This window comes from Macaca fascicularis, chromosome X, assembly GCF_037993035.2.
Source record: "Macaca fascicularis isolate 582-1 chromosome X, T2T-MFA8v1.1".
In the NCBI taxonomy this organism is placed as follows: Eukaryota; Metazoa; Chordata; class Mammalia; order Primates; family Cercopithecidae; genus Macaca; species Macaca fascicularis.
Window position 1 is genome coordinate 62,381,347 of NC_088395.1, and position 144,179 is coordinate 62,525,525.

Here is a 144,179-nt window from a genome sequence, read left to right on the forward strand (position 1 = left end):
TCGTGGATCTCTTTGCTAGCCTTATTTCTGTGGAATCTGAGAACAGATATTTCGGATCCCTTTGAAGACTATAGGGCCAAAGGAAATATCCTCCGATAACAAAGAGAAAGAAGCTTTCTGAGAAACTTCTTTGTGTTCTGTGAAATCATCTCACAGAGTTACAGCTTTCCCCTCAAGAAGCCTTTCGCTAAGACAGTTCTTGTGGAATTGGCAAAGTTATATTTGGAAGCCCATAGAGGGCTATGGTGAAAAAGGAAATATCCTCAGATGAAATCTGGAAAGAAGTTTTCTGAGAAACTGCTTAGTGTTCTGTTAATTCATCTCACAGAGATACATCTGTATTTCGTGGATCTCTTTGCTAGGCTTATTTCTGTGGAATCTGAGAACACATATTTCGGATCCCTTTGAAGACTATAGGGCCAAAGGAAATATCCTCCGATAACAAAGAGAAAGAAGCTTTCTGAGAAACTTCTTTGTGTTCTGTGAAATCATCTCACAGAGTTACAGCTTTCCCCTCAAGAAGCCTTTCGCTAAGACAGTTCTTGTGGAATTGGCAAAGTGATATTTGGAAGCCCATAGAGGGCTATGGTGAAAAAGGAAATATCCTCAGATGAAATCTGGAAAGAAGCTTTCTGAGAAACTACTCTGTAATGTGTCACTTTCACTCACAGAGTTACATCTATATTTCGTGGATCTCTTTGCTAGCCTTATTTCTGTGGAATCTGAGAACAGATATTTCGGATCCCTTTGAAGACAATTGGGCCAAAGGAAATATCCTCCGATAACAAAGAGAAAGAAGCTTTCTGAGAAACTTCTTTGTGTTCTGTGAAATCATCTCACAGAGTTACAGCTTGCCCCTCAAGAAGCCTTTCGCTAAGACAGTTCTTGTGGAATTGGCAAAGTGATATTTGGAAGCCCATAGAGGGCTATGGTGAAAAGGGAAATATCCTCAGATGAAATCTGGAAAGAAGCTTTCTGAGAAACTGCTCTGTGATGTGTGACTTCCACTCACAGAGTTATATCTGTATTTCATGGATCTCTTTGCTAGCCTTATTTCTGTGGAATCTGAGAACAGATATTTCGGATCCCTTTTAATACTATAGGGCCAAAGGAAATATCCTCCGATAACAAAGAGAAACAAGCTTTCTGTGAATCTTCTTTGTTTTCGGTGAAATCATCTCACACAGTTAGAGCTTTCCCCTCAAGAAGCCTTTCGCTAAGGCAGTTCTTGTGGAATTGGCAAAGTGATATTTGGAAGCCCATACAGGACTATGGTGAAAAAGGAAATATCCTCAGATGAAATCTGGAAAGAAGCTTTCTGAGAAACTGCTTATTGTTCTGTTAATTCATCTCACAGATTTACATCTGTATTTCGTGAATCTCTTTGCTAGCCTTATTTCTGTGGAATCTGAGAACAGATATTTCGGATCCCTTTAAAGACTATAGGGCCAAAGGAAATATCCTCCGATAACAAAGAGAAAGAAGCTTTCTGAGAAACTTCTTTGTGTTCTGTGAAATCATCTCACAGAGTTACACCTTTCCCCTCAAGAAGCCTTTCGCTAAGACAGTTCTTGTGGAATTGGCAAAGTGATATTTGGAAGCCCATAGAGGGCTCTGGTGAAAAAGGAATTATCCTCAGAAGAAATCTGGAAAGAAGCTTTCTGAGAAACTGCTTAGTGTTCTGTTAATTCATCTCACAGAGATACATCTGTATTTCGTGGATCTCTTTGCTAGGCTTATTTCTGTGGAATCTGAGAACACATATTTCGGATCCCTTTGAAGACTATAGGGCCAAAGGAAATATCCTCCGATAACAAAGAGAAAGAAGCTTTCTGAGAAACTTCTTTGTGTTCTGTGAAATCATCTCACAGAGTTACAGCTTTCCCCTCAAGAAGCCTTTCGCTAAGACAGTTCTTGTGGAATTGGCAAAGTGATATTTGGAAGCCCATAGAGGGCTCTGGTGAAAAAGGAAATATCCTCAGATGAAATCTGGAAAGAAGCTTTCTGAGAAACTACTCTGTAATGTGTCACCTCCACTAGCAGAGTTACATCTGTATTTCGTGGATCTCTTTGCTAGCCTTATTTCTGTGGAATCTGAGAACAGATATTTCGGATCCCTTTGAAGACAATTGAGCCAAAGGAAATATCCTCCGATAACAAAGAGAAAGAAGCTTTCTGAGAAACTTCTTTGTGTTCTGTGAAATCATCTCACAGAGTTACAGCTTTCCCCTCAAGAAGCCTTTCGCTAAGACAGTTCTTGTGGAATTGGCAAAGTGATATTTGGAACCCCATAGAGGGCTATGGTGAAATGGGAAATATCCTCAGATGAAATCTGGAAAGAAGCTTTCTGAGACACTGCTCTGTGATGTGTGACTTCCACTCACAGAGTTATATCTGTATTTCATGGATATCTTTCCTAGCCTTATTTCTGTGGAATCTGAGAGCAGATATTTCGGATCCCTTTTAATTGTACAGGTCCAAGGGAAATATCCTCCGATAACAAAGAGAAACAAGCTTTCTGAGAAACTTCTTTGTTTTCGGTGAAATCATCTCACACAGTTAGAGCTTTCCGCTCAAGAAGCCTTTCGCTAAGGCAGTTCTTGTGGAATTGGCAAAGTGATATTTGGAAGCCCTTAGAGGGCTATGGTGAAAAAGGAAATATCCTCAGATGAAATCTGGAAAGAAGCTTTCTGAGAAACTGCTTAGTGTTCTGTTAATTCATCTCACAGAGTTACATCTGTATTTCGTGAAACTCTTTGCTAGCCTTATTTCTGTGGAATCTGAGAACAGATATTTCGCATCCCTTTAAAGACTATAGGGCCAAAGGAAATATCCTCCGATAACAAAGAGAAAGAAGCTTTCTGAGAAACTTCTTTGTGTTCCGTGAAATCATCTCACAGAGTTACACCTTTCCCCTCAAGAAGCCTTTCGCTAAGACAGTTCTTGTGGAATTGGCAAAGTGATATTTGGAAGCCCATAGAGGGCTATGGTGAAAAAGGAAATATCCTCAGAAGAAATCTGGAAAGAAGCTTTCCGAGAAACTGCTTAGTGTTCTGTTAATTCATCTCACAGAGTTACATCTGTATTTCGTGGATCTCTTTGCTAGCCTTATTTCTGTGGAATCTGAGAACAGATATTTCAGATCCCTTTGAAGACTATAGGGCCAAAGGAAATATCCTCCGATAACAAAGAGAAAGAAGCTTTCTGAGAAACTTCTTTGTGTTCTGTGAAATCATCTCACAGAGTTACAGCTTTCCCCTCAAGAAGTCTTTCGCTAAGACAGTTCTTGTGGAATTGGCAAAGTGATATTTGGAAGCCCATAGAGGGCTATGGTGAAAAAGGAAATATCCTCAAATGAAATCTGGAAAGTAGCTTTCTGAGAAACTGCTTAGTGTTCTGTTCATTCATCTCACAGGGTTACGTCTGTATTTCGTGGATTTCTTTGCTAGCCTTATTTCTGTGGAATCTGAGAACAGATATTTCGGATACCTTTGAAGACTATAGGGCCAAAGGAAATATCCTCCGATAACAAAGAGAAAGAAGCTTTCTGAGAAACTTCTTTGTGTTCTGTGAAATCATCTCACAGAGTTACAGCTTTCCCCTCAAGAAGCCTTTCCCTAAGACACTTCTTGTGGAATTGGCAAAGTGATATTTGGAAGCCCATAGAGGGCTCTGGTGAAAAAGGAAATATCCTCAGATGAAATCTGGAAAGAAGCTTTCTGAGAAACTGCTTAGTGTTCTGTTAATTCATCTCACAGAGTTACATCTGTATTTCGTGGATCTCTTTGCTAGCCTTATTTCTGTGGAATCTGAGAACAGATATTTCGGATCCCTTTGAAGACTATAGGGCCAAAGGAAATATCCTCCGATAACAAAGAGAAAGAAGCTTTCTGAGAAACTTCTTTGTGTTCTGTGAAATCATCTCACAGAGTTACAGCTTTCCCCTCAAGAAGCCTTTCGCTAAGACAGTTCTTGTGGAATTGGCAAAGTGATATTTGGAAGCCCATAGAGGGCTATGGTGAAAAAGGAAATATCCTCAGATGAAATCTGGAAAGAAGTTTTCTGAGAAACTGCTTAGTGTTCTGTTAATTCATCTCACTGAGATACATCTGTATTTCGTGGATCTCTTTGCTAGGCTTATTTCTGTGGAATCTGAGATCACATATTTCGGATCCCTTTGAAGACTATAGGGCCAAAGGAAATATCCTCCGATAACAAAGAGAAAGAAGCTTTCTGAGAAACTTCTTTGTGTTCCGTGAAATCATCTCACAGAGTTACACCTTTCCCCTCAAGAAGCCTTTCGCTAAGACAGTTCTTGTGGAATTGGCAAAGTGATATTTGGAAGCCCATAGAGGGCTATGGTGAAAAAGGAAATATCCTCAGAAGAAATCTGGAAAGAAGCTTTCCGAGAAACTGCTTAGTGTTCTGTTAATTCATCTCACAGAGTTACATCTGTATTTCGTGGATCTCTTTGCTAGCCTTATTTCTGTGGAATCTGAGAACAGATATTTCAGATCCCTTTGAAGACTATAGGGCCAAAGGAAATATCCTCCGATAACAAAGAGAAAGAAGCTTTCTGAGAAACTTCTTTGTGTTCTGTGAAATCATCTCACAGAGTTACAGCTTTCCCCTCAAGAAGTCTTTCGCTAAGACAGTTCTTGTGGAATTGGCAAAGTGATATTTGGAAGCCCATAGAGGGCTATGGTGAAAAAGGAAATATCCTCAAATGAAATCTGGAAAGTAGCTTTCTGAGAAACTGCTTAGTGTTCTGTTCATTCATCTCACAGGGTTACGTTTGTATTTCGTGGATCTCTTTGCTAGCCTTATTTCTGTGGAATCTGAGAACAGATATTTCGGATACCTTTGAAGACTATAGGGCCAAAGGAAATATCCTCCGATAACAAAGAGAAAGAAGCTTTCTGAGAAACTTCTTTGTGTTCTGTGAAATCATCTCACAGAGTTACAGCTTTCCCCTCAAGAAGCCTTTCCCTAAGACACTTCTTGTGGAATTGGCAAAGTGATATTTGGAAGCCCATAGAGGGCTCTGGTGAAAAAGGAAATATCCTCAGATGAAATCTGGAAAGAAGCTTTCTGAGAAACTGCTTAGTTTTCTGTTAATTCATCTCACAGAGTTATATCTGTATTTCGTGGATCTCTTTGCTAGCCTTATTTCTGTGGAATCTGAGAACAGATATTTCGGATCCCTTTGAAGACTTTAGGGCCAAAGGAAATATCCTCCGATAACAAAGAGAAAGAAGCTTTCTGAGAAACTTCTTTGTGTTCTGTGAAATCATCTCACAGATTTACAGCTTTCCCCTCAAGAAGCCTTTCGCTAAGACAGTTCTTGTGGAATTGGCAAAGTTATATTTGGAAGCCCATAGAGGGCTATGGTGAAAAAGGAAATATCCTCAGATGAAATCTGGAAAGAAGTTTTCTGAGAAACTGCTTAGTGTTCTGTTAATTCATCTCACAGAGATACATCTGTATTTCGTGGATCTCTTTGCTAGGCTTATTTCTGTGGAATCTGAGAACACATATTTCGGATCCCTTTGAAGACTATAGGGCCAAAGGAAATATCCTCCGATAACAAAGAGAAAGAAGCTTTCTGAGAAACTTCTTTGTGTTCTGTGAAATCATCTCACAGAGTTACAGCTTTCCCCTCAAGAAGCCTTTCGCTAAGACAGTTCTTGTGGAATTGGCAAAGTGATATTTGGAAGCCCATAGAGGGCTATGGTGAAAAAGGAAATATCCTCAGATGAAATCTGGAAAGAAGCTTTCTGAGAAACTACTCTGTAATGTGTCACTTTCACTCACAGAGTTACATCTGTATTTCGTGGATCTCTTCGCTAGCCTTATTTCTGTGGAATCTGAGAACAGATATTTCGGATCCCTTTGAAGACAATTGGGCCAAAGGAAATATCCTCCGATAACAAAGAGAAAGAAGCTTTCTGAGAAACTTCTTTGTGTTCTGTGAAATCATCTCACAGAGTTACAGCTGGCCCCTCAAGAAGCCTTTCGCTAAGACAGTTCTTGTGGAATTGGCAAAGTGATATTTGGAAGCCCATAGAGGGCTATGGTGAAAAGGGAAATATCCTCAGATGAAATCTGGAAAGAAGCTTTCTGAGAAACTGCTCTGTGATGTGTGACTTCCACTCACAGAGTTATATCTGTATTTCATGGATCTCTTTGCTAGCCTTATTTCTGTGGAATCTGAGAACAGATATTTCGGATCCCTTTTAATACTATAGGGCCAAAGGAAATATCCTCCGATAACAAAGAGAAACAAGCTTTCTGTGAATCTTCTTTGTTTTCGGTGAAATCATCTCACACAGTTAGAGCTTTCCCCTCAAGAAGCCTTTCGCTAAGGCAGTTCTTGTGGAATTGGCAAAGTGATATTTGGAAGCCCATACAGGACTATGGTGAAAAAGGAAATATCCTCAGATGAAATCTGGAAAGAAGCTTTCTGAGAAACTGCTTATTGTTCTGTTAATTCATCTCACAGAGTTACATCTGTATTTCGTGAATCTCTTTGCTAGCCTTATTTCTGTGGAATCTGAGAACAGATATTTCGGATCCCTTTAAAGACTATAGGGCCAAAGGAAATATCCTCCGATAACAAAGAGAAAGAAGCTTTCTGAGAAACTTCTTTGTGTTCTGTGAAATCATCTCACAGAGTTTCACCTTTCCCCTCAAGAAGCCTTTCGCTAAGACAGTTCTTGTGGAATTGGCAAAGTGATATTTGGAAGCCCATAGAGGGCTCTGGTGAAAAAGGAATTATCCTCAGAAGAAATCTGGAAAGAAGCTTTCCGAGAAACTGCTTAGTGTTCTGTTAATTCATCTCACAGAGATACATCTGTATTTCGTGGATCTCTTTGCTAGGCTTATTTCTGTGGAATCTGAGAACACATATTTCGGATCCCTTTGAAGACTATAGGGCCAAAGGAAATATCCTCCGATAACAAAGAGAAAGAAGCTTTCTGAGAAACTTCTTTGTGTTCTGTGAAATCATCTCACAGAGTTACAGCTTTCCCCTCAAGAAGCCTTTCGCTAAGACAGTTCTTGTGGAATTGGCAAAGTGATATTTGGAAGCCCATGGAGGGCTCTGGTGAAAAAGGAAATATCCTCAGATGAAATCTGGAAAGAAGCTTTCTGAGAAACTACTCTGTAATGTGTCACCTCCACTAGCAGAGTTACATCTGTATTTCGTGGATCTCTTTGCTAGCCTTATTTCTGTGGAATCTGAGAACAGATATTTCGGATCCCTTTGAAGACAATTGAGCCAAAGGAAATATCCTCCGATAACAAAGAGAAAGAAGCTTTCTGAGAAACTTCTTTGTGTTCTGTGAAATCATCTCACAGAGTTACAGCTTTCCCCTCAAGAAGCCTTTCGCTAAGACAGTTCTTGTGGAATTGGCAAAGTGATATTTGGAACCCCATAGAGGGCTATGGTGAAAAGGGAAATATCCTCAGATGAAATCTGGAAAGAAGCTTTCTGAGACACTGCTCTGTGATGTGTGACTTCCACTCACAGAGTTATATCTGTATTTCATGGATCTCTTTGCTAGCCTTATTTCTGTGGAATCTGAGAGCAGATATTTCGGATCCCTTTTAATAGTATAGGTCCAAAGGAAATATCCTCCGATAACAAAGAGAAACAAGCTTTCCTAGAAACTTCTTTGTTTTCGGTGAAATCATCTCACACAGTTAGAGCTTTCCGCTCAAGAAGCCTTTCGCTAAGGCAGTTCTTGTGGAATTGGCAAAGTGATATTTGGAAGCCCTTAGAGGGCTATGGTGAAAAAGGAAATATCCTCAGATGAAATCTGGAAAGAAGCTTTCTGAGAAACTGCTTAGTGTTCTGTTAATTCATCTCACAGAGTTACATCTGTATTTCTTGAATCTCTTTGCTAGCCTTATTTCTGTGGAATCTGAGAACAGATATTTCGCATCCCTTTAAAGACTATAGGGCCAAAGGAAATATCCTCCGATAACAAAGAGAAAGAAGCTTTCTGAGAAACTTCTTTGTGTTCTGTGAAATCATCTCACAGAGTTACACCTTTCCCCTCAAGAAGCCTTTCGCTAAGACAGTTCTTGTGGAATTGGCAAAGTGATATTTGGAAGCCCATAGAGGGCTCTGGTGAAAACGGAAATATCCTCAGAAGAAATCTGGAAAGAAGCTTTCCGAGAAACTGCTTAGTGTTCTGTTAATTCATCTCACAGAGTTACATCTGTATTTCGTGGATCTCTTTGCTAGCCTTATTTCTGTGGAATCTGAGAAGAGATATTTCGGATCCCTTTGAAGACTATAGGGCCAAAGGAAATATCCTCCGATAACAAAGAGAAAGAAGCTTTCTGAGAAACTTCTTTGTGTTCTGTGAAATCATCTCACAGAGTTACAGCTTTCCCCTCAAGAAGTCTTTCGCTAAGACAGTTCTTGTGGAATTGGCAAAGTGATATTTGGAAGCCCATAGAGGGCTATGGTGAAAAAGGAAATATCCTCAGATGAAATCTGGAAAGTAGCTTTCTGAGAAACTGCTTAGTGTTCTGTTCATTCATCTCACAGGGTTACATCTGTATTTCGTGGATCTCTTTGCTAGCCTTATTTCTGTGGAATCTGAGAACAGATATTTCGGATACCTTTGAAGACTATAGGGCCAAAGGAAATATCCTCCGATAACAAAGAGAAACAAGCTTTCTGAGAAACTTCTTTGTGTTCTGTGAAATCATCTCACAGAGTTACAGCTTTCCCCTCAAGAAGCCTTTCCCTAAGACACTTCTTGTGGAATTGGCAAAGTGATATTTGGAAGCCCATAGAGGGCTCTGGTGAAAAAGGAAATATCCTCAGATGAAATCTGGAAAGAAGCTTTCTGAGAAACTGCTTAGTGTTCTGTTAATTCATCTCACAGAGTTACATCTGTATTTCGTGGATCTCTTTGCTAGCCTTATTTCTGTGGAATCTGAGAACAGATATTTCGGATCCCTTTGAAGACTATAGGGCCAAAGGAAATATCCTCCGATAACAAAGAGAAAGAAGCTTTCTGAGAAACTTCTTTGTGTTCTGTGAAATCATCTCACAGAGTTACAGCTTTCCCCTCAAGAAGCCTTTCGCTAAGACAGTTCCTGTGGAATTGGCAAAGTGATATTTGGAAGCCCATAGAGGGCTATGGTGAAAAAGGAAATATCCTCAGATGAAATCTGGAAAGAAGTTTTCTGAGAAACTGCTTAGTGTTCTGTTAATTCATCTCACAGAGATACATCTGTATTTCGTGGATCTCTTTGCTAGGCTTATTTCTGTGGAATCTGAGAACACATATTTCGGATCCCTTTGAAGACTATAGGGCCAAAGGAAATATCCTCCGATAACAAAGAGAAAGAAGCTTTCTGAGAAACTTCTTTGTGTTCTGTAAAATCATCTCACAGAGTTACAGCTTTCCCCTCAAGAAGCCTTTCGCTAAGACAGTTCTTGTGGAATTGGCAAAGTGATATTTGGAAGCCCATAGAGGGCTATGGTGAAAAAGGAAATATCCTCAGATGAAATCTGGAAAGAAGCTTTCTGAGAAACTACTCTGTAATGTGTCACTTCCACTCACAGAGTTACATCTGTATTTCGTGGATCTCTTTGCTAGCCTTATTTCTGTGGAATCTGAGAACAGATATTTCGGATCCCTTTGAAGACAATTGGGCCAAAGGAAATATCGTCCGATAACAAAGAGAAAGAAGCTTTCTGAGAAACTTCTTTGTGTTCTGTGAAATCATCTCACAGAGTTACAGCTTTCCCCTCAAGAAGCCTTTCGCTAAGACAGTTCTTGTGGAATTGGCAAAGTGATATTTGGAAGCCCATAGAGGGCTACGGTGAAAAAGGAAATATCCTCAGATGAAATCTGGAAAGAAGCTTTCTGAGAAACTGCTTAGTGTTCTGTTCATTCATCTCACAGGGTTACATCTGTATTTCGTGGATCTCTTTGCTAGCGTTATTTCTGTGGAATCTGAGAACAGATATTTCGGATCCCTTTGAAGACTATAGGGCCAAAGGAAATATCCTCCGATAACAAAGAGAAAGAAGCTTTCTGAGAAACTTCTTTGTGTTCTGTGAAATCATCTCACGGAGTTACAGCTTTCCCCTCAAGAAGCCTTTCCCTAACACACTTCTTGTGGAATTGGCAAAGTGATATTTGGAAGCCCATAGAGGGCTCTGGTGAAAAAGGAAATATCCTCAGATGAAATCTGGAAAGAAGCTTTCTGAGAAACTGCTTAGTGTTCTGTTAATTCATCTCACAGAGGTACATCTGTATTTCGTGGATCTCTTTGCTAGCCTTATTTCTGTGGAATCTGAGAACAGATATTTCGGATCCCTTTGAAGACTATAGGGCCAAAGGAAATATCCTCCGATAACAAAGAGAAAGAAGCTTTCTGAGAAACTTCTTTGTGTTCTGTGAAATCATCTCACAGAGTAACAGCTTTCCCCTCAAGAAGCCTTTCGCTAAGACAGTTCTTGTGGAATTGGCAAAGTTATATTTGGAAGCCCATAGAGGGCTATGGTGAAAAAGGAAATATCCTCAGATGAAATCTGGAAAGAAGTTTTCTGAGAAACTGCTTAGTGTTCTGTTAATTCATCTCACAGAGATACATCTGTATTTCGTGGATCTCTTTGCTAGGCTTATTTCTGTGGAATCTGAGAACACATATTTCGGATCCCTTTGAAGACTATAGGGCCAAAGGAAATATCCTCCGATAACAAAGAGAAAGAAGCTTTCTGAGAAACTTCTTTGTGTTCTGTGAAATCAGCTCACAGAGTTACAGCTTTCCCCTCAAGAAGCCTTTCGCTAAGACAGTTCTTGTGGAATTGGCAAAGTGATATTTGGAAGCCCATAGAGGGCTATGGTGAAAAAGGAAATATCCTCAGATGAAATCTGGAAAGAAGCTTTCTGAGAAACTACTCTGTAATGTGTCACTTCCACTCACAGAGTTACATCTGTATTTCGTGGATCTCTTTGCTAGCCTTATTTCTGTGGAATCTGAGAACAGATATTTCGGATCCCTTTGAAGACAATTGGGCCAAAGGAAATATCCTCCGATAACAAAGAGAAAGAAGCTTTCTGAGAAACTTCTTTGTGTTCTGTGAAATCATCTCACACAGTTAGAGCTTTCCCCTCAAGAAGCCTTTCGCTAAGGCAGTTCTTGTGGAATTGGCAAAGTGATATTTGGAAGCCCATACAGGACTATGGTGAAAAAGGAAATATCCTCAGATGAAATCTGGAAAGAAGCTTTCTGAGAAACTGCTTATTGTTCTGTTAATTCATCTCACAGAGTTACATCTGTATTTCGTGAATCTCTTTGCTAGCCTTATTTCTGTGGAATCTGAGAACAGATATTTCGGATCCCTTTAAAGACTATAGGGCCAAAGGAAATATCCTCCGATAACAAAGAGAAAGAAGCTTTCTGAGAAACTTCTTTGTGTTCTGTGAAATCATCTCACAGAGTTACACCTTTCCCCTCAAGAAGCCTTTCGCTAAGACAGTTCTTGTGGAATTGGCAAAGTGATATTAGGAAGCCCATAGAGGGCTCTGGTGAAAAAGGAATTATCCTCAGAAGAAATCTGGAAAGAAGCTTTCTGAGAAACTGCTTAGTGTTCTGTTAATTCATCTCACAGAGATACATCTGTATTTCGTGGATCTCTTTGCTAGGCTTATTTCTGTGGAATCTGAGAACACATATTTCGGATCCCTTTGAAGACTATAGGGCCAAAGGAAATATCCTCCGATAACAAAGAGAAAGAAGCTTTCTGAGAAACTTCTTTGTGTTCTGTGAAATCATCTCACAGAGTTACAGCTTTCCCCTCAAGAAGCCTTTCGCTAAGACAGTTCTTGTGGAATTGGCAAAGTGATATTTGGAAGCCCATAGAGGGCTCTGGTGAAAAAGGAAATATCCTCAGATGAAATCTGGAAAGAAGCTTTCTGAGAAACTACTCTGTAATGTGTCACCTCCACTAGCAGAGTTACATCTGTATTTCGTGGATCTCTTTGCTAGCCTTATTTCTGTGGAATCTGAGAACAGATATTTCGGATCCCTTTGAAGACAATTGAGCCAAAGGAAATATCCTCCGATAACAAAGAGAAAGAAGCTTTCTGAGAAACTTCTTTGTGTTCTGTGAAATCATCTCACAGAGTTACAGCTTTCCCCTCAAGAAGCCTTTCGCTAAGACAGTTCTTGTGGAATTGGCAAAGTGATATTTGGAACCCCATAGAGGGCTATGGTGAAAAGGGAAATATCCTCAGATGAAATCTGGAAAGAAGCTTTCTGAGACACTGCTCTGTGATGTGTGACTTCCACTCACAGAGTTATATCTGTATTTCATGGATCTCTTTGCTAGCCTTATTTCTGTGGAATCTGAGAGCAGATATTTCGGATCCCTTTTAATAGTATAGGTCCAAAGGAAATATCCTCCGATAAGAAAGAGAAACAAGCTTTCTGAGAAACTTCTTTGTTTTCGGTGAAATCATCTCACACAGTTAGAGCTTTCCGCTCAAGAAGCCTTTCGCTAAGACAGTTCTTGTGGAATTGGCAAAGTGATATTTGGAAGCCCATAGAGGGCTATGGTGAAAAAGGAAATATCCTCAGATGAAATCTGGAAAGAAGCTTTCTGAGAAACTGCTTAGTGTTCTGTTCATTCATCTCACAGGGTTACATCTGTATTTCGTGGATCTCTTTGCTAGCCTTATTTCTGTGGAATCTGAGAACAGATATTTCGGATCCCTTTGAAGACTATAGGGCCAAAGGAAATATCCTCCGATAACAAAGAGAAAGAAGCTTTCTGAGAAACTTCTTTGTGTTCTGTGAAATCATCTCACGGAGTTACAGCTTTCCCCTCAAGAAGCCTTTCCCTAAGACACTTCTTGTGGAATTGGCAAAGTGATATTTGGAAGCCCATAGAGGGCTCTGGTGAAAAAGGAAATATCCTCAGATGAAATCTGGAAAGAAGCTTTCTGAGAAACTGCTTAGTGTTCTGTTAATTCATCTCACAGAGGTACATCTGTATTTCGTGGATCTCTTTGCTAGCCTTATTTCTGTGGAATCTGAGAACAGATATTTCGGATCCCTTTGAAGACTATAGAGCCAAAGGAAATATCCTCCGATAACAAAGAGAAAGAAGCTTTCTGAGAAACTTCTTTGTGTTCTGTGAAATCATCTCACAGAGTTACAGCTTTCCCCTCAAGAAGCCTTTCGCTAAGACAGTTCTTGTGGAATTGGCAAAGTTATATTTGGAAGCCCATAGAGGGCTATGGTGAAAAAGGAAATATCCTCAGATGAAATCTGGAAAGAAGTTTTCTGAGAAACTGCTTAGTGTTCTGTTAATTCATCTCACAGAGATACATCTGTATTTCGTGGATCTCTTTGCTAGGCTTATTTCTGTGGAATCTGAGAACACATATTTCGGATCCCTTTGAAGACTATAGGGCCAAAGGAAATATCCTCCGATAACAAAGAGAAAGAAGCTTTCTGAGAAACTTCTTTGTGTTCTGTGAAATCATCTCACAGAGTTACAGCTTTCCCCTCAAGAAGCCTTTCGCTAAGACAGTTCTTGTGGAATTGGCAAAGTGATATTTGGAAGCCCATAGAGGGCTCTGGTGAAAAAGGAAATATCCTCAGATGAAATCTGGAAAGAAGCTTTCTGAGAAACTGCTTAGTGTTCTGTTAATTCATCTCACAGAGTTACATCTGTATTTCGTGGATCTCTTTGCTAGCCTTATTTCTGTGGAATCTGAGAACAGATATTTCGGATCCCTTTGAAGACTATAGGGCCAAAGGAAATATCCTCCGATAACAAAGACAAAGAAGCTTTCTGAGAAACTTCTTTGTGTTCTGTGAAATCATCTCACAGAGTTACAGCTTTCCCCTCAAGAAGCCTTTCGCTAAGACAGTTCTTGTGGAATTGGCAAAGTGATATTTGGAAGCCCATAGAGGGCTATGGTGAAAAAGGAAATATCCTCAGATGAAATCTGGAAAGAAGCTTTCTGAGAAACTACTCTGTAATGTGTCACTTCCACTCACAGAGTTACATCTATATTTCGTGGATCTCTTTGCTAGCCTTATTTCTGTGGAATCTGAGAAGAGATATTTCGGATCCCTTTGAGGACATTTGGGCCAAAGGAAATATCGTCTGATAACAAAGAGAAAGAAGCTTTCTGAGAAACTTCTTTGTGTTCTGTGAAATCATCTCACAGAGTTACAGCTTTCCCCTCAAGAAGCCTTTCGCTAAGACAGTTCTTGTGGAATTGGCAAAGTGATATTTGGAAGCCCATAGAGGTTCTATGTTGAAAAAGGAAATATCCTCAGATGAAATCTGGAAAGAAGCTTTCTGAGAAACTGCTCAGTGTTCTGTTAATTCATCTCACAGAGTTACATCTGTATTTCGTGGATCTCTTTGCTAGCCTTATTTCTGTGGAATCTGAGGACAGATATTTCGGATCCCTTTGAAGACTATAGGGCCAAAGGAAATATCCTCCGATAACAAAGAGAAAGAAGCTTTCTGAGAAACTTCTTTGTGTTCTGTGAAATCATCTCACAGAGTTACAGCTTTCCCCTCAAGAAGCCTTTCGCTAAGACTGTTCTTGTGAAATTGGCAAAGTGATATTTGGAAGCCCATAGAGGGCTATGGTGAAAAGGGAAATATCCTCAGATGAAATCTGGAAAGAAGCTTTCTGAGAAACTGCTCTGTGATGTGTGACTTCCACTCACAGAGTTACATCTGTATGTCGTGGATCTCTTTGCTAGCCTTATTTCTGTGGAATCTGAGAACAGATACTTCGGATGCCTTTTAATACTATAGGGCCAAAGGAAATATCCTCCGATAACAAAGAGAAACAAGCTTTCTGAGAAACTTTTTTGTGTTTTGTGAAATCATCTCACAGAGTTACACCTTTCCCCTCAAGAAGCCTTTCGCTAAGACAGTTCTTGTGGAATTGGCAAAGTGATATTTGGAAGCCCATAGAGGGCTCTGGTGAAAAAGGAAATATCCTCAGATGAAATCTGGAAAGAAGCTTTCTGAGAAACTGCTTAGTGTTCTGTTAATTCATCTCACAGAGTTACATCTCTATTTCGTGGATCTCTTTGCTAACCTTATTTCTGTGGAATCTGAGAACAGATATTTCGGATCCCTTTGAAGACTATAGGGCCAAAGGAAATATCCTCAGATAACAAAGAGAAAGAAGCTTTCTGAGAAACTTCTTTGTGTTCTGTGAAATCATCTCACAGAGTTACAGCTTTCCCCTCAAGAAGTCTTTCGCTAAGACAGTTCTTGTGGAATTGGCAAAGTGATATTTGGAAGCCCATAGAGGGCTCTGGTGAAAAAGGAAATATCCTCAGATGAAATCTGGAAAGAAGCTTTCTGAGAAACTGCTTAGTGTTCTGTTCATTCATCTCACAGAGTTACATCTGTATTTCATGGATCTCTTTGCTAGCCTTATTTCTGTGGAATCTGAGAACAGATATTTCGGATCCCTTTGAAGACTATAGGGCCAAAGGAAACATGCTCCGATAACAAAGAGAAAGAAGCTTTCTGAGAAACTTCTTTGTGTTCTGTGAAATCATCTCACAGAGTTACAGCTTTCCCCTCAAGAAGCCTTGCGCTAAGACAGTTCTTGTGGAATTGGCAAAGTGATATTTGGAAGCCCATAGAGGGCTATGGTGAAAAAGGAAATATCCTCAGATGAAATCTTGAAAGAAGCTTTCTGAGAAACTGCTCTGTGATGTGTGACTTCCACTCACAGAGTTACATCTGTATTTCATTGATCTCTTTGCTAGCCTTATTTCTGTGGAATCTGAGAACAGATATTTCGGATCCCTTTGAGGACTATAGAGCCAAAGGAAATATCCTCCGATAACAAAGAGAAAGAAGCTTTCTGAGAAACTGCTTTGTGTTCTGTGAAATCATCTCACAGAGTTACAGCTTTCCCCTCAAGAAGCCTTTCGCTAAGACTGTTCTTGTGAAATTGGCAAAGTGATATTTGGAAGCCCATAGAGGGCTATGGTGAAAAGGGAAATATCCTCAGATGAAATCTGGAAAGAAGCTTTCTGAGAAACTGCTCTGTGATGTGTGACTTCCACTCACAGAGTTACATCTGTATGTCGTGGATCTCTTTGCTAGCCTTATTTCTGTGGAATCTGAGAACAGATACTTCGGATGCCTTTTAATACTATAGGGCCAAAGGAAATATCCTCCGATAACAAAGAGAAACAAGCTTTCTGAGAAACTTCTTTGTGTTTTGTGAAATCATCTCACAGAGTTACACCTTTCCCCTCAAGAAGCCTTTCGCTAAGACAGTTCTTGTGGAATTGGCAAAGTGATATTTGGAAGCCCATAGAGGGCTCTGGTGAAAAAGGAAATATCCTCAGATGAAATCTGGAAAGAAGCTTTCTGAGAAACTGCTTAGTGTTCTGTTAATTCATCTCACAGAGTTACATCTCTATTTCGTGGATCTCTTTGCTAGCCTTATTTCTGTGGAATCTGAGAACAGATATTTCGGATCCCTTTGAAGACTATAGGGCCAAAGGAAATATCCTCAGATAACAAAGAGAAAGAAGCTTTCTGAGAAACTTCTTTGTGTTCTGTGAAATCATCTCACAGAGTTACAGCTTTCCCCTCAAGAAGTCTTTCGCTAAGACAGTTCTTGTGGAATTGGCAAAGTGATATTTGGAAGCCCATAGAGGGCTCTGGTGAAAAAGGAAATATCCTCAGATGAAATCTGGAAAGAAGCTTTCTGAGAAACTGCTTAGTGTTCTGTTCATTCATCTCACAGAGTTACATCTGTATTTCATGGATCTCTTTGCTAGCCTTATTTCTGTGGAATCTGAGAACAGATATTTCGGATCCCTTTGAAGACTATAGGGCCAAAGGAAACATGCTCCGATAACAAAGAGAAAGAAGCTTTCTGAGAAACTTCTTTGTGTTCTGTGAAATCATCTCACAGAGTTACAGCTTTCCCCTCAAGAAGCCTTGCGCTAAGACAGTTCTTGTGGAATTGGCAAAGTGATATTTGGAAGCCCATAGAGGGCTATGGTGAAAAAGGAAATATCCTCAGATGAAATCTTGAAAGAAGCTTTCTGAGAAACTGCTCTGTGATGTGTGACTTCCACTCACAGAGTTACATCTGTATTTCATTGATCTCTTTGCTAGCCTTATTTCTGTGGAATCTGAGAACAGATATTTCGGATCCCTTTGAGGACTATAGAGCCAAAGGAAATATCCTCCGATAACAAAGAGAAAGAAGCTTTCTGAGAAACTGCTTTGTGTTCTGTGAAATCATCTCACAGAGTTACAGCTTTCCCCTCAAGAAGCCTTTCGCTAAGACAGTTCTTGTGGAATTGGCAAAGTGATATTTGGAAGCCCATAGGGGCTATGTTGAAAAAGGAAATATCCTCAAATGAAATTTGGAAAGAAGCTTTCTGAGAAACTGCTCTGTGATGTGTGACTTCCACTCACAGGTTTACATCTGTATTTCGTGGATCTCTTTGCTAGCCTTATTTCTTTGGAATCTGAGAACAGATATTTCGGATCCCTTTGAAGACTATAGGGCCAAAGGAAATATCCTCCGATAAGAAAGAGAAAGAAGCTTTGTGAGAAACTTCTTTGTGTTCTGTGAAATCATCTCACAGAGTTACAACTTTCCCCTCAAGAAGCCTTTCGCTAAGACAGTTCTTGGGGAATTGTCAAAGTGATATTTGGAAGCCCATAGAAGGCTATGGTGAAAAAGGAAATATCCTCAGATGAAATCTAGAAAGAAGCTTTCTGAGTAACTGCTTAGTGTTCTGTTAATTCATCACAGAGTTACATCTGCATTTCGTGGATCTCTTTGCTAGCCTTATTTCTGTGGAATCTGAGAACAGATATTTCGGATCCATTTGAAGACTATAGGGCCAAAGGAAATATCCTCCGGTAACAAAGAGAAAGAGGCTTTCTGAGAAGCTTCTTTGTATTCGGTGAAATCATCTCACAGAGTTACAGTTTTCCCCTCAAGAAGCCTTTCGCTAAGGCAGTTCTTGTCGAATAGGCAATGTGATATTTGGAAGCCCATAGAGGGCTATGGTGAAAAAGGAAATATCCTCAGATGAAATCTGGAAAGAAGCTTTCTGAGAAACTGCTTAGTGTTCTGTTAATTCACCTCACAGAGTTACATCTGTATTTCGTGGATCTCTTTGCTAGCCGTATTTCTGTGGAATCTGAGAGATTCCACAGAAATAAGATAGAACAGATATTTCGGATCCCTTTGAAGACTATAGGGCCAAAGTAAATATCCTCCGATAACAAAGAGAAAGAAGCTTTCTGAGAAACTTCTTTGTGTTCTGTGAAATCATCTCACAGAGCTACAGCTTTCCCCTCAAGAAGCCTTTCGCTAAGACAGTTCTTGTGGAATTGTCGAAGTGATATTTGGAAGCCCTTAGAGGGCTATGGTGAAAAAGGAAATATCTTCAGATGAAATCTGGAAAGAAGCTTTCTGAGAAACTGCTTAGTGTTCTGTTAATTCATCTCACAGAGTAATATCTGTATTTCGAAGATCTCTTTGCAGGCCTTATTTCTGTGGAATCTGAGAACAGATATTTCGGATTCCTTTGAAGACTATAGGGCCAAAGGAAATATCCTCCGATAACAAAGAGAAAGAAGGTTTCTGAGAAACTTCTTTGTGTTCTGTGAAATCATCTCACAGAGTTACAGCTTTCCCCTCAAGAAGCCTTTCGCTAAGACAGTTCTTGTGGAAATGGCAAAGTGATATATGGAAGCCAATAGAGGGCTATGGTGAAAAAGGACATATCCTCAGATGAAATCTGGAAAGAAGCTTTCTGAGAGACTGCTCTGTGATGTGTGACTTCCACTCACAGTTTTACATCTGTATTTCGTGGATCTCTTTGCAAGCCTTATTTCTGTGGATTCTGAGAACAGACATTTCGGATCCCTTTGAAGACTATAGGGCCAAAGGAAATATCCTCCGATAACAAACAGAAAGAAGCTGTGTGAGAAACTTCTTTGTGTTCTGTGAAATCATCTCACAGAGTTACAGCTTTCCCCTCAAGAAGCCTTTCGCTAAGACAGTTCTTGTGGAATTGGCAAAGTGATATTTGGAAGCCCATAGAGGGCTATGGTGAAAAAGGAAATATCCTCAGATGAAATCTGGAAAGAAGCTTTCTGAGAAAATGCTTAGTGTTTTGTTAATTCATCTCACAGAGTTACATCTCTATTTCGTGGATCTCTCTGCTAGACTTATTTCTGTGGAGTCTGAGAACAGATATTTCGGGTACCTTTGAAGACTATAGGACCAAAGGAAATATCCTCCGATAACAAAGAGAAAGAAGCTTACTGAGAAATTTCTTTGTGTTCTGTGTATTCATCTCACAAAGTTACAGCTTTCCCCCCAAGAACCCTTTCGCTAAGACAGTTCTTGTGGAATTGGCAAAGTGATATTTGGAAGCCCATAGAGGGCTATGGTGAAAAAGGAATTATCCTCAGATGAAATCTGGAAAGAAGATTTCTGAGAAACTGCTCTGTGAAGTGTGACTTCCACTCACAGAGTTACATCTGTATTTCATGGATGTCTTTGCTAGACTTATTTCTGTGGCATCTGAGAACAGATATTTCGGGTCCCTTTGAGGACTATAGGGACAAAGGAAATATCCTCTGATAACAAAGATAAAGAAGCTTTCTGAGATACTTCTTTGTTTTCTGTGAAATCATCTCCCAGATTTACAGCTTTCCCCTCAAGAAGCCTTTCGCTAAGACAGTTCTTCTGGAATTGGCAAAGTGATATTTGGAAGCCCATAGAGGGCTATGGTGAAAAAGGAAATATCCTCAGATGAAATCTGGAAAGAAGCTTTCTGAGAAACTACTTAGTGTTCTGTTAATTCATCTCACAGAGTTACATCTGTATTTCGTGGATCTCTTTGCTAGCCTCATTTCTGTGGATTCTGAGAACAGATATTTCTGATCACTTTGAAGACTATAGGGCCAAAGGAAATATCCTCCGATAACAAAGAGAAAGAAGCTTTCTGAGAAACTTCTTTGTGTTCGGTGAAATCATCTCACAGAGGTAGAGCTTTCCCCTCAAGAAGCCTTTCGCTAAGACAGTTCTTGTGGAATAGGCAAAGTGATATTTGGAAGCCCATAGAGGGCTATGGTGAAAAAGGAAATATCCTCAGATGAATTCTGGAAAGAAGCTTTCTGAGAAACGGCTTAGTGTTCTGTTAATTCATCTCACAGAGTTACATCTGTATTTCGTGGATCTCTTTGCTAGCCTTATTTCTGTGGAATCTGAGAACAGATATTTCGGAACCCTTTGAAGACTAAAGGGCCAAAGGAAATATCCTCCGATAACAAAGAGAAAGAAGCTTACTGAGAAACTTCTTTGTGTTCTGTGAAATCATCTCACAGAGTTACAGCTTTCCCCTCAAGAAGCCTTTCGCTAAGACAGTTCTTCTGGAATTGGCAAGGTTTTATTTGGAAGCCCATAGAGGGCTATGGTGAAAAAGGAAATATCCTCAGATGAAATCTGGAAAGAAGCTTTCTGAGAAACTGCTCTGTGATGTGTGACTTCCACTCACAGAGTTATATCTGTATTTCGTGGATCTCTTTGCTAGCCGTATTTCTGTGGAATCTGAGAACAGGTATTTCGGATCCCTTTTAACACTATAGGGCCAAGGAAATATCCTCCGATAACAAAGAGAAACAAGCTTTCTGAGAAACTTCTTTGTTTTCGGTGAAATCATCTCACAGTGTTAGAGATTTCCCCTCAAGAAGGCTTTCGCTAAGACAGTTCTTGTGGAATTGGCAAAGTGATATTTGGAAGCCCATAGAGGGCTCTGGTGAAAAAGGAAATATCCTCAGATGAAATCTGGAAAGAAGCTTTCTGAGAAACTGCTTAGTGTCCTGTTAATTCATCTCACAGAGGTACATCTGTATTTCGTGGATCTCCTTGCTAGCCTTATTTCTGTGGAATCTGAGAAGAGATATTTCGAATCCCTTTGAAGACTAAAGGGCCAAAGGAAATATCCTCCGATAACAAAGAGAAAGAAGCTTTCTGAGAAACTTCTTTGTGTTTTGTGAAATCATCTCACAGAGTTACAGCTTTCCCCTCAAGAAGCCTTGCGCTAAGACAGTTCTTGTGGAATTGGCAAAGTGATATTTGGAAGCCCATAGAGGGCTATGGTGAAAAAGGAAATATCCTCAGATGAAATCTTGAAAGAAGCTTTCTGAGAAACTGCTCTGTGATGTGTGACTTCCACTCACAGAGTTACATCTGTATTTCATTGATCTCTTTGCTAGCCTTATTTCTGTGGAATCTGAGAACAGATATTTCGGATCCCTTTGAGGACTATAGAGCCAAAGGAAATATCCTCCGATAACAAAGAGAAAGAAGCTTTCTGAGAAACTGCTTTGTGTTCTGTGAAATCATCTCACAGAGTTACAGCTTTCCCCTCAAGAAGCCTTTCGCTAAGACAGTTCTTGTGGAATTGGCAAAGTGATATTTGGAAGCCCATAGGGGCTATGTTGAAAAAGGAAATATCCTCAAATGAAATTTGGAAAGAAGCTTTCTGAGAAACTGCTCTGTGATGTGTGACTTCCACTCACAGGTTTACATCTGTATTTCGTGGATCTCTTTGCTAGCCTTATTTCTTTGGAATCTGAGAACAGATATTTCGGATCCCTTTGAAGACTATAGGGCCAAAGGAAATATCCTCCGATAAGAAAGAGAAAGAAGCTTTGTGAGAAACTTCTTTGTGTTCTGTGAAATCATCTCACAGAGTTACAACTTTCCCCTCAAGAAGCCTTTCGCTAAGACAGTTCTTGGGGAATTGTCAAAGTGATATTTGGAAGCCCATAGAAGGCTATGGTGAAAAAGGAAATATCCTCAGATGAAATCTAGAAAGAAGCTTTCTGAGTAACTGCTTAGTGTTCTGTTAATTCATCACAGAGTTACATCTGCATTTCGTGGATCTCTTTGCTAGCCTTATTTCTGTGGAATCTGAGAACAGATATTTCGGATCCATTTGAAGACTATAGGGCCAAAGGAAATATCCTCCGGTAACAAAGAGAAAGAGGCTTTCTGAGAAGCTTCTTTGTATTCGGTGAAATCATCTCACAGAGTTACAGTTTTCCCCTCAAGAAGCCTTTCGCTAAGGCAGTTCTTGTCGAATAGGCAATGTGATATTTGGAAGCCCATAGAGGGCTATGGTGAAAAAGGAAATATCCTCAGATGAAATCTGGAAAGAAGCTTTCTGAGAAACTGCTTAGTGTTCTGTTAATTCACCTCACAGAGTTACATCTGTATTTCGTGGATCTCTTTGCTAGCCGTATTTCTGTGGAATCTGAGAGATTCCACAGAAATAAGATAGAACAGATATTTCGGATCCCTTTGAAGACTATAGGGCCAAAGTAAATATCCTCCGATAACAAAGAGAAAGAAGCTTTCTGAGAAACTTCTTTGTGTTCTGTGAAATCATCTCACAGAGCTACAGCTTTCCCCTCAAGAAGCCTTTCGCTAAGACAGTTCTTGTGGAATTGTCGAAGTGATATTTGGAAGCCCTTAGAGGGCTATGGTGAAAAAGGAAATATCTTCAGATGAAATCTGGAAAGAAGCTTTCTGAGAAACTGCTTAGTGTTCTGTTAATTCATCTCACAGAGTAATATCTGTATTTCGAAGATCTCTTTGCAGGCCTTATTTCTGTGGAATCTGAGAACAGATATTTCGGATTCCTTTGAAGACTATAGGGCCAAAGGAAATATCCTCCGATAACAAAGAGAAAGAAGGTTTCTGAGAAACTTCTTTGTGTTCTGTGAAATCATCTCACAGAGTTACAGCTTTCCCCTCAAGAAGCCTTTCGCTAAGACAGTTCTTGTGGAAATGGCAAAGTGATATATGGAAGCCAATAGAGGGCTATGGTGAAAAAGGACATATCCTCAGATGAAATCTGGAAAGAAGCTTTCTGAGAGACTGCTCTGTGATGTGTGACTTCCACTCACAGTTTTACATCTGTATTTCGTGGATCTCTTTGCAAGCCTTATTTCTGTGGATTCTGAGAACAGACATTTCGGATCCCTTTGAAGACTATAGGGCCAAAGGAAATATCCTCCGATAACAAACAGAAAGAAGCTGTGTGAGAAACTTCTTTGTGTTCTGTGAAATCATCTCACAGAGTTACAGCTTTCCCCTCAAGAAGCCTTTCGCTAAGACAGTTCTTGTGGAATTGGCAAAGTGATATTTGGAAGCCCATAGAGGGCTATGGTGAAAAAGGAAATATCCTCAGATGAAATCTGGAAAGAAGCTTTCTGAGAAAATGCTTAGTGTTTTGTTAATTCATCTCACAGAGTTACATCTCTATTTCGTGGATCTCTCTGCTAGACTTATTTCTGTGGAGTCTGAGAACAGATATTTCGGGTACCTTTGAAGACTATAGGACCAAAGGAAATATCCTCCGATAACAAAGAGAAAGAAGCTTACTGAGAAATTTCTTTGTGTTCTGTGTATTCATCTCACAAAGTTACAGCTTTCCCCCCAAGAACCCTTTCGCTAAGACAGTTCTTGTGGAATTGGCAAAGTGATATTTGGAAGCCCATAGAGGGCTATGGTGAAAAAGGAATTATCCTCAGATGAAATCTGGAAAGAAGATTTCTGAGAAACTGCTCTGTGAAGTGTGACTTCCACTCACAGAGTTACATCTGTATTTCATGGATGTCTTTGCTAGACTTATTTCTGTGGCATCTGAGAACAGATATTTCGGGTCCCTTTGAGGACTATAGGGACAAAGGAAATATCCTCTGATAACAAAGATAAAGAAGCTTTCTGAGATACTTCTTTGTTTTCTGTGAAATCATCTCCCAGATTTACAGCTTTCCCCTCAAGAAGCCTTTCGCTAAGACAGTTCTTCTGGAATTGGCAAAGTGATATTTGGAAGCCCATAGAGGGCTATGGTGAAAAAGGAAATATCCTCAGATGAAATCTGGAAAGAAGCTTTCTGAGAAACTACTTAGTGTTCTGTTAATTCATCTCACAGAGTTACATCTGTATTTCGTGGATCTCTTTGCTAGCCTCATTTCTGTGGATTCTGAGAACAGATATTTCTGATCACTTTGAAGACTATAGGGCCAAAGGAAATATCCTCCGATAACAAAGAGAAAGAAGCTTTCTGAGAAACTTCTTTGTGTTCGGTGAAATCATCTCACAGAGGTAGAGCTTTCCCCTCAAGAAGCCTTTCGCTAAGACAGTTCTTGTGGAATAGGCAAAGTGATATTTGGAAGCCCATAGAGGGCTATGGTGAAAAAGGAAATATCCTCAGATGAATTCTGGAAAGAAGCTTTCTGAGAAACGGCTTAGTGTTCTGTTAATTCATCTCACAGAGTTACATCTGTATTTCGTGGATCTCTTTGCTAGCCTTATTTCTGTGGAATCTGAGAACAGATATTTCGGAACCCTTTGAAGACTAAAGGGCCAAAGGAAATATCCTCCGATAACAAAGAGAAAGAAGCTTACTGAGAAACTTCTTTGTGTTCTGTGAAATCATCTCACAGAGTTACAGCTTTCCCCTCAAGAAGCCTTTCGCTAAGACAGTTCTTCTGGAATTGGCAAGGTTTTATTTGGAAGCCCATAGAGGGCTATGGTGAAAAAGGAAATATCCTCAGATGAAATCTGGAAAGAAGCTTTCTGAGAAACTGCTCTGTGATGTGTGACTTCCACTCACAGAGTTATATCTGTATTTCGTGGATCTCTTTGCTAGCCGTATTTCTGTGGAATCTGAGAACAGGTATTTCGGATCCCTTTTAACACTATAGGGCCAAGGAAATATCCTCCGATAACAAAGAGAAACAAGCTTTCTGAGAAACTTCTTTGTTTTCGGTGAAATCATCTCACAGTGTTAGAGATTTCCCCTCAAGAAGGCTTTCGCTAAGACAGTTCTTGTGGAATTGGCAAAGTGATATTTGGAAGCCCATAGAGGGCTCTGGTGAAAAAGGAAATATCCTCAGATGAAATCTGGAAAGAAGCTTTCTGAGAAACTGCTTAGTGTCCTGTTAATTCATCTCACAGAGGTACATCTGTATTTCGTGGATCTCCTTGCTAGCCTTATTTCTGTGGAATCTGAGAAGAGATATTTCGAATCCCTTTGAAGACTAAAGGGCCAAAGGAAATATCCTCCGATAACAAAGAGAAAGAAGCTTTCTGAGAAACTTCTTTGTGTTTTGTGAAATCATCTCACAGAGTTACAGCTTTCCCCTCAAGAAGCCTTTCGCTAAGACTGTTCTTGTGAAATTGGCAAAGTGATATTTGGAAGCCCATAGAGGGCTATGGTGAAAAGGGAAATATCCTCAGATGAAATCTGGAAAGAAGCTTTCTGAGAAACTGCTCTGTGATGTGTGACTTCCACTCACAGAGTTACATGTGTATGTCGTGGATCTCTTTGCTAGCCTTATTTCTGTGGAATCTGAGAACAGATACTTCGGATGCCTTTTAATACTATAGGGCCAAAGGAAATATCCTCCGATAACAAAGAGAAACAAGCTTTCTGAGAAACTTCTTTGTGTTTTGTGAAATCATCTCACAGAGTTACACCTTTCCCCTCAAGAAGCCTTTCGCTAAGACAGTTCTTGTGGAATTGGCAAAGTGATATTTGGAAGCCCATAGAGGGCTCTGGTGAAAAAGGAAATATCCTCAGATGAAATCTGGAAAGAAGCTTTCTGAGAAACTGCTTAGTGTTCTGTTAATTCATCTCACAGAGTTACATCTCTATTTCGTGGATCTCTTTGCTAGCCTTATTTCTGTGGAATCTGAGAACAGATATTTCGGATCCCTTTGAAGACTATAGGGCCAAAGGAAATATCCTCCGATAACAAAGAGAAAGAAGGTTTCTGAGAAACTTCTTTGTGTTCTGTGAAATCATCTCACAGAGTTACAGCTTTCCCCTCAAGAAGTCTTTCGCTAAGACAGTTCTTGTGGAATTGGCAAAGTGATATTTGGAAGCCCATAGAGGGCTCTGGTGAAAAAGGAAATATCCTCAGATGAAATCTGGAAAGAAGCTTTCTGAGAAACTGCTTAGTGTTCTGTTAATTCATCTCACAGAGTTACATCTGTATTTCATGGATCTCTTTGCTAGCCTTATTTCTGTGGAATCTGAGAACAGATATTTCGGATCCCTTTGAAGACTATAGGGCCAAAGGAAACATGCTCCGATAACAAAGAGAAAGAAGCTTTCTGAGAAACTTCTTTGTGTTCTGTGAAATCATCTCACAGAGTTACAGCTTTCCCCTCAAGAAGCCTTGCGCTAAGACAGTTCTTGTGGAATTGGCAAAGTGATATTTGGAAGCCCATAGAGGGCTATGGTGAAAAAGGAAATATCCTCAGATGAAATCTTGAAAGAAGCTTTCTGAGAAACTGCTCTGTGATGTGTGACTTCCACTCACAGAGTTACATCTGTATTTCATTGATCTCTTTGCTAGCCTTATTTCTGTGGAATCTGAGAACAGATATTTCGGATCCCTTTGAGGACTATAGAGCCAAAGGAAATATCCTCCGATAACAAAGAGAAAGAAGCTTTCTGAGAAACTGCTTTGTGTTCTGTGAAATCATTCCACAGAGTTACAGCTTTCCCCTCAAGAAGCCTTTCGCTAAGACAGTTCTTGTGGAATTGGCAAAGTGATATTTGGAAGCCCATAGGGGCTATGGTGAAAAAGGAAATATCCTCAAATGAAATTTGGAAAGAAGCTTTCTGAGAAACTGCTCTGTGATGTGTGACTTCCACTCACAGGTTTACATCTGTATTTCGTGGATCTCTTTGCTAGCCTTATTTCTGTGGAATCTGAGAACAGATATTTCGGATCCCTTTGAAGACTATAGGGCCAAAGGAAATATCCTCCGATAACAAAGAGAAAGAAGCTTTCTGAGAAACTTCTTTGTGTTATGTGAAATCATCTCACAGAGTTACAGCTTTCCCCTCAAGAAGCCTTTCGCTAAGACAGTTCTTGGGGAATTGTCAAAGTGATATTTGGAAGCCCATAGAAGGCTATGGTGAAAAAGGAAATATCCTCAGATGAAATCTAGAAAGAAGCTTTCTGAGTAACTGCTTAGTGTTCTGTTAATTCATCACAGAGTTACATCTGCATTTCGTGGATCTCTTTGCTAGCCTTATTTCTGTGGAATCTGGGAACAGATATTTCGGATCCATTTGAAGACTATAGGGCCAAAGGAAATATCCTCCGGTAACAAAGAGAAAGAGGCTTTCTGAGAAGCTTCTTTGTATTCGGTGAAATCATCTCACAGAGTTACAGTTTTCCCCTCAAGAAGCCTTTCGCTAAGACAGTTCTTGTCGAATAGGCAATGTGATATTTGGAAGCCCATAGAGGGCTATGGTGAAAAAGGAAATATCCTCAGATGAAATCTGGAAAGAAGCTTTCTGAGAAACTGCTTAGTGTTCTGTTAATTCACCTCACAGAGTTACATCTGTATTTCGTGGATCTCTTTGCTAGCCGTATTTCTGTGGAATCTGAGAGATTCCACAGAAATAAGATAGAACAGATATTTCGGATCCCTTTGAAGACTATAGGGCCAAAGGAAATATCCTCCGATAACAAAGAGAAAGAAGCTTTCTGAGAAACTTCTTTGTGTTCTGTGAAATCATCTCACAGAGCTACAGCTTTCCCCTCAAGAAGCCTTTCGCTAAGACAGTTCTTGTGGAATTGTCGAAGTGATATTTGGAAGCCCTTAGAGGGCTATGGTGAAAAAGGAAATATCTTCAGATGAAATCTGGAAAGAAGCTTTCTGAGAAACTGCTTAGTGTTCTGTTAATTCATCTCACAGAGTAATATCTGTATTTCGAAGATCTCTTTGCTGGCCTTATTTCTGTGGAATCTGAGAACAGATATTTCGGATTCCTTTGAAGACTATAGGGCCAAAGGAAATATCCTCCGATAACAAAGAGAAAGAAGGTTTCTGAGAAACTTCTTTGTGTTCTGTGAAATCATCTCACAGAGTTACAGCTTTCCCCTCAAGGAGCCTTTCGCTAAGACAGTTCTTGTGGAAATGGCAAAGTGATATATGGAAGCCAGTAGAGGGCTATGGTGAAAAAGGAAATATCCTCAGATGAAATCTGGAAAGAAGCTTTCTGAGAGACTGCTCTGTGATGTGTGACTTCCACTCACAGTTTTACATCTGTATTTCGTGGATCTCTTTGCTAGCCTTATTTCTGTGGATTCTGAGAACAGACATTTCGGATCCCTTTGAAGACTATAGGGCCAAAGGAAATATCCTCCGATAACAAACAGAAAGAAGCTGTCTGAGAAACTTCTTTGTGTTCTGAGAAATCATCTCACAGAGTTACAGCTTTCCCCTCAAGAAGCCTTTCGCTAAGACAGTTCTTGTGGAATTGGCAAAGTGATATTTGGAAGCCCATAAAGGGCTATGGTGAAAAAGGAAATATCCTCAGATGAAATCTGGAAAGAAGCTTTCTGAGAAAATGCTTAGTGTTTTGTTAATTCATCTCACAGAGTTACATCTCTATTTCGTGGATCTCTCTGCTAGACTTATTTCTGTGGAGTCTGAGAACAGATATTTCGGGTACCTTTGAAGACTATAGGACCAAAGGAAATATCCTCCGATAACAAAGAGAAAGAAGCTTACTGAGAAATTTCTTTGTGTTCTGTGTATTCATCTCACAAAGTTACAGCTTTCCCCCCAAGAACCCTTTCGCTAAGACAGTTCTTGTGGAATTGGCAAAGTGATATTTGGAAGCCCATAGAGGGCTATGGTGAAAAAGGAATTATCCTCAGATGAAATCTGGAAAGAAGATTTCTGAGAAACTGCTCTGTGAAGTGTGACTTCCACTCACAGAGTTACATCTGTATTTCATGGATGTCTTTGCTAGCCTTATTTCTGTGGCATCTGAGAACAGATATTTCTGGTCCCTTTGAGGACTGTAGGGCCAAAGGAAATATCCTCTGATAACAAAGATAAAGAAGCTTTCTGAGATACTTCTTTGTTTTCTGTGAAATCATCTCCCAGATTTACAGCTTTCCCCTCAAGAAGCCTTTCGCTAAGACAGTTCTTGTGGAATTGGCAAAGTGATATTTGGAAGCCCATAGAGGGCTATGGTGAAAAAGGAAATATCCTCAGATGAAATCTGGAAAGAAGCTTTCTGAGAAACTGCTTAGTGTTCTCTTAGTTCATCTCACAGAGTTACATCTGTATTTCGTGGATCTCTTTGCTAGCCTTATTTCTGTGGAATCTGAGAACAGATATTTCGGATCCCTTTGAAGACTATAGGGCCAAAGGAAATATCCTCCGATAACAAAGACAAAGAAGCTTTCTGAGAAACTTCTTTGTGTTCTGTGAAATCATCTCACAGAGTTACAGCTTTCCCCTCAAGAAGCCTTTCGCTAAGACAGTTCTTGTGGAATTGGCAAAGTGATATTTGGAAGCCCATAGAGGGCTATGGTGAAAAAGGAAATATCCTCAGATGAAATCTGGAAAGAAGCTTTCTGAGAAACTGCTTAGTGTTATGTTCATTCATCTCACAGGGTTACATCTGTATTTCGTGGATCTCTTTGCTAGCCTTATTTCTGTGGAATTTGAGAGCAGATATTTCGGATCCCTTTGAAGACAATAGGGCCAAAGGAAATATCCTCCGATAACAAAGAGAAAGAAGCTTTCTGAGAAACTTCTTTGTGTTCTGTGAAATCATCTCACAGAGTTACAGCTTTTCCCTCAAGAAGCCTTTCGCTAAGACAGTTCTTGTGGAATTGGCAAAGTGATATTTGGAAGCCCATAGAGGGCTATGGTGAAAAGGGAAATATCCTCAGATGAAATCTGGAAAGAAGCTTTCTGAGAAACTGCTCTGTGATGTGTGACTTCCAATCACAGAGTTACATCTGTATTTCGTGGATCTCTTTGCTAGCCTTATTTCTGTGGAATCTGAGAACAGATACTTCGGATCCCTTTTCATACTATAGGGCCAAAGGAAATATCCTCCGATAACAAAGAGAAACAAGTTTTCTGAGAAACTTCTTTGTTTTCGGTGAAATCATCTCACAGTGTTAGAGCTTTCCCCTCAAGAAGGCTTTCGCTAAGACAGTTCTTGTGGAATTGGCAAAGTGATATTTGGAAGCCCATAGAGGGCTATGGTGAAAAAAAAATATCCTCAGATGAAATCTGGAAAGAAGCTTTCTGAGAAACTGCTCTGTGATGTGTGACTTCCACTCACAGAGTTACATCTGTATTTCGTGAATCTCTTTGCTAGCCTTATTTCTGTGGAATCTGAGAACAGATATTTCGGATTCCTTTGAAGACAACAGGGCCAAAGGAAATATCCTCCGATAACAAAGAGAAAGAAGCTTTCTGAGAAACTTCTTTGTGTTCTGTGAAATCATCTCACAGAGTTACAGCTTTCCCTTCAAGAAGTCTTTCGCTAAGACAGTTCTTGTGGAATTGGCAAAGTGATATTTGGAAGCCCATAGAGGGCTATGGTGAAAAGGGAAATATCCTCAGATGAAATCTGGAAAGAAGCTTTCTGAGAAACTGCTTAGGGTTCTGTTAATTCATCTTACAGAGTTACATCTGTATTTCGTGGATCTCTTTGCTAGCCTTATTTCTGTGGAATCTGAGAACAGATATTTCGGATCCCTTTGAAGACTATAGGGCCAAAGGAAATATCCTCCGATAACAAAGAGAAAGAAGCTTTCTGAGAAACTTCTTTGTGTTCTGTGAAATCATCTCACAGAGTTACAGCTTTCCCCTCAAGAAGCCTTTCGCTAAGACAGTTCTTGTGGAATTGGTAAAGTGATATTTGGAAGCCCATAGAGGGCTCTGGTGAAAAAGGAAATATCCTCAGATGAAATCTGGAAAGAAGCTTTCTGAGTACCTGCTTAGTGTTCTGTTAATTCATCTCACAGAGTTACATCTGTATTTCGTGGATCTCTTTGCTAGCCTTATTTCTGTGGAATCTGAGAACAGATATTTCGGATCCCTTTGAAGACTATAGGGCCAAAGGAAATATCCTCCGATAACAAAGAGAAAGAAGCTTTCTGAGAAACTTCTTTGTGTTCTGTGAAATCATCTCACAGAGTTACAGCTTTCCCCTCCAGAGGCCTTTCCCTAAGACACTTCTTGTGGAATTGGCAAAGTGATATTTGGAAGCCCATAGAGGGCTCTGGTGAAAAAGGAAATATCCTCAGATGAAATCTGGAAAGAAGCTTTCTGAGAAACTGCTTAGTGTTCTGTTAATTCATCTCACAGAGGTACATCTGTATTTCGTGGATCTCTTTGCTAGCCTTATTTCTGTGGAATCTGAGAAGAGATATTTCGAATCCCTTTGAAGACTAAAGGGCCAAAGGAAATATCCTCCGATAACAAAGAGAAAGAAGCTTTCTGAGAAACTTCTTTGTGTTCTGTGAAATCATCTCACAGAGTTACAGCTTTCCCCTCAAGAAGCCTTGCGCTAAGACAGTTCTTGTGGAATTGGCAAAGTGATATTTGGAAGCCCATAGAGGGCTATGGTGAAAAAGGAAATATCCTCAGATGAAATCTTGAAAGAAGCTTTCTGAGAAACTGCTCTGTGATGTGTGACTTCCACTCACAGAGTTACATCTGTATTTCATTGATCTCTTTGCTAGCCTTATTTCTGTGGAATCTGAGAACAGATATTTCGGATCCCTTTGAGGACTATAGAGCCAAAGGAAATATCCTCCGATAACAAAGAGAAAGAAGCTTTCTGAGAAACTGCTTTGTGTTCTGTGAAATCATCTCACAGAGTTACAGCTTTCCCCTCAAGAAGCCTTTCGCTAAGACAGTTCTTGTGGAATTGGCAAAGTGATATTTGGAAGCCCATAGGGGCTATGTTGAAAAAGGAAATATCCTCAAATGAAATTTGGAAAGAAGCTTTCTGAGAAACTGCTCTGTGATGTGTGACTTCCACTCACAGGTTTACATCTGTATTTCGTGGATCTCTTTGCTAGCCTTATTTCTTTGGAATCTGAGAACAGATATTTCGGATCCCTTTGAAGACTATAGGGCCAAAGGAAATATCCTCCGATAAGAAAGAGAAAGAAGCTTTGTGAGAAACTTCTTTGTGTTCTGTGAAATCATCTCACAGAGTTACAACTTTCCCCTCAAGAAGCCTTTCGCTAAGACAGTTCTTGGGGAATTGTCAAAGTGATATTTGGAAGCCCATAGAAGGCTATGGTGAAAAAGGAAATATCCTCAGATGAAATCTAGAAAGAAGCTTTCTGAGTAACTGCTTAGTGTTCTGTTAATTCATCACAGAGTTACATCTGCATTTCGTGGATCTCTTTGCTAGCCTTATTTCTGTGGAATCTGAGAACAGATATTTCGGATCCATTTGAAGACTATAGGGCCAAAGGAAATATCCTCCGGTAACAAAGAGAAAGAGGCTTTCTGAGAAGCTTCTTTGTATTCGGTGAAATCATCTCACAGAGTTACAGTTTTCCCCTCAAGAAGCCTTTCGCTAAGGCAGTTCTTGTCGAATAGGCAATGTGATATTTGGAAGCCCATAGAGGGCTATGGTGAAAAAGGAAATATCCTCAGATGAAATCTGGAAAGAAGCTTTCTGAGAAACTGCTTAGTGTTCTGTTAATTCACCTCACAGAGTTACATCTGTATTTCGTGGATCTCTTTGCTAGCCGTATTTCTGTGGAATCTGAGAGATTCCACAGAAATAAGATAGAACAGATATTTCGGATCCCTTTGAAGACTATAGGGCCAAAGTAAATATCCTCCGATAACAAAGAGAAAGAAGCTTTCTGAGAAACTTCTTTGTGTTCTGTGAAATCATCTCACAGAGCTACAGCTTTCCCCTCAAGAAGCCTTTCGCTAAGACAGTTCTTGTGGAATTGTCGAAGTGATATTTGGAAGCCCTTAGAGGGCTATGGTGAAAAAGGAAATATCTTCAGATGAAATCTGGAAAGAAGCTTTCTGAGAAACTGCTTAGTGTTCTGTTAATTCATCTCACAGAGTAATATCTGTATTTCGAAGATCTCTTTGCAGGCCTTATTTCTGTGGAATCTGAGAACAGATATTTCGGATTCCTTTGAAGACTATAGGGCCAAAGGAAATATCCTCCGATAACAAAGAGAAAGAAGGTTTCTGAGAAACTTCTTTGTGTTCTGTGAAATCATCTCACAGAGTTACAGCTTTCCCCTCAAGAAGCCTTTCGCTAAGACAGTTCTTGTGGAAATGGCAAAGTGATATATGGAAGCCAATAGAGGGCTATGGTGAAAAAGGACATATCCTCAGATGAAATCTGGAAAGAAGCTTTCTGAGAGACTGCTCTGTGATGTGTGACTTCCACTCACAGTTTTACATCTGTATTTCGTGGATCTCTTTGCAAGCCTTATTTCTGTGGATTCTGAGAACAGACATTTCGGATCCCTTTGAAGACTATAGGGCCAAAGGAAATATCCTCCGATAACAAACAGAAAGAAGCTGTGTGAGAAACTTCTTTGTGTTCTGTGAAATCATCTCACAGAGTTACAGCTTTCCCCTCAAGAAGCCTTTCGCTAAGACAGTTCTTGTGGAATTGGCAAAGTGATATTTGGAAGCCCATAGAGGGCTATGGTGAAAAAGGAAATATCCTCAGATGAAATCTGGAAAGAAGCTTTCTGAGAAAATGCTTAGTGTTTTGTTAATTCATCTCACAGAGTTACATCTCTATTTCGTGGATCTCTCTGCTAGACTTATTTCTGTGGAGTCTGAGAACAGATATTTCGGGTACCTTTGAAGACTATAGGACCAAAGGAAATATCCTCCGATAACAAAGAGAAAGAAGCTTACTGAGAAATTTCTTTGTGTTCTGTGTATTCATCTCACAAAGTTACAGCTTTCCCCCCAAGAACCCTTTCGCTAAGACAGTTCTTGTGGAATTGGCAAAGTGATATTTGGAAGCCCATAGAGGGCTATGGTGAAAAAGGAATTATCCTCAGATGAAATCTGGAAAGAAGATTTCTGAGAAACTGCTCTGTGAAGTGTGACTTCCACTCACAGAGTTACATCTGTATTTCATGGATGTCTTTGCTAGACTTATTTCTGTGGCATCTGAGAACAGATATTTCGGGTCCCTTTGAGGACTATAGGGACAAAGGAAATATCCTCTGATAACAAAGATAAAGAAGCTTTCTGAGATACTTCTTTGTTTTCTGTGAAATCATCTCCCAGATTTACAGCTTTCCCCTCAAGAAGCCTTTCGCTAAGACAGTTCTTCTGGAATTGGCAAAGTGATATTTGGAAGCCCATAGAGGGCTATGGTGAAAAAGGAAATATCCTCAGATGAAATCTGGAAAGAAGCTTTCTGAGAAACTACTTAGTGTTCTGTTAATTCATCTCACAGAGTTACATCTGTATTTCGTGGATCTCTTTGCTAGCCTCATTTCTGTGGATTCTGAGAACAGATATTTCTGATCACTTTGAAGACTATAGGGCCAAAGGAAATATCCTCCGATAACAAAGAGAAAGAAGCTTTCTGAGAAACTTCTTTGTGTTCGGTGAAATCATCTCACAGAGGTAGAGCTTTCCCCTCAAGAAGCCTTTCGCTAAGACAGTTCTTGTGGAATAGGCAAAGTGATATTTGGAAGCCCATAGAGGGCTATGGTGAAAAAGGAAATATCCTCAGATGAATTCTGGAAAGAAGCTTTCTGAGAAACGGCTTAGTGTTCTGTTAATTCATCTCACAGAGTTACATCTGTATTTCGTGGATCTCTTTGCTAGCCTTATTTCTGTGGAATCTGAGAACAGATATTTCGGAACCCTTTGAAGACTAAAGGGCCAAAGGAAATATCCTCCGATAACAAAGAGAAAGAAGCTTACTGAGAAACTTCTTTGTGTTCTGTGAAATCATCTCACAGAGTTACAGCTTTCCCCTCAAGAAGCCTTTCGCTAAGACAGTTCTTCTGGAATTGGCAAGGTTTTATTTGGAAGCCCATAGAGGGCTATGGTGAAAAAGGAAATATCCTCAGATGAAATCTGGAAAGAAGCTTTCTGAGAAACTGCTCTGTGATGTGTGACTTCCACTCACAGAGTTATATCTGTATTTCGTGGATCTCTTTGCTAGCCGTATTTCTGTGGAATCTGAGAACAGGTATTTCGGATCCCTTTTAACACTATAGGGCCAAGGAAATATCCTCCGATAACAAAGAGAAACAAGCTTTCTGAGAAACTTCTTTGTTTTCGGTGAAATCATCTCACAGTGTTAGAGATTTCCCCTCAAGAAGGCTTTCGCTAAGACAGTTCTTGTGGAATTGGCAAAGTGATATTTGGAAGCCCATAGAGGGCTCTGGTGAAAAAGGAAATATCCTCAGATGAAATCTGGAAAGAAGCTTTCTGAGAAACTGCTTAGTGTCCTGTTAATTCATCTCACAGAGGTACATCTGTATTTCGTGGATCTCCTTGCTAGCCTTATTTCTGTGGAATCTGAGAAGAGATATTTCGAATCCCTTTGAAGACTAAAGGGCCAAAGGAAATATCCTCCGATAACAAAGAGAAAGAAGCTTTCTGAGAAACTTCTTTGTGTTTTGTGAAATCATCTCACAGAGTTACAGCTTTCCCCTCAAGAAGCCTTGCGCTAAGACAGTTCTTGTGGAATTGGCAAAGTGATATTTGGAAGCCCATAGAGGGCTATGGTGAAAAAGGAAATATCCTCAGATGAAATCTTGAAAGAAGCTTTCTGAGAAACTGCTCTGTGATGTGTGACTTCCACTCACAGAGTTACATCTGTATTTCATTGATCTCTTTGCTAGCCTTATTTCTGTGGAATCTGAGAACAGATATTTCGGATCCCTTTGAGGACTATAGAGCCAAAGGAAATATCCTCCGATAACAAAGAGAAAGAAGCTTTCTGAGAAACTGCTTTGTGTTCTGTGAAATCATCTCACAGAGTTACAGCTTTCCCCTCAAGAAGCCTTTCGCTAAGACAGTTCTTGTGGAATTGGCAAAGTGATATTTGGAAGCCCATAGGGGCTATGTTGAAAAAGGAAATATCCTCAAATGAAATTTGGAAAGAAGCTTTCTGAGAAACTGCTCTGTGATGTGTGACTTCCACTCACAGGTTTACATCTGTATTTCGTGGATCTCTTTGCTAGCCTTATTTCTTTGGAATCTGAGAACAGATATTTCGGATCCCTTTGAAGACTATAGGGCCAAAGGAAATATCCTCCGATAAGAAAGAGAAAGAAGCTTTGTGAGAAACTTCTTTGTGTTCTGTGAAATCATCTCACAGAGTTACAACTTTCCCCTCAAGAAGCCTTTCGCTAAGACAGTTCTTGGGGAATTGTCAAAGTGATATTTGGAAGCCCATAGAAGGCTATGGTGAAAAAGGAAATATCCTCAGATGAAATCTAGAAAGAAGCTTTCTGAGTAACTGCTTAGTGTTCTGTTAATTCATCACAGAGTTACATCTGCATTTCGTGGATCTCTTTGCTAGCCTTATTTCTGTGGAATCTGAGAACAGATATTTCGGATCCATTTGAAGACTATAGGGCCAAAGGAAATATCCTCCGGTAACAAAGAGAAAGAGGCTTTCTGAGAAGCTTCTTTGTATTCGGTGAAATCATCTCACAGAGTTACAGTTTTCCCCTCAAGAAGCCTTTCGCTAAGGCAGTTCTTGTCGAATAGGCAATGTGATATTTGGAAGCCCATAGAGGGCTATGGTGAAAAAGGAAATATCCTCAGATGAAATCTGGAAAGAAGCTTTCTGAGAAACTGCTTAGTGTTCTGTTAATTCACCTCACAGAGTTACATCTGTATTTCGTGGATCTCTTTGCTAGCCGTATTTCTGTGGAATCTGAGAGATTCCACAGAAATAAGATAGAACAGATATTTCGGATCCCTTTGAAGACTATAGGGCCAAAGTAAATATCCTCCGATAACAAAGAGAAAGAAGCTTTCTGAGAAACTTCTTTGTGTTCTGTGAAATCATCTCACAGAGCTACAGCTTTCCCCTCAAGAAGCCTTTCGCTAAGACAGTTCTTGTGGAATTGTCGAAGTGATATTTGGAAGCCCTTAGAGGGCTATGGTGAAAAAGGAAATATCTTCAGATGAAATCTGGAAAGAAGCTTTCTGAGAAACTGCTTAGTGTTCTGTTAATTCATCTCACAGAGTAATATCTGTATTTCGAAGATCTCTTTGCAGGCCTTATTTCTGTGGAATCTGAGAACAGATATTTCGGATTCCTTTGAAGACTATAGGGCCAAAGGAAATATCCTCCGATAACAAAGAGAAAGAAGGTTTCTGAGAAACTTCTTTGTGTTCTGTGAAATCATCTCACAGAGTTACAGCTTTCCCCTCAAGAAGCCTTTCGCTAAGACAGTTCTTGTGGAAATGGCAAAGTGATATATGGAAGCCAATAGAGGGCTATGGTGAAAAAGGACATATCCTCAGATGAAATCTGGAAAGAAGCTTTCTGAGAGACTGCTCTGTGATGTGTGACTTCCACTCACAGTTTTACATCTGTATTTCGTGGATCTCTTTGCAAGCCTTATTTCTGTGGATTCTGAGAACAGACATTTCGGATCCCTTTGAAGACTATAGGGCCAAAGGAAATATCCTCCGATAACAAACAGAAAGAAGCTGTGTGAGAAACTTCTTTGTGTTCTGTGAAATCATCTCACAGAGTTACAGCTTTCCCCTCAAGAAGCCTTTCGCTAAGACAGTTCTTGTGGAATTGGCAAAGTGATATTTGGAAGCCCATAGAGGGCTATGGTGAAAAAGGAAATATCCTCAGATGAAATCTGGAAAGAAGCTTTCTGAGAAAATGCTTAGTGTTTTGTTAATTCATCTCACAGAGTTACATCTCTATTTCGTGGATCTCTCTGCTAGACTTATTTCTGTGGAGTCTGAGAACAGATATTTCGGGTACCTTTGAAGACTATAGGACCAAAGGAAATATCCTCCGATAACAAAGAGAAAGAAGCTTACTGAGAAATTTCTTTGTGTTCTGTGTATTCATCTCACAAAGTTACAGCTTTCCCCCCAAGAACCCTTTCGCTAAGACAGTTCTTGTGGAATTGGCAAAGTGATATTTGGAAGCCCATAGAGGGCTATGGTGAAAAAGGAATTATCCTCAGATGAAATCTGGAAAGAAGATTTCTGAGAAACTGCTCTGTGAAGTGTGACTTCCACTCACAGAGTTACATCTGTATTTCATGGATGTCTTTGCTAGACTTATTTCTGTGGCATCTGAGAACAGATATTTCGGGTCCCTTTGAGGACTATAGGGACAAAGGAAATATCCTCTGATAACAAAGATAAAGAAGCTTTCTGAGATACTTCTTTGTTTTCTGTGAAATCATCTCCCAGATTTACAGCTTTCCCCTCAAGAAGCCTTTCGCTAAGACAGTTCTTCTGGAATTGGCAAAGTGATATTTGGAAGCCCATAGAGGGCTATGGTGAAAAAGGAAATATCCTCAGATGAAATCTGGAAAGAAGCTTTCTGAGAAACTACTTAGTGTTCTGTTAATTCATCTCACAGAGTTACATCTGTATTTCGTGGATCTCTTTGCTAGCCTCATTTCTGTGGATTCTGAGAACAGATATTTCTGATCACTTTGAAGACTATAGGGCCAAAGGAAATATCCTCCGATAACAAAGAGAAAGAAGCTTTCTGAGAAACTTCTTTGTGTTCGGTGAAATCATCTCACAGAGGTAGAGCTTTCCCCTCAAGAAGCCTTTCGCTAAGACAGTTCTTGTGGAATAGGCAAAGTGATATTTGGAAGCCCATAGAGGGCTATGGTGAAAAAGGAAATATCCTCAGATGAATTCTGGAAAGAAGCTTTCTGAGAAACGGCTTAGTGTTCTGTTAATTCATCTCACAGAGTTACATCTGTATTTCGTGGATCTCTTTGCTAGCCTTATTTCTGTGGAATCTGAGAACAGATATTTCGGAACCCTTTGAAGACTAAAGGGCCAAAGGAAATATCCTCCGATAACAAAGAGAAAGAAGCTTACTGAGAAACTTCTTTGTGTTCTGTGAAATCATCTCACAGAGTTACAGCTTTCCCCTCAAGAAGCCTTTCGCTAAGACAGTTCTTCTGGAATTGGCAAGGTTTTATTTGGAAGCCCATAGAGGGCTATGGTGAAAAAGGAAATATCCTCAGATGAAATCTGGAAAGAAGCTTTCTGAGAAACTGCTCTGTGATGTGTGACTTCCACTCACAGAGTTATATCTGTATTTCCTGGATCTCTTTGCTAGCCGTATTTCTGTGGAATCTGAGAACAGGTATTTCGGATCCCTTTTAACACTATAGGGCCAAGGAAATATCCTCCGATAACAAAGAGAAACAAGCTTTCTGAGAAACTTCTTTGTTTTCGGTGAAATCATCTCACAGTGTTAGAGATTTCCCCTCAAGAAGGCTTTCGCTAAGACAGTTCTTGTGGAATTGGCAAAGTGATATTTGGAAGCCCATAGAGGGCTCTGGTGAAAAAGGAAATATCCTCAGATGAAATCTGGAAAGAAGCTTTCTGAGAAACTGCTTAGTGTCCTGTTAATTCATCTCACAGAGGTACATCTGTATTTCGTGGATCTCCTTGCTAGCCTTATTTCTGTGGAATCTGAGAAGAGATATTTCGAATCCCTTTGAAGACTAAAGGGCCAAAGGAAATATCCTCCGATAACAAAGAGAAAGAAGCTTTCTGAGAAACTTCTTTGTGTTTTGTGAAATCATCTCACAGAGTTACAGCTTTCCCCTCAAGAAGCCTTTCGCTAAGACTGTTCTTGTGAAATTGGCAAAGTGATATTTGGAAGCCCATAGAGGGCTATGGTGAAAAGGGAAATATCCTCAGATGAAATCTGGAAAGAAGCTTTCTGAGAAACTGCTCTGTGATGTGTGACTTCCACTCACAGAGTTACATGTGTATGTCGTGGATCTCTTTGCTAGCCTTATTTCTGTGGAATCTGAGAACAGATACTTCGGATGCCTTTTAATACTATAGGGCCAAAGGAAATATCCTCCGATAACAAAGAGAAACAAGCTTTCTGAGAAACTTCTTTGTGTTTTGTGAAATCATCTCACAGAGTTACACCTTTCCCCTCAAGAAGCCTTTCGCTAAGACAGTTCTTGTGGAATTGGCAAAGTGATATTTGGAAGCCCATAGAGGGCTCTGGTGAAAAAGGAAATATCCTCAGATGAAATCTGGAAAGAAGCTTTCTGAGAAACTGCTTAGTGTTCTGTTAATTCATCTCACAGAGTTACATCTCTATTTCGTGGATCTCTTTGCTAGCCTTATTTCTGTGGAATCTGAGAACAGATATTTCGGATCCCTTTGAAGACTATAGGGCCAAAGGAAATATCCTCCGATAACAAAGAGAAAGAAGGTTTCTGAGAAACTTCTTTGTGTTCTGTGAAATCATCTCACAGAGTTACAGCTTTCCCCTCAAGAAGTCTTTCGCTAAGACAGTTCTTGTGGAATTGGCAAAGTGATATTTGGAAGCCCATAGAGGGCTCTGGTGAAAAAGGAAATATCCTCAGATGAAATCTGGAAAGAAGCTTTCTGAGAAACTGCTTAGTGTTCTGTTAATTCATCTCACAGAGTTACATCTGTATTTCATGGATCTCTTTGCTAGCCTTATTTCTGTGGAATCTGAGAACAGATATTTCGGATCCCTTTGAAGACTATAGGGCCAAAGGAAACATGCTCCGATAACAAAGAGAAAGAAGCTTTCTGAGAAACTTCTTTGTGTTCTGTGAAATCATCTCACAGAGTTACAGCTTTCCCCTCAAGAAGCCTTGCGCTAAGACAGTTCTTGTGGAATTGGCAAAGTGATATTTGGAAGCCCATAGAGGGCTATGGTGAAAAAGGAAATATCCTCAGATGAAATCTTGAAAGAAGCTTTCTGAGAAACTGCTCTGTGATGTGTGACTTCCACTCACAGAGTTACATCTGTATTTCATTGATCTCTTTGCTAGCCTTATTTCTGTGGAATCTGAGAACAGATATTTCGGATCCCTTTGAGGACTATAGAGCCAAAGGAAATATCCTCCGATAACAAAGAGAAAGAAGCTTTCTGAGAAACTGCTTTGTGTTCTGTGAAATCATTCCACAGAGTTACAGCTTTCCCCTCAAGAAGCCTTTCGCTAAGACAGTTCTTGTGGAATTGGCAAAGTGATATTTGGAAGCCCATAGGGGCTATGGTGAAAAAGGAAATATCCTCAAATGAAATTTGGAAAGAAGCTTTCTGAGAAACTGCTCTGTGATGTGTGACTTCCACTCACAGGTTTACATCTGTATTTCGTGGATCTCTTTGCTAGCCTTATTTCTGTGGAATCTGAGAACAGATATTTCGGATCCCTTTGAAGACTATAGGGCCAAAGGAAATATCCTCCGATAACAAAGAGAAAGAAGCTTTCTGAGAAACTTCTTTGTGTTATGTGAAATCATCTCACAGAGTTACAGCTTTCCCCTCAAGAAGCCTTTCGCTAAGACAGTTCTTGGGGAATTGTCAAAGTGATATTTGGAAGCCCATAGAAGGCTATGGTGAAAAAGGAAATATCCTCAGATGAAATCTAGAAAGAAGCTTTCTGAGTAACTGCTTAGTGTTCTGTTAATTCATCACAGAGTTACATCTGCATTTCGTGGATCTCTTTGCTAGCCTTATTTCTGTGGAATCTGGGAACAGATATTTCGGATCCATTTGAAGACTATAGGGCCAAAGGAAATATCCTCCGGTAACAAAGAGAAAGAGGCTTTCTGAGAAGCTTCTTTGTATTCGGTGAAATCATCTCACAGAGTTACAGTTTTCCCCTCAAGAAGCCTTTCGCTAAGACAGTTCTTGTCGAATAGGCAATGTGATATTTGGAAGCCCATAGAGGGCTATGGTGAAAAAGGAAATATCCTCAGATGAAATCTGGAAAGAAGCTTTCTGAGAAACTGCTTAGTGTTCTGTTAATTCACCTCACAGAGTTACATCTGTATTTCGTGGATCTCTTTGCTAGCCGTATTTCTGTGGAATCTGAGAGATTCCACAGAAATAAGATAGAACAGATATTTCGGATCCCTTTGAAGACTATAGGGCCAAAGGAAATATCCTCCGATAACAAAGAGAAAGAAGCTTTCTGAGAAACTTCTTTGTGTTCTGTGAAATCATCTCACAGAGCTACAGCTTTCCCCTCAAGAAGCCTTTCGCTAAGACAGTTCTTGTGGAATTGTCGAAGTGATATTTGGAAGCCCTTAGAGGGCTATGGTGAAAAAGGAAATATCTTCAGATGAAATCTGGAAAGAAGCTTTCTGAGAAACTGCTTAGTGTTCTGTTAATTCATCTCACAGAGTAATATCTGTATTTCGAAGATCTCTTTGCTGGCCTTATTTCTGTGGAATCTGAGAACAGATATTTCGGATTCCTTTGAAGACTATAGGGCCAAAGGAAATATCCTCCGATAACAAAGAGAAAGAAGGTTTCTGAGAAACTTCTTTGTGTTCTGTGAAATCATCTCACAGAGTTACAGCTTTCCCCTCAAGGAGCCTTTCGCTAAGACAGTTCTTGTGGAAATGGCAAAGTGATATATGGAAGCCAGTAGAGGGCTATGGTGAAAAAGGAAATATCCTCAGATGAAATCTGGAAAGAAGCTTTCTGAGAGACTGCTCTGTGATGTGTGACTTCCACTCACAGTTTTACATCTGTATTTCGTGGATCTCTTTGCTAGCCTTATTTCTGTGGATTCTGAGAACAGACATTTCGGATCCCTTTGAAGACTATAGGGCCAAAGGAAATATCCTCCGATAACAAACAGAAAGAAGCTGTCTGAGAAACTTCTTTGTGTTCTGAGAAATCATCTCACAGAGTTACAGCTTTCCCCTCAAGAAGCCTTTCGCTAAGACAGTTCTTGTGGAATTGGCAAAGTGATATTTGGAAGCCCATAAAGGGCTATGGTGAAAAAGGAAATATCCTCAGATGAAATCTGGAAAGAAGCTTTCTGAGAAAATGCTTAGTGTTTTGTTAATTCATCTCACAGAGTTACATCTCTATTTCGTGGATCTCTCTGCTAGACTTATTTCTGTGGAGTCTGAGAACAGATATTTCGGGTACCTTTGAAGACTATAGGACCAAAGGAAATATCCTCCGATAACAAAGAGAAAGAAGCTTACTGAGAAATTTCTTTGTGTTCTGTGTATTCATCTCACAAAGTTACAGCTTTCCCCCCAAGAACCCTTTCGCTAAGACAGTTCTTGTGGAATTGGCAAAGTGATATTTGGAAGCCCATAGAGGGCTATGGTGAAAAAGGAATTATCCTCAGATGAAATCTGGAAAGAAGATTTCTGAGAAACTGCTCTGTGAAGTGTGACTTCCACTCACAGAGTTACATCTGTATTTCATGGATGTCTTTGCTAGCCTTATTTCTGTGGCATCTGAGAACAGATATTTCTGGTCCCTTTGAGGACTGTAGGGCCAAAGGAAATATCCTCTGATAACAAAGATAAAGAAGCTTTCTGAGATACTTCTTTGTTTTCTGTGAAATCATCTCCCAGATTTACAGCTTTCCCCTCAAGAAGCCTTTCGCTAAGACAGTTCTTGTGGAATTGGCAAAGTGATATTTGGAAGCCCATAGAGGGCTATGGTGAAAAAGGAAATATCCTCAGATGAAATCTGGAAAGAAGCTTTCTGAGAAACTGCTTAGTGTTCTCTTAGTTCATCTCACAGAGTTACATCTGTATTTCGTGGATCTCTTTGCTAGCCTTATTTCTGTGGAATCTGAGAACAGATATTTCGGATCCCTTTGAAGACTATAGGGCCAAAGGAAATATCCTCCGATAACAAAGACAAAGAAGCTTTCTGAGAAACTTCTTTGTGTTCTGTGAAATCATCTCACAGAGTTACAGCTTTCCCCTCAAGAAGCCTTTCGCTAAGACAGTTCTTGTGGAATTGGCAAAGTGATATTTGGAAGCCCATAGAGGGCTATGGTGAAAAAGGAAATATCCTCAGATGAAATCTGGAAAGAAGCTTTCTGAGAAACTGCTTAGTGTTATGTTCATTCATCTCACAGGGTTACATCTGTATTTCGTGGATCTCTTTGCTAGCCTTATTTCTGTGGAATTTGAGAGCAGATATTTCGGATCCCTTTGAAGACAATAGGGCCAAAGGAAATATCCTCCGATAACAAAGAGAAAGAAGCTTTCTGAGAAACTTCTTTGTGTTCTGTGAAATCATCTCACAGAGTTACAGCTTTTCCCTCAAGAAGCCTTTCGCTAAGACAGTTCTTGTGGAATTGGCAAAGTGATATTTGGAAGCCCATAGAGGGCTATGGTGAAAAGGGAAATATCCTCAGATGAAATCTGGAAAGAAGCTTTCTGAGAAACTGCTCTGTGATGTGTGACTTCCAATCACAGAGTTACATCTGTATTTCGTGGATCTCTTTGCTAGCCTTATTTCTGTGGAATCTGAGAACAGATACTTCGGATCCCTTTTCATACTATAGGGCCAAAGGAAATATCCTCCGATAACAAAGAGAAACAAGTTTTCTGAGAAACTTCTTTGTTTTCGGTGAAATCATCTCACAGTGTTAGAGCTTTCCCCTCAAGAAGGCTTTCGCTAAGACAGTTCTTGTGGAATTGGCAAAGTGATATTTGGAAGCCCATAGAGGGCTATGGTGAAAAAAAAATATCCTCAGATGAAATCTGGAAAGAAGCTTTCTGAGAAACTGCTCTGTGATGTGTGACTTCCACTCACAGAGTTACATCTGTATTTCGTGAATCTCTTTGCTAGCCTTATTTCTGTGGAATCTGAGAACAGATATTTCGGATTCCTTTGAAGACAACAGGGCCAAAGGAAATATCCTCCGATAACAAAGAGAAAGAAGCTTTCTGAGAAACTTCTTTGTGTTCTGTGAAATCATCTCACAGAGTTACAGCTTTCCCTTCAAGAAGTCTTTCGCTAAGACAGTTCTTGTGGAATTGGCAAAGTGATATTTGGAAGCCCATAGAGGGCTATGGTGAAAAGGGAAATATCCTCAGATGAAATCTGGAAAGAAGCTTTCTGAGAAACTGCTTAGGGTTCTGTTAATTCATCTTACAGAGTTACATCTGTATTTCGTGGATCTCTTTGCTAGCCTTATTTCTGTGGAATCTGAGAACAGATATTTCGGATCCCTTTGAAGACTATAGGGCCAAAGGAAATATCCTCCGATAACAAAGAGAAAGAAGCTTTCTGAGAAACTTCTTTGTGTTCTGTGAAATCATCTCACAGAGTTACAGCTTTCCCCTCAAGAAGCCTTTCGCTAAGACAGTTCTTGTGGAATTGGTAAAGTGATATTTGGAAGCCCATAGAGGGCTCTGGTGAAAAAGGAAATATCCTCAGATGAAATCTGGAAAGAAGCTTTCTGAGTACCTGCTTAGTGTTCTGTTAATTCATCTCACAGAGTTACATCTGTATTTCGTGGATCTCTTTGCTAGCCTTATTTCTGTGGAATCTGAGAACAGATATTTCGGATCCCTTTGAAGACTATAGGGCCAAAGGAAATATCCTCCGATAACAAAGAGAAAGAAGCTTTCTGAGAAACTTCTTTGTGTTCTGTGAAATCATCTCACAGAGTTACAGCTTTCCCCTCCAGAGGCCTTTCCCTAAGACACTTCTTGTGGAATTGGCAAAGTGATATTTGGAAGCCCATAGAGGGCTCTGGTGAAAAAGGAAATATCCTCAGATGAAATCTGGAAAGAAGCTTTCTGAGAAACTGCTTAGTGTTCTGTTAATTCATCTCACAGAGGTACATCTGTATTTCGTGGATCTCTTTGCTAGCCTTATTTCTGTGGAATCTGAGAAGAGATATTTCGAATCCCTTTGAAGACTAAAGGGCCAAAGGAAATATCCTCCGATAACAAAGAGAAAGAAGCTTTCTGAGAAACTTCTTTGTGTTTTGTGAAATCATCTCACAGAGTTACAGCTTTCCCCTCAAGAAGCCTTTCGCTAAGACTGTTCTTGTGAAATTGGCAAAGTGATATTTGGAAGCCCATAGAGGGCTATGGTGAAAAGGGAAATATCCTCAGATGAAATCTGGAAAGAAGCTTTCTGAGAAACTGCTCTGTGATGTGTGACTTCCACTCACAGAGTTACATCTGTATGTCGTGGATCTCTTTGCTAGCCTTATTTCTGTGGAATCTGAGATCAGATACTTCGGATGCCTTTTAATACTATAGGGCCAAAGGAAATATCCTCCGATAACAAAGAGAAACAAGCTTTCTGAGAAACTTCTTTGTGTTTTGTGAAATCATCTCACAGAGTTACACCTTTCCCCTCAAGAAGCCTTTCGCTAAGACAGTTCTTGTGGAATTGGCAAAGTGATATTTGGAAGCCCATAGAGGGCTCTGGTGAAAAAGGAAATATCCTCAGATGAAATCTGGAAAGAAGCTTTCTGAGAAACTGCTTAGTGTTCTGTTAATTCATCTCACAGAGTTACATCTCTATTTCGTGGATCTCTTTGCTAGCCTTATTTCTGTGGAATCTGAGAACAGATATTTCGGATCCCTTTGAAGACTATAGGGCCAAAGGAAATATCCTCCGATAACAAAGAGAAAGAAGCTTTCTGAGAAACTTCTTTGTGTTCTGTGAAATCATCTCACAGAGTTACAGCTTTCCCCTCAAGAAGCCTTTCGCTAAGACAGTTCTTGTGGAATTGCAAAGTGATATTTGGAAGCCGATAGAGGGCTCTGGTGAAAAAGGAAATATCCTCAGATGAAATCTGGAAAGAAGCTTTCTGAGAAACTGCTTAGTGTTCTGTTAATTCATCTCACAGAGTTACATCTCTATTTCGTGGATCTCTCTGCTAGACTTATTTCTGTGGAGTCTGAGAACAGATATTTCGGGTACCTTTGAAGACTATAGGACCAAAGGAAATATCCTCCGATAACAAAGAGAAAGAAGCTTACTGAGAAATTTCTTTGTGTTCTGTGTATTCAACTCACAAAGTTACAGCTTTCCCCCCAAGAACCCTTTCGCTAAGACAGTTCTTGTGGAATTGGCAAAGTGATATTTGGAAGCCCATAGAGGGCTATGGTGAAAAAGAATTATCCTCAGATGAAATCTGGAAAGAAGATTTCTGAGAAACTGCTCTGTGAAGTGTGACTTCCACTCACAGAGTTACATCTGTATTTCATGGATGTCTTTGCTATCCTTATTTCTGTGGCATCTGAGAACAGATATTTCGGGTCCCTTTGAGGACTATAGGGCCAAAGGAAATATCCTCTGATAACAAAGATAAAGAAGCTTTCTGAGATACTTCTTTGTTTTCTGTGAAATCATCTCCCAGATTTACAGCTTTCCCCTCAAGAAGCCTTTCGCTAAGACAGTTCTTGTGGAATTGGCAAAGTGATATTTGGAAGCCCATGGAGGGCTATGTTGAAAAAGGAAATATCCTCAGATGAAATCTGGAAAGAAGCTTTCTGAGAAACTGCTTAGTGTTCTCTTAGTTCATCTCACAGAGTTACATCTGTATTTCGTGGATCTCTTTGCTAGCCTTATTTCTGTGGAATCTGAGAACCGATATTTCGGATCCCTTTGAAGACTATAGGGCCAAAGGAAATATCCTCCGATAACAAAGAGAAAGAAGCTTTCTGATAAACTTCTTTGTGTTCTGTGAAATCATCTCACAGAGTTACAGCTTTCCCCTCCTGAGGCCTTTCCCAAAGACACTTCTTGTGGAATTGGCAAAGTGATATTTGGAAGCCCATAGAGGGCTATGGTGAAAAAGGAAATATCCTCAGATGAAATCTGGAAAGAAGCTTTCTGAGAAACTGCTTAGTGTTCTGTTAATTCATCTCACAGAGGTACATCTGTATTTCGTGGATCTCTTTGCTAGCCTTATTTCTGTGGAATCTGAGAATAGATATTTCGAATCCCTTTGAAGACTAAAGGGCCAAAGGAAATATCCTCCGATAACAAAGAGAAAGAAGCTTTCTGAGAAACTTCTTTGTGTTTTGTGAAATCATCTCACAGAGTTACAGCTTTCCCCTCAAGAAGCCTTTCGCTAAGACTGTTCTTGTGAAATTGGCAAAGTGATATTTGGAAGCCCATAGAGGGCTACGGTGAAAAGGGAAATATCCTCAGATGAAATCTGGAAAGAAGCTTTCTGAGAAACTGCTTAGGGTTCTGTTAATTCATCTTACAGAGTTACATCTGTATTTCTTGGATCTCTTTGCTAGCCTTATTTCTGTGGAATCTCAGAACAGATATTTCGGATCCCTTTGAAGACTATAGGGCCAAAGGAAATATCCTCCGATAACAAAGAGAAAGAAGCTTTCTGATAAACTTCTTTGTGTTCTGTGAAATCATCTCACAGAGTTACAGCTTTCCCCTCAAGAAGCCTTTCGCTAAGACAGTTCTTGTGGAATTGGTAAAGTGATATTTGGAAGCCCATAGAGGGCTCTGGTGAAAAAGGAAATATCCTCAGATGAAATCTGGAAAGAAGCTTTCTGAGTAACTGCTTAGTGTTCTGTTAATTCATCTCACAGAGTTACATCTGTATTACGTGGATCTCTTTGCTAGCCTTATTTCTGTGGAATCTGAGAACAGATATTTCGGATCCCTTTGAAGACTATAGGGCCAAAGGAAATATCCTCCGATAACAAAGAGAAAGAAGCTTTCTGAGAAACTTCTTTGTGTTCTGTGAAATCATCTCACAAAGTTACAGCTTTCCCCTCCAGAGGCCTTTCCCTAAGACACTTCTTGTGGAATTGGCAAAGTGATATTTGGAAGCCCATAGAGGGCTCTGGTGAAAAAGGAAATATCCTCAGATGAAATCTGGAAAGAAGCTTTCTGAGAAACTGCTTAGTGTTCTGTTAATTCATCTCACAGAGGTACATCTGTATTTCGTGGATCTCTTTGCTAGCCTTATTTCTGTGGAATCTGAGAAGAGATATTTCGAATCCCTTTGAAGACTAAAGGGCCAAAGGAAATATCCTCCGATAACAAAGAGAAAGAAGCTTTCTGAGAAACTTCTTTGTGTTTTGTGAAATCATCTCACAGAGTTACAGCTTTCCCCTCAAGAAGCCTTTCGCTAAGACTGTTCTTGTGAAATTGGCAAAGTGATATTTGGAAGCCCATAGAGGGCTATGGTGAAAAGGGAAATATCCTCAGATGAAATCTGGAAAGAAGCTTTCTGAGAAACTGCTCTGTGATGTGTGACTTCCACTCACAGAGTTACATCTGTATGTCGTGGATCTCTTTGCTAGCCTTATTTCTGTGGAATCTGAGATCAGATACTTCGGATGCCTTTTAATACTATAGGGCCAAAGGAAATATCCTCCGATAACAAAGAGAAACAAGCTTTCTGAGAAACTTCTTTGTGTTTTGTGAAATCATCTCACAGAGTTACACCTTTCCCCTCAAGAAGCCTTTCGCTAAGACAGTTCTTGTGGAATTGGCAAAGTGATATTTGGAAGCCCATAGAGGGCTCTGGTGAAAAAGGAAATATCCTCAGATGAAATCTGGAAAGAAGCTTTCTGAGAAACTGCTTAGTGTTCTGTTAATTCATCTCACAGAGTTACATCTCTATTTCGTGGATCTCTTTGCTAGCCTTATTTCTGTGGAATCTGAGAACAGATATTTCGGATCCCTTTGAAGACTATAGGGCCAAAGGAAATATCCTCCGATAACAAAGAGAAAGAAGCTTTCTGAGAAACTTCTTTGTGTTCTGTGAAATCATCTCACAGAGTTACAGCTTTCCCCTCAAGAAGTCTTTCGCTAAGACAGTTCTTGTGGAATTGGCAAGGTGATATTTGGAAGCCCATAGAGGGCTCTGGTGAAAAAGGAAATATCCTCAGATGAAATCTGGAAAGAAGTTTTCTGAGAAACTGCTTAGTGTTCTGTTCATTCATCTCACAGAGTTACATCTGTATTTCATGGATCTCTTTGCTAGCCTTATTTCTGTGGAATCTGAGAACAGATATTTCGGATCCCTTTGAAGACTATAGGGCCAAAGGAAATATGCTCCGATAACAAAGAGAAAGAAGCTTTCTGAGAAACTTCTTTGTGTTCTGTGAAATCATCTCACAGAGTTACAGCTTTCCCCTCAAGAAGACTTTCGCTAAGACAGTTCTTGTGGAATTGGCAAAGTGATATTTGGAAGCCCATAGAGGGCTATGGTGAAAAAGGAAATATCCTCAGATGAAATCTTGAAAGAAGCTTTCTGAGAAACTGCTCTGTGATGTGTGACTTCCACTCACAGAGTTACATCTGTATTTCATTGATCTCTTTGCTAGCCTTATTTCTGTGGAATCTGAGAACAGATATTTCGGATCCCTTTGAAGACTATAGAGCCAAAGGAAATATCCTCCGATAACAAAGAGAAAGAAGCTTTCTGAGAAACTGCTTTGTGTTCTGTGAAATCATCTCACAGAGTTACAGCTTTCCCCTCAAGAAGCCTTTCGCTAAGACAGTTCTTGTGGAATTGGCAAAGTGATATTTGGAAGCCCATAGGGGCTATGGTGAAAAAGGAAATATCCTCAAATGAAATTTGGAAAGAAGCTTTCTGAGAAACTGCTCTGTGATGTGTGACTTCCACTCACAGGTTTACATCTGTATTTCGTGGATCTCTTTGCTAGCCTTATTTCTGTGGAATCTGAGAACAGCTATTTCGGATCCCTTTGAAGACTATAGGGCCAAAGGAAATATCCTCCGATAACAAAGAGAAAGAAGCTTTCTGAGAAACTTCTTTGTGTTCTGTGAAATCATCTCACAGAGTTACAGCTTTCCCCTCAAGAAGCCTTTCGCTAAGACAGTTCTTGGGGAATTGTCAAAGTGATATTTGGAAGCCCATAGAAGGCTATGGTGAAAAAGGAAATATCCTCAGATGAAATCTAGAAAGAAGCTTTCTGAGTAACTGCTTAGTGTTCTGTTAATTCATCACAGAGTTACATCTGCATTTCGTGGATCTCTTTGCTAGCCTTATTTCTGTGGAATCTGAGAACAGATATTTCGGATCCATTTGAAGACTATAGGGCCAAAGGAAATATCCTCCGGTAACAAAGAGAAAGAGGCTTTCTGAGAAGCTTCTTTGTATTCGGTGAAATCATCTCACAGAGTTACAGCTTTCCCCTCAAGAAGCCTTTCGCTAAGACAGTTCTTGTCGAATAGGCAATGTGGTATTTGGAAGCCCATAGAGGGCTATGGTGAAAAAGGAAATATCCTCAGATGAAATCTGGAAAGAAGCTTTCTGAGAAACTGCTCTGTGATGTGTGACTTCCACTCGAAGATTTACATCTGTATTTCGTGGATCTCTTTGCTAGCCTTTTTTCTATGGAATCTGAGAACAGATATTTCGGATCCCTTTGAAAACTATAGGGACAAAGGAAATACCCTCCGATAACAAAGAGAAAGAAGCTTTGTGAGAAAATTCTTTGTGTTCTGTGAAATCATCACACAGAGTTACAGCTTTCCCCTCAAGAAGACTTTCGCTGAGACAGTTCTTGTGGAATTGGCAAAAGGATATTTGGAAGCCCATAGAGGGCTATGTTGAAAAAGGAAATATCCTCAGATGAAATCTGGAAAGAAGCTTTCTGAGAAACTGCTTAGTGTTCTGTTAATTCATCTCACAGAGTTATATCTGTATTTCGTGGATCTCTTTGCTAGCCTTATTTCTGTGGAATCTGAGAACAGATATTTCGGATCCCTTTGAAGACTATAGGGCCAAAGGAAATATCCTCCGATAAGAAAGAGAAAGAAGCTTACTGAGAAACTTCTTTGTGTTCTGGGAAATCATCTCACAGAGTTACAGCTTTCCCCTCAAGAAGCCTTTCGCTAAGACAGTTCTTGTGGAATTGGCAAAGTGGTATTTGTAAACCCATAGAGGGCTATGGTGGAAAAGGAAATATCCTCAGATGAAATCTGGAAAGAAGCTTTCTGAGAAACTGCTCTGTGATGTGTGACTTCCACTCGAAGATTTACATCTGTATTTCGTGGATCTCTTTGCTAGCCTTATTTCTGTGGAATCTGAGAACAGATAATTCGGATCCCTTTGAAAACTATAGGGACAAAGGAAATATCCTCCGATAACAAAGAGAAAGAAGCTTTGTGAGAAAATTCTTTGTGTTCTGTGAAATCATCACACAGAGTTACAGCTTTCCCCTCAAGAAGACTTTCGCTGAGACAGTTGTTGTGGAATTGGCAAAATGATATTTGGAAGCCCATTGAGGGCTATGGTGAAAAAGGAAATATCCTCAGATGAAATCTGGAAAGAAGCTTTCTGAAAAACTGCTTAGTGTTCTGTTAATTCATCTCACAGAGTTACATCTGTATTTCGTGGATCTCTTTGCTAGCCTTATTTCTGTGGAAACTGAGAACAAATATTTCGGATCCATTTGAAGACTCTTGGGCCAAAGGAAATATCCTCCGATAACAAAGAGAAAGAAGCTTTCTGAGAAACTTCCTTGTGTTCCGTGAAATCATCTCACAGAGTTACAGCTTTCCCCTCAAGAAGTCTTTCACTAAGACACTGCTTGTGGAATTGGCAAAGTGATATTTGGAACCCCTTAGAGGGCTATGGTGAAAAAGGAAATATCCTCAGATGTAATCTGGAAAGAAGCTTTCTGAGAAACTGCTTAGTCTTCCGTTAATTCATCTCACAGAGTTACATCTGTATTTCGTGGATCTCTTTGCTAGCCTTATTTCTGTGGAATCGGAGAACAGATATTTCGGATCCCTTTGAAGACTATAGGGCCAAAGGAATTATCCTCCGATAACAAAGAGAAAGAAGCTTACTGAGAATCTTCTTTGTGTTCTGTGAAATCATCTCACAGTGTTACAGCTTTCCCTTTAAGAAGCCTTTAGCTAAGACAGTTCTTGTGGAATTGGCAAAGGGATATTTGGAAGCCCATAGAGGGCTATGGTGAAAACGGAAATATCCTCAGATGAAATATGGAAAGAAGCTTTCTGAGAAACTGCTTAGTGTTCTGTTAATTCATCTCACAGAGTTATATCTGTATTTCGTGGATCTCTTTGCTAGCCTTATTTCTGTGGAATCTGAGAACAGATATTTCGGATCCCTTTGAAGACTATTGGGACAAAGGAAATATCCTCCGATAACAAAGAGAAAGAAGCTTACTGAGAAACTTCTTTGTGTTCTGGGAAATCATCTCACAGAGTTACAGCTTTCCCCTCAAGAAGCCTTTCGCTAAGACAGTTCTTGTGGAATTGGCAAAGTGATATTTGTAAGCCAATAGAGGGCTATGGTGGATAAGGAAATATCCTCAGATGAAATCTGGAAAGAAGCTTTCTGAGAAACTGCTCTGTGATGTGTCACTTCCACTCGAAGATTTACATCTGTATTTCGTGGATCTCTTTGCTAGCCTTATTTCTGTGGAATCTGAGAACAGCTATTTCGGATCCCTTTGAAAACTATAGGGACAAAGGAAATATACTCCGATAACAAAGAGAAAGAAGCTTTGTGAGAAAATTCTTTGTGTTCTGTGAAATCATCACACAGAGTTACAGCTTTCCCCTCAAGAAGACTTTCGCTGAGACAGTTCTTGTGGAATTGGCAAAATGATATTTGGAAGCCAATTGAGGGCTATGGTGAAAAAGGAAATATCCTCAGATGAAATCTGGAAAGAAGCTTTCTGAAAAACTGCTTAGTGTTCTGTTAATTCATCTCACAGAGTTACATCTGTATTTCGTGGATCTCTTTGCTAGCCTTATTTCTGTGGAAACTGAGAACAGATATTTCGGATCCTTTTGAAGACTCTTGGGCCAAAGGAAATATCCTCCGATAACAAAGAGAAAGAAGCTTTCTGAGAAACTTCCTTGTGTTCCTTGAAATCATCTCACAGAGTTACAACTTTCCCCTCAAGAAGTCTTTCACTAAGACAGTTCTTGTGGAATTAGCAAAGTGATATTTGGAAGCCCATAGAGGGCTAGGGTGAAAAAGGAAATATCCTCAGATGAAATCTGGAAAGAAGCTTTCTGAGAAACTGCTTAGTGTTCTGTTAATTCATCTCACCGAGTTACATCTGTATTTCGTGGATCTCTTTGCTAGCCTTATTTCTGTGGAATCTGAGAAGAGATATTTCGGATCCCTTTTAAGACTATAGGGCCAAAGGAAATATCCTCCGATAACAAAGAGAAAGAAGCTTACTGAGAATCTTCTTTGTGTTCTGTGAAATCATTTCACAGTGTTACAGCTTTCCCTTAAGAAGCCTTTCGCTAAGACACTTCTTGTGGAATTGGCAAAGTGATATTTGGAAGCCCATAGAGGGCTAAGGTGAAAAAGGAAATATCCTCAGTTGAAATCTGGAAAGAAGCTTTCTGAGAAACTGCTTAGTGTTCTGTTAATTCATCTCACAGAGTTATATCTGTATTTCGTGGATCTCTTTGCTAGCCTTATTTCTGTGGAATCTGCGAACAGATATTTCGGATCCCTTTGAAGACTATAGGGCCAAAGGAAATATCCTCCGATAACAAAGAGAAAGAAGCTTTCAGAGAAACTTCTTTGTGTTCCGTGAAATCATCTCACAGAGTTACAGCTTTCCCCTCAAGAAGCCTTTCGCTAAGACAGTTCTTGTGGAATTGGCAAAGTGATATTTGGAAGCCCATAGAGGGCTATGGTGAAAAAGGAAATATCCTCAGATGAAATCTGGAAAGAAGCTTTCTGAGAGACTGCTCTGTGATGTGTGACTTCCACTCACAGTTTTACATCTGTATTTCGTGGATCTCTTTGCTAGCCTTATTTCTGTGGATTCTGAGAACAGACATTTCGGATCCCTTTGAAGACTATAGGGCCAAAGGAAATATCCTCCGATAACAAAGAGAAAGAAGCTTACTGAGAAATTTCTTTGTGTTCTCTGTATTCATCTCACAAAGTTACAGCTTTCCCCTCAAGAACCCTTTCGCTAAGACAGTTCTTGTGGAATTGGCAAAGTGATATTTGGAAGCCCATAGAGGGCTATGGTGAAAAAGGAATTATCCTCATATGAAATCTGGAAAGAAGCTTTCTGAGAAACTGCTCTGTGAAGTGTGACTTCCACTCACGGAGTTACATCTGTATTTCATGGATGTCTTTGCTAGCCTTATTTCTGTGGCATCTGAGAACAGATATTTCGGGTCCCCTTGAGGACTATAGGGCCAAAGGAAATATCCTCTGATAACAAAGATAAAGAAGCTTTCTGAGATACTTCTTTGTTTTCTGTGAAATCATCTCCCAGATTTACAGCTTTCCCCTCAAGAAGCCTTTCGCTAAGACAGTTCTTGTGGAATTGGCAAAGTGATATTTGGAAGCCCATAGAGGGCTATGGTGAAAAAGGAAATATCCTCGGATGAAATCTGGAAAGAAGCTTTCTGAGAAACTGCTCTGTGATGTGTGACTTCCACTCACAGAGTTACATCTGTATTTCGTGGATCTCTTTGCTAGCCTTTTTTCGGTGTAATATGAGAACAGATATTTCGGATCCCTTTGAAGACTATAGGGCCAAAGGAAATATCCTCCGATAACAAAGAGAAAGAAGCTTTCTGAGAAACTTCTTTGTGTTCTGTGAATTCATCTCACAGAGTTGCAGGTTTCCCCTCAAGAATCCTTTCGCTAAGACACTTCTTGTGGAATTGGCAAAGTGGTATTTGGAAGCCCATAGAGGGCTATGGTGAAAAAGGAAATATCCTCAGATGAAATCTGGAAAGAAGCTTTCTGAGAAACTGCTTAGTGTTCTGTTAATTCATCTCTCAGAGTTATATCTGTATTTCATGGATCTCTTTGCTAGCCTTATTTCTGTGGAATCTGAGAACAGATATTTCGGATCCCTTTGAAGACTGTAGTGCCAAAGGAAATATCCTCCGATAACAAGGAGAAAGAACCTTTCTGAGAAACTTCTTTGTGTTCCGTGAAATCATTACACAGAGTAACAGCTTTCCCCTCAAGAAGCCTTTCGCTAAGACACTTCTTGTGGAATTGGCAAAGTGATATTTGGAAGCCCATAGAGGGCTATGGTGAAAAAGGAAATATCCTCAGATGAAATCTGGAAAAAAGCTTTCTGAGAAACTGCTTAGTGTTCTGTTCATTCATATCACAGAATTTTATCTGTATTTCGTGGATCTCTTTGCTAGCCTTATTTCTGTGGAATCTGAGAACAGATATTTCGGATCCCTTTGAAGACTATAAGGCCAAAGGAAATATCCTCCAATAACAAAGAGAAAGAAGCTTACTGAGAAACTTCTTTGTTTTCCGTGTAATCATCTCACAAAGTTACAGCTTTCCCCTGAAGAAGCCTTTCCCTAAGACAGTTCTTGTGGAATTGGCAAAGTGATATTTGGAAGCCCATAGAGGGCTATGGTGAAAAAGGAAATATCCTCAGATGAAATCTGGAAAGAAGCTTTCTGAGAAACTGCTCTGTGATGTGTGACTTCCGCTCACAGAGTTACATCTGTATTTCGTGGATCTCTTTGCTAGCCTTATTTCTGTGGAATCTGAGAACAGATATTTCGGATCCCTTTGAAGACTATAGGGCCAAAGGAAATATCCTCCGATAACAAACAGAAAGAAGCTTTCTGAGAAACTTCTTTGTGTTCCGTGAAATCATAACAGCTTTCCCCTCAAGAAGCCTTTCGCTAAGACAGTTCTTGTGGAATTGGCAAAGTGATATTTGGAAGCCCATAGAGGGCTATGGTGAAAAAGGAAATATCCTCAGATGAAATCTGGAAAGTAGCTTTCTGAGAAACTGCTCTGTGATGTGTGACTTCCACTCGAATATTTACATCTGTATTTCGTGGATCTCTTTGCTAGCCTTTTTTCTGTGGAATCTGAGAACAGATATTTCGGATCCCTTTGAAAACTATAGGGACAAAGGAAATACCCTCCGATAACAAAGAGAAAGAAGCTTTGTGAGAAAATTCTTTGTGTTCTGTGAAATCATCACACAGAGTTACAGCTTTCCCCTCAAGAAGACTTTCGCTGAGACAGTTCTTGTGGAATTGGCAAAATGATATTTGGAAGCCCATAGAGGGCTATGGTGAAAAAGGAAATATCCTCAGATGAAATCTGGAAAGAAGCTTTCTGAAAAACTGCTTAGTGTTCTGTTAATTCATCTCACAGAGTTACATCTGTATTTCGTGGATCTCTTCGCTAGCCTTATTTCTTTGGAAACTGAGAACAGATATTTCGGATCCATTTGAAGACTCTTGGGCCAAAGGAAATATCCTCCGATAACAAAGAGAAAGAAGCTTTCTGAGAAACTTCCTTGTGTTCCGTGAAATCATCTCACAGAGTTACAGCTTTCCCCTCAAGAAGTCTTTCACTAAGACAGTTCTTGTGGAATTGGCAAAGTGATATTTGGACGCCCATAGAGGGCTATGGTGAAAAAGGAAATATCCTCAGATGTAATCTGGAAAGAAGCTTTCTGAGAAACTGCTTAGTGTTCCGTTAATTCATCTCACAGAGTTACATCTGTATTTCGTGGATCTCTTTGCTAGCCTTATTTCTGTGGAATCTGAGAAGAGATATTTCGGATCCCTTTGAAGACTATAGGGCCAAAGGAATTATCCTCCGATAACAAAGAGAAAGAAGCTTACTGAGAATCTTCTTTGTGTTCTGTGAAATCATCTCACAGTGTTACAGCTTTCCCTTTAAGAAGCCTTTAGCTAAGACAGTTCTTGTGGAATTGGCAAAGGGATATTTGGAAGCCCATAGAGGGCTATGGTGAAAAAGGAAATATCCTCAGATGAAATCTGGAAAGAAGCTTTCTGAGAAACTGCTTAGTGTTCTGTTAATTCATCTCACAGAGTTATATCTGTATTTCGTGGATCTCTTTGCTAGCCTTATTTCTGTGGAATCTGAGAACAGATATTTCGGATCCCTTTGAAGACTATAGGGCCAAAGGAAATATCCTCCGATAAGAAAGAGAAAGAAGCTTACTGAGAAACTTCTTTGTGTTCTGGGAAATCATCTCACAGAGTTACAGCTTTCCCCTCAAGAAGCCTTTCGCTAAGACAGTTCTTGTGGAATTGGCAAAGTGGTATTTGTAAACCCATAGAGGGCTATGGTGGAAAAGGAAATATCCTCAGATGAAATCTGGAAAGAAGCTTTCTGAGAAACTGCTCTGTGATGTGTGACTTCCACTCGAAGATTTACATCTGTATTTCGTGGATCTCTTTGCTAGCCTTATTTCTGTGGAATCTGAGAACAGATAATTCGGATCCCTTTGAAAACTATAGGGACAAAGGAAATATCCTCCGATAACAAAGAGAAAGAAGCTTTGTGAGAAAATTCTTTGTGTTCTGTGAAATCATCACACAGAGTTACAGCTTTCCCCTCAAGAAGACTTTCGCTGAGACAGTTGTTGTGGAATTGGCAAAATGATATTTGGAAGCCCATTGAGGGCTATGGTGAAAAAGGGAATATCCTCAGATGAAATCTGGAAAGAAGCTTTCTGAAAAACTGCTTAGTGTTCTGTTAATTCATCTCACAGAGTTACATCTGTATTTCGTGGATCTCTTTGCTAGCCTTATTTCTGTGGAAACTGAGAACAAATATTTCGGATCCATTTGAAGACTCTTGGGCCAAAGGAAATATCCTCCGATAACAAAGAGAAAGAAGCTTTCTGAGAAACTTCCTTGTGTTCCGTGAAATCATCTCACAGAGTTACAGCTTTCCCCTCAAGAAGTCTTTCACTGAGACACTTCTTGTGGAATTGGCAAAGTGATATTTGGAACCCCTTAGAGGGCTATGGTGAAAAAGGAAATATCCTCAGATGTAATCTGGAAAGAAGCTTTTTGAGAAACTGCTTAGTCTTCCGTTAATTCATCTCACAGAGTTACATCTGTATTTCGTGGATCTCTTTGCTAGCCTTATTTCTGTGGAATCGGAGAAGAGATATTTCGGATCCCTTTGAAGACTATAGGGCCAAAGGAATTATCCTCCGATAACAAAGAGAAAGAAGCTTACTGAGAATCTTCTTTGTGTTCTGTGAAATCATCTCACAGTGTTACAGCTTTCCCTTTAAGAAGCCTTTAGCTAAGACAGTTTTTGTGGAATTGGCAAAGGGATATTTGAAAGCCCATAGAGGGCTATGGTGAAAAAGGAAATATCCTCAGATGAAATATGGAAAGAAGCTTTCTGAGAAACTGCTTAGTGTTCTGTTAATTCATCTCACAGAGTTATATCTGTATTTCGTGGATCTCTTTGCTAGCCTTATTTCTGTGGAATCTGAGAACAGATATTTCGGATCCCTTTGAAGACTATAGGGACAAAGGAAATATCCTCCGATAACAAAGAGAAAGAAGCTTACTGAGAAACTTCTTTGTGTTCTGGGAAATCATCTCACAGAGTTACAGCTTTCCCCTCAAGAAGCCTTTCGCTAAGACAGTTCTTGTGGAATTGGCAAAGTGATATTTGTAAGCCAATAGAGGGCTATGGTGGATAAGGAAATATCCTCAGATGAAATCTGGAAAGAAGCTTTCTGAGAAACTGCTCTGTGATGTGTGACTTCCACTCGAAGATTTACATCTGTATTTCGTGGATCTCTTTGCTAGCCTTATTTCTGTGGAATCTGAGAACAGCTATTTCGGATCCCTTTGAAAACTATAGGGACAAAGGAAATATCCTCCAATAACAAAGAGAAAGAAGCTTTGAGAGAAAATTCTTTGTGTTCTGTGAAATCATCACACAGAGTTACAGCTTTCCCCTCAAGAAGACTTTCGCTGAGACAGTTCTTGTGGAATTGGCAAAATGATATTTGGAAGCCAATTGAGGGCTATGGTGAAAAAGGAAATATCCTCAGATGAAATCTGGAAAGAAGCTTTCTGAAAAACTGCTTAGTGTTCTGTTAATTCATCTCACAGAGTTACATCTGTATTTCGTGGATCTCTTTGCTAGCCTTATTTCTGTGGAAACTGAGAACAAATATTTCGGATCCATTTGAAGACTCTTGGGCCAAAGGAAATATCCTCCGATAACAAAGAGAAAGAAGCTTTCTGAGAAACTTCCTTGTGTTCCGTGAAATCATCTCACAGAGTTACAGCTTTCCCCTCAAGAAGTCTTTCACTGAGACACTTCTTGTGGAATTGGCAAAGTGATATTTGGAACCCCTTAGAGGGCTATGGTGAAAAAGGAAATATCCTCAGATGTAATCTGGAAAGAAGCTTTTTGAGAAACTGCTTAGTCTTCCGTTAATTCATCTCACAGAGTTACATCTGTATTTCGTGGATCTCTTTGCTAGCCTTATTTCTGTGGAATCGGAGAAGAGATATTTCGGATCCCTTTGAAGACTATAGGGCCAAAGGAATTATCCTCCGATAACAAAGAGAAAGAAGCTTACTGAGAATCTTCTTTGTGTTCTGTGAAATCATCTCACAGTGTTACAGCTTTCCCTTTAAGAAGCCTTTAGCTAAGACAGTTTTTGTGGAATTGGCAAAGGGATATTTGAAAGCCCATAGAGGGCTATGGTGAAAAAGGAAATATCCTCAGATGAAATATGGAAAGAAGCTTTCTGAGAAACTGCTTAGTGTTCTGTTAATTCATCTCACAGAGTTATATCTGTATTTCGTGGATCTCTTTGCTAGCCTTATTTCTGTGGAATCTGAGAACAGATATTTCGGATCCCTTTGAAGACTATAGGGACAAAGGAAATATCCTCCGATAACAAAGAGAAAGAAGCTTACTGAGAAACTTCTTTGTGTTCTGGGAAATCATCTCACAGAGTTACAGCTTTCCCCTCAAGAAGCCTTTCGCTAAGACAGTTCTTGTGGAATTGGCAAAGTGATATTTGTAAGCCAATAGAGGGCTATGGTGGATAAGGAAATATCCTCAGATGAAATCTGGAAAGAAGCTTTCTGAGAAACTGCTCTGTGATGTGTGACTTCCACTCGAAGATTTACATCTGTATTTCGTGGATCTCTTTGCTAGCCTTATTTCTGTGGAATCTGAGAACAGCTATTTCGGATCCCTTTGAAAACTATAGGGACAAAGGAAATATCCTCCAATAACAAAGAGAAAGAAGCTTTGAGAGAAAATTCTTTGTGTTCTGTGAAATCATCTCGCAGAGTTACAGCTTTCCCCTCCAGAAGCCTTTCCCTAAGACACTTCTTGTGGAATTGGCAAAGTGATATTTGGAAGCCCATAGAGGGCTCTGGTGAAAAAGGAAATATCCTCAGATGAAATCTGGAAAGAAGCTTTCTGAGAAATGCTTAGTGTCCTGTTAATTCATCTCACAGAGGTACATCTGTATTTCGTGGATCTCCTTGCTAGCCTTATTTCTGTGGAATCTGAGAAGAGATATTTCGAATCCCTTTGAAGACTAAAGGGCCAAAGGAAATATCCTCCGATAACAAAGAGAAAGAAGCTTTCTGAGAAACTTCTTTGTGTTTTGTGAAATCATCTCACAGAGTTACAGCTTTCCCCTCAAGAAGCCTTTCGCTAAGACTGTTCTTGTGAAATTGGCAAAGTGATATTTGGAAGCCCATAGAGGGCTATGGTGAAAAGGGAAATATCCTCAGATGAAATCTGGAAAGAAGCTTTCTGAGAAACTGCTCTGTGATGTGTGACTTCCACTCACAGAGTTACATCTGTATGTCGTGGATCTCTTTGCTAGCCTTATTTCTGTGGAATCTGAGAACAGATACTTCGGATGCCTTTTAATACTATAGGGCCAAAGGAAATATCCTCCGATAACAAAGAGAAACAAGCTTTCTGAGAAACTTCTTTGTGTTTTGTGAAATCATCTCACAGAGTTACACCTTTCCCCTCAATAAGCCTTTCGCTAAGACAGTTCTTGTGGAATTGGCAAAGTGATATTTAGAAGCCCATAGAGGGCTCTGGTGAAAAAGGAAATATCCTCAGATGAAATCTGGAAAGAAGCTTTCTGAGAAACTGCTTAGTGTTCTGTTAATTCATCTCACAGAGTTACATCTCTATTTCGTGGATCTCTTTGCTAGCCTTATTTCTGTGGAATCTGAGAACAGATATTTCGGATCCCTTTGAAGACTATAGGGCCAAAGGAAACATGCTCCGATAACAAAGAGAAAGAAGCTTTCTGAGAAACTTCTTTGTGTTCTGTGAAATCATCTCACAGAGTTACAGCTTTCCCCTCAAGAAGTCTTTCGCTAAGACACTTCTTGTGGAATTGGCAAAGTGATATTTGGAAGCCCATAGAGGGCTCTGGTGAAAAAGGAAATATCCTCAGATGAAATCTGGAAAGAAGCTTTCTGAGAAACTGCTTAGTGTTCTGTTCATTCATCTCACAGAGTTACATCTGTATTTCATGGATCTCTTTGCTAGCCTTATTTCTGTGGAATCTGAGAACAGATATTTCGGATCCCTTTGAAGACTATAGGGCCAAAGGAAACATGCTCCGATAACAAAGAGAAAGAAGCTTTCTGAGAAACTTCTTTGTGTTCTGTGAAATCATCTCACAGAGTTACAGCTTTCCCCTCAAGAAGCCTTGCGCTAAGACAGTTCTTGTGGAATTGGCAAAGTGATATTTGGAAGCCCATAGAGGGCTATGGTGAAAAAGGAAATATCCTCCGATGAAATCTTGAAAGAAGCTTTCTGAGAAACTGCTCTGTGATGTGTGACTTCCACTCACAGAGTTACATCTGTATTTCATTGATCTCTTTGCTAGCCTTATTTCTGTGGAATCTGAGAACAGATATTTCGGATCCCTTTGAGGACTATAGAGCCAAAAGAAATATCCTCCGATAACAAAGAGAAAGAAGCTTTCTGAGAAACTGCTTTGTGTTCTGTGAAATCATCTCACAGAGTTACAGCTTTCCCCTCAAGAAGCCTTTCGCTAAGACAGTTCTTGTGGAATTGGCAAAGTGATATTTGGAAGCCCATAGGGGCTATGGTGAAAAAGGAAATATCCTCAAATGAAATTTGGAAAGAAGCTTTCTGAGAAACTGCTCTGTGATGTGTGACTTCCACTCACAGGTTTACATCTGTATTTCGTGGATCTCTTTGCTAGCCTTATTTCTTTGGAATCTGAGAACAGATATTTCGGATCCCTTTGAAGACTATAGGGCCAAAGGAAATATCCTCCGATAAGAAAGAGAAAGAAGCTTTCTGAGAAACTTCTTTGTGTTCTGTGAAATCATCTCACAGAGTTACAGCTTTCCCCTCAAGAAGCCTTTCGCTAAGACAGTTCTTGGGGAATTGTCAAAGTGATATTTGGAAGCCCATAGAAGGCTATGGTGAAAAAGGAAATATCCTCAGATGAAATCTAGAAAGAAGCTTTCTGAGTAACTGCTTAGTGTTCTGTTAATTCATCACAGAGTTACATCTGCATTTCGTGGATCTCTTTGCTAGCCTTATTTCTGTGGAATCTGAGAACAGATATTTCGGATCCATTTGAAGACTATAGGGCCAAAGGAAATATCCTCCGGTAACAAAGAGAAAGAGGCTTTCTGAGAAGCTTCTTTGTATTCGGTGAAATCATCTCACAGAGTTACAGTTTTCCCCTCAAGAAGCCTTTCGCTAAGACAGTTCTTGTCGAATAGGCAATGTGATATTTGGAAGCCCATAGAGGGCTATGGTGAAAAAGGAAATATCCTCAGATGAAATCTGGAAAGAAGCTTTCTGAGAAACTGCTTAGTGTTCTGTTAATTCACCTCACAGAGTTACATCTGTATTTCGTGGATCTCTTTGCTAGCCGTATTTCTGTGGAATCTGAGAGATTCCACAGAAATAAGATAGAACAGATATTTCAGATCCCTTTGAAGACTATAGGGCCAAAGGAAATATCCTCGGATAACAAAGAGAAAGAAGCTTTCTGAGAAACTGCTTAGTGTTCCGTTAATTCATCTCACAGAGTTACATCTGTATTTCGTGGATCTCTTTGCTAGCCTTATTTCTGTGGAATCTGAGAAGAGATATTTCGGATCCCTTTGAAGACTATAGGGCCAAAGGAATTATCCTCCGATAACAAAGAGAAAGAAGCTTACTGAGAATCTTCTTTGTGTTCTGTGAAATCATCTCACAGTGTTACAGCTTTCCCTTTAAGAAGCCTTTAGCTAAGACAGTTCTTGTGGAATTGGCAAAGGGATATTTGGAAGCCCATAGAGGGCTATGGTGAAAAAGGAAATATCCTCAGATGAAATCTGGAAAGAAGCTTTCTGAGAAACTGCTTAGTGTTCTGTTAATTCATCTCACAGAGTTATATCTGTATTTCGTGGATCTCTTTGCTAGCCTTATTTCTGTGGAATCTGAGAACAGATATTTCCGATCCCTTTGAAGACTATAGGGCCAAAGGAAATATCCTCCGATAAGAAAGAGAAAGAAGCTTACTGAGAAACTTCTTTGTGTTCTGGGAAATCATCTCACAGAGTTACAGCTTTCCCCTCAAGAAGCCTTTCGCTAAGACAGTTCTTGTGGAATTGGCAAAGTGGTATTTGTAAACCCATAGAGGGCTATGGTGGAAAAGGAAATATCCTCAGATGAAATCTGGAAAGAAGCTTTCTGAGAAACTGCTCTGTGATGTGTGACTTCCACTCGAAGATTTACATATGTATTTCGTGGATGTCTTTGCTAGCCTTATTTCTGTGGAATCTGAGAACAGATAATTCGGATCCCTTTGAAAACTATAGGGACAAAGGAAATATCCTCCGATAACAAAGAGAAAGAAGCTTTGTGAGAAAATTCTTTGTGTTCTGTGAAATCATCACACAGAGTTACAGCTTTCCCCTCAAGAAGACTTTCGCTGAGACAGTTGTTGTGGAATTGGCAAAATGATATTTGGAAGCCCATTGAGGGCTATGGTGAAAAAGGAAATATCCTCAGATGAAATCTGGAAAGAAGCTTTCTGAAAAACTGCTTAGTGTTCTGTTAATTCATCTCACAGAGTTACATCTGTATTTCGTGGATCTCTTTGCTAGCCTTATTTCTGTGGAAACTGAGAACAAATATTTCGGATCCATTTGAAGACTCTTGGGCCAAAGGAAATATCCTCCGATAACAAAGAGAAAGAAGCTTTCTGAGAAACTTCCTTGTGTTCCGTGAAATCATCTCACAGAGTTACAGCTTTCCCCTCAAGAAGTCTTTCACTAAGACACTTCTTGTGGAATTGGCAAAGTGATATTTGGAACCCCTTAGAGGGCTATGGTGAAAAAGGAAATATCCTCAGATGTAATCTGGAAAGAAGCTTTCTGAGAAACTGCTTAGTCTTCCGTTAATTCATCTCACAGAGTTACATCTGTATTTCGTGGATCTCTTTGCTAGCCTTATTTCTGTGGAATCTGAGAAGAGATATTTCGGATCCCTTTGAAGACTATAGGGCCAAAGGAATTATCCTCCGATAACAAAGAGAAAGAAGCTTACTGAGAATCTTCTTTGTGTTCTGTGAAATCATCTCACAGTGTTACAGCTTTCCCTTTAAGAAGCCTTTAGCTAAGACAGTTCTTGTGGAATTGGCAAAGGGATATTTGGAAGCCCATAGAGGGCTATGGTGAAAAAGGAAATATCCTCAGATGAAATATGGAAAGAAGCTTTCTGAGAAACTGCTTAGTGTTCTGTTAATTCATCTCACAGAGTTATATCTGTATTTCGTGGATCTCTTTGCTAGCCTTATTTCTGTGGAATCTGAGAACAGATATTTCGGATCCCTTTGAAGACTATAGGGCCAAAGGAAATATCCTCCGATAACAAAGAGAAAGAAGCTTACTGAGAAACTTCTTTGTGTTCTGGGAAATCATCTCACAGAGTTACAGCTTTCCCCTCAAGAAGCCTTTCGCTAAGACAGTTCTTGTGGAATTGGCAAAGTGATATTTGTAAGCCAATAGAGGGCTATGGTGGATAAGGAAATATCCTCAGATGAAATCTGGAAAGAAGCTTTCTGAGAAACTGCTCTGTGATGTGTCACTTCCACTCGAAGATTTACATCTGTATTTCGTGGATCTCTTTGCTAGCCTTATTTCTTTGGAATCTGAGAACAGATATTTCGGATCCCTTTGAAGACTATAGGGCCAAAGGAAATATCCTCCGATAAGAAAGAGAAAGAAGCTTTCTGAGAAACTTCTTTGTGTTCTGTGAAATCATCTCACAGAGTTACAGCTTTCCCCTCAAGAAGCCTTTCGCTAAGACAGTTCTTGGGGAATTGTCAAAGTGATATTTGGAAGCCCATAGAAGGCTATGGTGAAAAAGGAAATATCCTCAGATGAAATCTAGAAAGAAGCTTTCTGAGTAACTGCTTAGTGTTCTGTTAATTCATCACAGAGTTACATCTGCATTTCGTGGATCTCTTTGCTAGCCTTATTTCTGTGGAATCTGAGAACAGATATTTCGGATCCATTTGAAGACTATAGGGCCAAAGGAAATATCCTCCGGTAACAAAGAGAAAGAGGCTTTCTGAGAAGCTTCTTTGTATTCGGTGAAATCATCTCACAGAGTTACAGTTTTCCCCTCAAGAAGCCTTTCGCTAAGACAGTTCTTGTCGAATAGGCAATGTGATATTTGGAAGCCCATAGAGGGCTATGGTGAAAAAGGAAATATCCTCAGATGAAATCTGGAAAGAAGCTTTCTGAGAAACTGCTTAGTGTTCTGTTAATTCACCTCACAGAGTTACATCTGTATTTCGTGGATCTCTTTGCTAGCCGTATTTCTGTGGAATCTGAGAGATTCCACAGAAATAAGATAGAACAGATATTTCAGATCCCTTTGAAGACTATAGGGCCAAAGGAAATATCCTCGGATAACAAAGAGAAAGAAGCTTTCTGAGAAACTGCTTAGTGTTCCGTTAATTCATCTCACAGAGTTACATCTGTATTTCGTGGATCTCTTTGCTAGCCTTATTTCTGTGGAATCTGAGAAGAGATATTTCGGATCCCTTTGAAGACTATAGGGCCAAAGGAATTATCCTCCGATAACAAAGAGAAAGAAGCTTACTGAGAATCTTCTTTGTGTTCTGTGAAATCATCTCACAGTGTTACAGCTTTCCCTTTAAGAAGCCTTTAGCTAAGACAGTTCTTGTGGAATTGGCAAAGGGATATTTGGAAGCCCATAGAGGGCTATGGTGAAAAAGGAAATATCCTCAGATGAAATCTGGAAAGAAGCTTTCTGAGAAACTGCTTAGTGTTCTGTTAATTCATCTCACAGAGTTATATCTGTATTTCGTGGATCTCTTTGCTAGCCTTATTTCTGTGGAATCTGAGAACAGATATTTCCGATCCCTTTGAAGACTATAGGGCCAAAGGAAATATCCTCCGATAAGAAAGAGAAAGAAGCTTACTGAGAAACTTCTTTGTGTTCTGGGAAATCATCTCACAGAGTTACAGCTTTCCCCTCAAGAAGCCTTTCGCTAAGACAGTTCTTGTGGAATTGGCAAAGTGGTATTTGTAAACCCATAGAGGGCTATGGTGGAAAAGGAAATATCCTCAGATGAAATCTGGAAAGAAGCTTTCTGAGAAACTGCTCTGTGATGTGTGACTTCCACTCGAAGATTTACATATGTATTTCGTGGATGTCTTTGCTAGCCTTATTTCTGTGGAATCTGAGAACAGATAATTCGGATCCCTTTGAAAACTATAGGGACAAAGGAAATATCCTCCGATAACAAAGAGAAAGAAGCTTTGTGAGAAAATTCTTTGTGTTCTGTGAAATCATCACACAGAGTTACAGCTTTCCCCTCAAGAAGACTTTCGCTGAGACAGTTGTTGTGGAATTGGCAAAATGATATTTGGAAGCCCATTGAGGGCTATGGTGAAAAAGGAAATATCCTCAGATGAAATCTGGAAAGAAGCTTTCTGAAAAACTGCTTAGTGTTCTGTTAATTCATCTCACAGAGTTACATCTGTATTTCGTGGATCTCTTTGCTAGCCTTATTTCTGTGGAAACTGAGAACAAATATTTCGGATCCATTTGAAGACTCTTGGGCCAAAGGAAATATCCTCCGATAACAAAGAGAAAGAAGCTTTCTGAGAAACTTCCTTGTGTTCCGTGAAATCATCTCACAGAGTTACAGCTTTCCCCTCAAGAAGTCTTTCACTAAGACACTTCTTGTGGAATTGGCAAAGTGATATTTGGAACCCCTTAGAGGGCTATGGTGAAAAAGGAAATATCCTCAGATGTAATCTGGAAAGAAGCTTTCTGAGAAACTGCTTAGTCTTCCGTTAATTCATCTCACAGAGTTACATCTGTATTTCGTGGATCTCTTTGCTAGCCTTATTTCTGTGGAATCTGAGAAGAGATATTTCGGATCCCTTTGAAGACTATAGGGCCAAAGGAATTATCCTCCGATAACAAAGAGAAAGAAGCTTACTGAGAATCTTCTTTGTGTTCTGTGAAATCATCTCACAGTGTTACAGCTTTCCCTTTAAGAAGCCTTTAGCTAAGACAGTTCTTGTGGAATTGGCAAAGGGATATTTGGAAGCCCATAGAGGGCTATGGTGAAAAAGGAAATATCCTCAGATGAAATATGGAAAGAAGCTTTCTGAGAAACTGCTTAGTGTTCTGTTAATTCATCTCACAGAGTTATATCTGTATTTCGTGGATCTCTTTGCTAGCCTTATTTCTGTGGAATCTGAGAACAGATATTTCGGATCCCTTTGAAGACTATAGGGCCAAAGGAAATATCCTCCGATAACAAAGAGAAAGAAGCTTACTGAGAAACTTCTTTGTGTTCTGGGAAATCATCTCACAGAGTTACAGCTTTCCCCTCAAGAAGCCTTTCGCTAAGACAGTTCTTGTGGAATTGGCAAAGTGATATTTGTAAGCCAATAGAGGGCTATGGTGGATAAGGAAATATCCTCAGATGAAATCTGGAAAGAAGCTTTCTGAGAAACTGCTCTGTGATGTGTCACTTCCACTCGAAGATTTACATGTGTATTTCGTGGATCTCTTTGCTAGCCTTATTTCTGTGGAATCTGAGAACAGCTATTTCGGATCCCTTTGAAAACTATAGGGACAAAGGAAATATACTCCGATAACAAAGAGAAAGAAGCTTTGTGAGAAAATTCTTTGTGTTCTGTGAAATCATCACAAAGAGTTACAGCTTTCCCCTCAAGAAGACTTTCGCTGAGACAGTTCTTGTGGAATTGGCAAAATGATATTTGGAAGCCAATTGAGGGCTATGGTGAAAAAGGAAATATCCTCAGATGAAATCTGGAAAGAAGCTTTCTGAAAAACTGCTTAGTGTTCTGTTAATTCATCTCACAGAGTTACATCTGTATTTCGTGGATCTCTTTGCTAGCCTTATTTCTGTGGAAACTGAGAACAGATATTTCGGATCCATTTGAAGACTCTTGGGCCAAAGGAAATATCCTCCGATAACAAAGAGAAAGAAGCTTTCTGAGAAACTTCCTTGTGTTCCTTGAAATCATCTCACAGAGTTACAACTTTCCCCTCAAGAAGTCTTTCACTAAGACAGTTCTTGTGGAATTAGCAAAGTGATATTTGGAAGCCCATAGAGGGCTAGGGTGAAAAAGGAAATATCCTCAGATGAAATCTGGAAAGAAACTTTCTGAGAAACTGCTTAGTGTTCTGTTAATTCATCTCACCGAGTTACATCTGTATTTCGTGGATCTCTTTGCTAGCCTTATTTCTGTGGAATCTGAGAAGAGATATTTCGGATCCCTTTTAAGACTATAGGGCCAAAGGAAATATCCTCCGATAACAAAGAGAAAGAAGCTTACTGAGAATCTTCTTTGTGTTCTGTGAAATCATTTCACAGTGTTACAGCTTTCCCTTAAGAAGCCTTTCGCTAAGACACTTCTTGTGGAATTGGCAAAGTGATATTTGGAAGCCCATAGAGGGCTATGGTGAAAAAGGAAATATCCTCAGTTGAAATCTGGAAAGAAGCTTTCTGAGAAACTGCTTAGTGTTCTGTTAATTCATCTCACAGAGTTATATCTGTATTTCGTGGATCTCTTTGCTAGCCTTATTTCTGTGGAATCTGCGAACAGATATTTCGGATCCCTTTGAAGACTATAGGGCCAAAGGAAATATCCTCCGATAACAAAGAGAAAGAAGCTTTCAGAGAAACTTCTTTGTGTTCCGTGAAATCATCTCACAGAGTTACAGCTTTCCCCTCAAGAAGCCTTTCGCTAAGACAGTTCTTGTGGAATTGGCAAAGTGATATTTGGAAGCCCATAGAGGGCTATGGTGAAAAAGGAAATATCCTCAGATGAAATCTGGAAAGAAGCTTTCTGAGAGACTGCTCTGTGATGTGTGACTTCCACTCACAGTTTTACATCTGTATTTCGTGGATCTCTTTGCTAGCCTTATTTCTGTGGATTCTGAGAACAGACATTTCGGATCCCTTTGAAGACTATAGGGCCAAAGGAAATATCCTCCGATAACAAACAGAAAGAAGCTGTGTGAGAAACTTCTTTGTGTTCTGTGAAATCATCTCACAGAGTTACAGCTTTCCCCTCAAGAAGCCTTTCGCTAAGACAGTTCTTGTGGAATTGGCAAAGTGATATTTGGAAGCCCATAGAGGGCTATGGTGAAAAAGGAAATATCCTCAGATGAAATCTGGAAAGAAGCTTTCTGAGAAACTTCTTAGTGTTTTGTTAATTCATCTCACAGAGTTACATCTCTATTTCGTGGATCTCTCTGCTAGACTTATTTCTGTGGAGTCTGCGAACAGATATTTCGGGTACCTTTGAAGACTATAGGACCAAAGGAAATATCCTCCGATAACAAAGAGAAAGAAGCTTACTGAGAAATTTCTTTGTGTTCTGTGTATTCATCTCACAAAGTTACAGCTTTCCCCTCAAGAACCCTTTCGCTAAGACAGTTCTTGTGGAATTGGCAAAGTGATATTTGGAAGCCCATAGAGGGCTATGGTGAAAAAGGAATTATCCTCATATGAAATCTGGAAAGAAGCTTTCTGAGAAACTGCTCTGTGAAGTGTGACTTCCACTCACGGAGTTACATCTGTATTTCATGGATGTCTTTGCTAGCCTTATTTCTGTGGCATCTGAGAACAGATATTTCGGGTCCCCTTGAGGACTATAGGGCCAAAGGAAATATCCTCTGATAACAAAGATAAAGAAGCTTTCTGAGATACTTCTTTGTTTTCTGTGAAATCATCTCCCAGATTTACAGCTTTCCCCTCAAGAAGCCTTTCGCTAAGACAGTTCTTGTGGAATTGGCAAAGTGATATTTGGAAGCCCATAGAGGGCTATGGTGAAAAATTAAATATCCTCAGATGAAATCTGGAAAGAAGCTTTCTGAGAAACTGCTCTGTGATGTGTGACTTCCACTCACAGAGTTACATCTGTATTTCGTGGATCTCTTTGCTAGCCTTTTTTCGGTGGAATATGAGAACAGATATTTCGGATCCCTTTGAAGACTATAGGGCCAAAGGAAATATCCTCCGATAACAAAGAGAAAGAAGCTTTCTGAGAAACTTCTTTGTGTTCTGTGAATTCATCTCACAGAGTTGCAGGTTTCCCCTCAAGAATCCTTTCGCTAAGACACTTCTTGTGGAATTGGCAAAGTGGTATTTGGAAGCCCATAGAGGGCTATGGTGAAAAAGGAAATATCCTCAGATGAAATCTGGAAAGAAGCTTTCTGAGAAACTGCTTAGTGTTCTGTTAATTCATCTCTCAGAGTTATATCTGTATTTCATGGATCTCTTTGCTAGCCTTATTTCTGTGGAATCTGAGAACAGATATTTCGGATCCCTTTGAAGACTGTAGTGCCAAAGGAAATATCCTCCGATAACAAGGAGAAAGAACCTTTCTGAGAAACTTCTTTGTGTTCCGTGAAATCATTACACAGAGTAACAGCTTTCCCCTCAAGAAGCCTTTCGCTAAGACACTTCTTGTGGAATTGGCAAAGTGATATTTGGAAGCCCATAGAGGGCTATGGTGAAAAAGGAAATATCCTCAGATGAAATCTGGAAAAAAGCTTTCTGAGAAACTGCTTAGTGTTCTGTTCATTCATATCACAGAATTTTATCTGTATTTCGTGGATCTCTTTGCTAGCCTTATTTCTGTGGAATCTGAGAACAGATATTTCGGATCCCTTTGAAGACTATAAGGCCAAAGGAAATATCCTCCAATAACAATGAGAAAGAAGCTTACTGAGAAACTTCTTTGTTTTCCGTGTAATCATCTCACAAAGTTACAGCTTTCCCCTGAAGAAGCCTTTCCCTAAGACAGTTCTTGTGGAATTGGCAAAGTGATATTTGAAAGCCCATAGAGGATTATGGTGAAAAAGGAAATATCCTCAGATGAAATCTGGAAAGAAGCTTTCTGAGAAATTGCTCTGTGATGTGTGACTTCCGCTCACAGAGTTACATCTGTATTTCGTGGATCTCTTTGCTAGCCTTATTTCTGTGGAATCTGAGAACAGATATTTCGGATCCCTTTGAAGACTATAGGGCCAAAGGAAATATCCTCCGATAACAAACAGAAAGAAGCTTTCTGAGAAACTTCTTTGTGTTCCGTGAAATCATTACACAGAGTAACAGCTTTCCCCTCAAGAAGCCTTTCGCTAAGACAGTTCTTGTGGAATTGGCAAAGTGATATTTGGAAGCCCATAGAGGGCTATGGTGAAAAAGGAAATATCCTCAGATGAAATCTGGAAAGAAGCTTTCTGAGAAACTGCTCTGTGATGTGTGACTTCCACTCGAAGATTTACATCTGTATTTCGTGGATCTCTTTGCTAGCCTTTTTTCTGTGGAATCTGAGAACAGATATTTCGGATCCCTTTGAAAACTATAGGGACAAAGGAAATACCCTCCGATAACAAAGAGAAAGAAGCTTTGTGAGAAAATTCTTTGTGTTCTGTGAAATCATCACACAGAGTTACAGCTTTCCCCTCAAGAAGACTTTCGCTGAGACAGTTCTTGTGGAATTGGCAAAATGATATTTGGAAGCCCATAGAGGGCTATGGTGAAAAAGGAAATATCCTCAGATGAAATCTGGAAAGAAGCTTTCTGAAAAACTGCTTAGTGTTCTGTTAATTCATCTCACAGAGTTACATCTGTATTTCGTGGATCTCTTCGCTAGCCTTATTTCTGTGGAAACTGAGAACAGATATTTCGGATCCATTTGAAGACTCTTGGGCCAAAGGAAATATCCTCCGATAACAAAGAGAAAGAAGCTTTCTGAGAAACTTCCTTGTGTTCCGTGAAATCATCTCACAGAGTTACAGCTTTCCCCTCAAGAAGTCTTTCACTAAGACAGTTCTTGTGGAATTGGCAAAGTGATATTTGGACGCCCATAGAGGGCTATGGTGAAAAAGGAAATATCCTCAGATGTAATCTGGAAAGAAGCTTTCTGAGAAACTGCTTAGTGTTCCGTTAATTCATCTCACAGAGTTATATCTGTATTTCGTGGATCTCTTTGCTAGCCTTATTTCTGTGGAATCTGAGAACAGGTATTTCGGATCCCTTTGAAGACTATAGGGCCAAAGGAAATATCCTCCGATAAGAAAGAGAAAGAAGCTTACTGAGAAACTTCTTTGTGTTCTGTGAAATCATCTCACAGAGTTACAGCTTTCCCCTCAAGAAGCCTTTCGCTAAGACAGTTCTTGTGGAATTGGCAAAGTGGTATTTGTAAACCCATAGAGGGCTATGGTGGAAAAGGAAATATCCTCAGATGAAATCTGGAAAGAAGCTTTCTGAGAAACTGCTCTGTGATGTGTGACTTCCACTCGAAGATTTACATCTGTATTTCGTGGATCTCTTTGCTAGCCTTATTTCTGTGGAATCTGAGAACAGATAATTCGGATCCCTTTGAAAACTATAGGGACAAAGGAAATATCCTCCGATAACAAAGAGAAAGAAGCTTTGTGAGAAAATTCTTTGTGTTCTGTGAAATCATCACACAGAGTTACAGCTTTCCCCTCAAGAAGACTTTCGCTGAGACAGTTGTTGTGGAATTGGCAAAATGATATTTGGAAGCCCATTGAGGGCTATGGTGAAAAAGGAAATATCCTCAGATGAAATCTGGAAAGAAGCTTTCTGAAAAACTGCTTAGTGTTCTGTTAATTCATCTCACAGAGTTACCTCTGTATTTCGTGGATCTCTTTGCTAGCCTTATTTCTGTGGAAACTGAGAACAAATATTTCGGATCCATTTGAAGACTCTTGGGCCAAAGGAAATATCCTCCGATAACAAAGAGAAAGAAGCTTTCTGAGAAACTTCCTTGTGTTCCGTGAAATCATCTCACAGAGTTACAGCTTTCCCCTCAAGAAGTCTTTCACTAAGACACTTCTTGTGGAATTGGCAAAGTGATATTTGGAACCCCTTAGAGGGCTATGGTGAAAAAGGAAATATCCTCAGATGTAATCTGGAAAGAAGCTTTTTGAGAAACTGCTTAGTCTTCCGTTAATTCATCTCACAGAGTTACATCTGTATTTCGTGGATCTCTTTGCTAGCCTTATTTCTGTGGAATCTGAGAAGAGATATTTCGGATCCCTTTGAAGACTATAGGGCCAAAGGAATTATCCTCCGATAACAAAGAGAAAGAAGCTTACTGAGAATCTTCTTTGTGTTCTGTGAAATCATCTCACAGTGTTACAGCTTTCCCTTTAAGAAGCCTTTAGCTAAGACAGTTCTTGTGGAATTGGCAAAGGGATATTTGGAAGCCCATAGAGGGGTATGGTGAAAAAGGAAATATCCTCAGATGAAATATGGAAAGAAGCTTTCTGAGAAACTGCTTAGTGTTCTGTTAATTCATCTCACAGAGTTATATCTGTATTTCGTGGATCTCTTTGCTAGCCTTATTTCTGTGGAATCTGAGAACAGATATTTCGGATCCCTTTGAAGACTATAGGGACAAAGGAAATATCCTCCGATAACAAAGAGAAAGAAGCTTACTGGGAAACTTCTTTGTGTTCTGGGAAATCATCTCACAGAGTTACAGCTTTCCCCTCAAGAAGCCTTTCGCTAAGACAGTTCTTGTGGAATTGGCAAAGTGATATTTGTAAGCCAATAGAGGGCTATGGTGGATAAGGAAATATCCTCAGATGAAATCTGGAAAGAAGCTTTCTGAGAAACTGCTCTGTGATGTGTCACTTCCACTCGAAGATTTACATCTGTATTTCGTGGATCTCTTTGCTAGCCTTATTTCTGTGGAATCTGAGAACAGCTATTTCGGATCCCTTTGAAAACTATAGGGACAAAGGAAATATCCTCCGATAACAAAGAGAAAGAAGCTTTGTGAGAAAATTCTTTGTGTTCTGTGAAATCATCACACAGAGTTACAGCTTTCCCTTCAAGAAGACTTTCGCTGAGACAGTTCTTGTGGAATTGGCAAAATGATATTTGGAAGCCAATTGAGGGCTATGGTGAAAAAGGAAATATCCTCAGATGAAATCTGGAAAGAAGCTTTCTGAAAAACTGCTTAGTGTTCTGTTAATTCATCTCACAGAGTTACATCTGTATTTCGTGGATCTCTTTGCTAGCCTTATTTCTGTGGAAACTGAGAACAGATATTTCGGATCCATTTGAAGACTCTTGGGCCAAAGGAAATATCCTCCGATAACAAAGAGAAAGAAGCTTTCTGAGAAACTTCCTTGTGTTCCTTGAAATCATCTCACAGAGTTACAACTTTCCCCTCAAGAAGTCTTTCACTAAGACAGTTCTTGTGGAATTAGCAAAGTGATATTTGGAAGCCCATAGAGGGCTAGGGTGAAAAAGGAAATATCCTCAGATGAAATCTGGAAAGAAGCTTTCTGAGAAACTGCTTAGTGTTCTGTTAATTCATCTCACCGAGTTACATCTGTATTTCGTGGATCTCTTTGCTAGCCTTATTTCTGTGGAATCTGAGAAGAGATATTTCGGATCCCTTTTAAGACTATAGGGCCAAAGGAAATATCCTCCGATAACAAAGAGAAAGAAGCTTACTGAGAATCTTCTTTGTGTTCTGTGAAATCATTTCACAGTGTTACAGCTTTCCCTTAAGAAGCCTTTCCCTAAGACACTTCTTGTGGAATTGGCAAAGTGATATTTGGAAGCCCATAGAGGGCTAAGGTGAAAAAGGAAATATCCTCAGTTGAAATCTGGAAAGAAGCTTTCTGAGAAACTGCTTAGTGTTCTGTTAATTCATCTCACAGAGTTATATCTGTATTTCGTGGATCTCTTTGCTAGCCTTATTTCTGTGGAATCTGCGAACAGATATTTCGGATCCCTTTGAAGACTATAGGGCCAAAGGAAATATCCTCCGATAACAAAGAGAAAGAAGCTTTCAGAGAAACTTCTTTGTGTTCCGTTAAATCATCTCACAGAGTTACAGCTTTCCCCTCAAGAAGCCTTTCGCTAAGACAGTTCTTGTGGAATTGGCAAAGTGATATTTGGAAGCCCATAGAGGGCTATGGTGAAAAAGGAAATATCCTCAGATGAAATCTGGAAAGAAACTTTCTGAGAAACTGTTCTGTGATGTGTGACTTCCACTCACAGAGTTACATCGGTATTTCGTGGATCTCTTTGCTAGCCTTATTTCTGTGGAATCTGAGAACAGATATTTCGGATCCCTTTGAAGAGTATAGGGCCAAAGGAAATATCCTCCGATAACAAAGAGAAAGAAGCTTTCTGAGAAACTTCTTTGTGTTCTGTGAAATCATCTCACAGAGTTACAGCTTTCCCCTCAAGAAGCCTTTCCCTAAGACACTTCTTGTGGAATTGGCAAAGTGATATTTGGAAGCCCATAGAGGGCTCTGGTGAAAAAGGAAATATCCTCAGATGAAATCTGGAAAGAAGCTTTCTGAGAAACTGCTTAGTGTCCTGTTAATTCATCTCACAGAGGTACATCTGTATTTCGTGGATCTCCTTGCTAGCCTTATTTCTGTGGAATCTGAGAAGAGATATTTCGAATCCCTTTGAAGACTAAAGGGCCAAAGGAAATATCCTCCGATAACAAAGAGAAAGAAGCTTTCTGAGAAACTTCTTTGTGTTTTGTGAAATCATCTCACAGAGTTACAGCTTTCCCCTCAAGAAGCCTTTCGCTAAGACTGTTCTTGTGAAATTGGCAAAGTGATATTTGGAAGCCCATAGAGGGCTATGGTGAAAAGGGAAATATCCTCAGATGAAATCTGGAAAGAAGCTTTCTGAGAAACTGCTCTGTGATGTGTGACTTCCACTCACAGAGTTACATCTGTATGTCGTGGATCTCTTTGCTAGCCTTATTTCTGTGGAATCTGAGAACAGATACTTCGGATGCCTTTTAATACTATAGGGCCAAAGGAAATATCCTCCGATAACAAAGAGAAACAAGCTTTCTGAGAAACTTCTTTGTGTTTTGTGAAATCATCTCACAGAGTTACACCTTTCCCCTCAAGAAGCCTTTCGCTAAGACAGTTCTTGTGGAATTGGCAAAGTGATATTTAGAAGCCCATAGAGGGCTCTGGTGAAAAAGGAAATATCCTCAGATGAAATCTGGAAAGAAGCTTTCTGAGAAACTGCTTAGTGTTCTGTTAATTCATCTCACAGAGTTACATCTCTATTTCGTGGATCTCTTTGCTAGCCTTATTTCTGTGGAATCTGAGAACAGATATTTCGGATCCCTTTGAAGACTATAGGGCCAAAGGAAATATCCTCAGATAACAAAGAGAAAGAAGCTTTCTGAGAAACTTCTTTGTGTTCTGTGAAATCATCTCACAGAGTTACAGCTTTCCCCTCAAGAAGTCTTTCGCTAAGACAGTTCTTGTGGAATTGGCAAAGTGATATTTGGAAGCCCATAGAGGGCTCTGGTGAAAAAGGAAATATCCTCAGATGAAATCTGGAAAGAAGCTTTCTGAGAAACTGCTTAGTGTTCTGTTCATTCATCTCACAGAGTTACATCTGTATTTCATGGATCTCTTTGCTAGCCTTATTTCTGTGGAATCTGAGAACAGATATTTCGGATCCCTTTGAAGACTATAGGGCCAAAGGAAACATGCTCCGATAACAAAGAGAAAGAAGCTTTCTGAGAAACTTCTTTGTGTTCTGTGAAATCATCTCACAGAGTTACAGCTTTCCCCTCAAGAAGCCTTGCGCTAAGACAGTTCTTGTGGAATTGGCAAAGTGATATTTGGAAGCCCATAGAGGGCTATGGTGAAAAAGGAAATATCCTCAGATGAAATCTTGAAAGAAGCTTTCTGAGAAACTGCTCTGTGATGTGTGACTTCCACTCACAGAGTTACATCTGTATTTCATTGATCTCTTTGCTAGCCTTATTTCTGTGGAATCTGAGAACAGATATTTCGGATCCCTTTGAGGACTATAGAGCCAAAGGAAATATCCTCCTATAACAAAGAGAAAGAAGCTTTCTGAGAAACTGCTTTGTGTTCTGTGAAATCATCTCACAGAGTTACAGCTTTCCCCTCAAGAAGCCTTTCGCTAAGACAGTTCTTGTGGAATTGGCAAAGTGATATTTGGAAGCCCATAGGGGCTATGGTGAAAAAGGAAATATCCTCAAATGAAATTTGGAAAGAAGCTTTCTGAGAAACTGCTCTGTGATGTGTGACTTCCACTCACAGGTTTACATCTGTATTTCGTGGATCTCTTTGCTAGCCTTATTTCTTTGGAATCTGAGAACAGATATTTCGGATCCCTTTGAAGACTATAGGGCCAAAGGAAATATCCTCCGATAAGAAAGAGAAAGAAGCTTTCTGAGAAACTTCTTTGTGTTCTGTGAAATCATCTCACAGAGTTACAGCTTTCCCCTCAAGAAGCCTTTCGCTAAGACAGTTCTTGGGGAATTGTCAAAGTGATATTTGGAAGCCCATAGAAGGCTATGGTGAAAAAGGAAATATCCTCAGATGAAATCTAGAAAGAAGCTTTCTGAGTAACTGCTTAGTGTTCTGTTAATTCATCACAGAGTTACATCTGCATTTCGTGGATCTCTTTGCTAGCCTTATTTCTGTGGAATCTGAGAACAGATATTTCGGATCCATTTGAAGACTATAGGGCCAAAGGAAATATCCTCCGGTAACAAAGAGAAAGAGGCTTTCTGAGAAGCTTCTTTGTATTCGGTGAAATCATCTCACAGAGTTACAGTTTTCCCCTCAAGAAGCCTTTCGCTAAGACAGTTCTTGTCGAATAGGCAATGTGATATTTGGAAGCCCATAGAGGGCTATGGTGAAAAAGGAAATATCCTCAGATGAAATCTGGAAAGAAGCTTTCTGAGAAACTGCTTAGTGTTCTGTTAATTCACCTCACAGAGTTACATCTGTATTTCGTGGATCTCTTTGCTAGCCGTATTTCTGTGGAATCTGAGAGATTCCACAGAAATAAGATAGAACAGATATTTCAGATCCCTTTGAAGACTATAGGGCCAAAGGAAATATCCTCGGATAACAAAGAGAAAGAAGCTTTCTGAGAAAATTCTTTGTGTTCTGTGAAATCATCTCACAGAGTTACAGCTTTCCCCTCAAGAAGACTTTCGCTAAGTCAGTTCTTGTGGAATTGGCAAAGTGATATTTGGAAGCCCATAGAGGGCTATGGTGAAAAAGGAAATATCCTCAGATGAAATCTGCAAAGAAGCTTTGTGAAAAACTGCTTAGTGTTTTGTTAATTCATCTCACAGAGTTCCATCTGAATTTCGTGGATCTCTTTGCTAGCCTTATTTCTGTGGAATCTGAGAACAGATATTTCGGATGCATTTGAAGACTATAGGGCCAAAGGAAATATCCTCCGATAACAAAGAGAAAGAAGCTTTCTAGAAACTTCCTTGTGTTCCGTGAAATCATCTCACAGAGTTACAGCTTTCCCCTCAAGAAGCCTTTCACTAAGACATTTCTTGTGGAATTGGCAAAGTGATATTTGGAAGCCCATAGAGGGCTATTGTGAAAAAGTAAATATCCTCAGATGAAATCTGGAAAGAAGATTTATGAGAAACTGCTTAGTGTTCTGTTAATTCAGCTCACAGAGTTACATCTGTATTTCGTGGATCTCTTTGCTAGCCTTATTTCTGTGGAATCTGAGAAGAGATATTTCGGATCCCTTTTAAGACTATAGGGCCAAAGGAAATATCCTCCGATAACAAAGAGAAAGAAGCTTACTGAGAAACTTCTTTGTGTTCTGTGAAATCATTTCACAGTGTTACAGCTTTCCCTTTAAGAAGCCTTTCGCTAAGACAGTTCTTGTGGAATGGCAAAGTGATATTTGGAAGCCCATAGAGGGCTATGGTGAAAAAGGAAATATCCTCAGATGAAATCTGGAAAGAAGCTTTCTGAGAAACTGCTTAGTGTTCTGTTAATTCATCTCACAGAGTTATATCTGTATTTCACGGATTTCTTTGCTGGCCTTATTTCTGTGGAATCTGAGAACAGATATTTCGGATCCCTTTGAAGACTATAGGACCAAAGGAAATATCCTCCGATAACAAAGAGAAAGAAGCTTTCTGAGAAACTTCTTTGTGTTCTGTGAAATCACCTCACAGAGTTACAGCTTTCCCCTCAAGAAGCCTTGCGCTAAGACAGTTCTTGTGGAATTGGCAAAGTGATATTTGGAAGCCCATAGAGGGCTATGGTGAAAAAGGAAATATCCTCAGATGAAATCTGGAAAGAAGCTTTCTGAGTAACTGCTTAGTGTTCTGTTAATTCATCTCACAGAGTTACATCTGTATTTCGTGGACCTCTTTGCTAGCCTTATTTCTGTGGAATCTGAGAACAGATATTTCGGATCCCTTTGAAGACTATAGGGCCAAAGGAAATATCCTCCGATAACAAAGAGAAAGAAGCTTTCTGAGAAACTTCTTTGTGTTCTGTGAAATCATCTCACAGAGTTACAGCTTTCCCCTCAGGAAGCCTTTCACTAAGACAGTTCTTGTGGAATTGGCAAAGTGACATTTCGAAGTCCATAGAGGGCTATGGTGAAAAAGGAAATATCCTCAGATGAAATCTGGAAAGAAGCTTTCTGAGAAACTGCTCTGTGATGTGTGACTTCCACTCGAAGATTTACATCTGTATTTCGTGGATCTCTTTGCTAGCCTTATTTCTGTGGAATCTGAGAACAGCTATTTCGGATCCCTTTGAAAACTATAGGGACAAAGGAAATATCCTCCGATAACAAAGAGAAAGAAGCTTTGTGAGAAAATTCTTTGTGTTCTGTGAAATCATCACACAGAGTTACAGCTTTCCCCTCAAGAAGACTTTCGCTGAGACAGTTCTTGTGGAATTGGCAAAATGATATTTGGAAGCCAATTGAGGGCTATGGTGAAAAAGGAAATATCCTCAGATGAAATCTGGAAAGAAGCTTTCTGAAAAACTGCTTAGTGTTCTGTTAATTCATCTCACAGAGTTACATCTGTATTTCGTGGATCTCTTTGCTAGCCTTATTTCTGTGGAAACTGAGAACAGATATTTCGGATCCCTTTTAAGACTATAGGGCCAAAGGAAATATCCTCCGATAACAAAGAGAAAGAAGCTTACTGAGAATCTTCTTTGTGTTCTGTGAAATCATTTCACAGTGTTACAGCTTTCCCTTAAGAAGCCTTTCACTAAGACACTTCTTGTGGAATTGGCAAAGTGATATTTGGAAGCCCATAGAGGGCTATGGTGAAGAAGGAAATATCCTCAGTTGAAATCTGGAAAGAAGCTTTCTGAGAAACTGCTTAGTGTTCTCTTAATTCATCTCACAGAGTTATATCTGTATTTCGTGGATCTCTTTGCTAGCCTTATTTCTGTGGAATCTGCGAACAGATATTTCGGATCCCTTTGAAGACTATAGGGCCAAAGGAAATATCCTCCGATAACAAAGAGAAAGAAGCTTTCAGAGAAACTTCTTTGTGTTCCGTTAAATCATCTCACAGAGTTACAGCTTTCCCCTCAAGAAGCCTTTCGCTAAGACAGTTCTTGTGGAATTGGCAAAGTGATATTTGGAAGCCCATAGAGGGCTATGGTGAAAAAGGAAATATCCTCAGATGAAATCTGGAAAGAAACTTTCTGAGAAACTGTTCTGTGATGTGTGACTTCCACTCACAGAGTTACATCGGTATTTCGTGGATCTCTTTGCTAGCCTTATTTCTGTGGAATCTGAGAACAGATATTTCGGATCCCTTTGAAGACTATAGGGCCAAAGGAAATATCCTCCGATAAAAAAGAGAAAGAAGCTTTCTGAGAAACTGCTTTGTGTGCTGTGAAATCATCTCACAGAGTTACAGCTTTCCCCTCAGGAAGCCTTTCGCTAAGACAGTTCTTGTGGAATTGGCAAAGTGACATTTCGAAGCCCATAGAGGGCTATGGTGAAAAAGGAAATATCCTCAGATGAAATCTGGAAAGAAGCTTTCTGAGAAACTGCTCTGTGATGTGTGACTTCCACTCGAAGAGTTACATCTGTATTTCGTGGATCTCTTTGCTAGCCTTATTTCTGTGGAATCTGAGAACAGATACTTCGGATCCATTTGAAGACTATAGGGCCAAAGGAAATATCCTCCGATAACAAAGAGAAAGAAGCTTTGTGAGAAACTACTTTGTGTTCTGTGAAATCACCTCACAGAGTTACAGCTTTCCCCTCAAGAAGCCTTTCGCTAAGACAGTTGTTGTGGAATTGGCAAAGTGATATTTGGAAGCCCATAGACGGCTATGGTAAAAAAGGAAATATCCTCAGATGAAATCTGGAAAGAAGCTTTCTGAGAAACTGCTTAGTGTTCTGTTAATTCATCTCACAGAGTTACATCTGTATTTCATGGATCTCTTTGCTGTCCTTATTTCTGTGGAATCGGAGAACAGATATTTCGGATCCCTTTGAAGACTATAGGGCCAAAGGAAATATCCACCGATAACAAAGAGAAAGAAGCTTGCTGTGAAACTTCTTTGTGTTCTGGGAAATCATCTCACAGAGTTACAGGTTTCACCTCAAGAAGCCTTTCGCTAAGACAGTTCTTGTGGAATTGGCAAAGTGATATTTGTAAGCCCATAGAGGGCTACGGTGGAAAACGAAATATCCTCAGATGAAATCTTGAAAGAAGCTTTCTGAGAAACTACTCTGTGATGTGTGACTTCCACTCGAATATTTACATCTGTATTTCGTGGATTTCTTTGCTAGCCTTATTTCTGTGGAATCTGAGAACAGATATTTCGGATCCCTTTGAAGACTATAGGGACAAAGGAAATATCCTCCGATAACAAAGAGAAAGAAGCTTTCTGAGAAAATTCTTTGTGTTCTGTGAAATCATCTCACAGAGTTACAGCTTTCCCCTCAAGAAGACTTTCGCTAAGTCAGTTCTTGTGGAATTGGCAAAGTGATATTTGGAAGCCCATAGAGGGCTATGGTGAAAAAGGAAATATCCTCAGATGAAATCTGCAAAGAAGCTTTCTGAAAAACTGCTTAGTGTTTTGTTAATTCATCTCACAGAGTTCCATCTGAATTTCGTGGATCTCTTTGCTAGCCTTATTTCTGTGGAATCTGAGAACAGATATTTCGGATGCATTTGAAGACTATAGGGCCAAAGGAAATATCCTCCGATAACAAAGAGAAAGAAGCTTTCTAGAAACTTCCTTGTGTTCCGTGAAATCATCTCACAGAGTTACAGCTTTCCCCTCAAGAAGCCTTTCACTAAGACATTTCTTGTGGAATTGGCAAAGTGATATTTGGAAGCCCATAGAGGGCTATGGTGAAAAAGTAAATATCCTCAGATGAAATCTGGAAAGAAGATTTATGAGAAACTGCTTAGTGTTCTGTTAATTCAGCTCACAGAGTTACATCTGTATTTCGTGGATCTCTTTGCTAGCCTTATTTCTGTGGAATCTGAGAAGAGATATTTCGGATCCCTTTTAAGACTATAGGGCCAAAGGAAATATCCTCCGATAACAAAGAGAAAGAAGCTTTCTGAGAAACTTCTTTGTGTTCTGTGAAATCACCTCACAGAGTTACAGCTTTCCCCTCAAGAAGCCTTGCGCTAAGACAGTTCTTGTGGAATTGGCAAAGTGATATTTGGAAGCCCATAGAGGGCTATGGTGAAAAAGGAAATATCCTCAGATGAAATCTGGAAAGAAGCTTTCTGAGTAACTGCTTAGTGTTCTGTTAATTCATCTCACAGAGTTACATCTGTATTTCGTGGACCTCTTTGCTAGCCTTATTTCTGTGGAATCTGAGAACAGATATTTCGGATCCCTTTGAAGACTATAGGGCCAAAGGAAATATCCTCCGATAACAAAGAGAAAGAAGCTTTCTGAGAAACTTCTTTGTTTTCTGTGAAATCATCTCACAGAGTTACAGCTTTCCCCTCAGGAAGCCTTTCACTAAGACAGTTCTTGTGGAATTGGCAAAGTGACATTTCGAAGTCCATAGAGGGCTATGGTGAAAAAGGAAATATCCTCAGATGAAATCTGGAAAGAAGCTTTCTGAGAAACTGCTCTGTGATGTGTGACTTCCACTCGAAGAGTTACATCTGTAATTCGTGGATCTCTTTGCTAGCCTTATTTCTGTGGAATCTGAGAACAGATATTTCGGATCCCTTTGAAGAGTATAGGGCCAAAGGAAATATCCTCCGATAACAAAGAGAAAGAAGCTTTCTGAGAAACTTCTTTGTGTTCTGTGAAATCATCTCACAGAGTTACAGCTTTCCCCTCAAGAAGCCTTTCGCTAAGACAGTTCTTGTGGAATTGGCAAAGTGATATTTAGAAGCCCATAGAGGGCTCTGGTGAAAAAGGAAATATCCTCAGATGAAATCTGGAAAGAAGCTTTCTGAGAAACTGCTTAGTGTTCTGTTAATTCATCTCACAGAGTTACATCTCTATTTCGTGGATCTCTTTGCTAGCCTTATTTCTGTGGAATCTGAGAACAGATATTTCGGATCCCTTTGAAGACTATAGGGCCAAAGGAAATATCCTCCGATAACAAAGAGAAAGAAGCTTTCTGAGAAACTTCTTTGTGTTCTGTGAAATCATCTCACAGAGTTACAGCTTTCCCCTCAAGAAGTCTTTCGCTAAGACAGTTCTTGTGGAATTGGCAAAGTGATATTTGGAAGCCCAAAGAGGGCTCTGGTGAAAAAGGAAATATCCTCAGATGAAATCTGGAAAGAAGCTTTCTGAGAAACTGCTTAGTGTTCTGTTCATTCATCTCACAGAGTTACATCTGTATTTCATGGATCTCTTTGCTAGCCTTATTTCTGTGGAATCTGAGAACAGATATTTCGGATCCCTTTGAAGACTATAGGGCCAAAGGAAACATGCTCCGATAACAAAGAGAAAGAAGCTTTCTGAGAAACTTCTTTGTGTTCTGTGAAATCATCTCACAGAGTTACAGCTTTCCCCTCAAGAAGCCTTGCGCTAAGACAGTTCTTGTGGAATTGGCAAAGTGATATTTGGAAGCCCATAGAGGGCTATGGTGAAAAAGGAAATATCCTCAGATGAAATCTTGAAAGAAGCTTTCTGAGAAACTGCTCTGTGATGTGTGACTTCCACTCACAGAGTTACATCTGTATTTCATTGATCTCTTTGCTAGCCTTATTTCTGTGGAATCTGAGAACAGATATTTCGGATCCATTTGAGGACTATAGAGCCAAAGGAAATATCCTCCGATAACAAAGAGAAAGAAGCTTTCTGAGAAACTGCTTTGTGTTCTGTGAAATCATCTCACAGAGTTACAGCTTTCCCCTCAAGAAGCCTTTCGCTAAGACAGTTCTTGTGGAATTGGCAAAGTGATATTTGGAAGCCCATAGGGGCTATGGTGAAAAAGGAAATATCCTCAAATGAAATTTGGAAAGAAGCTTTCTGAGAAACTGCTCTGTGATGTGTGACTTCCACTCACAGGTTTACATCTGTATTTCGTGGATCTCTTTGCTAGCCTTATTTCTTTGGAATCTGAGAACAGATATTTCGGATCCCTTTGAAGACTATAGGGCCAAAGGAAATATCCTCCGATAAGAAAGAGAAAGAAGCTTTCTGAGAAACTTCTTTGTGTTCTGTGAAATCATCTCACAGAGTTACAGCTTTCCCCTCAAGAAGCCTTTCGCTAAGACAGTTCTTGGGGAATTGTCAAAGTGATATTTGGAAGCCCATAGAAGGCTATGGTGAAAAAGGAAATATCCTCAGATGAAATCTAGAAAGAAGCTTTCTGAGTAACTGCTTAGTGTTCTGTTAATTCATCACAGAGTTACATCTGCATTTCGTGGATCTCTTTGCTAGCCTTATTTCTGTGGAATCTGAGAACAGATATTTCGGATCCATTTGAAGACTATAGGGCCAAAGGAAATATCCTCCGGTAACAAAGAGAAAGAGGCTTTCTGAGAAGCTTCTTTGTATTCGGTGAAATCATCTCACAGAGTTACAGTTTTCCCCTCAAGAAGCCTTTCGCTAAGACAGTTCTTGTCGAATAGGCAATGTGATATTTGGAAGCCCATAGAGGGCTATGGTGAAAAAGGAAATATCCTCAGATGAAATCTGGAAAGAAGCTTTCTGAGAAACTGCTTAGTGTTCTGTTAATTCACCTCACAGAGTTACATCTGTATTTCGTGGATCTCTTTGCTAGCCGTATTTCTGTGGAATCTGAGAGATTCCACAGAAATAAGATAGAACAGATATTTCAGATCCCTTTGAAGACTATAGGGCCAAAGGAAATATCCTCGGATAACAAAGAGAAAGAAGCTTTCTGAGAAAATTCTTTGTGTTCTGTGAAATCATCTCACAGAGTTACAGCTTTCCCCTCAAGAAGACTTTCGCTAAGTCAGTTCTTGTGGAATTGGCAAAGTGATATTTGGAAGCCCATAGAGGGCTATGGTGAAAAAGGAAATATCCTCAGATGAAATCTGCAAAGAAGCTTTGTGAAAAACTGCTTAGTGTTTTGTTAATTCATCTCACAGAGTTCCATCTGAATTTCGTGGATCTCTTTGCTAGCCTTATTTCTGTGGAATCTGAGAACAGATATTTCGGATGCATTTGAAGACTATAGGGCCAAAGGAAATATCCTCCGATAACAAAGAGAAAGAAGCTTTCTAGAAACTTCCTTGTGTTCCGTGAAATCATCTCACAGAGTTACAGCTTTCCCCTCAAGAAGCCTTTCACTAAGACATTTCTTGTGGAATTGGCAAAGTGATATTTGGAAGCCCATAGAGGGCTATGGTGAAAAAGGAAATATCCTCAGATGAAATCTGGAAAGAAGATTTATGAGAAACTGCTTAGTGTTCTGTTAATTCAGCTCACAGAGTTACATCTGTATTTCGTGGATCTCTTTGCTAGCCTTATTTCTGTGGAATCTGAGAAGAGATATTTCGGATCCCTTTTAAGACTATAGGGCCAAAGGAAATATCCTCAGATAACAAAGAGAAAGAAGCTTTCTGAGAAACTTCTTTGTGTTCTGTGAAATCATCTCGCAGAGTTACAGCTTTCCCCTCAAGAAGTCTTTCGCTAAGACAGTTCTTGTGGAATTGGCAAAGTGATATTTGGAAGCCCATAGAGGGCTCTGGTGAAAAAGGAAATATCCTCAGATGAAATCTGGAAAGAAGCTTTCTGAGAAACTGCTTAGTGTTCTGTTCATTCATCTCACAGAGTTACATCTGTATTTCATGGATCTCTTTGCTAGCCTTATTTCTGTGGAATCTGAGAACAGATATTTCGGATCCCTTTGAAGACTATAGGGCCAAAGGAAACATGCTCCGATAACAAAGAGAAAGAAGCTTTCTGAGAAACTTCTTTGTGTTCTGTGAAATCATCTCACAGAGTTACAGCTTTCCCCTCAAGAAGCCTTGCGCTAAGACAGTTCTTGTGGAATTGGCAAAGTGATATTTGGAAGCCCATAGAGGGCTATGGTGAAAAAGGAAATATCCTCAGATGAAATCTTGAAAGAAGCTTTCTGAGAAACTGCTCTGTGATGTGTGACTTCCACTCACAGAGTTACATCTGTATTTCATTGATCTCTTTGCTAGCCTTATTTCTGTGGAATCTGAGAACAGATATTTCGGATCCCTTTGAGGACTATAGAGCCAAAGGAAATATCCTCCGATAACAAAGAGAAAGAAGCTCTTTGAGAAACTGCTTTGTGTTCTGTGAAATCATTCCACAGAGTTACAGCTTTCCCCTCAAGAAGCCTTTCGCTAAGACAGTTCTTGTGGAATTGGCAAAGTGATATTTGGAAGCCCATAGGGGCTATGGTGAAAAAGGAAATATCCTCAAATGAAATTTGGAAAGAAGCTTTCTGAGAAACTGCTCTGTGATGTGTGACTTCCACTCACAGGTTTACATCTGTATTTCGTGGATCTCTTTGCTAGCCTTATTTCTGTGGAATCTGAGAACAGATATTTCGGATCCCTATGAAGACTATGGGGCCAAAGGAAATATCCTCCGATAAGAAAGAGAAAGAAGCTTTCTGAGAAACTTCTTTGTGTTCTGTGAAATCATCTCACAGAGTTACAGCTTTCCCCTCAAGAAGCCTTTCGCTAAGACAGTTCTTGGGGAATTGTCAAAGTGATATTTGGAAGCCCATAGAAGGCTATGGTGAAAAAGGAAATATCCTCAGATGAAATCTAGAAAGAAGCTTTCTGAGAAACTGCTTAGTGTTCTGTTAATTCATCACAGAGTTACATCTGCATTTCGTGGATCTCTTTGCTAGCCTTATTTCTGTGGAATCTGTGAACAGATATTTCGGCTCCATTTGAAGACTATAGGGCCAAAGGAAATATCCTCCGGTAACAAAGAGAAAGAGGCTTTCTGAGAAGCTTCTTTGTATTCGGTGAAATCATCTCACAGAGTTACAGTTTTCCCCTCAAGAAGCCTTTCGCTAAGACAGTTCTTGTCGAATAGGCAATGTGATATTTGGAAGCCCATAGAGGGCTATGGTGAAAAAGGAAATATCCTCAGATGAAATCTGGAAAGAAGCTTTCTGAGAAACTGCTTAGTGTTCTGTTAATTCACCTCACAGAGTTACATCTGTATTTCGTGGATCTCTTTGCTAGCCGTATTTCTGTGGAATCTGAGAGATTCCACAGAAATAAGATAGAACAGATATTTCGGATCCCTTTGAAGACTATAGGGCCAAAGGAAATATCCTCCGATAACAAAGAGAAAGAAGCTTTCTGAGAAACTTCTTTGTGTTCTGTGAAATCATCTCACAGAGCTACAGCTTTCCCCTCAAGAAGCCTTTCGCTAAGACAGTTCTTGTGGAATTGTCGAAGTGATATTTGGAAGCCCTTAGAGGGCTATGGTGAAAAAGGAAATATCTTCAGATGAAATCTGGAAAGAAGCTTTCTGAGAAACTGCTTCGTGTTCTGTTAATTCATCTCACAGAGTAATATCTGTATTTCGAAGATCTCTTTGCTGGCCTTATTTCTGTGGAATCTGAGAACAGATATTTCGGATTCCTTTGAAGACTATAGGGCCAAAGGAAATATCCTCCGATAACAAAGAGAAAGAAGGTTTCTGAGAAACTTCTTTGTGTTCTGTGAAATCATCTCACAGAGTTACAGCTTTCCCCTCAAGAAGCCTTTCGCTAAGACAGTTCTTGTGGAAATGGCAAAGTGATATATGGAAGCCAGTAGAGGGCTATGGTGAAAAAGGAAATATCCTCAGATGAAATCTGGAAAGAAGCTTTCTGAGAGACTGCTCTGTGATGTGTGACTTCCACTCACAGTTTTACATCTGTATTTCGTGGATCTCTTTGCTAGCCTTATTTCTGTGGATTCTGAGAACAGACATTTCGGATCCCTTTGAAGACTATAGGGCCAAAGGAAATATCCTCCGATAACAAACAGAAAGAAGCTGTCTGAGAAACTTCTTTGTGTTCTGAGAAATCATCTCACAGAGTTACAGCTTTCCCCTCAAGAAGCCTTTCGCTAAGACAGTTCTTGTGGAATTGGCAAAGTGATATTTGGAAGCCCATAGAGGGCTATGGTGAAAAAGGAAATATCCTCAGATGAAATCTGGAAAGAAGCTTTCTGAGAAAATGCTTAGTGTTTTGTTAATTCATCTCACAGAGTTACATCTCTATTTCGTGGATCTCTCTGCTAGACTTATTTCTGTGGAGTCTGAGAACAGATATTTCGGGTACCTTTGAAGACTATAGGACCAAAGGAAATATCCTCCGATAACAAAGAGAAAGAAGCTTTCTGAGAAACTTCTTTGTGTTCTGTGAAATCATCTCACAGAGTTACAGCTTTTCCCCCAAGAAGCCTTTCGCTAAGACAGTTCTTGTGGAATTGGCAAAGTGATATTTGGAAGCCCATAGAGGGCTATGGTGAAAAGGGAAATATCCTCAGATGAAATCTGGAAAGAAGCTTTCTGAGAAACTGCTTAGTGTTCTCTTAGTTCATCTCACAGAGTAACATCTGTATTTCGTGGATCTCTTTGCTAGCCTTATTTCTGTGGAATCTGAGAACAGATATTTCGGATCCCTTTGAAGACTATAGGGCCAAAGGAAATATCCTCCGATAACAAAGAGAAAGAAGCTTTCTGAGAAACTTCTTTGTGTTCTGTGAAATCATCTCACAGAGTTACAGCTTTCCCCTCAAGAAGCCTTTCGCTAAGACAGTTCTTGTGGAATTGGCAAAGTGATATTTGGAAGCCCAAAGAGGGCTATGGTGAAAAAGGAAATATCCTCAGATGAAATCTGGAAAGAAGCTTTCTGAGAAACTGCTTAGTGTTATGTTCATTCATCTCACAGGGTTACATCTGTATTTCGTGGATCTCTTTGCTAGCCTTATTTCTGTGGAATTTGAGAACAGATATTTCGGATCCCTTTGAAGACAATAGGGCCAAAGGAAATATCCTCCGATAACAAAGAGAAAGAAGCTTTCTGAGAAACTTCTTTGTGTTCTGTGAAATCATCTCACAGAGTTACAGCTTTTCCCCCAAGAAGCCTTTCGCTAAGACAGTTCTTGTGGAATTGGCAAAGTGATATTTGGAAGCCCATAGAGGGCTATGGTGAAAAGGGAAATATCCTCAGATGAAATCTGGAAAGAAGCTTTCTGAGAAACTGCTCTGTGATGTGTGACTTCCAATCACAGAGTTACATCTGTATTTCGTGGATCTCTTTGCTAGCCTTATTTCTGTGGAATCTGAGAACAGATACTTCGGATCCCTTTTCATACTATAGGGCCAAAGGAAATATCCTCCGATAACAAAGAGAAACAAGTTTTCTGAGAAACTTCTTTGTTTTCGGTGAAATCATCTCACAGTGTTAGAGCTTTCCCCTCAAGAAGGCTTTCGCTAAGACAGTTCTTGTGGAATTGGCAAAGTGATATTTGGAAGCCCATAGAGGGCTATGGTGAAAAAAAAATATCCTCAGATGAAATCTGGAAAGAAGCTTTCTGAGAAACTGGTTAGTGTTCTGTTAATTCATCTCACAGAGTTACATCTGTATTTCGTGAATCTCTTTGCTAGCCTTATTTCTGTGGAATCTGAGAACAGATATTTCGAATGCCTTTGAAGACAATAGGGCCAATGGAAATATCCTCCGATAACAAAGAGAAAGAAGCTTTCTGAGAAACTTCTTTGTGTTCTGTGAAATCATCTCACAGAGTTACAGCTTTCCCCTCAAGAAGTCTTTCGCTAAGACAGTTCTTGTGGAATTGGCAAAGTGATATTTGGAAGCCCATAGAGGGCTATGGTGAAAACGGAAATATCCTCAGATGAAATCTGGAAAGAAGCTTTCTGAGAAACTGCTCTGTGATGTGTGACTTCCACTCACAGAGTTACATCTGTATTTCGTGGATCTCTTTGCTAGCCTTATTTCTGTGGAATCTGAGAACAGATATTTCGGATTCCTTTGAAGACAACAGGGCCAAAGGAAATATCCTCCGATAACAAAGAGAAAGAAGCTTTCTGAGAAACTTCTTTGTGTTCTGTGAAATCATCTCACAGAGTTACAGCTTTCCCTTCAAGAAGTCTTTCGCTAAGACAGTTCTTGTGGAATTGGCAAAGTGATATTTGGAAGCCCATAGAGGGCTATGGTGAAAAGGGAAATATACTCAGATGAAATCTGGAAAGAAGCTTTCTGAGAAACTGCTTAGGGTTCTGTTAATTCATCTTACAGAGTTACATCTGTATTTCGTGGATCTCTTTGCTAGCCTTATTTCTGTGGAATCTGAGAACAGATATTTCGGATCCCTTTGAAGACTATAGGGCCAAAGGAAATATCCTCCGATAACAAAGAGAAAGAAGCTTTCTGAGAAACTTCTTTGTGTTCTGTGAAATCATCTCACAGAGTTACAGCTTTCCACTCAAGAAGCCTTTCGCTAAGACAGTTCTTGTGGAATTGGTAAAGTGATATTTGGAAGCCCATAGAGGGCTCTGGTGAAAAAGGAAATATCCTCAGATGAAATCTGGAAAGAAGCTTTCTGAGTAACTGCTTAGAGTTCTGTTAATTCATCTCACAGAGTTACATCTGTATTACGTGGATCTCTTTGCTAGCCTTATTTCTGTGGAATCTGAGAACAGATATTTCGGATCCCTTTGAAGACTATAGGGCCAAAGGAAATATCCTCCGATAACAAAGAGAAAGAAGCTTTCTGAGAAACTTCTTTGTGTTCTGTGAAATCATCTCACAGAGTTACAGCTTTCCCCTCCAGAGGCCTTTCCCTAAGACACTTCTTGTGGAATTGGCAAAGTGATATTTGGAAGCTCATAGAGGGCTCTGGTGAAAAAGGAAATATCCTCAGATGAAATCTGGAAAGAAGCTTTCTGAGAAACTGCTTAGTGTTCTGTTAATTCATCTCACAGAGGTACATCTGTATTTCGTGGATCTCTTTGCTAGCCTTATTTCTGTGGAATCTGAGAAGAGATATTTCGAATCCCTTTGAAGACTAAAGGGCCAAAGGAAATATCCTCCGATAACAAAGAGAAAGAAGCTTTCTGAGAAACTTCTTTGTGTTTTGTGAAATCATCTCACAGAGTTACAGCTTTCCCCTCAAGAAGCCTTTCGCTAAGACTGTTCTTGTGAAATTGGCAAAGTGATATTTGGAAGCCCATAGAGGGCTATGGTGAAAAGGGAAATATCCTCAGATGAAATCTGGAAAGAAGCTTTCTGAGAAACTGCTCTGTGATGTGTGACTTCCACTCACAGAGTTACATCTGTATGTCGTGGATCTCTTTGCTAGCCTTATTTCTGTGGAATCTGAGATCAGATACTTCGGATGCCTTTTAATACTATAGGGCCAAAGGAAATATCCTCCGATAACAAAGAGAAACAAGCTTTCTGAGAAACTTCTTTGTGTTTTGTGAAATCATCTCACAGAGTTACACCTTTCCCCTCAAGAAGCCTTTCGCTAAGACAGTTCTTGTGGAATTGGCAAAGTGATATTTGGAAGCCCATAGAGGGCTCTGGTGAAAAAGGAAATATCCTCAGATGAAATCTGGAAAGAAGCTTTCTGAGAGACTGCTCTGTGATGTGTGACTTCCGCTCACAGAGTTACATCTGTATTTCGTGGATCTCTTTGCTAGCCTTATTTCTGTGGAATCTGAGAACAGATATTTCGGATCCCTTTGAAGACTATAGGGCCAAAGGAAATATCCTCCGATAACAAAGAGAAAGAAGCTTTCTGAGAAACTTCTTTGTGTTCTGTGAAATCATCTCACAGAGTTACAGCTTTCCCCTCAAGAAGTCTTTCGCTAAGACAGTTCTTGTGGAATTGGCAAAGTGATATTTGGAAGCCCATAGAGGGCTCTGGTGTAAAAGGAAATATCCTCAGATGAAATCTGGAAAGAAGCTTTCTGAGAAACTGCTTAGTGTTCTGTTCATTCATCTCACAGAGTTACATCTGTATTTCATGGATCTCTTTGCTAGCCTTATTTCTGTGGAATCTGAGAACAGATATTTCGGATCCCTTTGAAGACTATAGGGCCAAAGGAAATATGCTCCGATAACAAAGAAAGAAGCTTTCTGAGAAACTTCTTTGTGTTCTGTGAAATCATCTCACAGAGTTACAGCTTTCCCCTCAAGAAGACTTTCGCTAAGACAGTTCTTGTGGAATTGGCAAAGTGATATTTGGAAGCCCATAGAGGGCTATGGTGAAAAAGGAAATATCCTCAGATGAAATCTTGAAAGAAGCTTTCTGAGAAACTGCTCTGTGATGTGTGACTTCCACTCACAGGTTTACATCTGTATTTCGTGGATCTCTTTGCTAGCCTTATTTCTGTGGAATCTGAGAACAGCTATTTCGGATCCCTTTGAAGACTATAGGGCCAAAGGAAATATCCTCCGATAACAAAGAGAAAGAAGCTTTCTGAGAAACTTCTTTGTGTTCTGTGAAATCATCTCACAGAGTTACAGCTTTCCCCTCAAGAAGCCTTTCGCTAAGACAGTTCTTGGGGAATTGTCAAAGTGATATTTGGAAGCCCATAGAAGGCTATGGTGAAAAAGGAAATATCCTCAGATGAAATCTGGAAAGAAGCTTTCTGAGTAACTGCTTAGTGTTCTGTTAATTCATCACAGAGTTACATCTGCATTTCGTGGATCTCTTTGCTAGCCTTATTTCTGTGGAATCTGAGAACAGATATTTCGGATCCATTTGAAGACTATAGGGCCAAAGGAAATATCCTCCGGTAACAAAGAGAAAGAGGCTTTCTGAGAAGCTTCTTTGTATTCGGTGAAATCATCACACAGAGTTACAGCTTTCCCCTCAAGAAGCCTTTCGCTAAGACAGTTCTTGTCGAATAGGCAATGTGATATTTGGAAGCCCATAGAGGGCTATGGTGAAAAAGGAAATATCCTCAGATGAAATCTGGAAAGAAGCTTTCTGAGAAACTGCTTAGTGTTCTGTTAATTTACCTCACAGAGTTACATCTGTATTTCGTGGATCTCTTTGCTAGCCGTATTTCTGTGGAATCTAAGAGATTCCACAGAAATAAGATAGAACAGATATTTCGGATCCCTTTGAAGACTATAGGGCCAAGGAAATATCCTCCGATAACAAAGAGAAAGAAGCTTTCTGAGAAACTTCTTTGTGTTCTGTGAAATCATCTCACAGAGCTACAGCTTTCCCCTCAAGAAGCCTTTCGCTAAGACAGTTCTTGTGGAATTGTCGAAGTGATATTTGGAAGCCCTTAGAGGGCAATGGTGAAAAAGGAAATATCTTCAGATGAAATCTGGAAAGAAGCTTTCTGAGAAACTGCTTAGTGTTCTGTTAATTCATCTCACAGAGTAATATCTGTATTTCGAAGATCTCTTTGCTGGCCTTATTTCTGTGGAATCTGAGAACAGATATTTCGGATTCCTTTGAAGACTATAGGGCCAAAGGAAATATCCTCCGATAACAAAGAGAAAGAAGGTTTCTGAGAAACTTCTTTGTGTTCTGTGAAATCATCTCACAGAGTTACAGCTTTCCCCTCAAGAAGCCTTTCGCTAAGAAAGTTCTTGTGGAAATGGCAAAGTGATATTTGGAAGCCCATAGAGGGCTATGGTGAAAAAGGAAATATCCTCAGATGAAATCTGGAAAGAAGCTTTCTGAGAGACTGCTCTGTGATGTGTGACTTCCACTCACAGTTTTACATCTGTATTTCGTGGATCTCTTTGCTAGCCTTATTTCTGTGGATTCTGAGAACAGACATTTCGGATCCCTTTGAAGACTATAGGGCCAAAGGAAATATCCTCCGATAACAAACAGAAAGAAGCTGTGTGAGAAACTTCTTTGTGTTCTGTGAAATCATCTCACAGAGTTACAGCTTTCCCCTCAAGAAGCCTTTCGCTAAGACAGTTCTTGTGGAATTGGCAAAGTGATATTTGGAAGCCCATAGAGGGCTATGGTGAAAAAGGAAATATCCTCAGATGAAATCTGGAAAGAAGCTTTCTGAGAAACTTCTTAGTGTTTTGTTAATTCATCTCACAGAGTTACATCTCTATTTCGTGGATCTCTCTGCTAGACTTATTTCTGTGGAGTCTGAGAACAGATATTTCGGGTACCTTTGAAGACTATAGGACCAAAGGAAATATCCTCCGATAACAAAGAGAAAGAAGCTTACTGAGAAATTTCTTTGTGTTCTGTGTATTCATCTCACAAAGTTACAGCTTTCCCCTCAAGAACCCTTTCGCTAAGACAGTTCTTGTGGAATTGGCAAAGTGATATTTGGAAGCCCATAGAGGGCTATGGTGAAAAAGGAATTATCCTCATATGAAATCTGGAAAGAAGCTTTCTGAGAAACTGCTCTGTGAAGTGTGACTTCCACTCACGGAGTTACATCTGTATTTCATGGATGTCTTTGCTAGCCTTATTTCTGTGGCATCTGAGAACAGATATTTCGGGTCCCTTTGAGGACTATAGGGCCAAAGGAAATATCCTCTGATAACAAAGATAAAGAAGCTTTCTGAGATACTTCTTTGTTTTCTGTGAAATCATCTCCCAGATTTAAAGCTTTCCCCTCAAGAAGCCTTTCGCTAAGACAGTTCTTGTGGAATTGGCAAAGTGATATTTGGAAGCCCATAGAGGGCTATGGTGAAAAAGGAAATATCATCAGATGAAATCTGGAAAGAAGCTTTCTGAGAAACTGCTCTGTGATGTGTGACTTCCACTCACAGAGTTACATCTGTATTTCGTGGATCTCTTTGCTAGCCTTTTTTCGGTGGAATATGAGAACAGATATTTCGGATCCCTTTGAAGACTATAGGGCCAAAGGAAATATCCTCCGATAACAAAGAGAAAGAAGCTTTCTGAGAAACTTCTTTGTGTTCTGTGAATTCATCTCACAGAGTTGCAGGTTTCCCCTCAAGAATCCTTTCGCTAAGACACTTCTTGTGGAATTGGCAAAGTGGTATTTGGAAGCCCATAGAGGGCTATGGTGAAAAAGGAAATATCCTCAGATGAAATCTGGAAAGAAGCTTTCTGAGAAACTGCTTAGTGTTCTGTTAATTCATCTCTCAGAGTTATATCTGTATTTCATGGATCTCTTTGCTAGCCTTATTTCTGTGGAATCTGAGAACAGATATTTCGGATCCCTTTGAAGACTGTAGTGCCAAAGGAAATATCCTCCGATAACAAGGAGAAAGAACCTTTCTGAGAAACTTCTTTGTGTTCCGTGAAATCATTACACAGAGTAACAGCTTTCCCCTCAAGAAGCCTTTCGCTAAGACACTTCTTGTGGAATTGGCAAAGTGATATTTGGAAGCCCATAGAGGGCTATGGTGAAAAAGGAAATATCCTCAGATGAAATCTGGAAAAAAGCTTTCTGAGAAACTGCTTAGTGTTCTGTTCATTCATAACACAGAATTTTATCTGTATTTCGTGGATCTCTTTGCTAGCCTTATTTCTGTGGAATCTGAGAACAGATATTTCGGATCCCTTTGAAGACTATAAGGCCAAAGGAAATATCCTCCAATAACAAAGAGAAAGAAGCTTACTGAGAAACTTCTTTGTTTTCCGTGTAATCATCTCACAAAGTTAAGCTTTCCCCTGAAGAAGCCTTTCCCTAAGACAGTTCTTGTGGAATTGGCAAAGTGATATTTGGAAGCCCATAGAGGGCTATGGTGAAAAAGGAAATATCCTCAGATGAAATCTGGAAAGAAGCTTTCTGAGAGACTGCTCTGTGATGTGTGACTTCCGCTCACAGAGTTACATCTGTATTTCGTGGATCTCTTCGCTAGCCTTATTTCTGTGGAAACTGAGAACAGATATTTCGGATCCATTTGAAAACTCTTGGGCCAAAGGAAATATCCTCCGATAACAAAGAGAAAGAAGCTTTCTGAGAAACTTCCTTGTGTTCCGTGAAATCATCTCACAGAGTTACAGCTTTCCCCTCAAGAAGTCTTTCACTAAGACAGTTCTTGTGGAATTGGCAAAGTGATATTTGGACGCCCTTAGAGGGCCATGGTGAAAAAGGAAATATCCTCAGATGTAATCTGGAAAGAAGCTTTCTGAGAAACTGCTTAGTGTTCCGTTAATTCATCTCACAGAGTTACATCTGTATTTCGTGGATCTCTTTGCTAGCCTTATTTCTGTGGAATCTGAGAAGAGATATTTCGGATCCCTTTGAAGACTATAGGGCCAAAGGAATTATCCTCCGATAACAAAGAGAAAGAAGCTTACTGAGAATCTTCTTTGTGTTCTGTGAAATCATCTCACAGTGTTACAGCTTTCCCTTTAAGAAGCCTTTAGCTAAGACAGTTCTTGTGGAATTGGCAAAGGGATATTTGGAAGCCCATAGAGGGCTATGGTGAAAAAGGAAATATCCTCAGATGAAATCTGGAAAGAAGCTTTCTGAGAAACTGCTTAGTGTTCTGTTAATTCATCTCACAGAGTTATATCTGTATTTCGTGGATCTCTTTGCTAGCCTTATTTCTGTGGAATCTGAGAACAGATATTTCGGATCCCTTTGAAGACTATAGGGCCAAAGGAAATATCCTCCGATAAGAAAGAGAAAGAAGCTTACTGAGAAACTTCTTTGTGTTCTGGGAAATCATCTCACAGAGTTACAGCTTTCCCCTCAAGAAGCCTTTCGCTAAGACAGTTCTTGTGGAATTGGCAAAGTGGTATTTGTAAACCCATAGAGGGCTATGGGGGAAAAGGAAATATCCTCAGATGAAATTTGGAAAGAAGCTTTCTGAGAAACTGCTCTGTGATGTGTGACTTCCACTCGAAGATTTACATCTGTATTTCGTGGATCTCTTTGCTAGCCTTATTTCTGTGGAATCTGAGAACAGATAATTCGGATCCCTTTGAAAACTATAGGGACAAAGGAAATATCCTCCGATAATAAAGAGAAAGAAGCTTTGTGAGAAAATTCTTTGTGTTCTGTGAAATCATCACACAGAGTTACAGCTTTCCCCTCAAGAAGACTTTCGCTGAGACAGTTGTTGTGGAATTGGCAAAATGATATTTGGAAGCCCATTGAGGGCTATGGTGAAAAAGGAAATATCCTCAGATGAAATCTGGAAAGAAGCTTTCTGAAAAACTGCTTAGTGTTCTGTTAATTCATCTCACAGAGTTACATCTGTATTTCGTGGATCTCTTTGCTAGCCTTATTTCTGTGGAAACTGAGAACAAATATTTCGGATCCATTTGAAGACTCTTGGGCCAAAGGAAATATCCTCCGATAACAAAGAGAAAGAAGCTTTCTGAGAAACTTCCTTGTGTTCCGTGAAATCATCTCACAGAGTTACAGCTTTCCCCTCAAGAAGTCTTTCACTAAGACACTTCTTGTGGAATTGGCAAAGTGATATTTGGAACCCCTTAGAGGGCTATGGTGAAAAAGGAAATATCCTCAGATGTAATCTGGAAAGAAGCTTTCTGAGAAACTGCTTAGTCTTCCGTTAATTCATCTCACAGAGTTACATCTGTATTTCGTGGATCTCTTTGCTAGCCTTATTTCTGTGGAATCTGAGAAGAGATATTTCGGATCCCTTTGAAGACTATAGGGCCAAAGGAATTATCCTCCGATAACAAAGAGAAAGAAGCTTACTGAGAATCTTCTTGGTGTTCTGTGAAATCATCTCACAGTGTTACAGCTTTCCCTTTAAGAAGCCTTTAGCTAAGACAGTTCTTGTGGAATTGGCAAAGGGATATTTGAAAGCCCATAGAGGGCTATGGTGAAAAAGGAAATATCCTCAGATGAAATATGGAAAGAAGCTTTCTGAGAAACTGCTTAGTGTTCTGTTAATTCATCTCACAGAGTTATATCTGTATTTCGTGGATCTCTTTGCTAGCCTTATTTCTGTGGAATCTGCGAACAGATATTTCGGATCCCTTTGAAGACTATAGGGCCAAAGGAAATATCCTCCGATAACAAAGAGAAAGAAGCTTTCAGAGAAACTTCTTTGTGTTCCGTGAAATCATCTCACAGAGTTACAGCTTTCCCCTCAAGAAGCCTTTCGCTAAGACAGTTCTTGTGGAATTGGCAAAGTGATATTTGGAAGCCCATAGAGGGCTATGGTGAAAAAGGAAATATCCTCAGATGAAATCTGGAAAGAAGCTTTCTGAGAGACTGCTCTGTGATGTGTGACTTCCGCTCACAGAGTTACATCTGTATTTCGTGGATCTCTTTGCTAGCCTTATTTCTGTGGAATCTGAGAACAGATATTTCGGATCCCTTTGAAGACTATAGGGCCAAAGGAAATATCCTCCGATAACAAACAGAAAGAAGCTTTCTGAGAAACTTCTTTGTGTTCCGTGAAATCATTACACAGAGTAACAGCTTTCCCCTCAAGAAGCCTTTCGCTAAGACAGTTCTTGTGGAATTGGCAAAGTGATATTTGGAAGCCCATAGAGGGCTATGGTGAAAAAGGAAATATCCTCATATGAAATCCGGAAAGAAGCTTTCTGAGAAACTGCTCTGTGATGTGTGACTTCCACTCGAAGATTTACATCTGTATTTCGTGGATCTCTTTGCTAGCCTTTTTTCTGTGGAATCTGAGAACAGATATTTCGGATCCCTTTGAAAACTATAGGGACAAAGGAAATACCCTCCGATAACAAAGAGAAAGAAGCTTTGTGAGAAAATTCTTTGTGTTCTGTGAAATCATCACACAGAGTTACAGCTTTCCCCTCAAGAAGACTTTCGCTGAGACAGTTCTTGTGGAATTGGCAAAATGATATTTGGAAGCCCATAGAGGGCTATGGTGAAAAAGGAAATATCCTCAGATGAAATCTGGAAAGAAGCTTTCTGAAAAACTGCTTAGTGTTCTGTTAATTCATCTCACAGAGTTACATCTGTATTTCGTGGATCTCTTCGCTAGCCTTATTTCTGTGGAAACTGAGAACAGATATTTCGGATCCATTTGAAAACTCTTGGGCCAAAGGAAATATCCTCCGATAACAAAGAGAAAGAAGCTTTCTGAGAAACTTCCTTGTGTTCCGTGAAATCATCTCACAGAGTTACAGCTTTCCCCTCAAGAAGTCTTTCACTAAGACAGTTCTTGTGGAATTGGCAAAGTGATATTTGGATGCCCATAGAGGGCCATGGTGAAAAAGGAAATATCCTCAGATGTAATCTGGAAAGAAGCTTTCTGAGAAACTGCTTAGTGTTCCGTTAATTCATCTCACAGAGTTACTTCTGTATTTCGTGGATCTCTTTGCTAGCCTTATTTCTGTGGAATCTGAGAAGAGATATTTCGGATCCCTTTGAAGACTATAGGGCCAAAGGAATTATCCTCCGATAACAAAGAGAAAGAAGCTTACTGAGAATCTTCTTTGTGTTCTGTGAAATCATCTCACAGTGTTACAGCTTTCCCTTTAAGAAGCCTTTAGCTAAGACAGTTCTTGTGGAATTGGCAAAGGGATATTTGGAAGCCCATAGAGGGCTATGGTGAAAAAGGAAATATCCTCAGATGAAATCTGGAAAGAAGCTTTCTGAGAAACTGCTTAGTGTTCTGTTAATTCATCTCACAGAGTTATATCTGTATTTCGTGGATCTCTTTGCTAGCCTTATTTCTGTGGAATCTGAGAACAGATATTTCGGATCCCTTTGAAGACTATAGGGCCAAAGGAAATATCCTCCGATAAGAAAGAGAAAGAAGCTTACTGAGAAACTTCTTTGTGTTCTGGGAAATCATCTCACAGAGTTACAGCTTTCCCCTCAAGAAGCCTTTCGCTAAGACAGTTCTTGTGGAATTGGCAAAGTGGTATTTGTAAACCCATAGAGGGCTATGGTGGAAAAGGAAATATCCTCAGATGAAATCTGGAAAGAAGCTTTCTGAGAAACTGCTCTGTGATGTGTGACTTCCACTCGAAGATTTACATCTGTATTTCGTGGATCTCTTTGATAGCCTTATTTCTGTGGAATCTGAGAACAGATAATTCGGATCCCTTTGAAAACTATAGGGACAAAGGAAATATCCTCCGATAATAAAGAGAAAGAAGCTTTGTGAGAAAATTCTTTGTGTTCTGTGAAATCATCACACAGAGTTACAGCTTTCCCCTCAAGAAGACTTTCGCTGAGACAGTTGTTGTGGAATTGGCAAAATGATATTTGGAAGCCCATTGAGGGCTATGGTGAAAAAGGAAATATCCTCAGATGAAATCTGGAAAGAAGCTTTCTAAAAAACTGCTTAGTGTTCTGTTAATTCATCTCACAGAGTTACATCTGTATTTCGTGGATCTCTTTGCTAGCCTTATTTCTGTGGAAACTGAGAACAAATATTTCGGATCCATTTGAAGACTCTTGGGCCAAAGGAAATATCCTCCGATAACAAAGAGAAAGAAGCTTTCTGAGAAACTTCCTTGTGTTCCGTGAAATCATCTCACAGAGTTACAGCTTTCCCCTCAAGAAGTCTTTCACTAAGACACTTCTTGTGGAATTGGCAAAGTGATATTTGGAACCCCTTAGAGGGCTATGGTGAAAAAGGAAATATCCTCAGATGTAATCTGGAAAGAAGCTTTCTGAGAAACTGCTTAGTCTTCCGTTAATTCATCTCACAGAGTTACATCTGTATTTCGTGGATCTCTTTGCTAGCCTTATTTCTGTGGAATCTGAGAAGAGATATTTCGGATCCCTTTGAAGACTATAGGGCCAAAGGAATTATCCTCCGATAACAAAGAGAAAGAAGCTTACTGAGAATCTTCTTTGTGTTCTGTGAAATCATCTCACAGTGTTACAGCTTTCCCTTTAAGAAGCCTTTAGCTAAGACAGTTCTTGTGGAATTGGCAAAGGGATATTTGGAAGCCCATAGAGGGCTATGGTGAAAAAGGAAATATCCTCAGATGAAATATGGAAAGAAGCTTTCTGAGAAACTGCTTAGTGTTCTGTTAATTCATCTCACAGAGTTATATCTGTATTTCGTGGATCTCTTTGCTAGCCTTATTTCTGTGCAATCTGAGAACAGATATTTCGGATCCCTTTGAAGACTATAGGGACAAAGGAAATATCCTCCGATAACAAAGAGAAAGAAGCTTTCTGAGAAACTTCCTTGTGTTCCTTGAAATCATCTCACAGAGTTACAACTTTCCCCTCAAGAAGTCTTTCACTAAGACAGTTCTTGTGGAATTAGCAAAGTGATATTTGGAAGCCCATAGAGGGCTAGGGTGAAAAAGGAAATATCCTCAGATGAAATCTGGAAAGAAGCTTTCTGAGAAACTGCTTAGTGTTCTGTTAATTCATCTCACCGAGTTACATCTGTATTTCGTGGATCTCTTTGCTAGCCTTATTTCTGTGGAATCTGAGAACAGATATTTCGGATCCCTTTGAAGACTATAGGGCCAAAGGAAATATCCTCCGATAAGAAAGAGAAAGAAGCTTACTGAGAAACTTCTTTGTGTTCTGGGAAATCATCTCACAGAGTTACAGCTTTCCCCTCAAGAAGCCTTTCGCTAAGACAGTTCTTGTGGAATTGGCAAAGTGGTATTTGTAAACCCATAGAGGGCTATGGTGGAAAAGGAAATATCCTCAGATGAAATCTGGAAAGAAGCTTTCTGAGAAACTGCTCTGTGATGTGTGACTTCCACTCGAAGATTTACATCTGTATTTCGTGGATCTCTTTGATAGCCTTATTTCTGTGGAATCTGAGAACAGATAATTCGGATCCCTTTGAAAACTATAGGGACAAAGGAAATATCCTCCGATAATAAAGAGAAAGAAGCTTTGTGAGAAAATTCTTTGTGTTCTGTGAAATCATCACACAGAGTTACAGCTTTCCCCTCAAGAAGACTTTCGCTGAGACAGTTGTTGTGGAATTGGCAAAATGATATTTGGAAGCCCATTGAGGGCTATGGTGAAAAAGGAAATATCCTCAGATGAAATCTGGAAAGAAGCTTTCTAAAAAACTGCTTAGTGTTCTGTTAATTCATCTCACAGAGTTACATCTGTATTTCGTGGATCTCTTTGCTAGCCTTATTTCTGTGGAAACTGAGAACAAATATTTCGGATCCATTTGAAGACTCTTGGGCCAAAGGAAATATCCTCCGATAACAAAGAGAAAGAAGCTTTCTGAGAAACTTCCTTGTGTTCCGTGAAATCATCTCACAGAGTTACAGCTTTCCCCTCAAGAAGTCTTTCACTAAGACACTTCTTGTGGAATTGGCAAAGTGATATTTGGAACCCCTTAGAGGGCTATGGTGAAAAAGGAAATATCCTCAGATGTAATCTGGAAAGAAGCTTTCTGAGAAACTGCTTAGTCTTCCGTTAATTCATCTCACAGAGTTACATCTGTATTTCGTGGATCTCTTTGCTAGCCTTATTTCTGTGGAATCTGAGAAGAGATATTTCGGATCCCTTTAAGACTATAGGGCCAAAGGAATTATCCTCCGATAACAAAGAGAAAGAAGCTTACTGAGAATCTTCTTTGTGTTCTGTGAAATCATCTCACAGTGTTACAGCTTTCCCTTTAAGAAGCCTTTAGCTAAGACAGTTCTTGTGGAATTGGCAAAGGGATATTTGGAAGCCCATAGAGGGCTATGGTGAAAAAGGAAATATCCTCAGATGAAATATGGAAAGAAGCTTTCTGAGAAACTGCTTAGTGTTCTGTTAATTCATCTCACAGAGTTATATCTGTATTTCGTGGATCTCTTTGCTAGCCTTATTTCTGTGCAATCTGAGAACAGATATTTCGGATCCCTTTGAAGACTATAGGGACAAAGGAAATATCCTCCGATAACAAAGAGAAAGAAGCTTTCTGAGAAACTTCCTTGTGTTCCTTGAAATCATCTCACAGAGTTACAACTTTCCCCTCAAGAAGTCTTTCACTAAGACAGTTCTTGTGGAATTAGCAAAGTGATATTTGGAAGCCCATAGAGGGCTAGGGTGAAAAAGGAAATATCCTCAGATGAAATCTGGAAAGAAGATTTCTGAGAAACTGCTTAGTGTTCTGTTAATTCATCTCACCGAGTTACATCTGTATTTCGTGGATCTCTTTGCTAGCCTTATTTCTGTGGAATCTGAGAAGAGATATTTCGGATCCCTTTTAAGACTATAGGGCCAAAGGAAATATCCTCCGATAACAAAGAGAAAGAAGCTTACTGAGAATCTTCTTTGTGTTCTGTGAAATCATTTCACAGTGTTACAGCTTTCCCTTAAGAGGCCTTTCGCTAAGACACTTCTTGTGGAATTGGCAAAGTGATATTTGGAAGCCCATAGAGGGCTATGGTGAAAAAGGAAATATCCTCAGTTGAAATCTGGAAAGAAGCTTTCTGAGAAACTGCTTAGTGTTCTGTTAATTCATCTCACAGAGTTATATCTGTATTTCGTGGATCTCTTTGCTAGCCTTATTTCTGTGGAATCTGCGAACAGATATTTCGGATCCCTTTGAAGACTATAGGGCCAAAGGAAATATCCTCCGATAACAAAGAGAAAGAAGCTTTCAGAGAAACTTCTTTGTGTTCCGTGAAATCATCTCACAGAGTTACAGCTTTCCCCTCAAGAAGCCTTTCGCTAAGACAGTTCTTGTGGAATTGGCAAAGTGATATTTGGAAGCCCATAGAGGGCTATGGTGAAAAAGGAAATATCCTCAGATGAAATCTGGAAAGAAGCTTTCTGAGAGACTGCTCTGTGATGTGTGACTTCCGCTCACAGAGTTACATCTGTATTTCGTGGATCTCTTTGCTAGCCTTATTTCTGTGGAATCTGAGAACAGATATTTCGGATCCCTTTGAAGACTATAGGGCCAAAGGAAATATCCTCCGATAACAAACAGAAAGAAGCTTTCTGAGAAACTTCTTTGTGTTCCGTGAAATCATTACACAGAGTAACAGCTTTCCCCTCAAGAAGCCTTTCGCTAAGACAGTTCTTGTGGAATTGGCAAAGTGATATTTGGAAGCCCATAGAGGGCTATGGTGAAAAAGGAAATATCCTCATATGAAATCTGGAAAGAAGCTTTCTGAGAAACTGCTCTGTGATGTGTGACTTCCACTCGAAGATTTACATCTGTATTTCGTGGATCTCTTTGCTAGCCTTTTTTCTGTGGAATCTGAGAACAGATATTTCGGATCCCTTTGAAAACTATAGGGACAAAGGAAATACCCTCCGATAACAAAGAGAAAGAAGCTTTGTGAGAAAATTCTTTGTGTTCTGTGAAATCATCACACAGAGTTACAGCTTTCCCCTCAAGAAGACTTTCGCTGAGACAGTTCTTGTGGAATTGGCAAAAAGATATTTGGAAGCCCATAGAGGGCTATGGTGAAAAAGGAAATATCCTCAGATGAAATCTGGAAAGAAGCTTTCTGAAAAACTGCTTAGTGTTCTGTTAATTCATCTCACAGAGTTACATCTGTATTTCGTGGATCTCTTCGCTAGCCTTATTTCTGTGGAATCTGAGAACAGATATTTCGGATCCATTTGAAAACTCTTGGGCCAAAGGAAATATCCTCCGATAACAAAGAGAAAGAAGCTTTCTGAGAAACTTCCTTGTGTTCCGTGAAATCATCTCACAGAGTTACAGCTTTCCCCTCAAGAAGTCTTTCACTAAGACACTTCTTGTGGAATTGGCAAAGTGATATTTGGACGCCCATAGAGGGCCATGGTGAAAAAGGAAATATCCTCAGATGTAATCTGGAAAGAAGCTTTCTGAGAAACTGCTTAGTGTTCCGTTAATTCATCTCACAGAGTTACATCTGTATTTCGTGGATCTCTTTGCTAGCCTTATTTCTGTGGAATCTGAGAAGAGATATTTCGGATCCCTTTGTAGACTATAGGGCCAAAGGAATTATCCTCCGATAACAAAGAGAAAGAAGCTTACTGAGAATCTTCTTTGTGTTCTGTGAAATCATCTCACAGTGTTACAGCTTTCCCTTTAAGAAGCCTTTAGCTAAGACAGTTCTTGTGGAATTGGCAAAGGGATATTTGGAAGCCCATAGAGGGCTATGGTGAAAAAGGAAATATCCTCAGATGAAATCTGGAAAGAAGCTTTCTGAGAAACTGCTTAGTGTTCTGTTAATTCATCTCACAGAGTTATATCTGTATTTCGTGGATCTCTTTGCTAGCCTTATTTCTGTGGAATCTGAGAAAAGATATTTCGGATCCCTTTGAAGAATATAGGGCCAAAGGAAATATCCTCCGATAAGAAAGAGAAAGAAGCTTACTGAGAAACTTCTTTGTGTTCTGGGAAATCATCTCACAGAGTTACAGCTTTCCCCTCAAGAAGCCTTTCGCTAAGACAGTTCTTGTGGAATTGGCAAAGTGGTATTTGTAAACCCATAGAGGGCTATGGTGGAAAAGGAAATATCCTCAGATGAAATCTGGAAAGAAGCTTTCTGAGAAACTGCTCTGTGATGTGTGACTTCCACTCGAAGATTTACATCTGTATTTCGTGGATCTCTTTGCTAGCCTTATTTCTGTGGAATCTGAGAACAGATAATTCGGATCCCTTTGAAAACTATAGGGACAAAGGAAATATCCTCCGATAATAAAGAGAAAGAAGCTTTGTGAGAAAATTCTTTGTGTTCTGTGAAATCATCACACAGAGTTACAGCTTTCCCCTCAAGAAGACTTTCACTGAGACAGTTGTTGTGGAATTGGCAAAATGATATTTGGAAGCCCATTGAGGGCTATGGTGAAAAAGGAAATATCCTCAGATGAAATCTGGAAAGAAGCTTTCTGAAAAACTGCTTAGTGTTCTGTTAATTCATCTCACAGAGTTACATCTGTATTTCGTGGATCTCTTTGCTAGCCTTATTTCTGTGGAAACTGAGAACAAATATTTCGGATCCATTTGAAGACTCTTGGGCCAAAGGAAATATCCTCCGATAACAAAGAGAAAGAAGCTTTCTGAGAAACTTCCTTGTGTTCCGTGAAATCATCTCACAGAGTTACAGCTTTCCCCTCAAGAAGTCTTTCACTAAGACACTTCTTGTGGAATTGGCAAAGTGATATTTGGAACCCCTTAGAGGGCTATGGTGAAAAAGGAAATATCCTCAGATGAAATCTGGAAAGAAGCTTTCTGAGAAACTGCTTAGTGTTCTGTTAATTCATCTCACCGAGTTACATCTGTATTTCGTGGATCTCTTTGCTAGCCTTATTTCTGTGGAATCTGAGAAGAGATATTTCGGATCCCTTTTAAGACTATAGGGCCAAAGGAAATATCCTCCGATAACAAAGAGAAAGAAGCTTACTGAGAATCTTCTTTGTGTTCTGTGAAATCATTTCACAGTGTTACAGCTTTCCCTTAAGAGGCCTTTCGCTAAGACACTTCTTGTGGAATTGGCAAAGTGATATTTGGAAGCCCATAGAGGGCTATGGTGAAAAAGGAAATATCCTCAGTTGAAATCTGGAAAGAAGCTTTCTGAGAAACTGCTTAGTGTTCTGTTAATTCATCTCACAGAGTTATATCTGTATTTCGTGGATCTCTTTGCTAGCCTTATTTCTGTGGAATCTGCGAACAGATATTTCGGATCCCTTTGAAGACTATAGGGCCAAAGGAAATATCCTCCGATAACAAAGAGAAAGAAGCTTTCAGAGAAACTTCTTTGTGTTCCGTGAAATCATCTCACAGAGTTACAGCTTTCCCCTCAAGAAGCCTTTCGCTAAGACAGTTCTTGTGGAATTGGCAAAGTGATATTTGGAAGCCCATAGAGGGCTATGGTGAAAAAGGAAATATCCTCAGATGAAATCTGGAAAGAAGCTTTCTGAGAGACTGCTCTGTGATGTGTGACTTCCGCTCACAGAGTTACATCTGTATTTCGTGGATCTCTTTGCTAGCCTTATTTCTGTGGAATCTGAGAACAGATATTTCGGATCCCTTTGAAGACTATAGGGCCAAAGGAAATATCCTCCGATAACAAACAGAAAGAAGCTTTCTGAGAAACTTCTTTGTGTTCCGTGAAATCATTACACAGAGTAACAGCTTTCCCCTCAAGAAGCCTTTCGCTAAGACAGTTCTTGTGGAATTGGCAAAGTGATATTTGGAAGCCCATAGAGGGCTATGGTGAAAAAGGAAATATCCTCATATGAAATCTGGAAAGAAGCTTTCTGAGAAACTGCTCTGTGATGTGTGACTTCCACTCGAAGATTTACATCTGTATTTCGTGGATCTCTTTGCTAGCCTTTTTTCTGTGGAATCTGAGAACAGATATTTCGGATCCCTTTGAAAACTATAGGGACAAAGGAAATACCCTCCGATAACAAAGAGAAAGAAGCTTTGTGAGAAAATTCTTTGTGTTCTGTGAAATCATCACACAGAGATACAGCTTTCCCCTCAAGAAGACTTTCGCTGAGACAGTTCTTGTGGAATTGGCAAAATGATATTTGGAAGCCCATAGAGGGCTATGGTGAAAAAGGAAATATCCTCAGATGAAATCTGGAAAGAAGCTTTCTGAAAAACTGCTTAGTGTTCTGTTAATTCATCTCACAGAGTTACATCTGTATTTCGTGGATCTCTTCGCTAGCCTTATTTCTGTGGAAACTGAGAACAGATATTTCGGATCCATTTGAAAACTCTTGGGCCAAAGGAAATATCCTCCGATAACAAAGAGAAAGAAGCTTTCTGAGAAACTTCCTTGTGTTCCGTGAAATCATCTCACAGAGTTACAGCTTTCCCCTCAAGAAGTCTTTCACTAAGACAGTTCTTGTGGAATTGGCAAAGTGATATTTGGACGCCCATAGAGGGCCATGGTGAAAAAGGAAATATCCTCAGATGTAATCTGGAAAGAAGCTTTCTGAGAAACTGCTTAGTGTTCCGTTAATTCATCTCACAGAGTTACATCTGTATTTCGTGGATCTCTTTGCTAGCCTTATTTCTGTGGAATCTGAGAAGAGATATTTCGGATCCCTTTGTAGACTATAGGGCCAAAGGAATTATCCTCCGATAACAAAGAGAAAGAAGCTTACTGAGAATCTTCTTTGTGTTCTGTGAAATCATCTCACAGTGTTACAGCTTTCCCTTTAAGAAGCCTTTAGCTAAGACAGTTCTTGTGGAATTGGCAAAGGGATATTTGGAAGCCCATAGAGGGCTATGGTGAAAAAGGAAATATCCTCAGATGAAATCTGGAAAGAAGCTTTCTGAGAAACTGCTTAGTGTTCTGTTAATTCATCTCACAGAGTTATATCTGTATTTCGTGGATCTCTTTGCTAGCCTTATTTCTGTGGAATCTGAGAACAGATATTTCGGATCCCTTTGAAGAATATAGGGCCAAAGGAAATATCCTCCGATAAGAAAGAGAAAGAAGCTTACTGAGAAACTTCTTTGTGTTCTGGGAAATCATCTCACAGAGTTACAGCTTTCCCCTCAAGAAGCCTTTCGCTAAGACAGTTCTTGTGGAATTGGCAAAGTGGTATTTGTAAACCCATAGAGGGCTATGGTGGAAAAGGAAATATCCTCAGATGAAATCTGGAAAGAAGCTTTCTGAGAAACTGCTCTGTGATGTGTGACTTCCACTCGAAGATTTACATCTGTATTTCGTGGATCTCTTTGCTAGCCTTATTTCTGTGGAATCTGAGAACAGATAATTCGGATCCCTTTGAAAACTATAGGGACAAAGGAAATATCCTCCGATAATAAAGAGAAAGAAGCTTTGTGAGAAAATTCTTTGTGTTCTGTGAAATCATCACACAGAGTTACAGCTTTCCCCTCAAGAAGACTTTCGCTGAGACAGTTGTTGTGGAATTGGCAAAATGATATTTGGAAGCCCATTGAGGGCTATGGTGAAAAAGGAAATATCCTCAGATGAAATCTGGAAAGAAGCTTTCTGAAAAACTGCTTAGTGTTCTGTTAATTCATCTCACAGAGTTACATCTGTATTTCGTGGATCTCTTTGCTAGCCTTATTTCTGTGGAAACTGAGAACAAATATTTCGGATCCATTTGAAGACTCTTGGGCCAAAGGAAATATCCTCCGATAACAAAGAGAAAGAAGCTTTCTGAGAAACTTCCTTGTGTTCCGTGAAATCATCTCACAGAGTTACAGCTTTCCCCTCAAGAAGTCTTTCACTAAGACACTTCTTGTGGAATTGGCAAAGTGATATTTGGAACCCCTTAGAGGGCTATGGTGAAAAAGGAAATATCCTCAGATGTAATCTGGAAAGAAGCTTTCTGAGAAACTGCTTAGTCTTCCGTTAATTCATCTCACAGAGTTACATCTGTATTTCGTGGATCTCTTTGCTAGCCTTATTTCTGTGGAATCTGAGAAGAGATATTTCGGATCCCTTTGAAGACTATAGGGCCAAAGGAATTATCCTCCGATAACAAAGAGAAAGAAGCTTACTGAGAATCTTCTTTGTGTTCTGTGAAATCATCTCACAGTGTTACAGCTTTCCCTTTAAGAAGCCTTTAGCTAAGACAGTTCTTGTGGAATTGGCAAAGGGATATTTGGAAGCCCATAGAGGGCTATGGTGAAAAAGGAAATATCCTCAGATGAAATATGGAAAGAAGCTTTCTGAGAAACTGCTTAGTGTTCTGTTAATTCATCTCACAGAGTTATATCTGTATTTCGTGGATCTCTTTGCTAGCCTTATTTCTGTGGAATCTGAGAACAGATATTTCGGATCCCTTTGAAGACTATAGGGACAAAGGAAATATCCTCCGATAACAAAGAGAAAGAAGCTTTCTGAGAAACTTCCTTGTGTTCCTTGAAATCATCTCACAGAGTTACAACTTTCCCCTCAAGAAGTCTTTCACTAAGACAGTTCTTGTGGAATTAGCAAAGTGATATTTGGAAGCCCATAGAGGGCTAGGGTGAAAAAGGAAATATCCTCAGATGAAATCTGGAAAGAAGCTTTCTGAGAAACTGCTTAGTGTTCTGTTAATTCATCTCACCGAGTTACATCTGTATTTCGTGGATCTCTTTGCTAGCCTTATTTCTGTGGAATCTGAGAAGAGATATTTCGGATCCCTTTTAAGACTATAGGGCCAAAGGAAATATCCTCCGATAACAAAGAGAAAGAAGCTTACTGAGAATCTTCTTTGTGTTCTGTGAAATCATTTCACAGTGTTACAGCTTTCCCTTAAGAGGCCTTTCGCTAAGACACTTCTTGTGGAATTGGCAAAGTGATATTTGGAAGCCCATAGAGGGCTATGGTGAAAAAGGAAATATCCTCAGTTGAAATCTGGAAAGAAGCTTTCTGAGAAACTGCTTAGTGTTCTGTTAATTCATCTCACAGAGTTATATCTGTATTTCGTGGATCTCTTTGCTAGCCTTATTTCTGTGGAATCTGCGAACAGATATTTCGGATCCCTTTGAAGACTATAGGGCCAAAGGAAATATCCTCCGATAACAAAGAGAAAGAAGCTTTCAGAGAAACTTCTTTGTGTTCCGTGAAATCATCTCACAGAGTTACAGCTTTCCCCTCAAGAAGCCTTTCGCTAAGACAGTTCTTGTGGAATTGGCAAAGTGATATTTGGAAGCCCATAGAGGGCTATGGTGAAAAAGGAAATATCCTCAGATGAAATCTGGAAAGAAGCTTTCTGAGAGACTGCTCTGTGATGTGTGACTTCCGCTCACAGAGTTACATCTGTATTTCGTGGATCTCTTTGCTAGCCTTATTTCTGTGGAATCTGAGAACAGATATTTCGGATCCCTTTGAAGACTATAGGGCCAAAGGAAATATCCTCCGATAACAAACAGAAAGAAGCTTTCTGAGAAACTTCTTTGTGTTCCGTGAAATCATTACACAGAGTAACAGCTTTCCCCTCAAGAAGCCTTTCGCTAAGACAGTTCTAGTGGAATTGGCAAAGTGATATTTGGAAGCCCATAGAGGGCTATGGTGAAAAAGGAAATATCCTCATATGAAATCTGGAAAGAAGCTTTCTGAGAAACTGCTCTGTGATGTGTGACTTCCACTCGAAGATTTACATCTGTATTTCGTGGATCTCTTTGCTAGCCTTTTTTCTGTGGAATCTGAGAACAGATAATTCGGATCCCTTTGAAAACTATAGGGACAAAGGAAATACCCTCCGATAACAAAGAGAAAGAAGCTTTGTGAGAAAATTCTTTGTGTTCTGTGAAATCATCACACAGAGTTACAGCTTTCCCCTCAAGAAGACTTTCGCTGAGACAGTTCTTGTGGAATTGGCAAAATGATATTTGGAAGCCCATAGAGGGCTATGGTGAAAAAGGAAATATCCTCAGATGAAATCTGGAAAGAAGCTTTCTGAAAAACTGCTTAGTGTTCTGTTAATTCATCTCACAGAGTTACATCTGTATTTCGTGGATCTCTTCGCTAGCCTTATTTCTGTGGAAACTGAGAACAGATATTTCGGATCCATTTGAAAACTCTTGGGCCAAAGGAAATATCCTCCGATAACAAAGAGAAAGAAGCTTTCTGAGAAACTTCCTTGTGTTCCGTGAAATCATCTCACAGAGTTACAGCTTTCCCCTCAAGAAGTCTTTCACTAAGACAGTTCTTGTGGAATTGGCTAGTGATATTTGGACGCCCATAGAGGGCCATGGTGAAAAAGGAAATATCCTCAGATGTAATCTGGAAAGAAGCTTTCTGAGAAACTGCTTAGTGTTCCGTTAATTCATCTCACAGAGTTACATCTGTATTTCGTGGATCTCTTTGCTAGCCTTATTTCTGTGGAATCTGAGAAGAGATATTTCGGATCCCTTTGAAGACTATAGGGCCAAAGGAATTATCCTCCGATAACAAAGAGAAAGAAGCTTACTGAGAATCTTCTTTGTGTTCTGTGAAATCATCTCACAGTGTTACAGCTTTCCCTTTAAGAAGCCTTTAGCTAAGACAGTTCTTGTGGAATTGGCAAAGGGATATTTGGAAGCCCATAGAGGGCTATGGTGAAAAAGGAAATATCCTCAGATGAAATATGGAAAGAAGCTTTCTGAGAAACTGCTTAGTGTTCTGTTAATTCATCTCACAGAGTTATATCTGTATTTCGTGGATCTCTTTGCTAGCCTTATTTCTGTGGAATCTGAGAACAGATATTTCGGATCCCTTTGAAGACTATAGGGCCAAAGGAAATATCCTCCGATAAGAAAGAGAAAGAAGCTTACTGAGAAACTTCTTTGTGTTCTGGGAAATCATCTCACAGAGTTACAGCTTTCCCCTCAAGAAGCCTTTCGCTAAGACAGTTCTTGTGGAATTGGCAAAGTGGTATTTGTAAACCCATAGAGGGCTATGGTGGAAAAGGAAATATCCTCAGATGAAATCTGTAAAGAAGCTTTCTGAGAAACTGCTCTGTGATGTGTAACTTCCACTCACAGAGTTACATCAGTATTTCATGGATCTCTTTGCTAGCCTTATTTCTGTGGAATCGGAGAACAGATATTTCGGATCCCTTTGAAGACTATAGGGCCAAAGGAAATATCCTCCGATAACAAAGAGAAAGAAGCTTGCTGTGAAACTTCTTTGTGTTCTGGGAAATCATCTCACAGAGTTACAGCTTTCACCTCAAGAAGCCTTTCGCTAAGACAGTTCTTGTGGAATTGGCAAAGTGATATTTGTAAGCCCATAGAGGGCTACGGTGGAAAACGAAATATCCTCAGATGAAATCTTGAAAGAAGCTTTCTGAAAAACTGCTCTGTGATGTGTGACTTCCACTCGAAGATTTACATCTGTATTTCGTGGATTTCTTTGCTAGCCTTATTTCTGTGGAATCTGAGAACAGATATTTCGGATCCCTTTGAAGACTATAGGGACAAAGGAAATATCCTCCGATAACAAAGAGAAAGAAGCTTTCTGAGAAAATTCTTTGTGTTCTGTGAAATCATCTCACAGAGTTACAGCTTTCCCCTCAAGAAGACTTTCGCTAAGTCAGTTCTTGTGGAATTGGCAAAGTGATATTTGGAAGCCCATAGAGGGCTATGGTGAAAAAGGAAATATCCTCAGATGAAATCTGCAAAGAAGCTTTCTGAAAAACTACTTAGTGTTTTGTTAATTCATCTCACAGAGTTCCATCTGAATTACGTGGATCTCTTTGCTAGCCTTATTTCTGTGGAATCTGAGAACAGATATTTCGGATCCCTTTGAAGACTATAGGGCCAAAGGAAATATCCTCCGATAACAAAGAGAAAGAAGCTTTCTGAGAAACTTCTTTGTGTTCTGTGAAATCATCTCACAGAGTTACAGCTTTCCCCTCCAGAGGCCGTTCCCTAAGACACTTCTTGTGGAATTGGCAAAGTGATATTTGGAAGCCCATAGAGGGCTCTGGTGAAAAAGGAAATATCCTCAGATGAAATCTGGAAAGAAGCTTTCTGAGAAACTGCTTAGTGTTCTGTTAATTCATCTCACAGAGGTACATCTGTATTTCGTGGATCTCTTTGCTAGCCTTATTTCTGTGGAATCTGAGAAGAGATATTTCGAATCCCTTTGAAGACTAAAGGGCCAAAGGAAATATCCTCCGATAACAAAGAGAAAGAAGCTTTCTGAGAAACTTCTTTGTGTTTTGTGAAATCATCTCACAGAGTTACAGCTTTCCCCTCAAGAAGCCTTTCGCTAAGACTGTTCTTGTGAAATTGGCAAAGTGATATTTGGAAGCCCATAGAGGGCTATGGTGAAAAGGGAAATATCCTCAGATGAAATCTGGAAAGAAGCTTTCTGAGAAACTGCTCTGTGATGTGTGACTTCCACTCACAGAGTTACATCTGTATGTCGTGGATCTCTTTGCTAGCCTTATTTCTGTGGAATCTGAGATCAGATACTTCGGATGCCTTTTAATACTATAGGGCCAACGGAAATATCCTCCGATAACAAAGAGAAACAAGCTTTCTGAGAAACTTCTTTGTGTTTTGTGAAATCATCTCACAGAGTTACACCTTTCCCCTCAAGAAGCCTTTCGCTAAGACAGTTCTTGTGGAATTGGCAAAGTGATATTTGGAAGCCCATAGAGGGCTCTGGTGAAAAAGGAAATATCCTCAGATGAAATCTGGAAAGAAGCTTTCTGAGAAACTGCTTAGTGTTCTGTTAATTCATCTCACAGAGTTACATCTCTATTTCGTGGATCTCTTTGCTAGCCTTATTTCTGTGGAATCTGAGAACAGATATTTCGGATCCCTTTGGAGACTATAGGGCCAAAGGAAATATCCTCCGATAACAAAGAGAAAGAAGCTTTCTGAGAAACTTCTTTGTGTTCTGTGAAATCATCTCACAGAGTTACAGCTTTCCCCTCAAGAAGTCTTTCGCTAAGACAGTTCTTGTGGAATTGGCAAAGTGATATTTGGAAGCCCATAGAGGGCTCTGGTGAAAAAGGAAATATCCTCAGATGAAATCTGGAAAGAAGCTTTCTGAGAAACTGCTTAGTGTTCTGTTCATTCATCTCACAGAGTTACATCTGTATTTCATGGATCTCTTTGCTAGCCTTTTTTCTGTGGAATCTGAGAACAGATATTTCGGATCCCTTTGAAGACTATAGGGCCAAAGGAAATATGCTCCGATAACAAAGAAAGAAGCTTTCTGAGAAACTTCTTTGTGTTCTGTGAAATCATCTCACAGAGTTACAGCTTTCCCCTCAAGAAGACTTTCGCTAAGACAGTTCTTGTGGAATTGGCAAAGTGATATTTGGAAGCCCATAGAGGGCTATGGTGAAAAAGGAAATATCCTCAGATGAAATCTTGAAAGAAGCTTTCTGAGAAACTGCTCTGTGATGTGTGACTTCCACTCACAGGTTTACATCTGTATTTCGTGTATCTCTTTGCTAGCCTTATTTCTGTGGAATCTGAGAACAGCTATTTCGGATCCCTTTGAAGACTATAGGGCCAAAGGAAATATCCTCCGATAACAAAGAGAAAGAAGCTTTCTGAGAAACTTCTTTGTGTTCTGTGAAATCATCTCACAGAGTTACAGCTTTCCCCTCAAGAAGCCTTTCGCTAAGACAGTTCTTGGGGAATTGTCAAAGTGATATTTGGAAGCCCATAGAAGGCTATGGTGAAAAAGGAAATATCCTCAGATGAAATCTAGAAAGAAGCTTTCTGAGTAACTGCTTAGTGTTCTGTTAATTCATCACAGAGTTACATCTGCATTTCGTGGATCTCTTTGCTAGCCTTATTTCTGTGGAATCTGAGAACAGATATTTCGGATCCATTTGAAGACTATAGGGCCAAAGGAAATATCCTCCTGTAACAAAGAGAAAGAGGCTTTCTGAGAAGCTTCTTTGTATTCGGTGAAATCATCTCACAGAGTTACAGCTTTCCCCTCAAGAAGCCTTTCGCTAAGACAGTTCTTGTCGAATAGGCAATGTGATATTTGGAAGCCCATAGAGGGCTATGGTGAAAAAGGAAATATCCTCAGATGAAATCTGGAAAGAAGCTTTCTGAGAAACTGCTTAGTGTTCTGTTAATTTACCTCACAGAGTTACATCTGTATTTCGTGGATCTCTTTGCTAGCCGTATTTCTGTGGAATCTGAGAGATTCCACAGAAATAAGATAGAACAGATATTTCGGATCCCTTTGAAGACTATAGGGCCAAGGAAATATCCTCCGATAACAAAGAGAAAGAAGCTTTCTGAGAAACTTCTTTGTGTTCTGTGAAATCATCTCACAGAGCTACAGCTTTCCCCTCAAGAAGCCTTTCGCTAAGACAGTTCTTGTGGAATTGTCGAAGTGATATTTGGAAGAACTTAGAGGGCTATGGTGAAAAAGGAAATATCTTCAGATGAAATCTGGAAAGAAGCTTTCTGAGAAACTGCTTAGTGTTCTGTTAATTCATCTCACAGAGTAATATCTGTATTTCGAAGATCTCTTTGCTGGCCTTATTTCTGTGGAATCTGAGAACAGTTATTTCGGATTCCTTTGAAGACTATAGGGCCAAAGGAAATATCCTCCGATAACAAAGAGAAAGAAGCTTACTGAGAAACTTCTTTGTGTTCTGTGAAATCATTTCACAGTGTTACAGCTTTCCCTTTAAGAAGCCTTTCGCTAAGACAGTTCTTGTGGAATGGCATAGTGATATTTGGAAGCCCATAGAGGGCTATGGTGAAAAAGGAAATATCCTCAGTTGAAATCTGGAAAGAAGCTTTCTGAGAAACTGCTTAGTGTTCTGTTAATTCATCTCACAGAGTTATATCTGTATTTCACGGATTTCTTTGCTGGCCTTATTTCTGTGGAATCTGAGAACAGATATTTCGGATCCCTTTGAAGACTATAGGGCCAGAGGAAATATCCTCCAATAACAAACAGAAAGAAGCTTTCTGAGAAACTTCTTTGTGTTCTGTGAAATCACCTCACAGAGTTGCAGCTTTCCCCTCAAGAAGCCTTGCGCTAAGACAGTTCTTGTGGAATTGGCAAAGTGATATTTGGAAGCCCATAGAGGGCTATGGTGAAAAAGGAAATATCCTCAGATGAAATCTGGAAAGAAGCTTTCTGAGTAACTGCTTAGTGTTCTGTTAATTCATCTCACAGAGTTACATCTGTATTTCGTGGACCTCTTTGCTAGCCTTATTTCTGTGGAATCTGAGAACAGATATTTCGGATCCCTTTGAAGACTATAGGGCCAAAGGAAATATCCTCCGATAACAAAGAGAAAGAAGCTTTCTGAGAAACTTCTTTGTGTTCTGTGAAATCATCTCACAGAGTTACAGCTTTCCCTTTAAGAAGCCTTTAGCTAAGACAGTTCTTGTGGAATTGGCAAAGGGATATTTGGAAGCCCATAGAGGGCTATGGTGAAAAAGGAAATATCCTCAGATGAAATCTGGAAAGAAGCTTTCTGAGAAACTGCTTAGTGTTCTGTTAATTCATCTCACAGAGTTATATCTGTATTTCGTGGATCTCTTTGCTAGCCTTATTTCTGTGGAATCTGAGAACAGATATTTCGGATCCCTTTGAAGACTATAGGGCCAAAGGAAATATCCTCCGATAAGAAAGAGAAAGAAGCTTACTGAGAAACTTCTTTGTGTTCTGGGAAATCATCTCACAGAGTTACAGCTTTCCCCTCAAGAAGCCTTTCGCTAAGACAGTTCTTGTGGAATTGGCAAAGTGGTATTTGTAAACCCATAGAGGGCTATGGTGGAAAAGGAAATATCCTCAGATGAAATCTGTAAAGAAGCTTTCTGAGAAACTGCTCTGTGATGTGTAACTTCCACTCACAGAGTTACATCAGTATTTCATGGATCTCTTTGCTAGCCTTATTTCTGTGGAATCGGAGAACAGATATTTCGGATCCCTTTGAAGACTATAGGGCCAAAGGAAATATCCTCCGATAACAAAGAGAAAGAAGCTTGCTGTGAAACTTCTTTGTGTTCTGGGAAATCATCTCACAGAGTTACAGCTTTCACCTCAAGAAGCCTTTCGCTAAGACAGTTCTTGTGGAATTGGCAAAGTGATATTTGTAAGCCCATAGAGGGCTACGGTGGAAAACGAAATATCCTCAGATGAAATCTTGAAAGAAGCTTTCTGAGAAACTGCTCTGTGATGTGTGACTTCCACTCGAAGATTTACATCTGTATTTCGTGGATTTCTTTGCTAGCCTTATTTCTGTGGAATCTGAGAACAGATATTTCGGATCCCTTTGAAGACTATAGGGACAAAGGAAATATCCTCCGATAACAAAGAGAAAGAAGCTTTCTGAGAAAATTCTTTGTGTTCTGTGAAATCATCTCACAGAGTTACAGCTTTCCCCTCAAGAAGACTTTCGCTAAGTCAGTTCTTGTGGAATTGGCAAAGTGATATTTGGAAGCCCATAGAGGGCTATGGTGAAAAAGGAAATATCCTCAGATGAAATCTGCAAAGAAGCTTTCTGAAAAACTGCTTAGTGTTTTGTTAATTCATCTCACAGAGTTCCATCTGAATTACGTGGATCTCTTTGCTAGCCTTATTTCTGTGGAATCTGAGAACAGATATTTCGGATCCCTTTGAAGACTATAGGGCCAAAGGAAATATCCTCCGATAACAAAGAGAAAGAAGCTTTCTGAGAAACTTCTTTGTGTTCTGTGAAATCATCTCACAGAGTTACAGCTTTCCCCTCCAGAGGCCTTTCCCTAAGACACTTCTTGTGGAATTGGCAAAGTGATATTTGGAAGCCCATAGAGGGCTCTGGTGAAAAAGGAAATATCCTCAGATGAAATCTGGAAAGAAGCTTTCTGAGAAACTGCTTAGTGTTCTGTTAATTCATCTCACAGAGGTACATCTGTATTTCGTGGATCTCTTTGCTAGCCTTATTTCTGTGGAATCTGAGAAGAGATATTTCGAATCCCTTTGAAGACTAAAGGGCCAAAGGAAATATCCTCCGATAACAAAGAGAAAGAAGCTTTCTGAGAAACTTCTTTGTGTTTTGTGAAATCATCTCACAGAGTTACAGCTTTCCCCTCAAGAAGCCTTTCGCTAAGACTGTTCTTGTGAAATTGGCAAAGTGATATTTGGAAGCCCATAGAGGGCTATGGTGAAAAGGGAAATATCCTCAGATGAAATCTGGAAAGAAGCTTTCTGAGAAACTGCTCTGTGATGTGTGACTTCCACTCACAGAGTTACATCTGTATGTCGTGGATCTCTTTGCTAGCCTTATTTCTGTGGAATCTGAGATCAGATACTTCGGATGCCTTTTAATACTATAGGGCCAAAGGAAATATCCTCCGATAACAAAGAGAAACAAGCTTTCTGAGAAACTTCTTTGTGTTTTGTGAAATCATCTCACAGAGTTACACCTTTCCCCTCAAGAAGCCTTTCGCTAAGACAGTTCTTGTGGAATTGGCAAAGTGATATTTGGAAGCCCATAGAGGGCTCTGGTGAAAAAGGAAATATCCTCAGATGAAATCTGGAAAGAAGCTTTCTGAGAAACTGCTTAGTGTTCTGTTAATTCATCTCACAGAGTTACATCTCTATTTCGTGGATCTCTTTGCTAGCCTTATTTCTGTGGAATCTGAGAACAGATATTTCGGATCCCTTTGAAGACTATAGGGCCAAAGGAAATATCCTCCGATAACAAAGAGAAAGAAGCTTTCTGAGAAACTTCTTTGTGTTCTGTGAAATCATCTCACAGAGTTACAGCTTTCCCCTCAAGAAGTCTTTCGCTAAGACAGTTCTTGTGGAATTGGCAAAGTGATATTTGGAAGCCCATAGAGGGCTCTGGTGAAAAAGGAAATATCCTCAGATGAAATCTGGAAAGAAGCTTTCTGAGAAACTGCTTAGTGTTCTGTTCATTCATCTCACAGAGTTACATCTGTATTTCATGGATCTCTTTGCTAGCCTTATTTCTGTGGAATCTGAGAACAGATATTTCGGATCCCTTTGAAGACTATAGGGCCAAAGGAAATATGCTCCGATAACAAAGAAAGAAGCTTTCTGAGAAACTTCTTTGTGTTCTGTGAAATCATCTCACAGAGTTACAGCTTTCCCCTCAAGAAGACTTTCGCTAAGACAGTTCTTGTGGAATTGGCAAAGTGATATTTGGAAGCCCATAGAGGGCTATGGTGAAAAAGGAAATATCCTCAGATGAAATCTTGAAAGAAGCTTTCTGAGAAACTGCTCTGTGATGTGTGACTTCCACTCACAGAGTTACATCTGTATTTCATTGATCTCTTTGCTAGCCTTATTTCTGTGGAATCTGAGAACAGATATTTCGGATCCCTTTGATGACTATAGAGCCAAAGGAAATATCCTCCGATAACAAAGAGAAAGAAGCTTTCTGGGAAACTGCTTTGTGTTCTGTGAAATCATCTCAGAGAGTTACAGCTTTCCCCTCAAGAAGCCTTTCGCTAAGACAGTTCTTGTAGAATTGGCAAAGTGATATTTGGAAGCCCATAGGGGCTATGGTGAAAAAGGAAATATCCTCAAATGAAATTTGGAAAGAAGCTTTCTGAGAAACTGCTCTGTGATGTGTGACTTCCACTCACAGGTTTACATCTGTATTTCGTGGATCTCTTTGCTAGCCTTATTTCTGTGGAATCTGAGAACAGCTATTTCGGATCCCTTTGAAGACTATAGGGCCAAAGGAAATATCCTCCGATAACAAAGAGAAAGAAGCTTTCTGAGAAACTTCTTTGTGTTCTGTGAAATCATCTCACAGAGTTACAGCTTTCCCCTCAAGAAGCCTTTCGCTAAGACAGTTCTTGGGGAATTGTCAAAGTGATATTTGGAAGCCCATAGAAGGCTATGGTGAAAAAGGAAATATCCTCAGATGAAATCTAGAAAGAAGCTTTCTGAGTAACTGCTTAGTGTTCTGTTAATTCATCACAGAGTTACATCTGCATTTCGTGGATCTCTTTGCTAGCCTTATTTCTGTGGAATCTGAGAACAGATATTTCGGATCCATTTGAAGACTATAGGGCCAAAGGAAATATCCTCCTGTAACAAAGAGAAAGAGGCTTTCTGAGAAGCTTCTTTGTATTCGGTGAAATCATCTCACAGAGTTACAGCTTTCCCCTCAAGAAGCCTTTCGCTAAGACAGTTCTTGTCGAATAGGCAATGTGATATTTGGAAGCCCATAGAGGGCTATGGTGAAAAAGGAAATATCCTCAGATGAAATCTGGAAAGAAGCTTTCTGAGAAACTGCTTAGTGTTCTGTTAATTTACCTCACAGAGTTACATCTGTATTTCGTGGATCTCTTTGCTAGCCGTATTTCTGTGGAATCTGAGAGATTCCACAGAAATAAGATAGAACAGATATTTCGGATCCCTTTGAAGACTATAGGGCCAAGGAAATATCCTCCGATAACAAAGAGAAAGAAGCTTTCTGAGAAACTTCTTTGTGTTCTGTGAAATCATCTCACAGAGCTACAGCTTTCCCCTCAAGAAGCCTTTCGCTAAGACAGTTCTTGTGGAATTGTCGAAGTGATATTTGGAAGAACTTAGAGGGCTATGGTGAAAAAGGAAATATCTTCAGATGAAATCTGGAAAGAAGCTTTCTGAGAAACTGCTTAGTGTTCTGTTAATTCATCTCACAGAGTAATATCTGTATTTCGAAGATCTCTTTGCTGGCCTTATTTCTGTGGAATCTGAGAACAGTTATTTCGGATTCCTTTGAAGACTATAGGGCCAAAGGAAATATCCTCCGATAACAAAGAGAAAGAAGCTTACTGAGAAACTTCTTTGTGTTCTGTGAAATCATTTCACAGTGTTACAGCTTTCCCTTTAAGAAGCCTTTCGCTAAGACAGTTCTTGTGGAATGGCATAGTGATATTTGGAAGCCCATAGAGGGCTATGGTGAAAAAGGAAATATCCTCAGTTGAAATCTGGAAAGAAGCTTTCTGAGAAACTGCTTAGTGTTCTGTTAATTCATCTCACAGAGTTATATCTGTATTTCACGGATTTCTTTGCTGGCCTTGTTTCTGTGGAATCTGAGAACAGATATTTCGGATCCCTTTGAAGACTATAGGGCCAGAGGAAATATCCTCCGATAACAAACAGAAAGAAGCTTTCTGAGAAACTTCTTTGTGTTCTGTGAAATCACCTCACAGAGTTGCAGCTTTCCCCTCAAGAAGCCTTGCGCTAAGACAGTTCTTGTGGAATTGGCAAAGTGATATTTGGAAGCCCATAGAGGGCTATGGTGAAAAAGGAAATATCCTCAGATGAAATCTGGAAAGAAGCTTTCTGAGTAACTGCTTAGTGTTCTGTTAATTCATCTCACAGAGTTACATCTGTATTTCGTGGACCTCTTTGCTAGCCTTATTTCTGTGGAATCTGAGAACAGATATTTCGGATCCCTTTGAAGACTATAGGGCCAAAGGAAATATCCTCCGATAACAAAGAGAAAGAAGCTTTCTGAGAAACTTCTTTGTGTTCTGTGAAATCATCTCACAGAGTTACAGCTTTCCCCTCAGGAAGCCTTTCACTAAGACAGTTCTTGTGGAATTGGCAAAGTGACATTTCGAAGTCCATAGAGGGCTATGGTGAAAAAGGATATATCCTCAGATGAAATCTGGAAAGAAGCTTTCTGAGAAACTGCTCTGTGATGTGTGACTTCCACTCGAAGAGTTACATCTGTAATTCGTGGATCTCTTTGCTAGCCTTATTTCTGTGGAATCGGAGAACAGATATTTCGGATCCCTTTGAAGACTATAGGGCCAAAGGAAATTTCCTCCGATAACAAAGAGAAAGAAGATTTCTGAGAAACTTCTTTGTGTTCTGTGAAATGATCTCACAGAGTTACAGATTTCCCCTCAAGAAGCCTTTCGCTAAGGCATTTCTTGTGGAATTGGCAAAGTGATATTTGGAAGCCCATAGAGGGCTATGGTGAAAAAGGAAATATCCTCAGATGAAATATGGAAAGAAGCTTTCTGAGAAAATGCTTAGTGTTCTGTTAATTCATCTCACAGAGTTACATCTGTATTTCGTGGATCTCTTTGCTAGCCTTATTTCTGTGGAATCTGAGAACAGATATTTCGGATCCCTTTGAATACTATAGGGCCAAAGGAAATATCCTCCGATAACAAAGAGAAAGAAGCTTTCTGAGAAACTTCTTTGTGTTCTGTGAAATCATCTCACAGAGTTACAGCTTTCCCCTCAGGAAGCCTTTCACTAAGACAGTTCTTGTGGAATTGGCAAAGTGACATTTCGAAGTCCATAGAGGGCTATGGTGAAAAAGGATATATCCTCAGATGAAATCTGGAAAGAAGCTTTCTGAGAAACTGCTCTGTGATGTGTGACTTCCACTCGAAGAGTTACATCTGTAATTCGTGGATCTCTTTGCTAGCCTTATTTCTGTGGAATCGGAGAACAGATATTTCGGATCCCTTTGAAGACTATAGGGCCAAAGGAAATTTCCTCCGATAACAAAGAGAAAGAAGATTTCTGAGAAACTTCTTTGTGTTCTGTGAAATGATCTCACAGAGTTACAGATTTCCCCTCAAGAAGCCTTTCGCTAAGGCATTTCTTGTGGAATTGGCAAAGTGATATTTGGAAGCCCATAGAGGGCTATGGTGAAAAAGGAAATATCCTCAGATGAAATATGGAAAGAAGCTTTCTGAGAAAATGCTTAGTGTTCTGTTAATTCATCTCACAGAGTTACATCTGTATTTCGTGGATCTCTTTGCTAGCCTTATTTCTGTGGAATCTGAGAACAGATATTTCGGATCCCTTTGAAGACTATAGGGCCAAAGGAAATATCCTCCGATAACAAAGAGAAAGAAGCTTACTGAGAAATTTCTTTGTGTTCTGTGAAATCACCTCACAGAGTTACAGCTTTCCCCTCAAGAAGCCTTTAGCTAAGACAGTTCTTCTGGAATTGGCAAAGTGATATTTGAAAGCCCATAGAGGGCTATGGTGAAAAAGGAAATATCCTCAGATGAAATCTGGAAAGAAGCTTTCTGAGAAACTGCTCTGTGATGTGTGACTTCCACCCACAGAGTTACATCTGTATTTCGTGGATCTGTTTGCTAGCATTATTTCTGTGGAATCTGAGAACAGATATTTCGGATCCCTTTGAAGACTATAGGGCCAAAGGAAATATCCTCCGATAACAAAGAGAAAGAATCTTTCTGAGAAACTTCTTTGTGATCTGTGAAATCATCTCACAGAGTTACAGCTTTCCCCTCAAGAAGCCTTTCGCTAAGACAGTTCTTGTGGAATTGGCAAAGTGATATTTGGAAGCCCATAGAGGGCTATGGTGAAAAAGGAAATATCCTCAGATGAAATCTGGAAAGAAGCTTTCTGAGAAACTGCTTAGTGTTCTATTAATTCATCTCACAGAGTTATATCTGTATTTCGTGGATCTCTTTGCTAGCCTTATTTCTGTGGAATCTGAGAACAGATATTTCGGATCCCTTTGAAGACTGTAGGGCCAAAGGAAATATCCTCCGATAACAAAGAGAAAGAAGCTTACTGAGAAATTTCTTTGTGTTCTGTGAAATCACCTCACAGAGTTACAGCTTTCCCCTCAAGAAGCCTTTAGCTAAGACAGTTCTTGTGGAATTGGCAAAGTGATATTTGAAAGCCCATAGAGGGCTATGGTGAAAAAGGAAATATCCTCAGATGAAATCTGGAAAGAAGCTTTCTGAGAAACTGCTCTGTGATGTGTGACTTCCACCCACAGAGTTACATCTGTATTTCGTGGATCTGTTTGCTAGCTTTATTTCTGTGGAATCTGAAAACAGATATTTCGGATCCCTTTGAAGACTATAGGGCCAAAGGAAATATCCTCCGATAACAAAGAGAAAGAATCTTTCTGAGAAACTTCTTTGTGTTCTGTGAAATCATCTCACAGAGTTACAGCTTTCCCCTCAAGAAGCCTTTCGCTAAGACAGTTCTTGTGGAATTGGCAAAGTGATATTTGGAAGCCCATAGAGGGCTATGGTGAAAAAGGAAATATCCTCAGATGAAATCTGGTAAGAAGCTTTCTGAGAAACTGCTCTGTGATGTGTGACTTCCACTCACAGAGTTACATCTGTGTTTCGTGGATCTCTTTGATAGCCTTATGTCTGTGGAATCTGAGAACAGATATTTCGGATCCTTTGAAGATTATAGGGACAAAGGAAATATCCTCCGATAACAAAGAGAAAGAAGCTTTCTGAGAAACTACTTTGTGTTCTGTGAATTCACCTCACAGAGTTACAGCTTTCCCCTCAAGAAGCCTTGCGCTAAGACAGTTCTTGTGGAATTGGCAAAGTGATATTTGGAATCCCATAGAGGGCTATGGTAAAAAAGGAAATATCCTCAGATGAATTCTGGAAAGAAGCTTTATGAGAAACTGCTTAGTGTTCTATTAATTCATCTCACAGAGTTACATCTGTATTTCGTGGATCTCTTTGCTAGCCTTATTTCTGTGGAATCTGAGAACAGATATTTCGGATCCCTTTGAAGACTATATGGCCAAAGGAAATATCCTCCGATAACAAAGAGAAAGAAGCTTACTGAGAAACTTCTTTGTGTTCTGGGAAATCATCTCACAGAGTTACAGCTTTCACCTCAAGAAGCCTTTCGCTAAGACAGTTCTTGTGGAATTGGCAACGTGATATTTGTAAGCCCATAGAGGGCTATGGTGGAAAAGGAAATATCCTCAGATGAAATCTGGAAAAAAGCTTTCTGAGAAACTGCTCTGTGATGTGTGACTTCCACTCGAAGATTTACATCTGTATTTCGTGGATCTCTTTGCTAGCCTTATTTCTGTGGAATCTGAGAACAGATATTTCGGATCCCTTAGAAGACTATAGGGACAAAGAAAATATCCTCCGATAACAAAGAGAAAGAAGCTTTCTGAGAAACTTCCTTGTGTTCCGTGAAATCATCTCACAGAGTTACAGCTTTCCCCTCAAGACGACTTTCGCTAAGTCAGTTCTTGTGGAATTGCCAAAGTGATATTTGGAAGCCCATAGAGGGCTATGGTGAAAAAGGAAATATCCTCAGATGAAATCTGGAAAGAAGCTTTCTGGAAAACTGCTTAGTGTGTTGTTAATTCATCTCACAGAGTTACATCTGAATTTCGTGGATCTCTTTGCTAGCCTTATTTCTGTGGAAACTGAGAACAGATATTTCGGATCCATTTGAAGACTCTTGGGCCAAAGGAAATATCCTCCGATAACAAAGAGAAAGAAGCTTTCTGAGAAACTTCTTTGTGTTCTGTGAAATCATCTCACAGTGTTACAGCTTTCCCTTTAAGAAGCCTTTAGCTAAGACAGTTCTTGTGGAATTGGCAAAGTGATATTTGGAAGCCCATAGAGGGCTAGGGTGAAAAAGGAAATATCCTCAGATGAAATCTGGAAAGAAGCTTTCTGAGAAACTGCTTAGTGTTCTGTTAATTCATCTCACCGAGTTACATCTGTATTTCGTGGATCTCTTTGCTAGCCTTATTTCTGTGGAATCTGAGAAGAGATATTTCGGATCCCTTTTAAGACTATAGGGCCAAAGGAAATATCCTCCGATAACGAAGAGAAAGAAGCTTACTGAGAATCTTCTTTGTGTTCTGTGAAATCATTTCACAGTGTTACAGCTTTCCCTTAAGAAGCCTTTCGCTAAGACACTTCTTGTGGAATTGGCAAAGTGATATTTGGAAGCCCATAGAGGGCTATGGTGAAAAAGGAAATATCCTCAGTTGAAATCTGGAAAGAAGCTTTCTGAGAAACTGCTTAGTGTTCTGTTAATTCATCTCACAGAGTTATATCTGTATTTCGTGGATCTCTTTGCTAGCCTTATTTCTGTGGAATCTGCGAACAGATATTTCGGATCCCTTTGAAGACTATAGGGCCAAAGGAAATATCCTCCGATAACAAAGAGAAAGAAGCTTTCAGAGAAACTTCTTTGTGTTCCGTGAAATCATCTCACAGAGTTACAGCTTTCCCCTCAAGAAGCCTTTCGCTAAGACAGTTCTTGTGGAATTGGCAAAGTGATATTTGGAAGCCCATAGAGGGCTATGGTGAAAAAGGAAATATCCTCAGATGAAATCTGGAAAGAAACTTTCTGAGAAACTGTTCTGTGATGTGTGACTTCCACTCACAGAGTTACATCGGTATTTCGTGGATCTCTTTGCTAGCCTTATTTCTGTGGAATCTGAGAACAGATATTTCGGATCCCTTTGAAGACTATAGGGCCAAAGGAAATATCCTCCGATAAAAAAGAGAAAGAAGCTTTCTGAGAAACTGCTTTGTGTGCTGTGAAATCATCTCACAGAGTTACAGCTTTCCCCTCAGGAAGCCTTTCGCTAAGATAGTTCTTGTGGAATTGGCAAAGTGACATTTCGAAGCCCATAGAGGGCTATGGTGAAAAAGGAAATATCCTCAGATGAAATCTGGAAAGAAGCTTTCTGAGAAACTGCTCTGTGATGTGTGACTTCCACTCGAAGAGTTACATCTGTATTTCGTGGATCTCTTTGCTAGCCTTATTTCTGTGGAATCTGAGAACAGATACTTCGGATCCATTTGAAGACTATAGGGCCAAAGGAAATATCCTCCGATAACAAAGAGAAAGAAGCTTTGTGAGAAACTACTTTGTGTTCTGTGAAATCACCTCACAGAGTTACAGCTTTCCCCTCAAGAAGCCTTTCGCTAAGACAGTTGTTGTGGAATTGGCAAAGTGATATTTGGAAGCCCATAGACGGCTATGGTAAAAAAGGAAATATCCTCAGATGAAATCTGGAAAGAAGCTTTCTGAGAAACTGCTTCGTGTTCTGTTAATTCATCTCACAGAGTTACATCCCTATTTCATGGATCTCTTTGCTATCCTTATTTCTGTGGAATCGGAGAACAGATATTTCGGATCCCTTTGAAGACTATAGGGCCAAAGGAAATATCCTCCGATAACAAAGAGAAAGAAGCTTGCTGTGAAACTTCTTTGTGTTCTGGGAAATCATCTCACAGAGTTACAGCTTTCACCTCAAGAAGCCTTTCGCTAAGACAGTTCTTGTGGAATTGGCAAAGTGATATTTGGAAGCCCATAGAGGGCTACGGTGGAAAACGAAATATCCTCAGATGAAATCTTGAAAGAAGCTTTCTGAGAAACTGCTCTGTGATGTGTGACTTCCACTCGAAGATTTACATCTGTATTTCGTGGATTTCTTTGCTAGCCTTATTTCTGTGGAATCTGAGAACAGATATTTCGGATCCCTTTGAAGACTATAGGGACAAAGGAAATATCCTCCGATAACAAAGAGAAAGAAGCTTTCTGAGAAACTTCCTTGTGTTCCGTGAAATCATCTCACAGAGTTACAGCTTTCCCCTCAAGAAGTCTTTCGCTAAGACAGTTCTTGTGGAATTGGCAAAGTGATATTTGGAATCCCATAGAGGGCTATGGTGAAAAAGGAAATATCCTCAGATGAAATCTGGAAAGAAGCTTTCTGAGAAACTGTTCTGTGATGTGTGACTTCCACTCACAGAGTTACATCTGTATTTCGTGGATCTCTTTGCTAGCCTTATTTCTGTGGAATCGGAGAACAGATATTTCGGATCCCTTTGAAGACTATAGGGCCAAAGGAAATTTCCTCCGATAAGAAAGAGAAAGAAGATTTCTGAGAAACTTCTTTGTGTTCTGTGAAATGATCTCACAGAGTTACAGATTTCCCCTCAAGAAGCCTTTCGCTAAGGCATTTCTTGTGGAATTGGCAAAGTGATATTTGGAAGCCCATAGAGGGCTATGGTGAAAAAGGAAATATCCTCAGATGAAATATGGAAAGAAGCTTTCTGAGAAAATGCTTAGTGTTCTGTTAATTCATCTCACAGAGTTACATCTGTATTTCGTGGATCTCTTTGCTAGCCTTATTTCTGTGGAATCTGAGAACAGATATTTCGGATCCCTTTGAAGACTATAGGGCCAAAGGAAATATCCTCCGATAACAAAGAGAAAGAAGCTTACTGAGAAATTTCTTTGTGTTCTGTGAAATCACCTCACAGAGTTACAGCTTTCCCCTCAAGAAGCCTTTAGCTTAGACAGTTCTTGTGGAATTGGCAAAGTGATATTTGAAAGCCCATAGAGGGCTATGGTGAAAAAGGAAATATCCTCAGATGAAATCTGGAAAGAAGCTTTCTGAGAAACTGCTCTGTGATGTGTGACTTCCACCCACAGAGTTACATCTGTATTTCGTGGATCTGTTTGCTAGCCTTATTTCTGTGGAATCTGAGAACAGATATTTCGGATCCCTTTGAAGACTATAGGGCCAAAGGAAATATCCTCCGATAACAAAGAGAAAGAATCTTTCTGAGAAACTTCTTTGTGATCTGTGAAATCATCTCACAGAGTTACAGCTTTCCCCTCAAGAAGCCTTTCGCTAAGACAGTTCTTGTGGAATTGGCAAAGTGATATTTGGAAGCCCATAGAGGGCTATGGTGAAAAAGGAAATATCCTCAGATGAAATCTGGAAAGAAGCTTTCTGAGAAACTGCTTAGTGTTCTATTAATTCATCTCACAGAGTTATATCTGTATTTCGTGGATCTCTTTGCTAGCCTTATTTCTGTGGAATCTGAGAACAGATATTTCGGATCCCTTTGAAGACTGTAGGGCCAAAGGAAATATCCTCCGATAACAAAGAGAAAGAAGCTTACTGAGAAATTTCTTTGTGTTCTGTGAAATCACCTCACAGAGTTACAGCTTTCCCCTCAAGAAGCCTTTAGCTAAGACAGTTCTTGTGGAATTGGCAAAGTGATATTTGAAAGCCCATAGAGGGCTATGGTGAAAAAGGAAATATCCTCAGATGAAATCTGGAAAGAAGCTTTCTGAGAAACTGCTCTGTGATGTGTGACTTCCACCCACAGAGTTACATCTGTATTTCGTGGATCTGTTTGCTAGCTTTATTTCTGTGGAATCTGAAAACAGATATTTCGGATCCCTTTGAAGACTATAGGGCCAAAGGAAATATCCTCCGATAACAAAGAGAAAGAATCTTTCTGAGAAACTTCTTTGTGTTCTGTGAAATCATCTCACAGAGTTACAGCTTTCCCCTCAAGAAGCCTTTCGCTAAGACAGTTCTTGTGGAATTGGCAAAGTGATATTTGGAAGCCCATAGAGGGCTGTGGTGAAAAAGGAAATATCCTCAGATGAAATCTGGAAAGAAGCTTTCTGAGAAACTGCTCTGTGATGTGTGACTTCCACTCACAGAGTTACATCTGTGTTTCGTGGATCTCTTTGATAGCCTTATGTCTGTGGAATCTGAGAACAGATATTTCGGATCCCTTTGAAGATTATAGGGACAAAGGAAATATCCTCCGATAACAAAGAGAAAGAAGCTTTCTGAGAAACTACTTTGTGTTCTGTGAATTCACCTCACAGAGTTACAGCTTTCCCCTCAAGAAGCCTTGCGCTAAGACAGTTCTTGTGGAATTGGCAAAGTGATATTTGGAATCCCATAGAGGGCTATGGTAAAAAAGGAAATATCCTCAGATGAATTCTGGAAAGAAGCTTTATGAGAAACTGCTTAGTGTTCTATTAATTCATCTCACAGAGTTACATCTGTATTTCGTGGATCTCTTTGCTAGCCTTATTTCTGTGGAATCTGAGAACAGATATTTCGGATCCCTTAGAAGACTATAGGGACAAAGGAAATATCCTCCGCTAACAAAGAGAAAGAAGCTTTCTGAGAAACTTCCTTGTGTTCCGTGAAATCATCTCACAGAGTTACAGCTTTCCCCTCAAGACGACTTTCGCTAAGTCAGTTCTTGTGGAATTGGCAAAGTGATATTTGGAAGCCCATAGAGGGCTATGGTGAAAAAGGAAATATCCTCAGATGAAATCTGGAAAGAAACTTTCTGAAAAACTGCTTAGTGTGTTGTTAATTCATCTCACAGAGTTACATCTGAATTTCGTGGATCTCTTTGCTAGCGTTATTTCTGTGGAATCTGAGAACAGATATTTCGGATGCATTTGAAGACTATAGGGCCAAAGGAAATATCCTCCGATAACAAAGAGAAAGAAGCTTTCTGAGAAACTTCCTTTTGTTCCGTGAAATCATCTCACAGAGTTACAGCTTTCCCCTCAAGACGTCTTTCACTAAGACAGTTCTTGTGGAATTGGCAAAGTGATATTTGGAAGCCCTTAGAGGGCTATGGTGAAAAAGGAAATATCCTCAGATGAAATCTGGAAAGAATCTTTCTGAGAAACTGCTTAGTGTTCCGTTAATTCATCTCACAGAGTTACATCTGCATTTCGTGGATCTCTTTGCTAGCCTTATTTCTGTGGAATCTGAGAAGAGATATTTCGGATCCCTTTGAAGACTATAGGGCCAAAGGAATTATCCTCTGATAACAAAGAGAAAGAAGCTTACAGAGAATCTTCTTTGTGTTCTGTGAAATCATCTCACAGTGTTACAGCTTTCCCTTTAAGAAGCCTTTAGCTAAGACAGTTCTTGTGGAATTGGCAAAGTGATATTTGGAAGCCCATAGAGGGCTATGGTGAAAAAGGAAATATCCTCAGATGAAATCTGGAAAGAAGCTTTCTGAGAAACTGCTTAGTGTTCTGTTAATTCATCTCACAGAGTTATATCTGTATTTCGTGGATCTCTTTGCTAGCCTTATTTCTGTGGAATCTGAGAACAGATATTTCGGATCCCTTTGAAGACTATAGGGCCAAAGGAAATATCCTCCGATAACAAAGAGAAGGAAGCTTTCTGAGAAACTTCTTTGTGTTCCGTGAAATCATCTCACAGAGTTACAGCTTTCCCCTCAAGAAGCCTTTCGCTAAGACAGTTCTTGTGGAATTGGTAAAGTGATATTTGGAAGCCCATAGAGGGCTATGGTGAAAAAGGAAATATCCTCAGATGAAATCTGGAAAGAAGTTTTCTGAGAAACTGTTCTGTGATGTGTGACTTCCACTCACAGAGTTACATCTGTATTTCGTGGATCTCTTTGCTAGCCTTATTTCTGTGGAATCAGAGAACAGATATTTCGGATCCCTTTGAAGACTATAGGGCCAAAGGAAATATCCTCCGATAACAAAGAGAAAGAAGATTTCTGAGAAACTTCTTTGTGTTCTGTGAAATGGTCTCACAGAGTTACAGATTTCCCCTCAAGAAGCCTTTCGCTAAGACATTTCTTGTGGAATTGACAAAGTGATATTTGGAAGCCCATAGAGGGCTATGGTGAAAAAGGAAATATCCTTAGATGAAATCTGGAAAGAAGCTTTCTGAGAAACTGCTTAGTGTTCTGTTAATTCATCTCACAGAGTTACATCTGTATTTCGTGAATCTCTTTGCTTGCCTTATTTCTGTGGAATCTGAGAACAGATATTTCGGATCCCTTTGAAGACTATAGGGCCAAAGGAAATATCCTCCGATAACAAAGAGAAAGAAGCTTACTGAGAAACTTCTTTGTGTTCTTTGAAATCTCCTCACAGAGTTACAGCTTTCCCCTCAAGAAGCCTTTAGCTAAGACAGTTCTTGTGGAATTGGCAAAGTGATATTTGAAAGCCCATTGAGGGCTATGGTGAAAAAGGAAATATCCTCAGATGAAATCTGGAAAGAAGCTTTCTGAGAAACTGCTCTGTGATGTGTGACTTCCACTCACAGAGTTACATCTGTATTTCGTGGATCTCTTTGCTAGCCTTATTTCTGTGGAATCTGAGAACAGATATTTCGGATCCCTTTGAAGACTATAGGGCCAAAGGAAATATCCTCCGATAACAAAGAGAAAGAATCTTTCTGAGAAACTTCTTTGTGTTCTGTGAAATCATCTCACAAAGTTACAGCTTTCCCCTCAAGAAGCCTTTCGCTAAGACAGTTCTTGTGGAATTGGAAAGTGATATTTGGAAGCCCATAGAGGGCTATGGTGAAAAAGGAAATATCCTCAGATGAAATCTGGAAAGAAGCTTTCTGAGAAACTGCTCTGTTATGTGTGACTTCCACTCACAGAGTTACATCTGTGTTTCGTGGATCTCTTTGCTAGCCTTATTTCTGTGGAATCTGAGAACAGATACTTCGGATCCCTTTGAAGGCTATAGGGCCAAAGGAAATATCCTCCGATAACAAAGAGAAAGAAGATTTCTGAGAAACTACTTTGTGTTCTGTGAAATCACCTCACAGAGTTACAGCTTTCCCCTCAAGAAGCCTTGCGCTAAGGCAGTTCTTGTGGAATTGGCAAAGTGATATTTGGAAGCCCATAGAGGGCTAAGGTGAAAAAGGAAATATCCTGAGATGAAATCTGGAAAGAAGCTTTCTGAGAAACTGCTTAGTGTTCTGTTAATTCATCTCACAGAGTTACATCTGTATTTAATGGATCTCTTTGCCAGCCTTATTTCTGTGGAATCTGAGAACAGATATTTCGGATCCCTTTGAAGACTATAGGGCCAAAGGAAATATCCTCCGATAACAAAGAGAAAGAAGCTTACTGAGAAACTTCTTGGTGTTCTAGGAAATCATCTCACAGAGTTACAGCTTTCACCTCAAGAAGCCTTTCGCTAAGATAGTTCTTGTGGAATTGGCAAAGTGATATTTTTAAGCCCATAGAGGGCTATGGTGGAAAACGAAATATCGTCAGATGAAATCTGGAAAGAAGCTTTCTGAGAAACTGCTCTGTGATGTGTGACTTCCACTCACAGAGTTACATCTGTATTTCGTGGATCTCTTTGCTAGCCTTATTTCTGTGGAATCTGAGAAGAGATATTTCGGATCCCTTTGAAGACTATAGGGACAAAGGAAATATCCTCCGATAACAAAGAGAAAGAAGCTTTCTGAGAAAATTCTTTGAGTTCTGTGAAATCATCTCACAGAGTTACAGCTTTCCCCTCAAGAAGACTTTCGCTAAGACAGTTCTTGTGGAATTGGCAAAGTGATATTTGAAAGCCCATTGAGGGCTATGGTGAAAAAGGAAATATCCTCAGATGAAATCTGGAAAGAAGCTTTCTGAGAAACTGCTCTGTGATGTGTGACTTCCACTCACAGAGTTACATCTGTATTTCGTGGATCTCTTTGCTAGCCTTATTTCTGTGGAATCTGAGAACAGATATTTCGGATCCCTTTGAAGACTATAGGGCCAAAGGAAATATCCTCCGATAACAAAGAGAAAGAATCTTTCTGAGAAACTTCTTTGTGTTCTGTGAAATCATCTCACAAAGTTACAGCTTTCCCCTCAAGAAGCCTTTCGCTAAGACAGTTCTTGTGGAATTGGAAAGTGATATTTGGAAGCCCATAGAGGGCTATGGTGAAAAAGGAAATATCCTCAGATGAAATCTGGAAAGAAGCTTTCTGAGAAACTGCTCTGTTATGTGTGACTTCCACTCACAGAGTTACATCTGTGTTTCGTGGATCTCTTTGATAGCCTTATGTCTGTGGAGTCTGAGAACAAATATTTCGGATCCCTTTGAAGACTTTAGGGCCAAAGGAAATATCCTCCGATAACAAAGAGAAAGAAGCTTTCTGAGAAACTACTTTGTGTTTTATGAAATCATCTCACAGAGTTACAGCTTTCCCCTCAAGAAGCCTTGCGCTAAGACAGTTCTTGTGGAATTGGCAAAGTGATATTTGGAAGCCCATAGAGGGCTATGGTGAAAAAGGAAATATCCTCAGATGAAATCTGGAAAGAAGCTTTCTGATAAACTGCTTAGTGTTCTGTTAATTCATCTCACAGAGTTACATCTGTATTTCGTGGATCTCTTTGCTAGCCTTATTTCTGTGGAATCTGAGAACAGATATTTCGGATCCCTTTGAAGACTATAGGGCCAAAGGAAATATCCTCCGATAACAAAGAGAAAGAAGCTTACTGAGAAACTTCTTTGTGTTCTGTGTAATCATCTCACAAAGTTACAGCTTCCCCCTTAAGAAGCCTTTCGCTAAGACAGTTCTTGTGGAATTGGCAAAGTGATATTTGGAAGCCCATAGAGGCCTATGGTGAAAAAGGAAATATCCTCAGATGAAATCTGGAAAGAAGCTTTCTGAGAAACTGCTCTGTGATGTGTGACTTCCACTCACAGAGTTACATCTGTATTTCGTGGATCTCTTTGCTAGCCTTATTTCTGTGGCATCTGAGAACAGATATTTCGGATCCCTTTGAGGAGTATAGGGCCAAAGGAAATATCCTCTGATAACAAAGAGAAAGAAGCTTTCTGAGAAACTTCTTTGTGTTCTGTGAAATCATCTCACAGATTTACAGCTTTCCCCTCAAGAAACCTTTCGCTAAGACAGTTCTTGTGGAATTGTCAAAGTGATATTTGGAAGCCCATAGAGGGCTATGGTGAAGAAGGAAATATCCTCAGATGAAATCTGGAAAGAAGCTTTCTGAGAAACTGCTTAGTGTTCTGTTAATTCATCTCACAGAGTTACATCTGCATTTCGTGGATCTCTTTGCTAGTCTTATTTCTGTGGAATCTGAGAAGAGATATTTCGGATCCCTTTGAAGACTATAGGGCCAAAGGAAATATCCTCCGATAACAAAGAGAAAGAAGCTTTCTGAGAAACTTCTTTTTGTTCCGTGAAATCATTACACAGAGTAACAGCTTTCCTCTCAAGAAGCCTTTCGCTAAGACAGTTCTTGTGGAATTGGCAAAGTGATATTTGGAAGCCCTTAGAGGGCTATGGTGAAAAAGGAAATATGCTCAGATGAAATCTGGAAATAACCTTTCTGAGAAACTGGTCTGTGATGTGTGACTTCCAATCACAGAGTTACCTCTGTATTTCGTTGATCTCTTTGCTAGCCTTTTTTCGGTGGAATGAGAACAGATATTTCGGATCCCTTTGAAGACTATAGGGCCAAAGGAAATATCCTCTGATAACAAAGAGAAAGAAGCTTTCTGAGAAACTTCTTTGTGTTCTGTGAAATCATCTCACAGAGTTACAGCTTTCCCCTCAAGAAGCCTTTCGCTAAGACAGTTCTTGTGGAATTGGCAAAGTGATATTTGGAAGCCCATAGAGGGCTATGGTGAAAAAGGAAATATCCTCAGATGAAATATGGAAAGAAGCTTTCTGAGAAACTGCTTAGTGTTCTGTTAATTCATCTCACAGAGTTACATCTGTATTTCGTGGATCTCTTTGCTAGCCTTATTTCTGTGGAATCTGAGAACAGATATTTCGGATCCCTTTGAAGACTATAAGGCCAAAGAAAATATCCTCCGATAACGAAGAGAAAGAAACTTACTGAGAAACTTCTTTCTGTTCTGTGAAATCACCTCACAGAGTTACAGCTTTCCCCTCAAGAAGTCTTTAGCTAAGACAGTTCTTGTGGAATTGGCAAAGTGATATTTGAAAGTCCATAGAGGGCTATGGTGAAAAAGGAAATATCCTCAGATGAAATCTGGAAAGAAGCTTTCTGAGAAACTGCTCTGTGATGTGTGACTTCCACCCACAGAGTTACATCTGTATTTCGTGGATCTGTTTGATAGCCTTATTTCTGTGGAATCTGAGAACAGATATTTCGGATCCCTTTGAAGACTATAGGGCCAAAGGAAATATCCTCCGATAACAAAGAGAAAGAAGCTTACTGAGAAACTTCTTTGTGTTCTGTGAAATCATCTCACAGAGTTACAGCTTTCCCCTCAAGAAGCCTTTCGCTAAGACACTTCTTGTGGAATTGGCAAAGTGATATTTGGAAGCCCATAGAGGGCTATGGTGAAATAGGAAATATCCTCACATGAAATCTGGAAAGAAGCTTTCTGAGAAACTGCTCTGTGATGTGTGACTTCCACTCACAGAGTTACATCTGTGTTTCGTGGATCTCTTTGCTAGCCTTATGTCTGTGGAATCTGAGAACAGATACTTCGGATCCCTTTGAAGGCTATAGGGCCAAAGGAAATATCCTCCGATAACAAAGAGAAAGAAGATTTCTGAGAAACTACTTTGTGTTCTGTGAAATCACCTCACAGAGTTACAGCTTTCCCCTCAAGAAGCCTTGCGCTAAGGCAGTTCTTGTGGAATTGGCAAAGTGATATTTGGAAGCCCATAGAGGGCTAAGGTGAAAAAGGAAATATCCTGAGATGAAATCTGGAAAGAAGCTTTCTGAGAAACTGCTTAGTGTTCTGTTAATTCATCTCACAGAGTTACATCTGTATTTCGTGGATCTCTTTGCCAGCCTTATTTCTGTGGAATCTGAGAACAGATATTTCGGATCCCTTTGAAGACTATAGGGCCAAAGGAAATATCCTCCGATAACAAAGAGAAAGAAGCTTACTGAGAAACTTCTTGGTGTTCTAGGAAATCATCTCACAGAGTTACAGCTTTCACCTCAAGAAGCCTTTCGCTAAGATAGTTCTTGTGGAATTGGCAAAGTGATATTTTTAAGCCCATAGAGGGCTATGGTGGAAAACGAAATATCCTCAGATGAAATCTGGAAAGAAGCTTTCTGAGAAACTGCTCTGTGATGTGTGACTTCCACTCACAGAGTTACATCTGTATTTCGTGGATCTCTTTGCTAGCCTTATTTCTGTGGAATCTGAGAAGAGATATTTCGGATCCCTTTGAAGACTATAGGGACAAAGGAAATATCCTCCGATAACAAAGAGAAAGAAGCTTTCTGAGAAAATTCTTTGAGTTCTGTGAAATCATCTCACAGAGTTACAGCTTTCTCCTCAAGAAGCCTTTCACTAAGACAGTTCTTGTGGAATTGGCAAAGTGATATTTGGAAGCCCATAGAGGGCTATGGTGAAAAAGGAAATATGCTCAGATGAAATCTGGAAAGAAGCTTTCTGAGAAACTGCTTAGTGTTCTGTTAATTCATCTCACAGAGTTACATCTGTATTTCGTGGATTACTTTGCTAGCCTTATTTCTGTGGAATCTGAGAAGAGATATTTCGGATCCCTTTGAAGACTATAGGGCCAAAGGAAATATCCTCCGATAACAAAGAGAAAGAAGCTTTCTGCGAAACATCTTTGTGTTCCGTGAAATCATCTCACAGAGTTAGAGCTTTCCCCTCAAGAAGCCTTTTGCTAAGACACTTCTTGTGGAATTGGCAAAGTGATATTTGGAAGCCCATAGAGTGCTATGGTGAAAAAGGAAATATCCTCAGATGAATTCTGGAAGGAAGCTTTCTGAGAAACTACTCTGTGATGTGTCACTTCCACTCACAGAGATACATCTGTATTTCGTGGATCTCTTTGCTAGCCTTATTTCTGTGGAATCGGAGAACAGATATTTCGGATCCCTTTGAAGACTATAGGGCCAAAGGAAATATCCTCCGATAACAAAGAGAAAGAAGATTTCTGAGAAACTTCTTTGTGTTCTGTGAAATGCTCTCACAAAGTTACAGATTTCCCCTCAAGAAGCCTTTCGCTAAGACAGTTCTTGTGGAATTGTCAAAGTGATATTTGGAAGCCCATAGAGGGCTATGGTGAAAAAGGAAATATCCCCAGATGAAATCTGGAAAGAAGATTTCTAAGAAACTGCTTAGTGTTCTGGTAATTCATCTCTCAGAGTTATATCTGTATTTCGTCGATCTCTTTGCTAGTCTTATTTCTGTGGAATCTGAGAAGAGATATTTCGGATCCCATTGAAGACTATAGTGCCAAAGGAAATATCCTCCGATTACAAAGAGAAAGAAGCTTTCTGAGAAACTTCTTTGTGTTCTGTGAAATCATCTCACAGAGTTACAACTTTCCCCTCAAGAAGCCTTTCGCTAAGACAGTTCTTGTGGAATTGGCAAAGTGATATTTGGAAGCCCATAGAGGGCTATGGTGAAAAAGGAAATATCCTCAGATGAAATCTGGAAAGAAGCTTTCTGAGAAACTACTCTGTGATGTGTGACTTCCACTCATAGAGTTACATCTGTATTTCGTGGATCTCTTTGATAGCCTTATTTCTGTAGAATCTGAGAACAGATATTTCGGATCCCTTTGATGACTATAGGGCCAAAGGAAATATCCTCCGATAACAAAGAGAAAGAAGCTTACTGAGAAACTTCTTGGTGTTCTAGGAAATCATCTCACAGAGTTACAGCTTTCACCTCAAGAAGCCTTTCGCTAAGATAGTTCTTGTGGAATTGGCAAAGTGATATTTTTAAGCCCATAGAGGGCTATGGTGGAAAACGAAATATCCTCAGATGAAATCTGGAAAGAAGCTTTCTGAGAAACTGCTCTGTGATGTGTGACTTCCACTCACAGAGTTACATCTGTATTTCGTGGATCTCTTTGCTAGCCTTATTTCTGTGGAATCTGAGAACAGATATTTCGGATCCCTTTGAAGACTATAGGGACAAAGGAAATATCCTCCGATAACAAAGAGAAAGAAGCTTTCTGAGAAAATTCTTTGAGTTCTGTGAAATCATCTCACAGAGTTACAGCTTTCCCCTCAAGAAGACTTTCGCTAAGTCAGTTTTTGTGGAATTGGTAAAGTGATATTTGGAAGACCATAGAGGGCTATGGTGAAAAAGGAAATATCCTCAGATGAAATCTGGAAAGAAGCTTTCTGAAAAACTGCTTAGTGTTCTGTTAATTCATCTCACAGAGTTACATCTGTATTTCGTGGATCTCTTTGCTAGCCTTATTTCTGTGGAATCTGAGAACAGATATTTCGGATGCATTTGAAGACTATATGGCCAAAGGAAATATCCTCCGATAACAAAGAGAAAGTTGCTTTCTGAGAAACTTCCGTCTGTTCCATGAAATCATCTCACAGAGTTACAGCTTTCTCCTTAAGAAGCCTTTCACTAAGACAGTTCTTGTGGAATTGGCAAAGTGATATTTGGAAGCCCATAGAGGGCTATGGTGAAAAAGGAAATATGCTCAGATGAAATCTGGAAAGAAGCTTTCTGAGAAACTGCTTAGTGTTCTGTTAATTCATCTCACAGAGTTACATCTGTATTTCGTGGATTACTTTGCTAGCCTTATTTCTGTGGAATCTGAGAAGAGATATTTCGGATCCCTTTGAAGACTATAGGGCCAAAGGAAATATCCTCCGATAACAAAGAGAAAGAAGATTTCTGAGAAACTTCTTTGTGTTCTGTGAAATGCTCTCACAAAGTTACAGATTTCCCCTCAAGAAGCCTTTCGCTAAGACAGTTCTTGTGGAATTGTCAAAGTGATATTTGGAAGCCCATAGAGGGCTATGGTGAAAAAGGAAATATCCTCAGATGAAATCTGGAAAGAAGATTTCTAAGAAACTGCTTAGTGTTCTGGTAATTCATCTCTCAGAGTTATATCTGTATTTCGTCGATCTCTTTGCTAGTCTTATTTCTGTGGAATCTGAGAAGAGATATTTCGGATCCCATTGAAGACTATAGTGCCAAAGGAAATATCCTCCGATTACAAAGAGAAAGAAGCTTTCTGAGAAACTTCTTTGTGTTCTGTGAAATCATCTCACAGAGCTACAACTTTCCCCTCAAGAAGCCTTTCGCTAAGACAGTTCTTGTGGAATTGGCAAAGTGATATTTGGAAGCCCATAGAGGGCTATGGTGAAAAAGGAAATATGCTCAGATGAAATCTGGAAAGAAGCTTTCTGAGAAACTGCTTAGTGTTCTGTTAATTCATCTCACAGAGTTACATCTGTATTTCGTGGATTACTTTGCTAGCCTTATTTCTGTGGAATCTGAGAAGAGATATTTCGGATCCCTTTGAAGACTATAGGGCCAAAGGAAATATCCTCCGATAACAAAGAGAAAGAAGATTTCTGAGAAACTTCTTTGTGTTCTGTGAAATGCTCTCACAAAGTTACAGATTTCCCCTCAAGAAGCCTTTCGCTAAGACAGTTCTTGTGGAATTGTCAAAGTGATATTTGGAAGCCCATAGAGGGCTATGGTGAAAAAGGAAATATCCTCAGATGAAATCTGGAAAGAAGATTTCTAAGAAACTGCTTAGTGTTCTGGTAATTCATCTCTCAGAGTTATATCTGTATTTCGTCGATCTCTTTGCTAGTCTTATTTCTGTGGAATCTGAGAAGAGATATTTCGGATCCCATTGAAGACTATAGTGCCAAAGGAAATATCCTCCGATTACAAAGAGAAAGAAGCTTTCTGAGAAACTTCTTTGTGTTCTGTGAAATCATCTCACAGAGCTACAACTTTCCCCTCAAGAAGCCTTTCGCTAAGACAGTTCTTGTGGAATTGGCAAAGTGATATTTGGAAGCCCATAGAGGGCTATGGTGAAAAAGGAAATATCCTCAGATGAAATCTGGAAAGAAGCTTTCTGAGAAACTACTCTGTGATGTGTGACTTCCACTCATAGAGTTACATCTGTATTTCGTGGATCTCTTTGATAGCCTTATTTCTGTAGAATCTGAGAACAGATATTTCGGATCCCTTTGATGACTATAGGGCCAAAGGAAATATCCTCCGATAACAAAGAGAAAGAAGCTTACTGAGAAACTTCTTTGTGTTCTGTGAAATCATCTCACAGAGTTACAGCTTTCCCCTCAAGAAGCCTTTCACTAAGACAGTTCTTGTGGAATTGTCAAAGTGATATTTGGAAGCCTGTAGAGGGCTATGGTGAAAAAGGAAATATCCTCAGATGAAATCTAGAAAGAAGCTTTCTGAGAAACTGCTTAGTGTTCTGTTAATTCATCTCACAGAGTTGTATCTGTGTTTCGTGGATCTCTTTGCTAGCCTTTTTTCTGTGGAATCTGAGAGCAGATATTTCGGATCCCTTTGAAGACTATAGGGCCAAAGGAAATATCCTCCGATAACAAAGAGAAAGAAGATTTCTGAGAAACTTCTTTGTGTTCTGTGAAATGCTCTCACAAAGTTACAGATTTCCCCTCAAGAAGCCTTTCGCTAAGACAGTTCTTGTGGAATTGACAAAGTGATATTTGGAAGCCCATAGAGGGCTATGGTGAAAAAGGAAATATCCTCAGATGAAATCTGGAAAGAAGCTTTCTGAGAAACTGCTTAGTGTTCTGTTAATTCATCTCACAGAGTTATATCTGTATTTCGTGGATCTCTTTGCTAGCCTTATTTCTGTGGAATCTGAGAACAGATATTTCGGATCCCTTTGAAGACTATAGGGCCAAAGGAAATATCCTCCGATAACAAAGAGAAAGAAGCTTTCGGCGAAACATCTTTGTGTTCCGTGAAATCATCTCACAGAATTACAGCTTTCCCCTCAAGAAGACTTTTGCTAAGACACTTCTTGTGGAATTGGCAAAGTGATATTTGGAAGCCCATAGAGGGCTATGGTGAAAAAGGAAATATCCTCAGATGAAATCTGGAAGGAAGCTTTCTGAGAAACTACTCTGTGATGTGTCACTTCCACTCACAGAGTTACATCTGTGTTTCGTGGATCTCTTTGCTAGCCTTATTTCTGTGGAATCGGAGAACAGATATTTCGGATCCCTTTGAAGACTATAGGGCCAAAGGAAATATCCTCCGATAACAAAGAGAAAGAAGATTTCTGAGAAACTTCTTTGTGTTCTGTGAAATGCTCTCACAAAGTTACAGATTTCCCCTCAAGAAGCCTTTCGCTAAGACAGTTCTTGTGGAATTGGCAAAGTGATATTTGGAAGCCCATAGAGGGCTATGGTGAAAAAGGAAATATCGTCAGATGGAATCTGGAAAGAAGCTTTCTGAGAAACTGCTTAGTGTTCTGTTAATTCATCTCACAGAGTTACATCTGTATTTCGTGGATCTCTTTGCTAGCCTTATTTCTGTGGAATCTGAGAACAGATATTTCGGATCCCTTTGAAGACTATAGGGCCAAAGGAAATATCCTCCGATAACAAAGAGAAAGAAGCTTACTGAGAAACTTCTTTGTGTTCTGTGTAATCATCTCACAAAGTTACAGCTTTCCCCTTAAGAAGCCTTTCGCTAAGACAGGTCTTGAGGAATTGTCAAAGTGATATTTGGAAGCCCATAGAGGGCTATGGTGAAAAAGGAAATATGCTCAGATGAAATATGGAAAGAAGCTTTCTGAGAAACTGCTTAGTGTTCTGTTAATTCGTCTCTCAGGGTTATATCTGTATTTCGTCGATCTCTTTGCTAGTCGTATTTCTGTGGAATCTGAGAACAGATATTTCGGATCCCTTTGAAGACTATAGGGCCAAAGGAAATATCCTCCGATAACAAAGAGAAAGAAGCTTTCTGAGAAACTTCTTTTTGTTCCATGAAATCATTACACACAGTAACAGCTTTCCCCTCAAGAAGCCTTTCGTTAAGACAGTTCTTGTGGAATTGGCAAAGTGATATTTGGAAGCCCATAGAGGGCTATGGTGAAAAAGGAAATATCCTCAGATGAAATCTGGAAAGAAGCATTCTGATGAACTGCTCTGTGATGTGTGACTTCGACTCACAGAGTTACATCTGTATTTCGTGGATCTCTTTGCTAGCCTTATTTCTGTGGAATCTGAGAACAGATATTTCGGATCCCTTAGAAGACTATAGGGACAAAGGAAATATCCTCCGATAACAAAGAGAAAGAAGCTTTCTGAGAAACTTCCTTGTGTTCCGTGAAATCATCTCACAGAGTTACAGCTTTCCCCTCAAGACGACTTTCGCTAAGTCAGTTCTTGTGGAATTGCCAAAGTGATATTTGGAAGCCCATAGAGGGCTATGGT